This window comes from Chenopodium quinoa, unplaced genomic scaffold (assembly GCF_001683475.1).
Source record: "Chenopodium quinoa cultivar QQ74 unplaced genomic scaffold, ASM168347v1, whole genome shotgun sequence".
Lineage (NCBI taxonomy): Eukaryota > Viridiplantae > Streptophyta > Magnoliopsida > Caryophyllales > Amaranthaceae > Chenopodium > Chenopodium quinoa.
This window is the reverse complement of record NW_018744311.1, coordinates 924386-1067909: the sequence shown is the minus strand read 5'-3', so window position 1 is coordinate 1067909 and position 143524 is coordinate 924386. Positions and strand designations below refer to the sequence as shown.

At 34.7% G+C, this 143524-nt stretch overlaps 15 protein-coding genes and 3 long non-coding RNA genes across 24 annotated transcripts; 5 read left to right on the top strand and 13 right to left on the bottom strand.

The window, feature by feature from the left end:
- Positions 1-4022: 4022 nt before the first annotated feature.
- Positions 4023-5769, bottom strand: LOC110695991 (DNA damage-repair/toleration protein DRT100-like). The gene has a single exon (XM_021873248.1). It carries the CDS (start codon positions 5549-5551, stop codon positions 4457-4459), a length of 1095 nt encoding a protein of 364 aa, XP_021728940.1. The 5' UTR covers positions 5552-5769; the 3' UTR covers positions 4023-4456.
- An 8367-nt stretch (positions 5770-14136) lies between these two features.
- Positions 14137-18885, bottom strand: LOC110695990. Its single transcript, XR_002506234.1, has 2 exons — positions 17798-18885; positions 14137-14715 (listed from the first exon to the last, which is right to left on the bottom strand). It is a non-coding gene; the product is annotated as an uncharacterized LOC110695990 (long non-coding RNA).
- Positions 18886-19046: 161 nt separating this feature from the next.
- On the top strand, positions 19047-22203 carry LOC110695988 (transcription factor bHLH130-like). Its single transcript, XM_021873245.1, has 6 exons — positions 19047-20140; positions 20300-20613; positions 20700-20870; positions 20988-21053; positions 21164-21232; positions 21733-22203. Exons 1-6 carry the CDS (start codon positions 19465-19467, stop codon positions 21772-21774), a joined length of 1338 nt encoding a protein of 445 aa, XP_021728937.1. The 5' UTR covers positions 19047-19464; the 3' UTR covers positions 21775-22203.
- A 1022-nt stretch (positions 22204-23225) lies between these two features.
- Positions 23226-35224, bottom strand: LOC110695987. Its single transcript, XM_021873244.1, has 21 exons — positions 34879-35224; positions 34714-34796; positions 34397-34493; positions 34234-34287; positions 34093-34145; positions 33531-33564; positions 32857-32947; positions 32538-32629; positions 31984-32058; positions 31656-31744; positions 31034-31163; positions 30015-30104; positions 29607-29672; positions 29262-29353; positions 28964-29029; positions 28819-28882; positions 28597-28688; positions 28406-28514; positions 27157-28086; positions 26236-26302; positions 23226-23752 (listed from the first exon to the last, which is right to left on the bottom strand). The coding sequence occupies exons 2-19, from the start codon at positions 34770-34772 to the stop codon at positions 28024-28026; spliced, it is 1416 nt and encodes a 471-aa protein (XP_021728936.1). The 5' UTR covers positions 34773-34796; positions 34879-35224; the 3' UTR covers positions 23226-23752; positions 26236-26302; positions 27157-28023.
- Positions 35146-35842, bottom strand: LOC110695989 (histone H3.2). The gene has a single exon (XM_021873246.1). The coding sequence runs from the start codon at positions 35746-35748 to the stop codon at positions 35338-35340; it is 411 nt and encodes a 136-aa protein (XP_021728938.1). The 5' UTR covers positions 35749-35842; the 3' UTR covers positions 35146-35337.
- Positions 35843-44210: 8368 nt separating this feature from the next.
- LOC110695986 lies at positions 44211-47802 on the bottom strand. Of its 2 annotated transcripts, none has more exons than XM_021873242.1 (4): positions 47010-47802; positions 45825-46108; positions 45194-45418; positions 44211-45100 (listed from the first exon to the last, which is right to left on the bottom strand). In XM_021873242.1, the coding sequence occupies exons 1-4, from the start codon at positions 47572-47574 to the stop codon at positions 44591-44593; spliced, it is 1584 nt and encodes a 527-aa protein (XP_021728934.1). In that variant the 5' UTR covers positions 47575-47802; the 3' UTR covers positions 44211-44590. The 2 variants fall into 2 exon arrangements, with proteins under 2 accessions (XP_021728934.1, XP_021728935.1); XM_021873243.1 differs by having other exon boundaries at positions 45825-46092; positions 47010-47128.
- Positions 47803-49499: 1697 nt separating this feature from the next.
- Positions 49500-52913, bottom strand: LOC110695985. Its single transcript, XM_021873241.1, has 7 exons — positions 52367-52913; positions 51371-51583; positions 51060-51203; positions 50806-50925; positions 50632-50718; positions 49972-50450; positions 49500-49721 (listed from the first exon to the last, which is right to left on the bottom strand). Coding segments are annotated over exons 1-7 (1416 nt in total). The 5' UTR covers positions 52739-52913; the 3' UTR covers positions 49500-49720.
- Positions 52914-54623: 1710 nt separating this feature from the next.
- On the bottom strand, positions 54624-55555 carry LOC110696193. The gene is made up of 2 exons (XR_002506259.1): positions 55378-55555; positions 54624-54989 (listed from the first exon to the last, which is right to left on the bottom strand). It is a non-coding gene; the product is annotated as an uncharacterized LOC110696193 (long non-coding RNA).
- A 10249-nt stretch (positions 55556-65804) lies between these two features.
- LOC110695984 (IRK-interacting protein-like) lies at positions 65805-69676 on the top strand. 2 transcript variants are annotated; one of them, XM_021873240.1, is made up of 3 exons: positions 65805-66674; positions 67987-68278; positions 68360-69676. In XM_021873240.1, the coding sequence occupies exons 1-3, from the start codon at positions 66441-66443 to the stop codon at positions 69454-69456; spliced, it is 1623 nt and encodes a 540-aa protein (XP_021728932.1). In that variant the 5' UTR covers positions 65805-66440; the 3' UTR covers positions 69457-69676. The 2 variants fall into 2 exon arrangements, with proteins under 2 accessions (XP_021728932.1, XP_021728931.1); XM_021873239.1 differs by having other exon boundaries at positions 67987-69676.
- A 1245-nt stretch (positions 69677-70921) lies between these two features.
- On the bottom strand, positions 70922-71854 carry LOC110696192. Its single transcript, XR_002506258.1, has 2 exons — positions 71682-71854; positions 70922-71304 (listed from the first exon to the last, which is right to left on the bottom strand). It is a non-coding gene; the product is annotated as an uncharacterized LOC110696192 (long non-coding RNA).
- A 1949-nt stretch (positions 71855-73803) lies between these two features.
- Positions 73804-78316, bottom strand: LOC110695983 (lysine-specific demethylase JMJ30-like). Its single transcript, XM_021873237.1, has 6 exons — positions 77736-78316; positions 76709-76918; positions 75591-75722; positions 75362-75505; positions 75095-75187; positions 73804-74892 (listed from the first exon to the last, which is right to left on the bottom strand). Exons 1-6 carry the CDS (start codon positions 78201-78203, stop codon positions 74710-74712), a joined length of 1230 nt encoding a protein of 409 aa, XP_021728929.1. The 5' UTR covers positions 78204-78316; the 3' UTR covers positions 73804-74709.
- Positions 78317-83321: 5005 nt separating this feature from the next.
- On the bottom strand, positions 83322-86448 carry LOC110695982 (ETHYLENE INSENSITIVE 3-like 3 protein). The gene is made up of 3 exons (XM_021873236.1): positions 86000-86448; positions 83731-85599; positions 83322-83643 (listed from the first exon to the last, which is right to left on the bottom strand). The coding sequence occupies exons 1-2, from the start codon at positions 86032-86034 to the stop codon at positions 83763-83765; spliced, it is 1872 nt and encodes a 623-aa protein (XP_021728928.1). The 5' UTR covers positions 86035-86448; the 3' UTR covers positions 83322-83643; positions 83731-83762.
- A 1020-nt stretch (positions 86449-87468) lies between these two features.
- LOC110695981 lies at positions 87469-89873 on the top strand. Its single transcript, XM_021873235.1, has 2 exons — positions 87469-87853; positions 89459-89873. The coding sequence occupies exon 1, from the start codon at positions 87510-87512 to the stop codon at positions 87795-87797; it is 288 nt and encodes a 95-aa protein (XP_021728927.1). The 5' UTR covers positions 87469-87509; the 3' UTR covers positions 87798-87853; positions 89459-89873.
- Positions 89874-90242: 369 nt separating this feature from the next.
- Positions 90243-93805, bottom strand: LOC110695980 (FT-interacting protein 1-like). Its single transcript, XM_021873234.1, has 2 exons — positions 93436-93805; positions 90243-93162 (listed from the first exon to the last, which is right to left on the bottom strand). Exon 2 carries the CDS (start codon positions 92837-92839, stop codon positions 90527-90529), a length of 2313 nt encoding a protein of 770 aa, XP_021728926.1. The 5' UTR covers positions 92840-93162; positions 93436-93805; the 3' UTR covers positions 90243-90526.
- Positions 93806-95606: 1801 nt separating this feature from the next.
- Positions 95607-96617, top strand: LOC110696154. The gene has a single exon (XM_021873442.1). It carries the CDS (start codon positions 95607-95609, stop codon positions 96615-96617), a length of 1011 nt encoding a protein of 336 aa, XP_021729134.1.
- Positions 96618-101171: 4554 nt separating this feature from the next.
- LOC110695979 (uncharacterized protein YMR315W-like) lies at positions 101172-107764 on the bottom strand. 2 transcript variants are annotated; one of them, XM_021873233.1, is made up of 13 exons: positions 107643-107764; positions 106535-106671; positions 106273-106413; positions 105586-105634; positions 105258-105275; positions 104812-104927; positions 104609-104722; positions 103087-103137; positions 102831-102919; positions 102655-102715; positions 102494-102571; positions 102299-102397; positions 101172-101598 (listed from the first exon to the last, which is right to left on the bottom strand). In XM_021873233.1, the coding sequence occupies exons 2-13, from the start codon at positions 106655-106657 to the stop codon at positions 101470-101472; spliced, it is 1068 nt and encodes a 355-aa protein (XP_021728925.1). In that variant the 5' UTR covers positions 106658-106671; positions 107643-107764; the 3' UTR covers positions 101172-101469. The 2 variants fall into 2 exon arrangements, with proteins under 2 accessions (XP_021728925.1, XP_021728924.1); XM_021873232.1 differs by lacking the exon at positions 107643-107764 and adding an exon at positions 106799-106975.
- A 374-nt stretch (positions 107765-108138) lies between these two features.
- On the bottom strand, positions 108139-115976 carry LOC110695978 (DNA topoisomerase 6 subunit B-like). 3 transcript variants are annotated; one of them, XM_021873228.1, is made up of 19 exons: positions 115784-115968; positions 115635-115687; positions 115087-115184; positions 114843-114948; positions 114423-114557; positions 114245-114296; positions 114098-114162; positions 113806-113912; positions 113597-113699; positions 113386-113471; positions 113014-113210; positions 111971-112086; positions 111792-111877; positions 110349-110421; positions 109830-109921; positions 109595-109733; positions 109416-109510; positions 109154-109328; positions 108139-108592 (listed from the first exon to the last, which is right to left on the bottom strand). In XM_021873228.1, the coding sequence occupies exons 1-19, from the start codon at positions 115875-115877 to the stop codon at positions 108446-108448; spliced, it is 2019 nt and encodes a 672-aa protein (XP_021728920.1). In that variant the 5' UTR covers positions 115878-115968; the 3' UTR covers positions 108139-108445. The 3 variants fall into 3 exon arrangements, with proteins under 3 accessions (XP_021728920.1, XP_021728921.1, XP_021728923.1); XM_021873229.1 differs by lacking the exon at positions 108139-108592 and having other exon boundaries at positions 109154-109317; positions 115784-115976; XM_021873231.1 differs by lacking the exon at positions 108139-108592 and having other exon boundaries at positions 109246-109317; positions 109400-109510; positions 115784-115976.
- Positions 115977-132776: 16800 nt separating this feature from the next.
- On the top strand, positions 132777-139149 carry LOC110695977 (linoleate 13S-lipoxygenase 2-1, chloroplastic-like). 2 transcript variants are annotated; one of them, XM_021873227.1, is made up of 9 exons: positions 132777-133214; positions 134230-134492; positions 135232-135472; positions 135799-136119; positions 136360-136445; positions 136635-136745; positions 137030-137331; positions 137602-137868; positions 138202-139149. In XM_021873227.1, exons 1-9 carry the CDS (start codon positions 132824-132826, stop codon positions 138959-138961), a joined length of 2742 nt encoding a protein of 913 aa, XP_021728919.1. In that variant the 5' UTR covers positions 132777-132823; the 3' UTR covers positions 138962-139149. The 2 variants fall into 2 exon arrangements, with proteins under 2 accessions (XP_021728919.1, XP_021728918.1); XM_021873226.1 differs by having other exon boundaries at positions 134224-134492.
- The last annotated feature ends 4375 nt before the right edge of the window (positions 139150-143524 follow it).

Sequence of the window (143524 nt, the reverse complement as noted above, 5' to 3'; positions counted from 1 at the left end):
CGGCAGGTTGCCGAACCATTGCTGTGCGATTCCTTTGAGAGTCGCGGGGAAACACTTGCACCAAGTGGGATCATCCAACCCTTGAAGGTACATCAGGTTGGTGAATGCCATCAGATGGTCTTCTGGGTTAGTAGTGCCGTCATAGGCGCCTACTAGTACATTTTTCACTTTGGCCGGCTGAGCGGCTTCAGTAATTTCCTTGGAGAAGGCCGACGGCTGTTCACCAAGTCTAAGCAACCGTAGCTGCCAGTCCATAGGTTGGACGTTTTTTGTTGCAGGTCCACCAAATGGAGGTGGCTGCAAAAAATACTGTTGTTGCGGCACAAATGGTAAGTTTGGTACCGCCTGGGCACTATGAAAGCCGGACTGACGGGAGGTGCCGCCTGACTGACTCTCATGGTACGACTGAGTATGCCTCATCGAGGCATTTCGCAAACTGTCTTGAAAGTTTGAAGTAGAGGCCGACTCTGACAATCGGTCACTCTTCTTCTGCTCTAGCAGTAGCCGAGCATCTGTGAATGTTTGCTTCGACCCGTCCGCCTGAATATGACGAACATGTTTCCTATTTCCTGTAGGATAACGGAATTTTGTGAAATCAAGGGCAGGTGGCTCCCGCTTCCTAGATTTAGGATGAGGAGTCGTCTCTCGCCCTTGAACTGGCTTCCTCTTCAGTGAAGTGGAGGGTTTCTTGGCCGACTGCTCCTTGACTGGAGTAGTCGACTTCTTGTTGATCAACTCTTGAATCTCTCCCTTGAAGTCCCTCATGAAGGTCATGAGTTCGTTCCTTGTGATGGAGCAGACCCATCAGTCGGCTGTTGCCGAACAGGCGGTGCGCCTGCTGGCTCGCTTCCTGTTTGAAGATGCTCCCGTTCCCTCCTTTCGGTATGACGGGTACGTCGGGCCCTTAGGGTCCCGTCTGAAGCTGTATGAGCTTCAACTTCAAATTCACTTTCGGTATCATGGTCCGACTGAACTTGAGGGTCGTCTAGGGGACGCCTCTCTTCAGGAGTCGGTACAGACTTGGATGCCATCTCTGAAGTACTCTCCCCACAGACGGCGCCAAATGTTTCGGGGTTTTCTGATGTCCTGCGGGAGAGTTACAATTCCGAGACTGGAACCAGACGCCTGTACCTGCAAAATAACGGAGACTCCTGTGAGCTCCGCCTCCAACGGTCAAGTTAGTAACTGATTAAGGAGTAATTAATACGGAAATTAAAGTGATTAGGTCTCTCTAGGTGAGAGTGATTAGCATAGGTAATCTGCTTTGTTAGCGAGATCAGCCGGTTATTACTGTGTGTAATTAATGTGTTTGTTCCGTAATGTTTTTCGTAAACTTCTTGTCCTCTCCCTTAATGAGGATTAAGGGAGGTATTTATAACCTTGGGAAACGTGCCCATCCTAGGTTTAGGTAAACCTAGGGCCGATTGGGCTTCCCTCGGAAATTGGGCCTGGGTGGCCGGTTTCTCCATTAGGCATGGAGTATGCCACATGTAGTGACATAACAGGTCCAAGGTGGACGAATGAGCGCGTGCCACGTGGCAAGCCCTGACAGTTCCAACTAGGGGACACTTGGCAGGACCTGATTGGTCCACGTGGCGCATTCCGATTGGTGGGAGCAAAATCCCCTAATCAGGTTCCCAAAGGACCTTAATTGGGTCTTGGGAGTCATAAATAGTGTCCAGAACCATCTCATTCATCCTTAGTCATCATGTCTTAAGGGTCTTAGGAGTCGTAAATAATGCCCGAAACCAAATATGCCTTGTCTTAGGGTGCACATGCCACACCCCCCCGACACCATCTAACATCCCAACACTTAGGCTTTGTGACTTGCCTTAATCCCGTACTTAGCAAATTTTGGCATATAAGATGCATCGCTAATTAAACTCGTTTTCCAAAATATAGGTGGTTTTAGGGATTAGGGTAGGGGGCGAATCGAAGCGACATAAGGCCGAATCTCAGTGGATCGTGACAGTAAGATCATTCTGCCACTTACAATACTCCGTCACGTATTTAAGTCGTCTGCAAAATATTCAACCCGCTGCTCAGTAGGAATTGTACTTCAAGGAGGCTCTCACGGAGCAACCTCCGCGCGAGCTTAGCTTATGACATGTGTCCTTGGGGGCCGAAGCCCCTACTGTAGGATGACAATCAGGGAATTCGGGAATTACCTAGTTACATTACATAACATAATATATAAAGGCGAAATCTAGAAGGACATTTGATGACGTTGTATTAAAAATTTTCCCTCCAATAATACTTCTTTTTTTAAAAAAATTATTTTTCTTAGAAAAAAGAATTTTATCTAAATGGTGACATTTGTCTTTTATTTTTATTTATTTATTTATTTATTATTATTATTTATTATTATTATTATTATTATTATTATTATTATTATTATTATTATTATATCTAAACTAAACTTTGTAAAATATATTGAGTCATTATAATTATTTAGCTATTTTTATAATATACTTCATAGGTGTGATAATTAGTCTACTAATGGCCTGTTTTGATCGATTTACTAAAAACAACTGAACTAAACTGATTGGTGGTGAATTGAAATGAATTGTTTATGTTACATTTTTGGCGCACCATTTTCTAATTTCAACTAGCACTATTTGACTAGATACACATACACATGCTAACACACATTTGATTATAAATATATGAAAATGTATATTAGTATGTAAATACTTTGTATTATATAAAGATTGATACTAAAAAAATAGTACATATTAATACTAACATAACAACATTTAACCTAATAATATAGCATTAAAATATGTAAATAGATCAAAATATTATATGAGGGAGCCCAGTTAATCTCCGAGATTAACATTATTCCAAGTTAATCTCCTCTCACAACTTTATGCATATGTTTTCGTGCCACTTTACTATTTCACTTTTATTATTTAAAAAATAAAAGTAAAACAATATATTGTGAGAGGAGATTAACTTTTCATGTCAATCTCAGAGATTGACATCTTAGACGAGTGCATATAGGCATATAACACCTACTTGTATTTATTAGGCACGTATATAGGAGGGCATTTTGGAATTTTTTTTTTTTTTTTCATTTGATGTTTTTCTACGGTATAGTGGTACATTTATGTGTACTATTATGCAGGTATAATGTACAATTAAAGTATAAGTTATCTTTGCATCAAAAAAAAGTATAAGTTATCTTAATATTACTTTTTATGTACTATTATGTACGTAGTGATACTTTTTACCATCACATTTTCTCATAAAATCCCTTTCACCTGGCAATTTATTGGCCCACTTTCATGTGACAAACTTTAACTTAATTTCAACAATGTCATCCTATATGTTAGAAACATATAGGTGCTATGCACTTATAGTTATTCATCTTAGACAAGTCTTAGACAAGTGTTTGATGATAAAATTGCCAAATAGGGCTAATTTTTAACGAAAATAGGTACATCTTTACAATGTGGTGTTGTTGAAAATATGGTCACATGTTTACAAGCGAGCAAGTTCATTTCTAGTAGTAGTAAGTTAGTAACACTTTATAACCCAGTTGTACGTGGTTCAATTAATTTGGGGAAAAGCAATATGCAATAAGAGGGAATTAATTTGAATTCGAGACTCAATCAAATGTATTTCCATTTGGAATTATAAGTATTGATGGGCCTATGGGTGCAACAACCATAAACTAAACTAGATATATTCTTTTCATCAATGAAAATAATAGTAAGTCTATTAGTTCCTAAAAAAAAAAAGTCTATTATTGTCCCGTTTGGATATATTTAGTTCGAGTACGTTATTAGTGAAAAATTATACTATCAATATGATTAGGTATCCAAAGTATTTGCTACATTGATTCATAATAAAGTAAAATAATAGAATATTCAAAGGAAAGAATTCATAAAGTAAAGTAATACGTAGTATACATATGCATTTCACTTGGTATGTTTTATGTCAATAATTAATGTAGCTAAGGTAGCAATTCAATTCATTTCATTTGCATTCATAGTTGCATACTTGCATGTGCAACAATATTGACTAAGTATTGGCGTATTGCCATCAATTCATTACATTCATAAACATTCTCATTACATTGTTGTCCCTCAAACACTTTGGATAAACAAAATATCTTGTATACTAGTAATACTTAATACATCAAAATCTACTAGGTAGTTTCCTACAAAGTTTCTAATAATACCGCTCTTGTCACACTTACACACAATTTATCAATTATTTATAACAAGAAAAAACAAACTACCTATAAGATTTTGAGATGTTAACACGAATAAATTCAAATAAATATATGCTTATAGTATATTTTCGAGGATTTATAGACCAAGATAAGTACTTCTTCCGTCCTTTAATACAAAACCTCTTTCTAGTATTTATTACTCACATAATAAAGAGAAAGAGACTTTTAATTTAAAGACAAAAGGAGTATTAAATAGCTTGGATACATTTTTCACTCTCAACATCTTTTGCTAAGTGGTTTGCCGCAAAGACAAGTATTGTACACAAACGACGACGCTTCTAGGTGATCATATGGAGCTCCTGCTGGTATGGGCCCACAAAGTTGGTTATGACTCAAGTCCAAATGCCCAATGTATGAGGCTGAGGAAATGGACTTGGGTATTGGCCCACTAAACCGGTTATGAGACAAATCCAGAACCATAAAATATGACCTCGGCCCGAAAACATCTGGTATCCGACCCTCTAAGGCGTTCCGGCTCAAGTTACATATACTCACACCCGAATTCAACAAACTCCTTGGTAACTGACCCGATATCATATTACCATCAAGGTTCAATGTTGCCAAAACCGGCATCTTATCGAACATATCGGGTATTTGACCCGATAACCGGTTAAGCGAAAGATCCAAATCCGAAAGGCGATAGATGTTGGATAATGAAACAGGAACAGGCCCACCAAGCATGTTACCACTCAACAAAGCCCGACTCATCATCGTAAGTTTACCCATTTCACTTGGTAATTCACCCGTTAACTTATTGTTTCTCAAGTCCAAGTGCATTAACCGACCCAAATTCACGATCGATGGAGGAATTGAACCTGTAATACTATTATCGGCTAAATTAAGAACCGTAAGCTCCCTTAACCGGCCTATATCACTTGGAATCCGACCTGTGATCCGGTTCCCAATTAGGTCAAGGGTCCGAAGATAAGGGAGCGAGGTGATACACTTAGGGATCTCACCCGAGATCCCTTTCCAATCAGCTATAGTAAGGCTACTAAGCCGGTTTAGGTTGCAAATAGCCGGGGAGATCGACCCGGTCATGAACCCGGTTCGATGAGCCCGCTCAAAAATCGGGTCTTCGGATTCGCCACGTAAGTTGATGTCGGCAACACGATGAATATACGGGTCACAACTCACCCCGTACCAACCGTGGCAGCAATCCGGTCCGGTCCAAGAATTGAAGATACCCAAATACGGTTCATGAAGGGCAGCTTTAATAGACAAAAGTGCTGCCCGGTCTGATGGCGGGCAAGCGTTAATAACCGTAATAACGGTCATTATAACTGCCCAATAACAAAACAAAGCTTTCATGTTTGTTTCTCACTCTACTAGTCTACTGTACTATGTATGAAAATGTGAAGTTGAGTGAAGTGAAGTAGTGAACTAGTGAAGTGAGCTAAAAATGCATAACAGAAGTGTTTCCATATATATATGGGGGAAGATGGAGGGTTATAGGAAATGACTGTTTTGCCCTTTAATCTAGAAATTATGAGGAAGAGATAAGGATAAAATCATAAAAATAAAGATAATAAATGGGATTTTCATTAAAAGAGAGAAAATATAATTGATTTAAAAGAAAGGAGGAAATGAGGTAGAAGGTGGTGAGGCCAAAACCCATGTGAAACTGTGAAAGGTGTTTAATGTTAGGTCCAGAGTTTCAGTGGTTTGGGTCCTGATGTCTTGCAGAATATTAGGGCTGCCCTTAATTTCTGTAGGATTTTTAAGAAAATAAAATTTTCTTTTTTTAATGATAAATTCTAAGTCATGATATTATATTTTACAAGTAAATTCAGTGAATACAAATCTTTGTTCCAATCTAATCAAACAAATGTTTTTAGTCAAATACTACCTTCGTTACATATTATTTGCAACAATTTGATATAAAGTAGAGAGGAAAAATGTCTAATCGTTACAAATAATATGTAACAGAGGTAGTAGAAGAATTTAATTTCACTAATGTGCAAAATCAAGCTCTATTCAAATTTATCTTGATAGAAATAACTACTTGTACTATTAGTAAGGTTTGAATCTTTCCACCTAGATAACGTGTTATGAGTCGAATGACCATTAAGGGTATCATACTTCATGTTTCATAAAAGAGTAAAAATTACAATGCTCACTCAACTGAGCTAATAGAGTAATAGCTAGTAGCCTAGTACGCCCATCAAACAGCTATATTAAAGATTATTTATTGACTGATCATTAAATGAAGTACAGTTGTGTATTAAATGGTACAGTATAACAAACATGTAAGACAATCAACAGGAAACATTCCAGTAAACATGTATAGAAGAACTCTGATAAACATTAAGTGAACATTAATCTCCAGTATAGTTCAATAAGCTTGATTTCGAGCTGATTTAGCAGAAGCCAGGGGCCAATATTGTACCTGTATAATGGTTACAATTATTTTCTTTAGTAAATGTATACATATATATATATTTTTTTTCTTGCCTATAATATGAATATATAGATATTAGTTTTAGTATACTGTTAGTCTGTTACAGAGGAAACAAAATGTTATGGCAAATAATTGATAGAGAGATTCAATCCAGGATCTTCTCTATTATGCATTGAGACAAGGTCTTCCATGTGACTAATATGGGCTTCAATCTATTTTTATACTAAAGATTTAGGATGCCACAGGGTCTCAACCTACCTAAACCTAATACATAGCTCTATCCCCGGCTAGGCGGCCGAAACCATGTCATTTCACTTTGGCTTAATGGTGGCTCACAACCTTAGCTTGAGTTTTTTTGTGGATGTTGAATTGGAATGTGATGCCATTAATGTGGCAAACAAGATAGTAGGAAGAATTTCATTGGAATAAATGCTCAAACATGCTTGTGTACCAAGCTTTACTTTCAATTCCTTTCCAAGTAATCATGGTTGTAGGGCTAGGAATACCATAACTCATTCTTTGGCAAGATATTTAAAAACTCCCTTGACATAACATAGGCTTCACAAGAATCACAACACCTTGAACTCAAAAATAACAATAATCCTGATTTTTCCCTCGAAAAACAAAAAAGGCTTGATCTCGAACTAATAATTGTGATCTCTCAAGAAAACTTATCAGTAGATGCAACTTCTCAAGTATACAAGAACATGGCCATGTTATTTTCAATGGTATTAGCCTAAAATTAGGAAACTAAATGAACAATTACGAAGAACAAAGGGCAATAAAGAATCACATGAATTCTAATCTAACACCAAAATACAAGGGCCTACTGCATTTATCTTCATGTTGTAAGATGAAATGTATAATTCTTAATTCTCCTTCATAACAGTGTAGTAACTGTTATGAGAGTAGCCCCTTTACCATTAATTGCGAATCCTCCACATCAAATAGTTAAAAACAAATCCCTATTTTTTTCACATACAAAAATGTGATCTGTCGAATCATTTCACTGTATAAAAAAGATACATATGGCCCCATAAGGCCAATATCTATGGTTGTGAGACAATCATTCATGCAATCATATGTTCATGTTATTGGGATATCAAGCATATGAATAATTTAGATAATAAAGCAGATCTTGGTTTGAACACAATTTTCAAAAGGGACTTTGAAAATGAGACTCGTGTAAATCCTACTGTTCTTGAGCTATTTTATATGGTGTAAAAAGATCGAGACAATTTGTAAGCGTAGACACTATGATGTACACATAGTTTGATCCAAAGTTTACATGACATTGATATTTTAATGTGTTATATGAAAATTAGGTAAGGTTTAATATATTTTCTCATGTACAAATAAATCTTTAGTAGTTTGTTGTATGGTTATTTTGTATTTCTGTTTAGGGAAGAACATGGAATGTGTGAATAAGGTTGAACATCCCTTCTTGAAGTCTGCTAATTCCACCGACCCAAATTGCTACTTAGATTGAATAGAAAATCCACTCAAGATGTGATGTTGAACCTTATTTGAAAGGTATATTACTAATAGTAACAAGCATAATATTAACTAGACATGGCCAACTCACATGGAAATCCTAATCGTCCAAAAATAGGGGAAAATAAAAATCCTCACATGGGAATCCCTCTTCTATTGTTTCAATTATGGAAGAAGAAATACTGTCGCAATTAACACAAATCTATTTCATCCCCCACCCACAAAAAAAAAAAAAAAAAAAAAAAAAAAAAAAAAAAAAAAAAAAACAGAGGTCATTTTGCTGAAACAAACCTAAGAATAATACTCTTAGCAAAAAGTAAGCATAAAATATGAGGTTTTAATATGTTGTAAAAAAACTTTAATGTTCCTCACTTCCTCATCTTGTTATTGTGAATTACAAGCAAATAAAGCAATTAAGCCTTGTATTATCTACCGTAATATGTAGTATAACAAAGTACACATAATAATCAATCATATCACTATTATTCTTGTAACAGAAACAATGATTCAAATCACCTTAACGGCTTAACCCATCCTAAAAGACAATCTAACAAGCATGTTGCATATAGCATGTTTTTTTTCCCTAGCATAGTTCAGTCTCTTCAATTTACTTCAGGAATCAGGACGCATGTTTGACACTTCATTTTAGACCAAAATACGTATAAATTAGATATATGTTCGTCACAAGTACTCAAGTCTTACTAAGTGAACTAACATAGCTTCCTTCTAAAAACAAGGGTGAATCAACAATCAAGTCATCAACATAGCTTTCCTCCAATTCCAAGAGTTCCAACAGTTTGATTTATGTGGGTTCAAACAGTCTATCTCATGTCATTACCAGGCCCATATTGCAGAATTGACAATTTCATAAGCTGGCGAGTCTATCAGATTCTAAGGCCCAAATTTACAGGACTTCAATTTTGAAAATATACATTACAATCCATCAATTACTACGAGCTCATACAATACAAAGACCACACAATTTATGGGCTGGTCTGGAGTAACTATACAGTTCCAAGGCCCAATGACTAGCACTATCTAATTGTCCAACTCCTACTCCTAGCTCCTCAGTCCTCTCATAGGTAGACACAAACACAAGTTAGCAAAATGTTTACACCTACACCTATGTACGGAGTACTAACAATGCAAAGTCTATGTTTTGGAAGCTACATTGGGAATATACTACCTCCGTTAATTATTACTTGTATGTGCAACTTTTATATCTCACAAATAATACCCCAAAGTTGCACATAATAATTAACGGAGGTTGTACAACTTTGTCTTACGTCTTTCTTTTTAAAGGCAATCTAAGGAAGTATATAATGTAAGCAAGAAGACACTAAGAGACCCTTTGCACGAGGGGAGAACCTTATAGTGTATAAGGTCCATTCAACCTATATATCAAAACAAATAAAATCCGAAAAAAAATATTCTTTTGTTACTTTACCATGGAGGTACAAAATGGACTAGGTATAGTCATAGAATGAAGAGAATGGAGGAAGGGTACAAAATGGACTAGGTATAGAATGAAGTGAATGGAGGAGGATCTTTGTCAAGAGATATACTCATAGTTCATGCAACCGACCTCACATCTTTGAAATCTTTGGGAATAAGGCTATAGCTTTTTGTCTTTTGAATTCTACATTTTACAGGCACACAGGTTTAGGACAAAGAAACAGCAAATCGGAAGTATAACTCAACTGCCTAATATTCCAGAAATCCAGAGTGATAAGATTTCTTAACCCAAAAAAAAAAAAAAAAAAAAAAAAAGAAGTGATCAATCTTGATTAAAGTATCTCCCAATAACCAAGTAATAAGTAGGACGTTGATTTTTTGATGTTTTTGCCCCTCTTTCTAAAAGTAAAATCTCCTAAATTACGAAATATCCTCTTTCACGTATGGCATAATACATGTACGGTGCTGATTTACCAGACCTCGACGGTGGTTTAACATCTTTTGCATTAATATGATGGTCCTCTCATATAAGTCAGGTTCGCAATCAAACACTTCAAATCATGCCAAATATCCCATAAAATATCTTTTTGTACCCCACTGTAATAATCAATTACTTGTAATACGTAGAATGAATCTAGCTACACATACACCCCTTATTTTAGTATTTTTTTCCTTTTCTTGATAGTTACAAGTATTTTTACAACTCTTAACAAGTATACCATTTTGATACACTCCTATTCCAAATATATTCATTTACCTAGCTAATAATTAAATAAGTTCACAATATAAGGAAACCACTTCGTTTGATACTTCTACCGTTCCTCTAACATGGTAACAATTACCATTTAATCAAGGAAGTTTCACAAACATTACAATATATGCACATGTTTTCTCTCTATCTCTTTCTTCATTACATGGGTATTTATATTAATTTTTCTCTATCTCTACCCTCATCTAAATTTTCGTGCCTTCCCCACTTATTGCAATATGAAGGTAATGGATGTAGTATTTTCTAAACAATTGTATTTGCAAGTGTATACCAAATAGAGCTAAGAAGATTAGCTTTCATAATGCTACATTAATCAACAAACATCTGTAACTTGGTCTATGGAATTCTCCAAATGTTGCATTGGCATCTTATAGAAAATAAAATTGCGCTCCTCAATAAGAACATTTTGCTAATCTATTATGTTATTACAACTAGAAGTTAACCCTTATTTTGTAATTGTATTTAGTAGGCTTATTACGTACTGAGCTAAGGGCTTTGAATAATTAAGACCCTAATACATCTAGGTTGAATATATAAACACCAAGTTATTGTGTAATACTCCATACAAACCAAAGAAAACTCAATTCTTAACATGGTATCAGAGCATAAACCCTAATACATCAAAATTCTACAAATTTGTGGAAAGAATTGACAGAAAGAGCAAATAAATTAATATACTTCATGTTCCAAATATAGAGAGTGAGGTTCAGAAAGAGGAAGTAAATAGACTTACCTATCACTGTATTTGTCAAAGGTAGGCGAACACTTTTGCTTTGGGGCATGATCTAATCAACAGAACAAAGAATCATTAGCATTAAATCAACCGCTCTAATTAAAAGAAGCAAGTAAAAAGAAATTGGGTCCGAATTCCATCAAGGGACCACAAATCACTTACTTAAATAAGTCAATCATATATCATGTAAAGTGATTATGTAAATCTAACCCACAACTAAAGATATCAAACTCAGTAGTACTAACTAAGTGATCTTTCAGAACTCGAAAAGACATAAGCTATCACGTTTATGTGAGCTAGTTTTGAAGGTAACGGTCTCATAATAAGTTAAAGCAATACCCTTACAGAAATAAACATAAAATGGCTCTTAATATAAGAAGAATGTTACTATAAGACAGTCTCATACTAGACTTTGCAAAGTAAAGTTACACTCGTGTTATAAAATTTTCTGATCCAAAGTAGGATAATTTGATTTTCTAATCCAAAAGAAAATAATTTGAGAAGTGATGATAGATTGATAGTATAGATTAGAAATTTAGGCATAGTAATTTTGTCCCTTTATATTATACTAAGTGTCATATTTAGAAAGATCCAATCTAAAAGTTTAGTTTGTGTTTGATAAAGTTTTGCTTTCTGTCTCAACTTGATTACCATATAAAGTTTCTTACATAAGATTGATTATGATATACTCTGCATTTAGAATAAGAATAAGAATAACACAGCAGCAGGAACTGGAACCTACCCCAGATGCTTGCCCAAGAAATCTACAGGCTACAGTACATTCTTTAACCATACATTCGTAGTTGCATACACTAAAATATTATTCAGCAAAGAATGTCATAGGAAGTACTACATATCCTCTCAGAATAACAAATTATGATAATTGATATAAGAGAAAAAGAAATAGATAGAAAAAATAATCAATTACGGATTTCATGAATAAGGGCATACTTGTTACCCATGTCATAAGTCGAGGCATTCTAAAAACTAGATTTATTTCAAATTTTGTACATATAATGCTTTAACACTATAGACCTATAGTTGCTAAGGCCTTTTTGTATGACATTTCCATATAACCAAGAAACCAACCTACTCCACACACCACCTTAATTAGCGTTAAGCTTGTGACCTAACTAATTGAATGTGCCAATTTACATAGATTAAGCTAGGCCAACAGGAAGTTAACCTGGTGACCCATAATAAAGAGGGCTTTGGCAGGGTTTATGCTTTAATCTAACTAACTTTCAGTTGACCTGAGAAATAGGGCACGACACGTTGATACAGTAACACGTGAAACACAAAAACGACCTCCTAAATAGAACCACTTCTTACAAACATGTACACAATATAATCATGCATCGGCCTATCTAAGAACGGAATTTCTTTCTTTGTGAAATGAAAGGAAATATCATCAATAACTTTGTGCAAGAGTTGTACTATAATTCATTCTGAAAGGTACTTTTTATGAGGTACCACTATCAAATAATAATATTATCCCTAACAGCAAAATAATGTACGTTGCGAGTACAATTTTAGTGGCGTGGGAAGCCATAAACCACAAAAGGCCAACGGTCTTGATTAGGACAAAAGGTGGACAATGTAATGGTAGATGACCAGAAATACTACGTAATTTAAAGTTTTAAACTCCCTTAATTTCTCAGAAAACCTAAGTGCAAAGTATAATTATTGGAATGCAATTACTTTCGCTTTCATAAGATAATTTAAATAATTTCTTTGCTGACGAAAATATGGTTGAAAAATTAGCTTTCGAAAAATTATTATTGTTGGATTGTTTCGTGTGAGATTTGTTTGTTTACAACATCAGGATTATTTCACCCTCAAAGAAGAGCTGAACCGTGGTTGGGATCACATAAAAATCCAACAAGTTTTGCTTGCAATTTAGTCAAAAATTAAGGCACCGTTTGTTTTGAAACATTTTTTGCGAAAATAATTTTTCATAGAAATTTTTAAAAGAATACACGGGTGTATATAAAAATAATTTCTTTTATTTGTTTTTATAGAAGAAAATATGGAGTATTATAGAGGACAAAATATAAAGGACTATATATAAGAAGATAGATTAGAGGTAAGAAAATTGATAATAGGAGTATGAAGAAAAATGTGGCATACCTTTCATCCATCGGAGAACTATTATTTTTCACCTATTACTAACCAAATAATGAAAAATAAGAAAATTATATTTATGAAAAATGTTTTCCATCAAAACAAGTGAGGCCTAAGGGGCAAAAAAGATGGTCCAACTTCAAATAGATGAATTTTAACGTGTCTCTTATCGACCCTAACCTACAAGATCGGAACTATCAGCTTCGTCCATACATTTCATTCCAATTCAAGCAAGGAGATGAGTTAGCACGGTTTCTCACTAAAGTCATTTCTGCAAAAGTAATGTCCTGAGGTTCATGGAAAAGGGGTTTGATAGCTTTTATAAGCTTGACACACTACTTCATCCTAAAGAGAGCAATTCCATACTTCCAGGTTACCTATCTAGATAGAGAGTATCAAATGATAGTGAAGCAAGTATGAATATGTAAGATTAAGCTAGCAATAAACTAAACACAATAGTATCCTTACATTACTATTTGTTACTAAATACAGACAAGATTCTTTAACCCCCAATGAAATGTGTAATCCAAAATAATGCAACATTATTTATAGGTCCAATATTTGGCATAACTTTAGAATAAACGACTAGTTACTTTAGCAGTGTCATTTGAGATGCAGTATATTTTTTTTTTTTAGGATTTTCCATCTTAAAAACTTAGCCTGCTTCATATTTCACTACAGATCCCATCTTTAGACATTCGGGGAGGGGGGAATTCACCAATGGTGCAAGGGGAGGGGGGAATTCACCAATGGTGCAAGTTTATCGATCTTTCTATCATATTTTGTTCACCTGAATTTGATTAAAAGCAGTAGAGGATTCTACTAATGGGTTTACAATAGATATACTCCTGTTATTTTCCTTCAGTCACATGAAGTTGCTTTTCACCAAGCTATACCTTATATATTACATTTTTTTTTTCTTTTTTTTTTTTCAACGGTAAACTACGGGAAAGGAGGGGCTATGAGAAATCGAAACCCCATCACATAGGGGGCTCATTCCTCACCTTAGATTTTACATTGAAAGCAGGTGCTACTTCATAATAAGTCCTAAAGTTTAAGAATTATAGTAGTACTACTTTTCAAAAGGTCACTCAGAAAAGTACAATCGATAAAACACTTGATCACTAGCACTAACACGGTAACTCCCAAGTGAAATGTTTGAAGCTTGATAAATTTCTAATGGATATGGTTATACACCTACTGAATAGTCCCTCCCATCCTAGAATAGATATTGCATCGTCTTGGACCAATGCTCCCTCCCCTATCAATAAGGCGGTTACCCAATTTTATTCTATTTTGAGAGAAGTCCATTATTGCAAGGAAAAGGAGTAGCAGTAGTTCCATCCTACACTTCATCTTGCTTTGAAATGCTCACATAAGTATAAATCCAAATCTTATGGTTTACATTGACCTTACCTTGCATAGTTGCATAAATGTGAATGTAATAATCCAGAAACAATTATTTCAACCCTCGGCACCTATCAAACAAAAAGGTCATCCTAGATGGGACAAGAGCAAAGAAAAAAAAAAATCAGATATTATAATACTTTGATTCAAAAATCACCTACATAAGCAAAAATAAAATAATACAGAGTATTATAATACTTCGTACAAAAGTATATTTAGTTATTTATTAGACACGTCGGAGTGATATGATGAATATAATAATCGGAACTTTAAAAAAAAGAAAAAAAATTTATCATTGGAGCAACAAAATCATCAGCAATCAGCTACTCTACATTTCTATAATCAAAATCAGTATAATAATGTATACATCTATAAACAGAAGGTGTACATCCAAACAGAAACATAAGCTAAATTAATTACAGCTGCTAAATGCTATTAGTGGTCAAATCCGTGTTAAATGCCGTGTCAATAACTTTGATTTGTCGCTTAAAGACATAATTAATTAAATTATGTGCACAACCCTACGCCATTAACAGACTATTATGATTGACTAAGTATAGTATTAAAGTTCTGAATCTGATTGATTAACCATTTAACTTTATTTTAACCATATTCAAAGGAATCAGAAACTAACCTAGTTATAAATTAATCCTAGGCCAACATAGACAATCAAAAGAACACGCTAATGAAGATTGAAGAGGCTAAGCTAGCACGTGAGTCAGCACTTTTAAGATTTTTACTTACAGTGCCATTAAAGCAAAGTTAACAAGACTACTATTTTTACTATGATGCATCATGCTTGACCTGTTCAGATGATTTTAACTTCTAACGCACTAAAACGAAATACTTCCTTTGTTTCTCCAATATATGAAGATTAGAATACACAACATGTAAGCAGTAAGATAATCTCTCTAAGGAATTAATTTTATTAAACCTTCTTTAATCTCTTGGTACCTCTAAAGGTCAAGACAAACAGACAGTCAAACATCTTATTAAACATTAGATATCTATTATCTAATAATTCATCCTCCTAATCAATTGGCTACCTTCACAATGTTTAAAAGACATTACAAAAATTGTGCTTGATTGATGAGGGATGGTACCCTTTGGGATTTTGGGTGTACAGACTTGGTGATTTCTTCTAATCATTTGCTCGTGTTTAATCTGATTCAAGCATATTAAGTGCTCTCTCCGTCCATCAAAAAATACACATGCTTTCCTTGGTTTCCGAGACGCCACATCTTTAGTTAAGCATCATGCAAATTAACATGTAAAACAACTTAAAATTAATCAAATAAGACCTCATTAGATGTTTTGCTTCGTATAAACATATAATTCACTTGAAATATACAGTCAAAGTTGATGAATTTCAACCTTGAAAAAGCTAGTGTGAACTTGATCATTTTGAGATAAAAAGAGTATTAAGTTTCAGACTATTTTTCAATTTATTAACATGGACTCCAATTATAAAACAAAAGTAGCCTTTCTCATCTTACTTGACCAATCTCCTACATAATCCTCATCAAAGAAAAAGTGAACTGGACAACAGCAAGAAAAATAGGTGGGACCCTAGACAATAGCAGGTTTCAGCATTAAAATCTTAGGAAAAAGTTAATTACAATTACAGTTGAATAAGAAGATGATTTCCCAACTATATAAGACTAAAAAAATCCATTGCTTCTAGAGAATGTTTTAAAAAAACGTTTGAAAATAATATAAATTAGACATACATTAAAGGGAGTTTTCACAATTCTTAATGCCTTGAAGAGGTTAATGTTACCAGAAATCGATTGAGACTTTGATAAAATCTTTATTTACAATCCCCTTGAAAACAAAAGTATAACAATTCCAATAAAAACAAAAACGTATTACTTGGCAATTACTTATAAGCCACACGAATTCACATTTCTATTTATAATACTATGATTATAATATTAGCCTAACTATTTAAATTAAGTTTGCACTCTTAGAGAATATACCCCACATTTAATAAAAACACAATTCAACGTAGAAAAACTCAAACTTTTTAGGTTTCTATTAATTGTTTGAATAGATATAACTATGTGTAGTGTTTAGACCATTGATATACACCAAAACAAACAAAGAAAAGAAGAATCAAAATCCACTATACATCCCCTTTGTTCCATATAAACTGAAACACAATTAAACGTACAGAAATCAAATTGAAATAACAAAGATGAAATTAAGGTAAGACCAAAAAAGCAAGTGAGTAAAATTTAAATGGTAACTTTAGAGAAAAAGAATGTCCATGGTAACAAATTATAGGCAAACAAAAAAGATGTTTTAAACAATTTTTTTTCTATTTTGTTTTTTTATAATACGTATAAATATTTACCACGTATACCTTTCTTATGATATGGAACGAAAGGCCCAGCTCTTACATCTAATGTTAGGGTTCATTACTATTTTGTTCAACTATAAAAAACTAGTACTCCCTTCTTCCCTTAATTAGATATCTATTCTAAAATTACACGGGAATTAAGATTTTAAGAGATTCCTTAAAACCCGTGATTGGAAAGTACAAAGTGCACATTGGGTTAGAGAGGGATAGAGAGGAAAAAAGATATTTGGTAGTTATTAAAGAGATAGAGAGAGAAAGTGTTGGAAAATGGTATCAAAAGTACAAAATAAATAAAAAAAAATTAATGACAACTCATCAAAAAGAGGGTATATTGTCAAAAAGCACATTCTTAATATAGAAATAGGTATCTAAATTTGAAACCCCCAAAAAGAAAAGTATGCATCTAATTAAGGGACGGAGAGACTAGTGTTCTGACCATTGATATATGAAGTACTACACAAAAATTAACAAGGTACCTTTACCATTACCCTTCATAAAGGTCAACTTTTCTTGCCAATTCAACACTTAGTAGATTCAAATTCTCAGCCAACTCAAGCTGGACATGATAAGCACAAGCAAACATACTTTTTCTTTATTATGTTTCATTGTTTTGTTGAGGCCAACATTACTATGTAACTATATTAGGCATATAACATTCATTTTATTAATTAACTTATACACGTTTGATCTATAATTCTATATGTAGAAGTAGTGCACATCAGATGAACCACATAGACTGGATTCAAGGTTCATACAATATACAGTACTAATAATGACTGAATATACTCACAGTAAAGGTGCAGTGCCTTTACCAAGCAGAACTTTTGTCAACTTCTTGACTACGCTGCTTGTCAGCTTACCACAAATCACCCCTCAGATATTTTATCCTGAAAAGGGAAGCTTATATCCACATAGCAACATCCATGAAGTTCACAAAAATCTGCAAAACATTAAAAAAAAAAAAAACCAACTTTCTTAGTTCATTAAATGTTAAATTTGTTTAAATGTGTAATATAAACATTAAATTCTTCATTAATTTTACTCGTCCATATAATTAAAAGTGTCCATGATCAAAGGTGTGCATGGGAGCTAGACTGCGCATGTTTCAAACAAAAAACAAAAATGAACGGAAGGAGTATTTAAATAATTCGTGTAGTCTATCAAGTCGTCAAATAATTGATAAGACAGCAAAGGAATCTGCCAAAGATCTCAATATCGTTTGCTGTGTCAATTGAACATGACTGTTCTCCAACAAAAAGGGAAACTACAGTCTCAGGCTTTTCCCAACAAAATTGCATATAATACAGCATTAGAGCTTAAACGCAAAGAAAAGCTATGAGATGGGGAAAATTGGACTTCAAACAAAGATAATGAATAGATTAATTTTCTTTTACCACTTTTTTAAAACAAGTTTTTTAAAGTATAAATGTCACTTTAATGATGAGTCACCTCCTCACCCCCTCCCCTTCTCCTCCCCAACCTCACAAGTCACAATTAAGAAACGCCTTTCATCAATCAATGTGGGGCATAAACACACACCAAAAATAAATACATATAGAGTACTGCCTAAAAGCATCAAATTAACCAAACCAATACATGTGGTCCAACAAAGGATATAATAGTCAATTCATACATAATATATAGCCTCAACCTTCCTTCATCTAGTTTAATTACTCTTGCTAAAGGATGTGTTCCTTTTCCATATCCTATCCATATAAATTATTTTTAAGGAAAACCAAGTAAAGACACATGGACAGTTCATCAAAATTAAACTAATAGATTGCTTAGTTACTATCTTGCCCTCATCAGTTCATCCTTTTTCGGATGCTCGCATCATGATGACGCAATAAAATAATCCAACAATAACAACTTCCCACGTCATAAAATAACCAATAATTTATAATTTAGAAGGGAACCTCTGTAATTGTGGAAGTGGATTGAGGGTGTTTTGGTCAGTTGACTATTAATGGAAAACTGCTAGAACACCCAAATCTAAAAGCAAATGCTACTCTTAATAGACAAAACAAAAAAAAATTGGTTTATGTCAACTATTTTCTGTCTTGATCATTTACACCAGCATCTACCCTCCCCTTCATAATAGTAATCATAATCTTCAGTAGTAGCAAAAGAGCTAAAGAAAGGTAGAGAAAGACAGAGTAATAGATTACTGCAGAAAAACAGATTTGCAGCTCAGAGAGAAAAGAGAGGTGGAAAGAAAAGGTGGGTTGGTGTTTTCTGCTTGTTATTCACTAGCTTTTCATTGGGTTCACATGTAAAATTCCTTGCCCAAAGTGTTTTGTTTTCAGCCACAAGTCTGTAGGTATAGATATGGTATGACTATGTGATCAGGTCGAATTGGGTTCTATTTTACCCTGTTTTCCTGTGTTTTTTGCATTTATATTTTTTTTACTAAGGAGGGTATCTAGAACAAGGGAAAATTAAAGATAACTGAGGTCTGAATAAAGGGAGAGAGAGAGAGATGGATTCAGAGCAGCAGCAATACCAACATCATTTCCAAGATTTCCCAAGACAGTTTCACCAGCAAAAGCAACAAACCAACGGTCTCACTCGCTTCCGATCAGCGCCGAGCTCATACTTTGCAAGTTTTCTTGATGCTGCTGCTGATACTGCCACTGCCACTGCCACAGGTGGTGTTAGTGGCACGGTAGGAGGAGAGAGGCGAGACTTTCCGGCTGCTAGACCACTAAGTCCTGAAACAGAATGCATCTTTGCCAGGTTCATGAACAGCATCGACGAAGAAGATAACTCATCACAAAAACTAAGCAACATACCTGAAAACGCGGCTGTGCAACCTGAGTTTACAGTGAGGGTTAAGCAAGAAACGGATATTCAACAACAGTTGCAGCACCAGCAGCAGCCGCAGCAGCAGCACCAACAGGGTAATTACAACAATCAATCTCAGATGATGTATCATAGCCAATCAAAACCACCTTTGTCAAATCACCACAATACAGCAGTCAGTTCAGCAATGCAAAACACATTTAGGGCAGCAGCTTCTAGTTCAATGGGGATAGATTCTATATCCCATATGAAGACTGGATTTGGTGGGGGCATCAACAATAGTAATTCCGGCCTCACAAGGCATAGCAGCTCCCCCGCTGGATTTTTCGCCAACCTAAACATTGATACAACTGGTACTCTTCTGTTCCCTCTTGGTTATTGGTTTAACTATTAAAAAAAAAAAAAAAAAAAAAAACATAAACTTGACCGCCTTTCACACAGATCTGAAATTCAGTCAATTTTCAAGCTTTGCTTTTTTCAGCTTTCGTATTAAAGTAGATAGCATATGACAGGTTATGGCATGATGGGAGGAATGGGGAGTTATGGAGGTAGTAATGTTCAAGTAAATTATTCATCGGGACAACCCTCTTCAACTTCGGAACTGGTGAATCAAAACTCAGATGTTGGGGCAAAAAGATTAAGGATGAATAGCCTAGATGAAACAAAATTCAGCAATTCAAGCAACAACCCCAACGATGACAGCAACTATGACTTCCCCATGAATTCATGGGATGACTCAATTTTGTCAGAAAATTTCTCAGGCTTAGATAGAGTTGCAGATGAGGACATAAAGGTATTTCCTGAGCTAAATGCATCAGAAAATCAGGTATAAAATCTTCTCTCCTATGATTTTACCTCTTTAATAAGAGGTTTTATTATAGTTAATATATTATGAATTGGGTTATTTCTCAGAGTGGAGAAATTAAAAACAGACCTCCGCCATTGACTCATCATCTGAGTCTACCAAAGACATTACCAGAACTGTCAAATATGGAGAAATTCCTGCAGTTCCAAGACTCAACACCTCTCAGAATCAGGGCTAAGAGAGGATGCGCCACTCACCCAAGAAGCATTGCTGAGAGGGTGAGAACTGATTTTACTTTCAAAATTGGATTAGTGTTTTATTAATACTCCTATTTGATTATAGTTTTAGACATATCATTCAAGATTACATACAATGGTTTTGATACTAATCTATAGGTAAGAAGAACTAGGATTAGTGAAAGGATGAGGAAGCTTCAAGATCTAGTTCCCAACATGGATAAGGTTAGTCCCTATGTTAAAATATATTAGTGTAAATTACACTCCCTCTGAAGAGACAGTGCTAGTTGATTGTATTTTTGACTCAACACAATCAAAATACTGTTTCCATGCAGCAAACAAACACAGCAGACATGCTAGATTTGGCTGTTGATTATATCAAAGACCTTCAGAAGCATGTTGAGGTAATGATCAATTTCAGACTTGTAAATGAATTCTAGAATACGAATGTAAAATTGCTTTATTTAGCAAAAATTAGGGAGGAAAATTTTCGATTTTGCCAAATTAAAAAGCTACAAATTATGGTCCCCTCTTAATATGTGAGCACTTTTCTTATCTATATTTTCATCTTCCCACAAAAACAAACCTCACAAGATCCACCTTTCCTTCAAAAGCAATTTCTAAATGTCTCTTAAAAGTTCTTTTGTACGATTTAAAGTTAAAAAAAGTTGGCCAAAATGCATTTAATATATGTCTTTTTAATTTCCCAACAATTACTCCCTATGTAAGTAACATGGAGCATGATGTTTATAGTGTATAGACCCTATCAACATTTCGTTAAGGCCCGTAAGGGTACTAAGGATATTCACTCCCTGTTAGTCTTAGTCCCCTAACATTGAGTTCGTTTATTATATGACTTTGTCCTGTCTCATAAGTTTTCATTTTTTGATGAATTAATCCCCAGAACCTCGCTGATAATCGAGCAAAGTGTACCTGCTCAAGATAGTTGATGCCAGCCAACGAACTACGAAAAGACTGCTCTAACAGTACAGAAGCTGCGGTGGAAAGACAACAGAAACCCATGGTGGGCTGATTCTCCTCTTTTTTCACTGAAATACAAGATCACAAATTAAAGTTAGGAAAAGAGAGAAAAGATGGACAATAGAGTATGCTTTACATAATCAGGGTATGGAAGGAAGGTAAAAAAAAAAAGTACCACTATTGTCTCCTAGGTAAGATCTAGATCCATTTGATGCCAAAAGCAATTGTATAGGCAACAATCCACGTGTACACATATCATTATGTGTAGAAATTAGGCATGTAGTGATTATTATACTATTCCGAGAATGTGGGGAGAGATTCCTCACTGATGGTTAGCCGACTTTGTCCTGTAGTATCATCTGTCATATAAAATAGAAATCAGTTAGCTATCCAACGCATTGCATTTAATACAATACATAACTGGTATCATTCAAACTTTTTTCCTGAGCTGTAAGTGTAACTTTGCAAATTGAAAGATAATATTTCTACATAAAGAAATATGCAGCCCAAAAATATGATACTGAAAACAAGAAAAGGAAACTTGCAAAAACTAGAGAAACAATGTAATATTGGAACATTGGTGTTGAGATGTAAAATTTTTGTTTGCGTAATTTTAGAAATATTACTCCAACTAACTAGGGTTGTAAATCCCATAGTAAACAACCACTCGTCCCAGTTTTACTTTTATTGGCTCTCGAATATGGGCAAACACTGTTTTACCATATGATCTTAGCACACACCCCTTTGAAGAAAAATGGATTGCTATTATTTATTACTCAAAAGCCTCTTAATCTACATTTTAGTATCATACTTGTCATTAACTTTAAGTAATGGGCAAGTTTCCTTCCTAGAATCTCCGCACGCACTAGATGGACATGAAGCACATGTCTCAATCACCACGATACCACTCAAGAATGACCTCCACTAAATGATGCCTCCTTGTAAGGCATGACAAAAAGAAATCACTCAAAGAACAAGTGTCTTATTTTCATTTCCTGAAATGGAATCAGAGAAACTACTGACATCAGTGTTTAGCAGAGAAATAATCTTGCATATTTCCATTCATAAAGTTGCATATAATACTTGAAGTTTGACAATGGATAAAGCATCTTGTCATATTCTCCAGAATGTTTATCCCTCTAGACACAATTAATAAAAGTAACACGAGTACTTTAATACATTAGTCTACCAAATAGTGTTACTCGTATTCCTTACCTTGCTTATTCTTAAAGGAAGCTTTAACCAAAAGAAGCTCACACTTCACAAAGTTTCTCACACATACTCAGTGACGTAACAGCCAATATTTATTTCCTCAAGCTGTTGTAGCAATAATTAATCGTAAATTGAGGTAGGACAGCAGAGGTATGGTGATTTAGCCAAATCAATTCACATGGGCCAAAACAATACGCTTATGCCGTCACTAAGAGACACACTGCTTGATATTGTAACTTCAAATATTGATTACCTATTAACAGGGGTTTGCCAAGAGACCAAGTCTAATACGAAATATATGATACTATATATGCAAATGACTACCATCAAGGTTTGTACATAAAAGTTCATCTCTAAAGCACTCTGGAATTAGTCAGTCTGACCCTTCCATGAATAATTACCTTTTTGGTTATGATAAAAGGGCACCATCACTCCCCTAATCCTTAGTTGAACTCTAACCATGGAGAAGAATGATACATGGAAACTTTTTGTTTCGTTACCCTGGCAGGTTGTATGACAACAATAGTTGTAGAACACAGCGACTTTTCTACGTAAACAAAACAATTTCTTTTCTAGGATATAAATGCTTTCTAACGTGGAGACTATAGGATTTAAGTATCTTAATGTACCATTCTACAAAGAAAATTAAGATAAAGATGTTAGGCGGGCATTAAATGATCAAAATTTAATACCTTACAGAAGATCCTATGCCTATGGGCATATCCAAAAACCTGCATTAAAACCAAAGGCAAAATCACAATCTCATGATCATGGAATCTAAGAAACCTAACTTAATGCTAACAATGATGCAAGATATTTATTATATATGACTAAGGGGAGCCTGCCAGATTTGATTTAGCAATTCTGATAATGCTTTATCGTCGGTGATGTGCAAGTGACCCACAAAACAAAGAATAATAGAATATAAATTGCTATGTCCTTCGTTCCACAGAGGGGATATGAGAATCGAAGTTTAAAAAAAACAAAAATGGGTTTCAAATACAATCAGTTGGTGAACTCTTTAATCTGAGGCTTTTACCATAAATGCATGTCTAATTTGAAATAGGATTAGATCTTTACCAACCCAACCCCCCCCCCCCCCAACACACACACACACACACTAAACAATTAGAATAAAACCTGGGGCTACCCTTTCCACAACTCACACTATTTGCATGAATTGGTAAATCCTTATGAAACTTTTGGTTGTAGTGAAGTAAAGCCTCTTGGTAAAAATAATGTCACAGAACAATCTGAGCAGCATCTATCCTCCCTTCAACAGTTCCAGCCTATGGCAGTCTGGCAGGGGTGAATCCTACCCCCTTAGACCCTTTCTTAAAATAGAAAAGAAAAGTAACAATTTGACAGCACATAGTTTCTAGATTATTGAACCCCAAGCTTGTTAAATTTCTTCGAACACTTAACCCCTGATACTAGTATACTACACACAGCACAGCCCCTTCAGATCAAGGCACACATTATTATCCTACACCAATAAGATTTTAAGTTAATTGAAAGTTAAGGATCTAACATAACCAGACGCAGCAGATTTTTCTGATTCAGAAGTCTTGTCAAATTTCTGTTAAGAATATGTAATTTCAACCAAAAATCAGTAAGCAAGGATTGAGGAACCAAAACTCCCTTTTAACAGTATGATAGCATCAGTATTCAGTGCTAATAAATGGACAGCTCCGGATAATCATGCTACATGACTGGAGTTTCAATTTTGTGAAGAGAATCATACTGTAGTATCTTAAACCAAAAGATTTACCAATGTTCCTTACTATATAGAGTAGCATGCATCTAAGAATTACATAGAAAAGATGTTTGGAAGCAGCTAAGATCTTTGACTGGTGAAGCACATAAACAACTAGTTCAGCTGTACAGATCCAATTAGTTGCAAACAAAAGTGATTAACACTTATCACTACACGTAAGAGCATACCAACTTCACATGTCTAAATATGTTGGTTGAACCTTCATATAATCATATGTATTAATGTATAGCCTAGATACTGATTAATAAGTGCAATTAGCCATAAGAATATAGCTACATAGATCTTAAAGAGAAAAAAATTAATGACAGACATCACAGTTATAAGACTTGAATTCCGCTAAACCAAAAGTTATGTTTACTCATCATCTTCAAAACAGATGAAAGACAATAATTATATGCTAAATTGATCCAATTAACCACAAAAGATTAAAAAAAAAAAAAAAAAAGAAAGAAAGAAAGCAAACATGACAATTTCTTTATATACTTCCCTCCCAAAGATTGACAAGTGACAAAATTTCTGCGGTCCAAACTTACAGATTTAAAAAGAGTTGCAAACATTGAATGCATAACAAACAGCAAAACCACTCATTACCTAAACAGTATTGCCTTTCAGCAAGGTTTCTTTGCCATGCCTTGGCATAGCCTTTAGCTAAATTGTTGACAAACCACAAACCAAATTAATGCCGGCATAATCAAATGGAAGCTACTTGCACCAGATTCATATTTGGTGGTGATACTACATACCTCCACCTCACTCACATTAAAATATTTTTGAGCAAACAAGTAGGTGCTATATTTAGCAGGTTCCAAGAACTGCATATCCGGGTATCAGTGATATCATGCATATGAATGATAGGTGACAATAACAGAAAACTGAATCTTTAGAGATTATTAAGAGAGAACTTGGCACAAATTCAGTAGATTTTATACTCTATAATTCTCCTTCTGATCTACACAAGAGGATAAATCTCAACTACACCAACCAAAAGGAAACATGAATGCAACTTTAAATACTGAACTATAATACTACCTCTTCTGGTAGGATATTATGCATTCAATTCTATATTTGACTGCATTATATATCGAACAACACTCACAAGAAGAATCATGTTTGTGCATCAAAACTCAAAAGTGTCAACCACGGCATTACACCACAGTAAAGAAATGTTAAGCAAATAGACAAAGCAGAAAGAAATCCAACAAGGAGCTGTGGTGGTCAGTCGCAATCTTAAATCCTTAGCGAAGACTAATTAATACATCTAAAAGTGGGAAGTTAGTCATCTACGAAGCACCAGCATAGAAGTAATTAGTAGTGTGATGAACATATACTTCAGTTATTATATTTAAATTGGCAGAAACCCACACACTGAAAAACAAGCAGCAAACAGCAATATAGCTTGAAAAAAGAGGAAATAAACTAAAGCCAGATTTCACTTACCTCTTACCACAGTTAAATTCATCTTGATTTCTACCACTTTTCTTGACTCGGCAACCTTATTCAAAACCTAGAAAACCAGGAGGAAGACACTAATGAAATTCACTAGTTCAGACATAATAAGCACTACCGAAAGGCAGAAAACTTCACATCAGACTGGATAATAAATTCAAGCAGTAGTTCATTTGGCAGATGCGCATAAAATATTTCCATTGTTAGCAATTAAAACAACCCGAGGTACTTGGAACATCCACCCAATTCCAATTCTGAAAGAACTTATTAGAAAATTATTTCTACATATGGTTTCAAATTAATTAGTAGCACTACATCACTTTCTATTCCTTTTCCATCCAAAATCAGAATTCGATATCCAAAAATACACAAACTACCACACATTACTGAACAAAGCTATATATTTAACAACATGATGAAAGAAAACAATCGAAACACGCCGATTTTTCCAACAAAACATTACTAATGGCAAACATTGCATGAATTGCATCAATAGAACGCTATATAACAAATTATTTCCATCAATAAACACAATCAATCAATTGACAATGACAATAAACTTATAATCAGCTACAACAATCGACAGTTGAATTTACAACAAGTAACAACACATAGATTGAAAAAAAGTACACGCAATTCCGAAATTCGACATGTTCTCAGTATCATACAAGTAAATTCAAGCAGAATGAAAAATGACGATAAAATCACGTCGGATCATAAACATAAACCCTAAGCATGATTCAGTGTTAATTGACTTCAATTTCAAATTGTTCATCATACAAGTCATCGATAAAACCCTAATTAAAGTAACATGTAACACGAAAATTCAAAATAAAGATGTAACGAAAGTTATTGAAGCATATAGATGAAGAGGAGAGAGAGAGGAAGATGAATATCAGTTCATACACTGACCTTGGCGGGAACTGGGAGAAAACAGCGAGATTGAACCGCCCAATTTACAGAGTTACAACTTCCGGTTCTAGCTCAGTAACTATATAATGCGTTACGTAGGTCGGGGTGATAACAAGCCGAGTTGAGCTCGACTCAAAACTCTTTATTTGAGTTTGGGTAATAGGGTGGGTGTGACTCCCTTTTAAAAGAGGTAAGTAGTTAATTAGTTGATTCTTTTTTTTGACATCCTTAATTTACCATTAATTTCTCTCATTTTATTTTAAGTTGTCTACCAATTTTTTTTTTATTATTATTTTTTTTTTTAAGGAAAAGCAATAGCTTATTTACAAATTACAAGTTTAAACAATAAGAGCTTGTTTAGCAAAAGTCATATAATCATATAATTATGCTTCAATTTTTTTTATTAAAAATAAATAAAAAAATAATAATTTGAATCTTTTTCTTCTCCAACAATATTACACTATCTTGCAAGTTCCAACTACTTGTGCAATTGAACCATGTTATATTTTCCTAATACATAAACCTATAACCATGTTATATTTATGTTACAACAAAGTTTTGTTAGCTTGATACAATGCAAAATATACATGATGAATGACGTGGAGGACGAATGATGAAGAAGCACAAGATGGATTCACAATCCCAAGTTATGAATCAAGTCTTGTATTTTGCACTTTCTTTGGCAATAGAAGCTGATAATTCTTCCCTGAACTCCAACTGACTTCAACCCTTCAATGCTCATTTTGCACTTTCAAAGGAGGTGACTTTCGGAAATTCGAAAGCATCATGGCTGTTTATGATGACAAGGATCTGCTGCTTGAGGTCTTGACAATCAGTCTTGTATCATTTCCACAAGGTTCAATTGTTTCAAGGACCTTCATCCCCGTGTAAGCTCTTCTTTCTTTGGCCAATCATAAGCAAAGATGCTTGCTAAAACCAAACAAATGCAGAAATATTAGAAAACTGAATAAAACAATTGTAGAAAAGTATATTGGGGATCTCTAATGCTTTAGATGGCCCGAACCAAAGCACCATTTTTCACCCCCCTTGGGTACTCATGTAGTCATATGCCATACAGGCAGTTCAACAATAAAATTTCGTCAATGTTGAAAAACTTTCAGAGCTAAATGGATCCTTTAATTCAAGAAACAGGCACAACGCGACAAATCTCTCAAGTTCTTGGTTATAATTAATAAAGTAACCATGGACAGTTACAGAAAATTAAAAAGCAAACCACAAGAGAGTAGACCTTGGTGCCAGCTACAATGAAATCATTTTGTGGATGTGTAGCACAAGCAGAAACATCTTCAGACAGAGGAACAAAACCGTTTTGCCTGGAACTATTCACCATTTCCTCACTAAGCAGTAAACAGAAATTGAATATCAAAACATAGCCATAGAAACATTCAGGATTCACCCAAATACAATCAGATTCTGTACCTGCAGTCCACATGGCAGGGAGAATTTGGATCAGGAAAGAAGTCTAGAAGGTGTAGTCCTTTATCTGATGATGCTGACCCAACTGCATATATCTGATTAAAAGAGGGTATTGGATCAAAACTAATAAAAATAACTACTTTTACAGAACACAGTGAGCATGACATAGATTCATGGAATGTCAAATGCAAAGTTATCTCCAGATCTATTGAAAGAAAGTCTTACTGAATTTGTGGATAGCCAGGACGGCTTTATAAGGTACGATAAATTGGATATGTCTGAGCCAGTCCTGAATTTCAAAATGAATAAGAAAATGGCCATTAAAAGAAATTTTAATGTCTCTGCAACTTGGTTGGGGAGATGTACTCACAACCAGGCTGGTGGAGGGCAATGGATATGTGTCACTTCTAATGTATGGATATCAAGAATGCCTGACCTGCAAATTTTCAAATTATTATGAGAAAATGCTATAGTAAGGTCGAAGTAAGCTATTATTCAAGGTCAAGTTAAATGATTCTAGAACAGAGTCAACGATTATCTTCTTCATCACATAGTATAATTAGGTAACTGTTGAAAAAACTATGAAGGACATGAGTGATGGATATAACAATCAAAATTTGAAAAGTTGTAAATTCATCCAGAGACAGGATGACTATCTAAAAATCTACCATCCATCATCAAGGTGGAATGCTAAACGATAAGAAGAAGTGGGATCCAAATTGATCGAGTGTATATCCTTGGGGACAATATGTGACTGCGCCTGCAAAGAAATATGAAACACAAGAAATGGATGAGAGCTCTAAGAAGTTTCAACAAATAGAATCCTCATTTGTTATATTTCAATCTTAGCAAAAGTAAAAAAGATGTGCATCCATGTTAACACAATATTCATGTTAACACAAATTTCAAAAATCTCCTTTATGCAAATTTGTAATAGTTGCACAAGATTGAGAAAAAGAAAGCAGCATGCAGATTACACTCCCAGCAATTTAAGATGTATCCTCTTTGAATACCTTTAATGACTTTATTTTCTCTAGCAACGATGAGACCTTCACTGATGCCATAGGTGGATGATATGCCTATATGTGACACAAAAAACAGCATGAATTAGACTACAATGATCAAAAGACTACTCTGTATTATCTTCCGTCTGTCTACAAGATCAGTCACGGCATAAACTAAAGCTGCCCCATCTGATAATCACCAATTTAATCCACAAAAATCCTCTTTCACAATGTGTCCCCTTTGCCAGTACTTCAATGACCTAAAGTATTATTCTAGGTAACATTTCAACATACAATTATCGTGGTTCCATGAAAATTAAGGATCAGAATAATTGTGAGTCTGCAATGAATTATTAATTTCCACATTGCCAAAAAAAAACTGGGGGGGATTGACATCGGAAGCTGTTTTTGCTCAACCTCTTTATTGCTCTGGAAAGCTGCTGATGTTCTTCCACCACGAAGATCCCACATATATATCATGCCCTGCTTACCAGCTCCATAAACAATCTGAAACCAGTAAAGTACAATTAGGGTTTTGAAGGGACCACATGGAAGAAATAATGAACTAACGAAGTATACATGAACAGAATAGGTTCGGACCCTAAAAGACATCAGAAGCCATACTTACAAGTTACAACCACCAATGTCACATGTATGACAATACAACTGGATCAATTTTTATTTTTTATTTTTTGAGTAAACACAACTAGATCAGTTACTAGTCTCTTAAGTTCTCAGATCCTTAAACTTGTTTTTACATAATATAAGTAAATCACTTATATCGCACACTTTCTGCACTTTGATACTTGTACAGTATTAAGGTTGATCATATTTTTTGAGTAAACACAACTAGATCAGTTACTAGTCTCTTAAGTTCTCAGATCCTTAAACTTGTTTTTACATAATATAAGTAAATCACTTATATCGCACACTTTCTGCACTTTGATACTTGTACAGTATTAAGGTTGATCATGTTATGAGTTTACGACTCGAGTGCCTCAAAAGGTGTAACTCATACTACTGATTATTTTACAACTGTATCAACACCATAAATCAATAACTATGAACCTACATCCAATTTCTAGTTCCATGGCACGGTCATCCCCCCTCCCCCCCCCCCCCTCTCTCCCCTCCTCCAGTCCAATATGCAAAGTTTTCTGTTCAGATTTTTGGAGATTCTTCAAAGTGTACCGAACTAAGTACAATAGCTCCTGATGATCAATATAATATACTTCGTATTCAGTAACACACATAATTCTTCTGTAAATATATCATTCGTCATGCAGTTTTTTCAAATCTAGCAATTTTCAACATCAGCATAATGCTACAGTAAACAATCCAAAAACTAAATATAAATTTGAGGATTTCATGTCTTATGTGGATCATTGGGAACATACAATAATACAAACGTAAGGGCCAGAAAATTCTAAACAGACCTGATTTTCGACATTCAATTGTATACTGTTCAGAGCATTGTGGGAATTGGTTGTCAGCTCAACAGATGGAAAACTACCTCTTCTTCTATCCCATATATTGATTGAACCAGAGGTATCCGAAGCAAAAACTCTGTCAATATCATAGAGCACAATAGAAGCAATTAGTCCAATACTTCAACCAGGAAGAGATAGTTTAGTAAAAAAGCACATGTCGACCAGCAAATTTGTTGGTGTGAACCACTGAACCCTGTACAAAATAAAGTTGCCTTATTCTGATCTGACGGTCACTAATTCTAGTTGCAGTAACAGCTCATGTGAGCCTCACTGCCTCAGACTACAAGAGAAAAACTAAACACCCTTCCTGAAGCTACTGGTGGCAAGAGATTCATAATTAGACAGTGGACTCCCTAAATTGACATCTTAGTTAATGGTGACTCCCAGCCTCACCCATGGGGGGAATCAAAAGGCCAACAAAGATAGGACACCAAACTAAACAAACAACCCGATACAATATCAATCAAGATAGGGTCTGGAGAGAGGCCTAGACAGGGGAAAAGAAACTTCGAACATAAAATTTCTCTAAACATGGACTTGTTAGAAATTAAGCCACACATCAACTCACCTGGAATCATCTGATGTAAAAGCTACATCTGACAGACCCGTCACGATATCAGAACCATGGATAGTGACAGAAGCCCTCTTTGTTAAAATCTGAATGAGTAGAGACACTAGTATCATAGGTAGAGCTTACACTAACACTGGACTTTGATTCAATAACAAGGGTTTTTACAAAAACAGAAAGAAAGAAAGAATGAAATAAAGAAAGGACATAACAAGACATCATTAAATTGATATATTGCACAAACTATAATACAAAAAACATCTTTGAAAGATTGGGATATTGGAAACCTCGGCAGAGAAAGGTAAAGGGAAGAGCACTTGAATCTTACTTCAACAGGGTCGGAAGAGACATAACCAATGTCATAAATTAATACTTCACGGCTTTTCAGTGATGTGCAAGCAACCTGAAGCCCCATTGCAATAGAAAATGTCAGATCCAAGAAAAAAAAATAAGCAGATAATAGTATATGTTAACTAACATTAAGTTAATTGGCAAAATGTCATGCAATGCTTTCCAAATAGAATGTTGCATGTGTTCTGAGTTTTTGTCCTTAAGAGCATAGGTAGAAATCAGTTAAACCACAGCAAATGTCAAATCCAAGAAGAAATTAAGCAGATAACAGAGTATGCCAACCAACATTATGTGAATTAGCAAAACAGTCATGCAATGCTTTCCACTTAAAATGTAAGCATGTGGTATGAGGTTTTGTGCTTAAAAGCATCACTAAAAATCATAGGATATAAAGCAGTGAAACACACAACTTTCGCTTTTAGTGCAATGAGTAAGGCCCAGCATAGAACAACTTTGGTTCATGTTAGTGCATCCATCCAACACAAATTTGATAAATGCCAGAACAATGCATCTATCATGTATATATTCAACCTCGTCTTGGTTAGCAGGATTCCATCGAACAGAATCAAGATGCCTTCTTGTAGATATGTGCAAAAGATGCTTTGTTTCATCCTCCTTCCACCCTGCAGATAGATAATCAAGTTTCTGTATAAGGTAGTAAAAATACACAACACATGAAGCACAGAGCAGGGGAGAGAGGAGAGACAATGTTCAGATGAACGAGTTCAATTGGAAGATGACTACATGAGAGCTGAACCTGACCTCTTACAGCATAAAATCATAAATTATAACCTCATCACAGAAACAACTTGAGTATAAGTCAACTGACCAAAGTTTATCAGAACCTTACATGGTGATGTCACATTACTTTGGCAGTAAAGAGATTCAAAGTCGTGCACCATCAAGCAACCAGATTTTGTCACCGAAGCTAAGTATATTCCCTATTGTAGAGCAAATAAGAAAATAGAAAACCACAGAAATTATTTTATTTAAAAAGAAAAAAGAATGCTAGTAACTGGAAATTATAACTAAAACCATGCAAAGTAAAAGATACTTTTAAAACTAAGTTTTAAGTATATGGCTCAGTTCTGGATACAAGGGCCTATCAGGGCTATCACACAATAAGCATAGGCCAGTCCATCATATGCATCTAACATCCAAACTTCAATAAGATAGCATGAAAGGTCCTTACAAGGGCCTATCACACAATAGCATAAGCTAGTCTATCCAAATTCCAATTAAACAGCCTGAAATATTCATGTTATTTACTTTCTAAAATATATCACTCTAAGCTATGACATAATCAACAACACCTTTGTGCTTTGGTTGATGAAACAGGTGCAATGGGTCCCATTAGCAATGTTTCGCGTGAGTTCTGTACCGATGAAAGAACAAGATATTTCAAGTAACACGTGGAACTAAAGTAGAGGATAATAACAATAATATTTCCAGTTATACATCCATCTAGCCAGAATTTGAGAAACAACTTGAGATATGAATATATGATATTGGTCCATATAATACCTGATTATCAAACTCTAATGCAGATACACCGTGCCTGCAAGAAAGTAAGGTACTCATTTGAACAAGGAAGAAACATATTCATTTGAACAAATAAATAAAAATGACAAGGCAACAGTAGTAATTAATGAACAAGACACAGCAGAGGGGATGAGATATAAAGATGATGAGTGGCAAATATATAGAAAACATTACCACAATGAGTAATTGCATTGCATATTTAGGCAGATAACAGCAAAATTACAGCAGCAACAGCCCAATATTAACAAAACAGAACTGTAGCTGTGATTCTGTGAACATACAAGGTTCCATATTTATTCACTTATTCAGACAAAAATATGATGATATGAGAGATGCGAGAGAGAAACAAACCATCAAACCAGATAGACTAAATTGGAAAGAAAAGTCATACTCCATAGCTGTATAAGTTTTCTCATCCTTGAATCAAATCAGACTATGCAACACAGAGCACGTCACAGCGAAAATACAGCAACCAGTCAAGTAGAATTTCAATACCATATACTCTATACAACACCTACACTATATAACCAAGGGGTACACAAACCTTCTAGAGGACCCCTGATGATCCAAGCCAGCAAACGACATTACTCGATTCATCTGCATGAGATTAACCACAGTTCAAATCAAATATGAAGTTCCTTGTTGCCTTGGAAAAATATGATTAGACAAAGTCAAGAAAACATACATGAGTTTGACAAGGACGTCCATCAATATGATACAGATGAGTAAACACGCCAATCTTTAAACAACAAAAGAACACAGATTAAAAAAAGCAATCTCTACTAAACCCAGTGAACAACCAACCAAAACAGCAAACAGTTCATGATCTTTATACTATATTTTCCAACCTGAGAATAAGATTGAACCAATAATCCACACATTTCGCGCTTGTATTTAGATTCAATACAGCCATTCAATTCAATTGCAGTCCTCTTCCAACGAGGCCTTCAGATACAACAAAATCAAACCAATTCCAGTAAATTAATCAATTATCACCAACAAAATCAAACAAATTCCAGTGACTTTAGCATTTATCATCAGAAATATCAAGCTAATTCCAGTAAATATACAAGTTATCAACAAAAACAATCAAACTACTTCCAATGAATTTATCAATTTACACCAACAAAATCAACAAATTAAACAAAAAGTTGTGATAAATTACCTTCTAATTGGCTTAGGGTTTGTAGAAGAAGATTCAATTGGCACAACATATCGATCCATTTGAAGCTTTTCTCTCTCCAAATTCTGCTTCAACCTACTTATTAGGGTTTTACAACAAAAATGGTTTCTACTAAAGCGTCAGATCGTAATTGCGTAAATCGCTTACACTTTATTGAGTTTCCCGCCAAATTTTCACTTGCCGCTCTCACATTTAGCAACCTGTTTTCATTTCTGAAAATTAAAATAAATAAATAAATAAAATAACAGGTTAATAAGGGAATATTACTGTGCGACGCACTGTATACCGCATACTGTGCACCAACAACACATCAAACGTTTGATATTCTAAATTTAAAAGATCAACTCAAACTCCATTATTTTTGCAATTAGAAAATTAAAACAATTGAGAAATTAGGCGTAAATTCGGAAAAAATTGCTAATAAAACACAGATTTCATTGATTGATAGATCTGAAGAACAGCCTTTACATTACATAACCAAAAGTACCAAAACACAATCCCTACTTTAAGCAATTAACCGTCCTTAATCACATCTAAACCACCATTACTTCCACTAATACATAAAAAAAGACATAGGATTAATTGATTAATTAAAATTAAAAAACCCTAAGCACGCTCGCCACGAATCCTACGAGCGAGCTGAATATCCTTAGGCATAATCGTAACTCTCTTAGCATGAATCGCGCACAAATTAGTATCCTCAAACAATCCAACAAGGTAAGCTTCAGCAGCTTCCTGAAGAGCAGCAACAGCAGAGCTTTGGAAACGAAGATCAGTTTTGAAATCTTGAGCGATTTCTCTGACTAATCGTTGAAATGGAAGCTTCCGGATGAGAAGCTCGGTACTCTTCTGGTACTTTCGGATCTCACGAAGCGCAACTGTTCCCGGACGGAATCTGTGAGGCTTCTTCACGCCGCCGGTTGCCGGAGCAGATTTGCGAGCTGCTTTTGTTGCGAGTTGCTTCCTTGGAGCTTTTCCTCCGGTTGATTTTCTCGCTGTTTGCTTTGTTCTCGCCATTGTTGATTGAATTCAAGCTTTTTTTTTCTGGGTTTTGTGATTGAGAATTTGAGAATGAGATTGTTTGTGTTTGATTTGCAGTGAAATGAGATGAGGTGGGTGGGGGTTTATATAGGGAGGGGAGGAAGCGGGAGTTTTTGAAATTTTTAGGGGAGAGATTTTGGGAGGATGAATGAGAGGCGTTGGATTAAAGATGGGTTTAATCGACGGTTGTGAGGGTGTTTTGTGGAGGGATATGGATTGCGATCCGTGTTTTTAAAAAGGGACCAATGAGAATTTAGTACTTTTATTTTTTTTGAAGTTGTTGATGGAAGCCAGCTGGCTGTGAGATGTTATCACTCGTTGGATGGACTTGGGAAAATCTTTTTGACCTTTTCATAGTGTCCTTTTTTTGAATAGTAAAATACATAATGAAATTAGCAAATAACATGAGATAAGCTAAAATATAATCCGAACTATCAATTGGGTGTTGGTGTGGTGGTGATTGGGACTACACTTGTTAGGGAGGACCTGTGTTCGATCCCCCGCAACAACAATTGGGAGGGGATTGGAACCTAACCACCCATAACTGATCCCCGAATCCGGATTAGCCCAAAAGGGTGAACCGGGTAGAACACCAAAAAAAATATAATCCGAACTAGGGGTGGCAATTCGGGTCAGTGGGTCGGGTTTGGGTCAGATTTCGGGTTATGCTTAGAAACAATCAAAAATTGTGCAAAACTTAAAATTATTACGAAATATGAAATTTTGGTCAAATCGGGTCGAATTCGGGTTATTCGGGTTCGGATCGGGTCGGGTTCGGGTTTCTCTCAGTAACTTCGGGTCGGGTTCGTTCGGGTTATCGGGTCGGGTCAGGGATTGCCAGCCCTAATCCGAACTATGGCATTAGTTGCATATTTGGTCCCTCATCTTTCAAATGAGACAAATTGGTCCCTCTACCACCCTTGTCTCACCATTTCTGGTGGAGGAACTTATGAGTCAGCAAAGTTTGGGGATGTGTACTGTCAACTAAGCAAAAGTTAAGGGACTTATCCTAGTTAGCATTTGTTTAGGGATTACAAATCATTATTTTTTTGTCAGCTACTAATTAATATTTATTATTTATTATGTACAAACTTTGATTAAAATGAAAGAAAACATACCCAAATTTTTTGCTTTTTTAATTAAATGACTATTTTTTAAAAAAATATGACTTAGAGAATTAAAGAAGAAAATTAAATATGACTTAAAAAATTAAATACTTTGACTTTCTTTCAAAAAAAAAATTAAATAACTCGAATTAAAGAAAAATAAATAAAAAAAAGGGTCGGCCATCTCTTCTTCTCTTTCGGTTTGGCTGCTCTAATGGGGAAACAATCCCCTACTTTGCACCTCATTAATGATCATCATCAATCACCATCTTTTAATCCCAGCCTTTGATTTATTTTGTGATTTAATCTTGGCCTCCTGATTTAATTAATTGTGTACAAGCTCATGTACAATATAATTCAGCCGAACCGGAGGTTTGGGTTGTGTGGTTGATTAATGACAGTGGTGAGGCTACAGACGGGTGGAAATGGAGTTGTGTGTTTGTGTTGGTGATGTGGGGTGAGAAAAGGTGGAAAATCCTATAGTTTTTTTTTAAAAAAATGGAAATTCTATAGTTTGATTAATGCAAATCATAACCAAAATATTAATGTTGATGGGAAAAAAAAAATTAATGTTAGTTAAAAGATTCCCTTTTAAATTTTTTTTATTTTTTTTTTTTGCCACATAGGCACTTTGGTCCTTAAACTTTGGCGACTCATCTTTTTTTCCACCGGAAAAGTAAGTTATGGGTGGTTGAGGGACCAATTTGCTTCGTTTGAAAGATGAGGGACCAAAATGCTACAAATACTAAAGTTGAGGGATCCTATTTTAGCTTAACTCCAAATAACATCAAATTAAATTTTTAAAAATATTGTATAAAGCAACCATAATTCTACTTAGATATACTTTGTTAGAAGTATTTGATTTGAGTATGAAAATATATCGACAGAGTAAAAGATATTTGTCGCTAAGGTGGAAGATTTTAATTACGGGGTAATTTCTTGACAAATGTTCAAAATAGAGTTGACCCAATACGATAATATAACACAAATACTCTAAACAATACAAAATTAGCGGAATACTTATTTTGTGTACGTGTTTAAACTTTCAATCACTCAAGCATTATTTGACACTTATTCATGTAAAGAGCAAATTAGCTAAGCTAAAATCTAGACCAAGGTGGAAAAGGATATATGACCATCAAGATCGACTTCGAGAAGGCCTATGACCGTCTCAAATGGTCATTTATTCGAGATAATTTACTCGATATGAATTTTCCCCTGTTATTAATTGAAGTGATAATGCAATGTGTGACTTCTACTTCAATGAAAGTGTTATGGAATGGAGAAAAATCGGAGGTTTTTTATCCATCGAGAGGCATTCGCCAAGGAGATCCGCTTTGTCCATACTTGTTTGTCCTATGTATGGAACGCTTGAATCAAGTAATTGAGGAGCTCGTACTACTTGATAGGTGGAATCCAATATATGCAAGTCGTGGAGGGCCAACTTTAACAAATCTTTTCTTCGCAGATGATTTAATCTTATTTGCTGAGGCTTCTCCGGAACAAGCCATGGTAATCAAGGACTGCTTAGAAAGATTTTGTAGAGCTTCTGGACAAAAAGTAACTTTGCCTAAATCGAGAGTATATTTGTTAAGATATATTTAGGAAATATTTGGTCTAGATATTATTTAGATATTATTATTTCCATATCTCTAGAATAGAGTTGCCATATTATCTTTGTTTTCCTTAGTTGTTAAACACAAGTTGGTGTAGGCTTAGGAAACTAGTTTTGTATTATTATAAATATTGGGCTCATGAAGCTAATAAGATCAAGCCAAAGTTTACAGTTTTACATGGTATCAGAGCCAGGTTTTCATACACTTCATAAACCATGGCTGGCGGCGATGATCAACCACCACCACCACCTCCAAAAATTGAACCAAATTCTCCATATTACCTTGGTTCTCAAGATCGATCGGGGGATTTCATCACTCCCACCCACTTAACAACAAATAATTATGACTCTTGGGCTGCCGACATTCAAACGGCGTTAGAAGCTCGAAGGAAATTTGAGTTCTTGGATGGCACGATCACTACTCCATCCCCTCCTTGCACGAAGTCCGATTGGACGGCGATAAATGCAATGCTTGTTTCTTGGATTTCTAATACCATTGATCCTGATTTAAGAACAACCCTGACAAAATTTAGAGAAGCAAAATCCTTTTGGGATCATCTTAAGCAACGCTTTGCTCAAACAAACGGACCTCGCATTCAACAATTGCGTTCCTCGATTGCAAAGTGTGAGCAAACTAAGTTAATGTCGGTCTCTATGTATTATGGAAAATTACATACTTTGTGGAAGGAATTAGATAGACATGAGCCTTTGATTTCTTGTTCCTGTTGTGCTTCATGTACAGCCAGAAAATTGCATGAAGAGCGACGAGCACATGCCCGGTTACACGATTTCTTAATGGGTTTATTCCCAGATTATTACTTTGCCTTGCGTACACAAATTTTATCTAAGGATCCGCTTCCGAGTCTTGACAGAGCCTATCAATTGGTAACTCAAGAAGAGCGTGTTCGATCAACAAAGCAGGAAGTCGAATCCACACCACCTGACCCCGTTGGGTTTGCTGTGCGTGCAGGCAATGATGTGGCAGCGGCGACTCGTGGTAGAGGTAGGAACAATGATAAACCTGTATGTTCTAAGTGCCGCAGGACTGGCCATGAAACCTCGAGCTGTTGGGCAGACATTGTGTGTGGATATTGTAAGAAGAAAGGCCATCCCGAAACCCATTGCTATGAGCTTGTGGGAAGGCCAGATAATAGAAAGCAGGGGCAAGGTCGTGGACAGCCACGTGCTAATGCAGCCACCAGTGGCAGTCAGTCTTTACTTACCCCCGAACAGTGGAAGGCTATTGCGGGTGTTATGGGTAATGCTCAAATTCCGGAAAATAGATTGACCGGTAAGTTTGATGTTTCATCTTGGATAATTGATACCGGCGCGACTCATCATGTCACCGGAAATAACTCTTGGCTAGTTGATACGAAAAATATTGAATGCCCTGTTGGGCTGCCGAATGGTGCAAAAATACTCCATTCACATTCTATCCCAGTTCATGCAACAACCTCTCATCGAACATTGGGAAGCTGCTTTGAGGGTCGTGCGTTATCTAAAAGGAACTCCCGGACAAGGAATATTGTTGCATTCAGATAGTGAGCTCACCCTAGAGGGTTGGTGCGACTCGGATTGGGCGGCGTGTCCTCTCACACGACGCTCGTTGACCGGATGGTTAGTGTTTCTCGAAAAATCTCCGATTTCATGGAAAACTAAAAAACAGCCTACAATTTCTTTTTCTTCTGCAGAGGCGGAATACAGGTCTATGTCTGGGGCCACTTGTGAATTAAAGTGGCTCAAAGGCTTATTGTTGAGTATGGGTATTCAACATCCAAAAGCAATCAAGTTGTTTTGTGATAGTCAGTCTGCGTTACATATCGCAAGGACCCCTGTTTTTCAGGAGCGTACGAAACACATAGAGGTCGATTGTCATTTTGTTCGTGATGCGATCAATGAAGGCTTAATTTCACCATCCCATGTGTCTACTAAGGATCAATTGGCGGATATATTCACAAAAGCACTCGGGAAGACTCAGTTTGACTATCTTCTTTCCAAGTTGGGCATTTTCGACCCTCATGCTAAGCAAGGTCCGGTCGAGTAACTGCAAGATATATGAGTCGTCCCACAAGACGACGATATGCGTCGGGATTGTGCAACAATTCGCCACTAGCATGAGCAAGTCTATGATTTTGTTCCATGGGAAACCCACTTGGCTTTGCTCCCAATAGACCTATTTCAGAAATAATATCCAAAGTATACTTTCTTTGGCACAGAAACAACCCGGAAGTACTACGAGCCACCTCAATGCCCAAAAAATATGTAAGAGGTCCAAGATCTTTCATTTTAAAACAAACACTAAGATATGCCTTGAAAACCTTTAGTGCAGCGGAATCGTTCCCAGAAATAATAAGATCATCCACATAAACTAAGACATTTATTTGGGTTTTGCCATTAGTATATGTGAATAAAGAATAATCAGTGTAGGTTTGGAGAAAACCATACCGTTTTAAAGCCAACGACAATTTTGCATACCAACACCTAGGGGCTTGTTTCAAGCCATATAAAGACTTGCGCAATCTACACACCAAAGAAGGATCCGGGCTTTCGAACCCGGGGGAAGCTTCATGTAAACCTCTTCTTTCATGTCACCATGTAGAAAAGCATTCTGAACATCTATTTGATGTATCTCCCAATTTTTGCAAGCCGCTATTGCAAGAAAGGCACGAACTGTAGTCATTTTGGAAACCGGAGCAAAAGTTTCTTCATAGTCAATACCGGCTTGTTGATGATTACCGAACACCACTAATCTTGATTTGAGTCGCTCAATATCTCCATTGGATAAGTACTTGGTCTTATAGACCCATTGACTGCCGAGAGCACGTTTCCCGGGAGGAAGATGTTCCAAAGTCCATGTACCATTATTTTCTAGAGCACGAATTTCTTCCTTCATAGATTGTCGCCACTCATCATGTTTCATGGCTTCCTTGAAAGATTTTGGGTCTTTACCCTTGATAACAGCTGCAAGAAATTTCTGATAATTGCTAGAAAAATTGTCACAATTTATGTAATGTGCTAAAGGATAAGGTGTTAAGATATATTTAGGAAATATTTGGTCTAGATATTATTTAGATATTATTATTTCCATATCTCTAGAATAGAGTTGCCATATTATCTTTGTTTTCCTTAGCTGTTAAACACGAGTTGGTGTAGGCTTAGGAAACTAGTTTTGTATTATTATAAATATTGGGCTCATTAAGCTAATAAGATCAAGCCAAAGTTTACAGTTTTACAATATTTCTCTCAAAATGTGGCAGAATATGATCAAAATAGCATCTCTTCGGTTCTGGAAATGGATAGCACAGAAGATTTGGGCTTTTACTTGGGCATGCCTACGATTTCAAGTCGGGTCACGAGGGAGACTTTTGCTCATCTATGTGAAAAAATTGATCGTCATCTCTCCGGATGGAAAACAAAATATCTCTCGTTCGTAGGAAGAATTACTCTAGCAAAGTCTACAATCTCTACTATGGCCAATTACTCAATGCAAACAGCGAAAATTCCACGATCAATTTGTGATGATATTGACAAAGGGACAAGAAGGTTCATATGGGGAGGGACTGAGGAAAAACGAGTTGTCCATCTCCTTTCTTGGGATACTTTGCAATTGCCAAGAAATAAGGGAGGAATAAGTATGGGATCGACAAGACAATCCAACTCAGCTTTTTTGACTAAGCTTGGGTGGAGAGTTCTCACTGAGCCTAATTCGTTATGGGCAAGGGTCTTGAGGTTCAAGTATTGTCATGGCAGATGTGACATAGACATGTTCACTCCAAGCTCGAATATGTTGAACGTCTGGAGAGGGATTACTGAGAATGCAGAGTGGCTGAAAAAGGGTTCGAAAGTGGCTGTTGGCAATGGTCGAGCTACACTATTTTGGGATCATTGTTGGGCTTCAGATTTCCCCCTAAGGGATGAGGCTACTGCAATCATTCCTCCTGATCTGGATGGTGCAACAGTCGAAGAGATGTGGGATCATGGCTTAGGGTGGAAATGGGATAGCTTCGCTCACTTGCTACCAAATGAGTGTCTGCAATTAATTGCAGCACACAAGCTGACTGAAAACCCGGAAGCAGGGGACTTAAGATTTTGGAAGGGTTCAACTAAGGGCAAATTTTCTATTAAGTATGTTTTACAAATCATGAAGGTACAGGATAATACAGTAAAGCATCCAAAATGGGACTTGGCTTGGAAAGCCCCCGTGCAACATAGAGTCCGTAGCTTTCTATGGCTATGTCTTCATGATAGGCTCCTTTGCAATGTGAACAGGTTCAAAAGACAACTCTCTGATGACCCTATATGTCATAATTGTTCTGATAATGCTGAAGAAACAATTTTACATATGATTAGAGACTGCCCCAAAGCTCGTGCCATCTGGTCAAGCGTTGGTAATGCTGCCCTTACCCATGGTTTTTTTTTCTGGAAATTTTGAGGAGTGGTTCATGAACAATATGGACTGCAATGAAGAGGCTCATTCTAAGAAGTGGCAAACTTGCTTTGCAATCTTCTTGTGGTGGATTTGGAGGTGGAGGAATACCTCAATTTTTGGGAGAGGTGAAGAAATTCCATCTGATACAGGGAAATTTATTAAGTCTCGTGTTGAAGAAAATTGGAATGCCATGAGTGTAGACCCTATTCAAGGCAATATTCTAGGCCAGGCAGAAACAAGAAGCAGGAGATTTTTGTGCGATGGATAGCTCCACCACCTGACTGGTATTCCCTTAATACTGATGGTGCAGCAAAAGGAAGCCCAGGACAGGCTGGGGGAGGAGGCCTAATTCGAGACTCTACAGGTAGTTTTATCCAAGGATTCACTGCTTGTTTTGGAGTTTGTCAATCCTACAGAGCCGAGTTGCTAGCACTAGAACTTGGTCTTCAAATGGCAGTGGAAAATGGTATTGAGAAGCTAGTGATTCAAATGGACAATCAAGCTTGCATTCAAGCGCTTAAGGAAGCACAACATCAAGGAGGAGAGTGTTATCACATCTTGAACAATTGTCGTAATCTTTTTATTTATTTTAGTAATTTTGTTATTAATCATTGTTTTAGGGAGGGTAATAAAGCCGATCGTCTGGCTAATTTAGGTGTCGTCCTTGAAGAGAAGGTGACTTATTTCAATGATCCTCCCATTGAAATAAGAAATCTTCTCAGGGAGGACATAGTTGGGGTAACCTCACCCCGGTTTGTTAGTTAATTTCTTTTTTGTACTCGGGTTTTTCCCTCCTTTGCATCAAAAAAAAAAAAGAATCTAGACCAAGGTTACCTAATTTTTACAAAGCAACACCATATTTAAGATCTGACATAATTGACTTGTGCTTGATTACCAGACATAAAATTTGAATGATACCTTAATTGCATGATATAATTGTTCGGATTTACCCCCCCCCCCTCTCTTAGGCCACAATCAATGTGTAATAGTGCTAAACTTATTAAAAGAAGTCTAACTATCTCTATATGGAAATGTCCTTTAATTGTTAACTATGTAAATAACACTAAATATGAATCAACTTAATTGACTTGACTTGACATCAAAATCAACCCAAGTAATTTTTCAACCAAATACAACCCGAATATATAACATACATTTTTACTTAGTTGTGTCATTTACATTGTTAAATTTTTGTATGTGGTAATTTTGATATCCTCATGAATCGTTTGTATAATGCAAAAAAAATCGAGCATCTTAAGTTAAGTTTACAAGTAAAAACACAAGGATGTTTCTTGTAACATAACGCAAATAAACGACTAAACAATGTTAAGTGTCAACAATCCCCATATACAAAAGGCCATGCTCAATGTTAACAATTTAATCGAATTAAATTCACCAAAATGCCTCACTCTATCAGTCACACACACAAATTTACCAAACTGAATCACTAACACTCACACATCACTTTGCCACATTCACACAAGACTGAACTTGAAATCCATCCAACACTCACCTGTATATATACAAAGCAGCAACATAATTTGCTGCTTCCACACTTTTTTGGTAATAATATATGATCTAACTAAGAACTAATTAAGAATATGTCAAATTATCAATGCCATTCATATTGCACACGCTTCATTCCATACATAACTTTCAAGACATATATTACACCCAGTTGGCAGGCAGCGCGAAATCATGAAATCTGAAAGATTCTTCCCCTGCTGTATCTCTAGCCAATCCTATCTCAGTTCCACCACCATTAAGTCCAGCACCAGGGGAACCCGAGGATGGTGAAGGAGGTTGGTTATGATCACCATCAGAATATCGAGGACTCTGAAGGCTGTTAGGCCAAACTGGCATAGCTAATGGAGCAGGACCACTTTGTGATCGTGCAGAATTAGAAGCAAACTGTGAGTCCTGCATCAAAACATGGAAAAGCAAGGGTGCTCGAGCATGGCGGTGTAAGGATAGCTTCTGGCTAAGGGAAACGGTATCAAAGCATTGGATAGCACTTGATGGAGAAACAATCCAAGGAAGGACTTTTTGGTTGTTTACTCGCGATATCACTAGAAGCTTAGAGTCTCTTGATGCTTCTTTATACAACTCACTCAGGCCTGATCTTGCAGAAGGGACATTTCCATCACCTTCTAGAATTGATGATATGTATATAAATCCCTACAAACATTGTCCCAAATATGTTAGCATTTAGCAACACACTACCAAAACTTTAGACAGAAACGAGTCAATAGCATGTTTATGTGTTCTAACCTCTTCAGTGCGACTTACAGCAAAACCGAGCTTTACATCACCCTCTTCTATGTCAATCTCGATTGGATACTCTTGGATGGGAGAGTACCAGAGACGAATTGCTCTGACTACTCCAATGTCGACTCCGTGGTAGTCCTCAAATCCATACAGGCTTGCATTGGCAAGATTTGGCAAATCTGACAATGATGAAGTGCTCACTGTGGAAGAAGCTGTTTCACCAGAAATCTGTTGCAAACGAGAAACAGATGGATTAGTCATTACCTTACTGATTAGTCGCATTCATTAGTATCGAAAACCAACAAGTAGTATAGGAATAAGTACCAAGATCTTAAAACAATAAATTTGGATCACTCAAAACACCAGAAAAACATTTCAAATCTTCAATTTGAACAGCATTGCATCATGCCATATTTTACCAACTAATTGTACGTAGTACTCAAGTATGAGAACCGCGAATGCCTTAAAATGACTAAAAACTCACAGAATCAAACAGAATAAAACAATTCCAATATGTCAGCTTGTTTTACTCAGACAATGTAAAAATAACATTAGACTAGCTAAACCACATAACATAACCGAGCAGTTGGCTATAATATAACATACTGAACTGCATATTCGAGTAAAAATGTACCTTCGTAAGTAATGATTCAGTCTGAATGTTTGTTAAGGTTATTGGGATCCCTGATGCCTGAGCCGCGTTAAACCATGCATTAGCTCTAGCAAGAGTATCCTCCACATCATTATAACGCCCACGTCCTGTTTCTGAAGCCTTTGGCAAGAACAGGATGGAGAAAAAACTGCTTGAATTTGGGACTCGTAGCGTTGTCTGCATCTTCCGTTCCCATGGATAGGCTACATAACCATCCTCGATTTGAGTGCTGTTTAACGTGTGATGTAACCTGGAGTCCCTAGAAGCTGCGATTAGAGATCAAGATAACAAAATACCGAGGAGGAAGAAACGTGTATCAGATCATACGTACAGATGAATTGAATCTTGTTCGCATACTCAAATTAGGCCAAACATCTAAATTTGGTGTACTCGATAAAGGTCCTTTTCAATTTCATAGGAAGTACAATCGTACATAACTAACTACCTACTATATCAACATTAACGTTACCAATAATTATCAAGTGGACTTGATAAGAAGACACTCAAATTGAATGCAACATTTGACTTGTCAAAGTCGGTCTAATTTTGAACTTTTTGACCTCTATTGTGATAGAACACAGTAAGAGGAACATCTTCAAAAAATGTGATCTTGATGAAAATTTTCGGGGATATTTAACTAAGATTACATATAGTAAGACTTGCAAGTCATGCAAAGTCAAACGTTGCAATTAATTTGGAAAGGAGAAATGCAAACTCTTATGTTCCAAATACATACTCTGTACATCCTAAAAACTCACATAATTAATTTCATATAAATATATAATTCCTGTTTTATATTGTTCTGCTAATTGCCTAATTGTTATCAGTTATGAATATTGTCACTCTTACTCATCAAATTCATATATAATCAAACAAGTTGAGAATAATTAATAATTAAAATATGATCAATAATTCACAATTAAGCCTAAAATCTATGACTGACAAAAACTTTGAACATGAATTCAATTATTTAATCATAGCACCCAGCTAGACTTAAAAAACCAATTAACTACAAATCAAAATCAACCTTTCCTAAACATGTTTTCCAAGATCGTCCTTTGCAATAACTTTTCGAAAACGAGACAATCTTAAAGAGACGGAGAGAGTAAAATTATCTAGATAAAAAGAAGTCAACGCAACAAAAACAAAAATCCCTATATACATTACCTTGTAATTGTAAGCACTCAGTCTCAGAACGATCAATAAAAGCAACAGCATAATTAGGATCATCAATAGCTCTCAAAACATACTGTTGCTTCTTCTTCCTTCCTTCAGGAACAATACAACCAACCAACACAGCAGAGTCAAACTCACCGCGTCGAACTCGAACTCGAACCGCAGTTTCCTTGCTCTTAAAGCCCTTATGCAAATGTTTCTGAACACCAGAGTTACCATCCTTAAAGGGTGATCGTAGGATCAATTCACCAACTTGGATCTCTTCAACGATATCGCCGGTTTGGAGTAGTCCTCCACTCCATTCGTCGGCTCTTGAGGTACCTCTTATGCATTCGATTGCTAGTACTTTCGAGTTCGAGCCCGACCAACTACGTGATGTCGAAGTTGATGATGATATTGATGAGCTTGTTCGATCAAACAACATTTTTTTTTTTTGGGTTTGAGTTTTGAGGAGAGGATCAAAGGAGAGATAAGAGTGAATGAGTAAAAGAATGGAGGGGTTTTGTAAGAAGGAGTTGCGCGGGATTGACTTTTCAAAGTCTTTGGTTATTGTCATCAAGAAAGGAGTTGAAGTTTAGGTGACATCAATTAATAACATCATATTTTTCACCTTTTGTATTTTTTTTTTAAGAAAATTTGTTGTAGATTCAAGGTTTTAATGCAACATTAATTACAAAATTAAGTCACATGAAGTATTCCCTCCGTCCCCGATTGATAGTTACTTTTACTATTTTTGGTAACTCAAAATGTTAGTCATATTTGCTTTTTTCAAATACCATTAATATTATTTTTTTTACCAAAATTCTTTAACATTTGCAAAAATATTTGTGCAAATTTAACTTTTCAATGTTAATTTTACTTTCCCATGTACTTTATTTACCTTCTCTATCTACTTTTTTGCATAACTAATGTAAATTTGCTTTTTCAATGTACTTTATTTAATTCTTCCTAATTCCCGTGATTTTTCTTCAAAAGTGACTATCAATCGGGGACGGAGAGAGTACAAAGTAAATTTAAATGGATAGATAGGTTATTAGGTTGTATGATCACTTGTATGAGCCAATTATATGCATGGTGTTTACCTTAATCATCCTTAATACGGAATAATAAAAAAGTTGTAGTAGTAGATTTTTAGATTGTTGACTAGATTTCATTTTATAATAGGAGTATTCATTGTAAATTACTCATACAAATTCATTTTTTTTCCCTATGTATATGAACTATTTTTAGTGTTTTAGGATCTCTCTATGCCTTTTGAAATTGCCATTAACCTAATATTTCACCTTTCTTATCGGTGAATGCCGTGAATCCTTTAAGTTCACATCATATCCGCAATTTCAAATCAATAAGTTTATTGTAATCTTATTTAGAATATACGCATGTAACGCATCTATGCTAAATTAGCTTTGAAGGTGACATCAAAATTAGCAAATATTTTCTAGAAACTACAAAGTCTACAAGTCTATATTTTTGGAAAATGACTATTCTAACTCATATGGTAGGAATAAGATAATTCAACTACTAATTTAAAATACACAAGATGTGTATATCTAATTAAGCTTATTTGACTCAAACTTATTTTATTGAAAAGAACATGGTCTTAGATCCGTTTTCAAAATATTGCAAGAAATTGTTAAAAGAACTTCACCTACAAGAAAGAGCAAACGATTGTTGAGTGTGAGAAAAGACAAAAAATATTATATATATATTATCTCTGATTTTTTAAGTTGTAACTTTGGAATATTTTATATCTCTCAAATAATATCCCAAAGTTACAACTAAAAAAAAAAAATCTGGAGGTAGAATATATTTTAAAATTGATAAATAAAGGGAGTGACAAGACAAAGACAAATTAAATACAAGTACAATGCAACTTACAAGTACTCCATATAAAATTCAAGAACATAAAAAAGGAAATGTGTTGAAAATTTCTATATAAACTTTTATAGTTATTGGACTTTTCTTGTCAAGTCATCTTCCATTAATATAACGAAGTTAGTTGACTAAAATATTTGTTGATGATTCCTTAGAGCTTGGAGGTCAAATACATTAGCCACCTCTTTAAACCTACACGAGTACATGACTATTCGAGGGTCAAGAAATGTCATGTTGGTACACACTTAGACTTGTATATAATTATACTTGGTGACGAGACTTCATTGTAAGCGTACCATAGTTGCAAGGAAATTTCACAAATGTTCATACATGGCATACGAATTACGTAAAATGATAAAGTATTACTCGGTATAAAAATAGGTGTATAGTGTATTGATTCTCGTATTATGTTAATTTTTTAATTCTAAGTTTCACTTAAGATTCCAATTTATGTATTGAATATTGTAAAACACTAAACATTTGTTTGTAACTTTTTTTTTTTTTTAAGATTATTATTCTATTTATCCCGGTTGGGTGATGAAGATGAACAGTATGTAGTAATATACTTCGTACATGCTAATAAGTACGCCAAAGAACAAGAATATATATATTTCTTAATAATAATATGACCTTAGTTACTCTTTTAAGTACATAATTGATAATTCTACAATAACTTGTCAAGTTATAAGAACACATTCTTCTGTGTTATAGCATAGAATTATCATTCCAAGTTCCTACATATATATGTGCTATCACCAAGGATTTTTGCACTTCAGGTACCGTCGATTCTTCATCATCAGAATTTGATACTAATATTGGACATCATACCTACATAATTGGTTAAAATGAGTTAAATTTCTTATAGTGTATCAAAAAAAATTCAAACAAGTACCACCTAGTAGTCGGTAATGTTACTTGAAGCAAAGCTCGCTTATAGGGTTATATATCTTAAGGCCTCAACGTTAACCCGACAATGAGAATCGAACCCTTAACCTCCCAAGGGGGAGACCGAATCACCTCTCAAAACAGGCATGATGCTAAAAAATATATGGAGCTTTACAAAAGAAAAGATACTTACTACATCCATCGCTTCTGTGAGGCTACTGCATCTTTGGATCCACTATGAGTTCGTCTTCTGTTAGTTTTCGAACCTACACCAGCAGACACCTTGTTTGGCATTGGAGAAGCTACTGAATGATAAGTTTGATTCAACGATTTCTCCTTAAGGGGACTCACTGGTCTGGATTTCGGGACCTGAAGTGAAAGCATTGTAGAAGGCGATGGGGCTTTTGCAAGTGACAGTTTCTGGTTTATCTTTGACAGTTTCTCACTTGAAGAAGAGCTGTTTTGAAGAGGGGTGTTTGTGGAGGCCTTTACTACTACTCGAGTTTCAACAGTACAAGAGGTATTCTGCTTCTTCTCAGAGGTGCAGTCTGAATCAGAAGATAAAGGACTATCCATATCATAAAGCAGATTATCTGACATTGTAGGTAGCTGTTTCTTATCCAAGCTCGGCCCAGAGAATGACCGCCTTTTGGCTCTTGTTAAGTTCACCACCTGTAACAATGTAACGCTTTAGTATTGTTGAATGTTAATACTCCTTCCATTTGAGTTGTAGACTTAATATTGCTTGATTAAGGAAGTAGGAAATAAAAACTTATTGCAGGCAGAATTTGGCAACTTATTAGAGAAAAAAGAGTTGAAAACGATTGAAGTTGTTACAGCAAAGAGGTCTTACCTTCTGTTCCAGAACAATCAAGTCCTTTTTCAACTTAGTAATAATTGTGCATTTTCGACGAATAACCTCTTCAAGTTCTTCAATTCTCTGTCAAGAAAAGGAAAGTGTCTTTACTGAACCATCCTCGTTTCATAAATTAAAGAAAAACAGAACAAATAGTAAGGCATATCTTACTTTAGAAGTGACAACATCTTTTGAACGAATAAAAGAAGAAAGCTCCTTTATAGCAGCATCCTTTTCTTCACATTCCCTCTTAAGATTATAAGTATCTTGCTCTATTGCTAAGTTATTCAGCTGAAAACCACACCCAACATCGACATTCAGTGTACGTTTTGCTCGAGGCAAAAATAAATAAACAAGTTATCCTTTGCTCAAAACAGATGCATATATATATAGCAAAAATATAGAAACTACGGTTAATTCATTACTTGTAAATCTGCCACTGAAGTGACACTTGAAGCCCAATCAGACAAATCTGACATACGACGTTCCTCCTGTTCTGCTTCATTAGAAATAGAGAGTCTATTTTTAAACATCTCGTCACAACTAGCAGCTTTCACAAGTGAATTTCCCTGGTACATTACAAGCATGTCAAATTCAGCTTCTAACATGTCTAAAGAACACAAATTTCTGTTTCCTTAACCTATCATTTTCTTTGTTTGTGTGTGTATATAGTGCATGAAGTGAATTACCACTAGGAAGTACTTTGTAACAAAACGGGCAAATAATAGAGTCTCACAGAAACATCATTCAACTCAGCTCGGCGTTGATCACAGAACCAGCAGTCTGTGCACATAGAGTCAGATTTGCTGGCCAAAGATGATCTTCTAGACGAAAATTCCATTATCTTGGATGCTGAAGAATCAACTATTGCTTGAGGCTGATCTTTCATAGAATTCATTTGCTCACACAAATCATCAAGCTTTTGCTGCATGCTCATCAATATATCATCCTGCAAGAGAATTAAAAACACACTGATCAGTAAACTCCACATGAAATTTTCAGTAACACTCAAAAATCGAAAGAATGCACTCCCTATTCCCCTATTACTTCAATCACAGTCACATTTACTGATTCAAAATTTAAGAATGCAGCTAAAGAATTTGGCATGTCATAATAGTAAACCAAAAACTCGGGTATCACATAACACCATGCTTGATCATGTAATTCACAGACTCACAGTCACTGAATCAATTGTAAACCAAAAACTCAGGTATCACATAACACCATGCTTGATCATGTAATTCACAGACTCACAGTCACTAAATCAATTGTAAACTCAAAATTCGGGTATTAAGAGTATAAGTCAATCTCATTCGCGTAAATTGGCTCACAAACATGCTAAAAGAGATCACTTTTCACTTTCAATCTCATTTGGGTAAATTGGCTCACAATGTATAGTTCTCCTATGACAAAAGAAGCCAACAAAGCGGGTCTACAAACAATTGTACTTGTTAAAGCTACCAACTTTTAAACATCAATATCATCATCATCATCTTTATCATCCAATTAATCACTTTTCACTTTCAATTAATTTAAAATTTACAAATTCCAAAACCCTTACATAATCTTTACAGAAGTCAATAATTATCCCTAAGACCCACCAAATTTTTTTAATTTTTTTTTTTAAAACCGAACTCAGAATTAAAAACCCCACATAAAAAACAATCATAAAATCATTACAAATTCAAAAAATCAAATGTGATTAAAAAGAAAAGGGAGAATTTTTACAAACCCTGAGTTGAACACATTTTCTGAGTTGAAAAATCTGGCGATTCTTCTCACATTTAGCAGCAGCAACAGCAACAACAGCAACAATAAGAACACGATGAATAGGGCTAAAGAGCTCCCACCCAACGGCTTCCTCTCGGCTTAAGCCGCCGCCAATGGCTTGAGCCGAGGTAGCTTCATCGGCTCCAACAAGCCGACCTTGAAGAGAAACCCAAGCCAAAGTCTTCTTCTTTGTTGAGCCGGCTCGAATTGGGCTACTCGGCTTGGAGAATTGGCTTGAGAGACGCCGATTGTTGAGTGTTGAAGAGGGTGTTGGAGAGAAAGACACCAAATGAGCCGGCTTGAAAGCCGCCTCTGTTTCGGCGGCGGCTTCCATGAATTGAAGCGAAAATGTGGTTGAATTGAATTTGAATGAAGGAATGAATTAATGTTGTTGTAATAATTGGAGGATAGGAAGAGATTTTGTAACGTTGAGTTATGGAAAGAAATTGAAAATGAGAAAGATGGCATATATTTTTGAAATGTTGATTTTTTTTTTTTTGGATTTATTGGTTTGGGAGGGAAGGTTTGAAAATGTGGGCCGTGGTCCGTGGAGAAGTGGACGTTGCGGATTCATGTTGGAGGGTTAGGAACTTAGGCGGGTGAACGGTTAGACCGGATGAATGGGCGTCCAGACGAGTCTTAAAAAATCAGTCCATTTTTCGACAGGTTGTTATATACACCAGAATGGCAGAGTGTACCATACACCCATAGATATTTGTTTTCACTTTGATGATTATATTTCAATTTATCATCAAATGAAGAGCAAAAACTAAACTTAGTTTAGTTGGGTACTTTGGGTGTATGATATACTCGGATGTATACAACAAATTCTATCATTTCTCAATCTGGGCCAGGTCAGGCCTAGATTCGGCCGAAAAATTCTAGTCCAGATCCGGCTGAAAAATATGAAATCCCAAGCCCGTCCAAAAAAAAAAAAAAAAGTCAAGCCTTAGGCTGAAAAAAGCCGCCCAAAACCTGCCAAAATTAGAATCGGGTCAGATCAACTTTGATCTACTCTTTGAACGGGTTATCCGTGTTACCATTGTAGACTCGTAGTATAGTAGTTCGGATTGAACCGTTAATAACCCGTAATAAGTTATGACCGAACCGTTTACAACCCGTGAACCGTTTATAATCCGTAAGTCTGTAACCCGTTATGACCGTAGAGTGGTATATTTTATCAATAGTAAAACAAAAGGGTTTATTTTGAATTACAAAGTATTTATGTTGAAAATGTTTGAAATTTTGATGTCATTGAAACTCTTATGTTAAAATATTATTGTACTCTAACGAGTAATGGCTTATGGAACACTATATTAGTGTATTAAAAAAAATTAAAAATCTAAATTAAAAGCTCTAGATTTGTTATTATTATTTGATCCTTAAAATCATTATACAAAAAAGGGACATAAAGTTAAACAACTAATTACTACTCCGTATGATCTATTGGAATAACTAATTAAAGAATATTGAGATATACTAGACGATATACGTTAACGATACCCGTTTAAAACTGGCAAAACCAGTTGTCAAACCGACTGATTACAACCCTAATCGATTACAACCCGACCCGATTAGGACTCGATATGTGTTGACCCAAAACCCGCTTTAAATTGACAAACCCCGTTTTTAAACTGGCCGAATTTAACCCGAACCGATTATGACCCGAACCAATTATAACCCGACCTGAAAAGAAACTGTAATAAAAATAAACCAAAACGAATCGACTCGAAATGATTTAAGACTGACCTGAACTAACCCATTAATAATTTCAACCCGTTAAAAACCGACCCGTTACAAACCGAAAATCGATAAACCAAACCCAAAACTTAACCGAAAACCCGATTGACACCATTCTTTAGAAATCAAGGTAAGATTTTAAAGAAGTGAGTCAAGCCTTGTATGGAATTGCAACACAACATTTTTTTTATATGATGGATTACATTTTAATTTCGCTTTAACAAATCAAGTGACCTAATTAATTGCAGTTTTTTTTTTTGAAAGAATAATTAATTGCAGCTTTAGTTATATTGTTAATAAGTATCATACATATACTTTGTAAGATCACTAAGATGAACAATGTCAGATGCAAGCCTAACAAGACTGTGGTAGATGGGCCGCAATTTTGGGCTTGCCTAACAAGGTTGTGGTGGATGGGCCGCAAGATTCATGGGTTATTTGTGGAGCTACAAAGGCTATGCTTTTGAGATGAGACAATATGTGTTACGTAGCAGCAAAATTTTTATTGACTTGAAGTCTTGAAGACTTGTGGCATAGTACTAAGTACGTAGCAGCCCACACTTTGACATATGTATTATTCTCATAATAATACAATTTATTTCACAGTAATTATAATTAGATTATTAGAGGGTGATTAAGTCGCGATTTGTCTCCTTTTTTCGATTATAGGGCATGAGCAGCATCTTAACAAGGTCCATAGTAACAGAAGCAAGCCCATTTGCCATTGTACCACTCTTTCTTTCCATAGTAGGCATCCCAGACGTTCTTGCACTTGTAGGAGCAGTTATCCGTCCACCAAGCTTTGTATAACCATCCACAGGTTTTTGCTTCCGCCATTTGGATTTCTAGAAAATAATACGACAACAAATAATATTTATAAGTTGAACAACGGTTGCACTAGATATCTACAACAACAAACAAGCTTATAATTTGGTTTTATTGTCGTGTTATAGGTTATGCCATATGTGTAACTTGTATAGCGGTTGTACCAGACCATGGCATATTATGTTATTTCATGTGTGTATATATATCATATCATATTTGTATTATGCTATTATACATTACTAGGATACACTTCATTTCTTGATTATTCACGGTATCCATTATTGATAAGCAAGGTTATAAACTTATAAACATTATGACATGCACTAATCACAAATTAAACTAAATTAATTAAGATAATAAAGCTAATGCTACAATACTAACAGTGATTAAGGGGGTGGATTAACTCACCAGTGCTCACTACAAGCATGAAAATGAGAGAAAGTGCAAGGAGGCTAACGAAGTAAGTAGACTTAGCCATTTCTTCAGCCTTTGTTAGTTAATTAAGCTAGATATCGCGAAAAATACACTTTACTTTGATTTGTGTTTTTTCGATTTTGTGAGTTGTGATTTTTCGTTGTAAATGAGATGGGTATTTATAGGATCATATTTACCATTTTTTCTTGATAAAAAAAGATCAATAATCTTACAAAGAGTTACAATAGAAGAAGTCAAATTACAGAAACATTCAACAATTAATTAAAGAGATAAACAAAGTTAATATTTTCTCTTTTTGATGAGTAATGCTATGTTGTCATGATCTCGGACTTTTGTTGGTTTTGAATTTTTCTCAAGGAAAACAATGATGCTAGATCTCAACTAATACATAACTACGTACATATATACTGGCATTGTGCACTAGCCATTAGGAGAATAGGAGATTTTTTGGTGCACAGGAGAATAGGAGAAAATTTGTGCTAATTATGTATTTCTGCCGAGTTTAGAGTCTAGAGTCTAGAGTTTGGGGATAAACTCACCCTAAAATTAAAAAATATTCTTATAGTCGATTAGGCCCTAGTTCAACTCATTTTTTTTTTTAAATATGAATATATGATGCACAAACTTATTTTACTTTTAAAGAGTTTTTTTTTTTTTTTTTTTTTTTTTTTTTTTTTTTTTTTTTTTTTGAAGTAAACTTGTTTATGTAAGAAATTGTCTTAGGAAAAAAAATAAATAAATTATTTTGAACTTTTCTTACCATATAGTAAATTAGACAGCAAGAACTTACATGAAGTTATTATAGAGTTGGAAACACCTTTACTATGAGAGTATGATTATACTCATTTTAAGGAAGTCAACTAATTTAAGGACATGTTTGGATTGAGAAAAATGTATATATTATCGGGGTAATAAGAGTAAAATAACTAAGCAAAAATGAAAGTGAATATAAGGCAAGAGGAAATAGTAATGGTGTGATTGTAAAGAGAATTATGTAGTGATGGTGTGGTATGAGGTGAAAAAAGAGGAGCTAAGGGTTTGTTCTCTTCCGTTTAATTTCAATTCAATTTAGTTTCGTTCAGTTCAGCTCTAATAAGTACAGTTTAGTTCAGTTCCTAATTTCATTCTCTCATAAACAATTTATTTCAACTATATCCAACTCTAATCAGTTCAGTCCAATTCAGGTCAGTTTAGTTTAGCTCAATTCAGTAAATCAAAACAAACCCTAATACCCTCATTTTGGGGTTAATAGTTATATTAGGGGAAGGGTCCGGGTAATTATTATCCTCGTTATGAGGGTTCCATCTCTATCCTTTTTTCCTCATGGCACAACTATCTTATTTTATCTGTAAACACCTTGTCTCCTACAATAACACCTTTAACTACTCGTATTTTTCAAATTTGACTTTTATTACTCCCTTAATATATTACCCCAATCCGAACATGAGTGGTAAATTTTTGTACAATAAAGTTTTATTAAGTGTATAAAGTTTTCTTTGATGGTTGTTACTTGTTAACGCCTGAATAATCTCATGATCTACAACACAAAGTTTTCCTTCATACAATCATACTTATATAGTACTCAAAATATACGAAGTATATAAGGAGCTCCAAACACGCCATAAAATGGAGAACAAAGTTGATCAAAGAGAATTTTGGGCATCAAAAAATATAAAGAAAAGTTTGGAATCTTCTTTTTTCAGAGCGAACAATCACAATAGGACAAGCTGCAAAAACACTATACGAGGAAAACCAAGAGGAATAACATCTCCCTTGTCTTTTCACACTAAATGTCAAGCAATACTATCAATGCAATTTTTAATTAAGAATTGCCACTATTTATTTTTCAGTATAAAATTACTTCTTCATATACTTTGTTGGATCCTATTATATGTCTTTGTTTTACATGTAAAAGAAATGTGGACGGCCAAATCTGAAGAAATTGAAAATGACAATTCATTTATATTCATATTTTTTGATGTGTTTTTGATCAAATATAAATAATAATACTAATAAAGTAATAATGCAGAAAAATAGCAGGATAAATCAATAGTTGAGGGAGTAAGGGCTTGTTCTTAGCTCATTGACTGAAATGAGCTGAACTTAACTGAACTAAAATGAATATTTTATAAGAGAAGAAAATTAGGAGTTGAACTTAACTGAACTAAAATGAATATTTTATAAGAGAAGGAAATTAGGAGTTGAACTGAACTGAACTTATTAGAGCTGAACTGAAAATAATCATATGAGAACATGCCCTAAATATGTGCTTTTAATTGTCATATTTCTCTTAAACGAGGATATGCATGGAGAAGAATACATGTACTCGGCATGACAAAGTGATGAAATTTCTCTTTGGTATTTGCTTAAGTTTAATTAATTACAAGGATCTCTACATTGGTATCATGTGATTATTCATTAAACTAAAGCATGATTAATTATGCCATGTATCTTCTCTAAACTCAACACCTAAATACCTAATATCTTGTTTGCATGTGGTATAGCCAAAGCGATAAATCCATCCAAAAGGGGAGTGGTTATGTCATGAGTGTTGAAATTTGAGAAGATTATGAAAGTTGTTAGTGATAATTGTTGTCATTGTCTCATACAAGTATCCTAAGTTATTTTTTGACAAATTGACATACTACTAATTTCATAGACTTCTCGATCTTTTTTAATACTCGTATATGTTTATAGGTTAATAGTAATGTTATTGTTAATTCGGATGATATACTACAAGAGGGGGGGTGAATTGTAGTATGTTCCTAGTGCCTACTTTTTCGCGGAATATAAAACTGATTGCTGTTAGGAACTTAGACAATGCAAAGCGGATTTTACGAGGAAACCATCCAGGGCCCAACTGGAAGTAAAACCTCGACCCTACCTTAGGGATTTCAAACACACTTCACTATAATAGGGCAAACACCAAGTTACAACCTATTAGACACGGACCTTTATTTCACAAGTTCCTCACTGGACTTGCTACTTGATAGGACCCTATCCTACCCAATCTAAGTACCACACTTAGATTCACTCGTACCACCAAAGTACTACACGTACTGCCAAAGTACAAACTACTTGTACCACCTAAGTACAAAACTACTCGTACTACCAAAGTACTACCCACTCGGCCTCACACTAGAAGCTCAATCGGCCTCACCTAGAAGCTCATACATTGCAATCTTACAAAATAATTATAACGAGAATCCTCACGAACTCTCACACCCCAATACATAAAACACTCAAAACCCTTTTTCCCAATTACAAGATCTCAAAGAATAACTCTAAATACATACCAATGAATAAAGAGATAAAACTAATATGCTGGACACTTCAAAATCTGTCTGGAACTTACTGGACGAACTGTAACCGGAACCTGACTGGAACTTCGACCTGGAGGTTTGACTTAGCTTCATGGTGAAGGATGAAACCATTAAGCACGACCACTAAGCTTCATCAGCCTCGACTTTGAATGAATACATATGAGCATATTTATAGTACACCCAAATTATTCTTTTCATAAAAGATAAGTTTTATTAAAAGATAGAAATAAAAGATATTTTCCAAAAATAAGTTTTCCAAAAATATATCTTTTGTTAAGAATATATTCTATCAATAATAATAAGATATATTTACCATAAAATCAGATTTTATCTAAATCTTATATTTTTCAAATATACTAATATATCTTTTAACAAAAGATATACTTACCATATCTTTTTACAAAAGATATAATTACCATATCTTTTAACAAAAGATATACTTGCCATAAAATTAGATTTTATTTAAAACTTATTTTACTGAAAATATTTTCCAAAAATAACTTATCTTTTTCCAAAAGGAATTTATTAGAAAATAAATATTTTTATTCTGTAAAACCAAATTCCTAAAAGATATGCACGTATTAGGTAAATATTTATATCATTAAATTCGACCTGCGACCTTTAACGACGTGCAGACCTAAGTTCTGATTAGGTTTCGGAACTCTAACAGTCTCTGAGTTCCTGACAAGTCAGTAACTCTAATCTCATTGACTATCATGAGTTCACCTTGGTTCTTTAGACTTGTTCCAGACTGACTTTTATGTCCAATATACTTACATGAATCCTAGAGCGATATACTTCGATTTCTTCGTCTTCATGTTGTTTATTTGAAACTCTTGTTCTTGAATCTTGTAGTATTGATGTATTCTAGATCTCGGGGCAAGTTCCTGTTAGGGAACTTAGATAGTTCTTGTTAGAGAACTAAGTTCCTGTTAGGGAACTCTTCATGTACCTGTTAGGGAACATGTAACTCTTCATGTACCTGTTAGGGAACATGCTCCGGCTTTCGTGGGAAAGCCTGCCAAAAGTTCCTTCTGAATCTTGTTAGAGAATACCTTCAGGTTCCTTCGTGGTTTGGTTCTCATGGGAGAACCTGCTTTAGGTTCATTCATTCTCTCTTGTTCCTCTTGAAGTCTTCTATGTTCCAACCCATTGACTTCACCTAAGTCAGTTCCTGTCTTCACATAAACACTTAAGAGAAACATTAGATTGAAGTTTTTTTTGTCATAAACAAACTTCAAGTGAGAGAACTAATTAAACTTAAAGCTTATGTAAATACTCTTACACATATACAACTCATGTATGCATAGTGTACTTACCTTATGAAGCTAACATATGCAAACACCTATTTACATAGTTACCTTCATGGTTCTTTAGCCATCATCATGTTTATCAACCATAACACTCATCATTGTTCTTGTTTCTCTATTGCTTATCATATATTGCTCAGGTTCCTTATATATATATATGTGACTACTCAGGTTCCTTGTATCCTATTCCAAGTATAACTTGTCCTTTCTATGCACAACTTAACAAACACATTAGATAGATAATCATCATTAGTTTACAATCAGCAAAACCTAATTACTCAACAGTTACGTAAAAAAAAAAAAAAAAAATGGTAAGAAAAACATTTCATGATTTTAATTAGGCTATAATCTAGCTTTCACCGTATAGCTAAAAAGTCATTTATTTTAGAAAAATTAAATTTAGGGCCTATTCTCATAGACTAAACTCAACTGAATTGAACTGAACTAAATATTTTATAAGAGAAGGAAATTAGGAGCTGAACTGAACTGAAAATAAACGTCTGAGAACAGACTCTTAGTTCGTCAGTTTATTTAGGCGACGATGTTACTCGTTTCATCACTTGTGTTTTTTTAATAATTAATCAACTTGAACATAGCTTGTGTTACTTCGTTTTGATTTGCTTCATTTTGATTGAAAAGTAAAAAGTGAATTAGTTTCACTACTAATTAAATAAAAATTCTAGTATGGTCACTCTCACTATGACCATGAATACAGTTAATTATGATTGGCTAATTTTTACTTTTCTTAAAATCTTGGTCAAACCTTATTTTTAGAATTTTCCATTTTTAATTCTTTTTCATTTTTCCAAAAAATAATTATTGATTTCCGAAATTCCTTTTTTAATTTTTGAAATTATTTACTTAAAATCAATTATTAATAAAAATAAGATTAAATTAAATAAATCAAAATAAAAAAATTATTCTTCGTAGTTCTTTATTGTTCTTCAAAGTTCTTCAAGTTTCTTCATTAATGGAAGAAATTAACAACAAATTCATGATCTATATCTCTTAAATTAACTCACGCTTCGGGCGGAAAATGAATACATGCCCCGATCTACGCACCATGTGCGATTTTTTTTTTGAAAATCGGAGTTCGTACACATTCGAATCTATGTGGGTTGTTTCTTAATCCTAGAATAATACATTTAAATTGAATAATTTCAATCAAGGGATGTGAAATTGGCGATTACATGTAGTTGAAAATTTTAAATATTCACTTTTTCGATAATCTGGGTTCATGAAACAAATCATGGAAGAAAACGTAAAATATCTTCTTCAAAACCTCGTTTGATCCAAAAAACGAAGATGCAATTTTAAATTTTGTTTTTGTATTAGGTTTTCACCAATATGCTAATAGGACATTACATCTAACAAGTAGGTTTACACTGTTTATTCGTCTACGACCATAAAGAGTGTTATAATCATATTGAATGCTATGATTATGACTTTTAATTTGTGATTATATTTATGTTATCATCAAATAAATTTCATTATATTATCAATAAAAATTGCATTAAACTATTAATAATTGTTTTGAATTACATTTAAGACTTTAACATTTTTTATTATCAAAAGAAGGTTATGACTTATAAGTCATTACAATATGAAATGATATATGTCAAACTTATGTCACGGAGTATTTATTTAGAAATGTGATTCAAATAGTTAAATAACAACGAACAACAACCTATGAATTATTCATTTAATCCAGCACACACTAGCGTCGTAAATTTTGTGAATTCAAAAAATAATACTACAATATTGTTTTTACAAAAATAGCTAATTAACAATTATATATGGTTAACTTAACAATATATTGAAGTCTATCTATATGCCTTTTTAATATTTGACAAAAGATTTTCATGTCAAACTTATGTTACAAATCCTCAAATATGTCAATTTAAAAAATCATGCCTTCAATAAAACGAGTTATTATGGTTAATTACTTATCATCATAAATTTTATTCTATATATTGATAATATCCTAATAAGTGGTAGAATAAAATATTTGGTGATCCTAAATTAGGTTCATATAAGAGGAATATTAAATAATATGATTCTATTCTACCACTTTTTAAGGATCGGATAGTATCAATATATGGAATACAATTCATGATAATAAAATTAACTATAATAACTCGATTTATTAAAGGCAAATATTTAAAATTGACATATTGTTAAATAGTTTTTTTTTTTTTGAAAAACAATATTATAGTATTATTTTTTGAATTCGCAAGAATCACGACGCTAGTGTGTGCTAGATTAAATGAATAATTCATAGGTCTTTGTTGTTGATATTTAACTAGTTGAGTTACAATTCTAAATAAATAGTTCATGACATAAGCTTGACATATATCGTTTCATAATGTAATGACCTATAATGTGCACGGTTAGGGGTGTATAAAAACTGGACCGGACCTGAAACCGGACCTGAACCGACCTGATCCGGACCGGACCTGACCCGGACCTGTTGATTCAGGTCCGGTCCCGGTCCTTAAAAATCAAGGTTCCCGGTTCCGGTCCGGACCCGGTCTAAACCCGGGGTTTTCAGGTCCGGACCTGAAACCCGGAAAAATTGTATTTTTTTAAAAAAAAAAAAAAAAAAAAAAAATTCAAAAATCAAAATTACGCTGCAACCCTAACAAACAGCTATCTGACTATCTCCATTCTCCATTTCTCCAAGACTCCATTTCTCCAAGACTCCAATCTCCAATCTCCGCCGACACCTCCTGCCTTCCTCACTCTCTCAGGCGAAGCCCCTTGCCCTCCCCCTCGAAACCCCTAACATTCACTCCTCCCTTGAAAACCCCTAACATTCACGCAATCACGCCGGTAAGTTATTTTTGGGGTTTTTGGTGGTGAGATTCTAGAGCTTATCTTGAGATCTTGCTGGGCAACAAAAAAAGGAGAACTTTTTGAGCAGCAGAATAGCGAAGAACACCGAAGGAGGCTTGGTTGGGTTGTTCTCTGGGCTAGCGAAGCTGCTGCAAAGTAGCAGAGCAGCGGCGGTAAAGCAGTGCAGCAGCGGTGAAGCGAAGCAGCGGACGGAGAAGTCGAGGTGACTTAGCTGTGTTCTGTAATCCTTCATTTTCTACGGGAATTCAGAGGCTCTGCTTTGATTTTTCTGGGCTGGCAGAACAACGGATCTGTGAAGAAAACCACCTAAGTGAAACAGCAGCAGCGGTGAAGCCGTTTAGTTGGAGTGTCGTTCGTGGTTGCTCTTTCATTGATTTGGTATTCTGAATTTAATTGATTATTTACAACTTTTGCATGTAGAATTTCAATTAATGAGTACTTTGCTAAATTATCTAATTATGTTTGGGTATTTTGTATTCGAAATAATGAATTAAGGTTTTTTATTAAAAAAAAAAAAACGAAAAAATCACAAAACAGGTCCATTCAGGTCCAAACCTGGACCGGACCTGATTTTTCAGGTCTAGCCCGGAACCGGACCTGTTAATTCAGGTCCGGTCCCCGGTCCTCATAATTACCCAATTCAGGTCCCCGGTCCAAACAGGTCCGGTCCAGGTCCGGTCCGGTTTTGGACCGGTGTACACCCCTATGCACGGTCATAACATTTTGTTGATAATTAATATGTTAAAGTCTTCAATGTAATTTAAATCAGTTATTGATAGTTGAATTAAATTTGCATTGATAATCTAATGAATTTATTTGATGATAACATAAATATAATCATAAATTAAATGTCATAATCATAGCATTTAATATGATTATAATACTCTTTATGGTCGTAAACGAATAAACAGTAAAATTGTTTGTTATAGGTAATGTCCTATTAGCATATTGGTGAAAACCTAATATAAAAACAAGTGTTAAAATTTCATCTTCATTTTTTCGATCGAATAAGATTTGAAGAAAATATGTTACGGTTTCTTCTTGAATTTTCCTGACGAACCCACATTAGCGAAAAACTTAAAATTTTTAATTTCGATTACATAAGATCTCAACTTTTGCATCCTTTGATTGAGATTGTCCAATAAAAATCTATTATTCTAGGATTAAAAACAAACCCAAATTCGCTCTGCTAGAACCTCGATTTCGAAAAATTTAAAATTTTGCATATGTTGTGTAGATCAGATCATATTTTTAATTTTTGTCGATGTGCGATTGTTTTTGCGAGACAAGATCATGAATTGGTGATAAATTTCATCCATGGATGAAGAACTTTAAAGAATGTTGAAGAATAACGAAGAACAATGAGTTTTTTTTTTTTTGATTATTGTATTTTAATCTTATTTTCAGATTTTATAATAAAACTGATTTTAATAAAATAATTACAATTTTTTTTTAAATAAAAAAATTATTTTTTGGAAAAAGAAAATGGTTTTAAAATATAAAAAAGAAGTTTGACCAAGCATTTATAAAAAAGAAAAAATCAACCAATAGGATTCAAGAATAGTAATGATCATAATAAAAGAGACCTTAGTAGAAACATCCCTAATTAAAAGTGATTTTTGCAGTTAACGTGGTCATTTTCTAAACAAGATTAGTTAAAAAAGAAAGAAAGGCCTTTTGCATGTGGAGGTTGACAAACAGATCTGAAGCTTTTTATGGGGTGGTTGATTCACAAACTTGATTAACATTTTTAATAATTAATAAATGAACTCTTTTTAATTAACAAAAGTAGCTATGTATTAGAGGCAACTAAACAACAAATTATATAAACAAACCTATTTAACCCTACACGTAATTCCATTAAACATTATATAAACATAACCACTATCTTATACACAAGTAACACAATTACACAACCATATTATATGTCCATATCTCACATGATCTGTTCTTTGGACAAATTACAAAGGGTCCATTTTTTTTATATATAAATATATAATATCTTCTTTTATTTTTTTATTTTTTTTTTGTATTTTTTAAGGATTGAATAATAGAAATTTTATTTCTCAATTGTACATTTATTCTCCGTATTATCGAAAGTACTTTGACAACTCGACCATGTCAGACCACACTAAGATCTTAGGATTAAGCAAATTACTGAGATATATATGAGAGATAAAATATATATTTATGTTAATTGTCCAACTTTGATTTGACATTAAACTACCGTACCAACTTCCTTCTATTTCATCCTAAAGTCTTCATAGAAAAATTAATTCAACTATTTCCAATGTCTTTTCATACTGTATTTGTTGTTAAAATTAACTACAGTAAAAAATAGACATTCTAGTAAATTACTGAATAAAAAAACCAAGTTGTTACCAATGATTTTATCGGCTAAAATATAAGCTAATTTATTTTATGATTTTATCAATAAATCAATCAAAAACTGTCCCCTACAAATCTACATTGTATCATAATGTTTGTGTACAATGGCAATTTGGAATTTCTGAGCTCCACCCGTGAATCATGTACTTCTTTGTTCTTTCTCAATGATCAACTATATGGCATATGCCTTTGATTTTGGACCTAGAGGGCTACCATCATGTCTACATCTTAGGTTGTACGAGTATTTCATAACCGCAACCTTTTTTCTTAAGTACATATAGATACATATCAAATACCTGTATAAGTATAAAATACTTGATCGTTCAATATGAACTACTTATACTCCATATCATTTAAGACTATGCATAGGTTCGAACTACAAAATAATAGTTTACACAAATTTTATGAATCCATGCATAGACTATCTACTCTGGTGCTCTGCACATTAGTGCATCAAGTACAAAACGAGAAATATTAGTTAATTGATTACTATAGACAATATCATTAAAAGATTAGAGGTTTTATAACTTAATAATTTACAATATGAGGTGGCATAATTATACAAATAAGCATGATAAAGTGTTACAATGAAGCAATCATAACAAAAGTAGTGCCATCTCCATGTTTTGTGGTCACACATTCTCAATAATAAATAATTATACTATACCCTTATACAGTATACACCATTACATATTTAGTTATTTACAGCCTCTTCAATAAAATAAAAATTAAAAAATAATAAGAATATTCAAAGTCTAATTACTTAAAAGAACCAAGGGCATTTTAGTAAAAATAAACCTTATCTTCCTCAAATGGAGTAAATTCCACTCTTCAACCTTCTTTCCTTCACATGCACACCCTTTTAAGTGAAACATATACTACAAAGTACAAACACACAATTTCACTCCTCAAAACCTCAAATACTTCTCTCACTTTCTCTCCATGTTTCTTCTTCACTAGCTTTATAATCTTTCCATCCCAAAAACCCACCAAAAAAAAACTTTAAATTTTTATCTTCCAATTCCAAATCCCAAAAAAAGTTCCTTACAAAAACAGGGGACTCTGTTTCAGATTCAGGGTACCCCTGTTTTTATGTCAATTTAATTGCTATTTATATGCAAGAATTAATTTTTTTTGGGATTATTCATAATTCATATGAATGGCAGAAGTAAAAACAGGAGTAAATAATAATGGTGATATTAGTAGGGAAGAAATACAAGCCGCCATTGCTAAAGCTGTAGAACTGAGAGCATTACATGCTGCTTTAATGCAGGGGAATAGTCCTTCTCATCTCAGATATCGTTCTTCTACTTCTCCTCATCATCTTCATCATCCTTCTCATTCTCGTCCTTCTTCTCAGTTTTCTGGTCATGATTACCCTGTTTTTACTCCTGTAAGTCTTCTTTTACTCCTCGGAAATTTACGCGTTTTGTTATCTTATTAATAGTCGTGTTGATAGTGTAATTTGAACTAGTTATGCGACAACTATTACTTGAGAGTGATGGTGAAGGTGAAGTAATTTTTTTTTGAGGGGTGAATTGATTGTTTGGTATAGCATCATTATCTTATTAAATTTTAGAATATACTCTTTACTTTTCTTGTTTAGATGAAAATTATTTGTGGTTCTTGTTTTGAGAGGGACTTCCTTGAATTTGTTTCTAGCAATAATTGTTTACCATGTCTTGGCAATTTTGTTATTTATTTAATTATTTTATTTTTATTACATTATATTTATATAAATGAATTTTTTAAAAAATAAAAAAATCTATGTGCTACTACTACAAGTGATCTAGTATAATCAATTTGACTTTTTCCAATAATGGGGTTGCCTACTAATATGACTATGACAATTCTATTGATTATTTGTTGGCAATTGATTGCTTACATTCCCTTTCTTTTTCTAGCATTACGCTTTAAAAAAAATAAATAATAATAAATAAAAAATAATAATTTAAGGGTTGGTGATTTTCATTATTTATGTCAACATTCTTTCCACAAGTACCAAATCCTAAATGAAATAAAATCAAACTTGTACATTTGAATTACTTAACATGAATTTTTATTTTTATTTTCAACTTCGATTTTAACCAATATTTGACTTTTTCATAATTAAAGCACTCGTGAATGCACTTCAACCAAATTTGTTTGACTAAAAGTAAGTATACATAGATTATTGATCAAAGCAAATCAATAATCCCAATAGTAATTACTACTCAATTGGTCGGTAAAAAGATTTTTCACTCCCCTAACCATAAAAAGACTTCACATATTGATTTACGTAATAATACGTGAATAGGTGCCCGTGGTACAAACTATTCTTCTTACGGAGTATGATGTACATCATGTAACACGTTAAATTTCACTTTTACGGCCATAAATTTATCATAAAATATATTACTCCTTACATTTTTACATTTGTCTTAGATAGTTTTACTTGGCTATAGGACTAGAAGAGTGAAAATTCTGGTGGACAGTTAGACAAGGTTAATGTGGCATATTAATTTAGAGTTAAGAGAGTTAAATTTATAAACCTTTCTATTAGTATTATAGTCATAGAAATTAGTGATGCTTAGAGTAAAATCCAAGTTATGCTTCACTTCCTTTTAATTCAAGGAAAAGATTATTTGATGCTGAATTATATACATTATACCATGTTGATTAGAATAAACATTAAGATGCTTATAATATTTATGATATCTTGACAGAGTTATGAAGATGAAAATTTACCAGGGTATGGTCATGTGCAAATAGCAAGCCAAACAATTATCGAAAATTGGGATGAAATTAGAGATAATCAAAACGCGCTCCCTCCTGGATTAGTAAACTTGGACAACAACAACAACAACCACATTTGCCCTGCAGATGATTGTAAATCGGTGGCTAGCTCGTGCACGAATAACCTTAACTTCCTGCAGAACTCACCAGGGACTGAAGTCCTGAAGTCGAGGAGAAGAAACAGTTTAGGAGACCTGAAATCAGTATCTTCCTGCAACAACTGTAAGCCTGCAACTATTAGCAGCATTGATTATAATGATAACAAGAGTAGCAAGTACTCTAACATGGTGGTGCCACTAACAGATTCTCATGCTACTATGACTGCTGCTCCACATAAGAAGTCGCGAGGTATGATCCTGTCTTGGCTGTTCAAGAGGAAGCAAAAGAACGAAAACAGTTCACCAGTACGGACAGATGATCAGTCTGAAGAAGTCTCCCAAGTTCTTAAGGATTTCGGAAGTGGTGCATCAATTGAAACTTTGAAAAAGGAGCTGATTGATGCAAACCAGAAGAAGGAAGCGGCTTTAATGGAAGTGTCAGAGATGAGATCTTCATTTGGAGAATTGAGAAAGAAGCTCGAGAACTTGGAGTCTTACTGTGAGGAGCTGAAGAAGGCTCTTAGACAGGCAGTGTCGAAAAGAGAGAAAACGAGTGATGGGAGGAGTAATGAGGACAGTGAGATGCCTGTGAGCGAGGAAGTTATGGTGGAAGGATTTTTACAGATTGTTTCAGAAGCAAGATTATCAGTAAAACAGTTCTGCAAGACTCTGATTGAGCAAATAGACGAGACTGATGAACAACTTACTGAGAATTTGAACGTGATCCTAAAACCATATAAACTATCAGTAAATTCAAGGTACTCAAAGGCGGTTTTCTATCATCTAGAGGCGATTATAAATCAAGCATTCTATCAGGATTTTGAGAACTGTGTGTTTCAGAAAAATGGCATGCCGAAACTGCTGGATCCTCAGCAGCAACGGCAAGCACAGTTTCAATCGTTTGCTTCTTTAAGAAACCTGAGTTGGAACGAGGTCTTAAAGAAAGGAACCAAGTATTACAGTGAAGAATTTAGTAAGTTCTGTGACCAGAAAATGAGCTGCATAATTATGACCCTGAATTGGACTAGACCTTGGTCTGAAACATTGCTGCAGTCATTTTTCGTAGCAGCAAAATGTATATGGTTGCTTCATTTGCTCGCGTTCTCCTTCTCTCCACCTTTAACTATCTTAAGGGTGGAAGAAAATAGATCGTTCGATCCTCACTATATGGAAGATATCGTAACTGATAAACAGAAGGGACACGGTCCAAGTCGAGTTAAGATAATGGTGATGCCAGGGTTTTATGTCCAAGATAAGATTCTTAGATGTAAGGTTCTTTGCAGGTATAAATCTGTAGTATAATGTTAGCATTTTTTTTTTTGTTAATTTGGTTGTTCTAAATATTTTGGTTGAGTAATTTGATTGAGTAGACTAGAGGGTTTGATTGTAATGCAAGTAACAAGTAGCATACAGTGTTTAATTTGGTTAAATATTCTTCTGTAATTTTGTCAGATTATCTGACTTGTGATTTTAAAAGGCTTTCAGTAGTTGTAAAGTAAATGAAGATTGATTCTTTCTTGCATTCTAAGTTGTCCGTACTTTGGTTACACATCATAAAAATGATAAATTTCTCTTTTTTCATTTTCACTGTTATTTTGAAAACGAACTCAATCCATTATCCAAAATTAGAACGAATCACTAAATCAATACTCTCACCACCCCACAAAAATCGACATATATTTGCTGAAACTTCTCTAGCTTGTTACTTCGTAAGCGTATGTAACATGAATCATCGATTCTCTCTTTTCTGCCTTTACATTAGATTTGGGTGATTATGTTAAGTATATATAACTACTAAGGTATAAACACCAAATATGATAACAAGGAAGTTGTACAAACTTTAGTCTATTCAATATAGCACTCAAAGGTATGTATGTATGTAATCATGTTGACAACCTATCCTTATATCATGGCTTTTAATTTGCATTATTATTAACCTCTTTACTTTTTCATTCGTGGGTGTAGCACTATATAATTTGAATTGTTCATATTTTAGACATTATAGTGCTACTTTTATAATTACTCTTTTTCCTCTATAATAGAGATTTTGATGTTAACAGTTCAAATTGATTTTAATTTAAAGAATTACTGTTTTCAGCCCAGTCTACAGTTATATGGACTGGGCTAATGATGTCCTTAAGTAGTTAAGTGATTCAATATTCTGGGCCCAACAGGACAATCTTGATCCAATGAAATTAAGTGGTATGGTCTCTTGATAACTGGGCCTCCATTTCGATATCTCAAAGCAACTAATGACCCAAAATATATTTGAATATTCGATATCGCGTTTTATATACTACCTCCGTTATAGGTTATGTGCAACGATTTGACATAAAACAGAGAGGAGAAATGTCTAATCGTTCCACATAACTTGTAACGGATGTATTATATCTCCACAACTCCCAATACTTTACCAGCTAAAATTAATGGAAATCGCAATGACAATATGATGAGGTACAGAACTACAGACTCAATATTTGAATTCCACGAAAAAAAAATAAATGATTTTCATGCTTCAGCTTTCTAACATATACAAGTATACTTAATACTTTTGTATGGCTTATTTTTGCTAGCCAATTATTCATTTACTTGAAACTAGAATAATAGTTTAGCACATTGACGTGGCTTAATAATTTACGAATTATAAATTAATGTTTGTTTTATCTAGATTTTCTCAAAATCGAGATAAAAAAAATTACTGATTGATAAGTTAAAAACAAATCTAAGAAATATGAAATATAATACAAGTATATAATTCAAAGATTTCAAAGTTCAAACCCTCTTTATTCATGCAAGTTATATTTATATTACATATAGTAACTTATAGGCTTATTTCAATTCTACTAAGTACGTAGCAGCCCACACTTTGACATATGTATTATTCTCATAATAATACAATTTATTTCACAGTAATTATAATTAGATTATTAGAGGGTAAATAAGTCGCGATTTTTCTCCTTTTTATCGATTATAGGGCATGAGCAGTATCTTAACAAGGTCCATAGTAACAGAAGCAAGCCCATTTGCCATTGTACCACTCTTTCTTTCCATAGTAGGCATCCCAGACGTTCTTGCACTTGTAGGAGCAGTTATCTGTCCACCAAGCTTTGTATAACCATCCACAGGTTTTTGCTTCCGCCATTTGAATTTCTAGAAAATACGACAACAAATAATATTTATAAGTTGAATAACGGTTGCACTAGATATCTTGAACAACAAACACTAACAAGCTTATAATTTGGTTTTATTGTCGTGTTATAGGTTATGCCATATGTGTAACTTGTATAGCGGTTGTACCAGACCATGGCATATTATGTTATTTCGCGTGTGTATATATATATCATATCATATTTGTATTATGCTATTATACATTACTAGGATACACTTCATTTCTTGATCATTCAAAAGCAAGGTTATAAACATTATGACATGCATTAATAACAAATTAAACTAAATTAATTAAGATAATAAAGCTAATGCTAGAATACTAACAGTGATTAATGGGGACATGGGGTGGATTAACTCACCAGTGTTCACTACAAGCATGAAAATGAGAGAAAGTGCAAGGAGGCTAACGAAGTAAGTAGACTTAGCCATTTCTTCAGCCTTTGCTAGTTAGTTAAGCTAGATATCGCGAAAAATACACTTTACTTTGATTTGTGTTTTTTCGATTTTGTGAGTTGTGATTTTTCGTTGTAAATGAGATGGGTATTTATAGGATCATATTTACCATTTTTTCTTGATAAAAAAAGATCAATAATCTTACAAAGAGTTACAATAGAAGAAGTCAAATTACAGAAACATTCAACAATTAATTAAAGAGATAAACAAAGTTAATATTTTCTCTTTTTGATGAGTAATGCTATGTTGTCATGATCTCGGACTTTTGTTGGTTTTGAATTTTTCTCAAGGAAAACAATGATGCTAGATCTCAACTAATACATAACTACGTACATATATTTGACTTTTTTTTTTTTTGCTGAAAACAATTTCAACCTACGTATAATATGCAAATGGGTTAGATCGTAAGGTTTGAAAGATAAAGTTAAGAAAAGTAGAGCCTTGACAAAATATTACACGAAGGCTCTAAGGCGCCGAATAAGTAGTTTAAGTCAAGAGCGCAAGATGTTTGAATATCTAATAGGTTAAGTAGTTCACGTGTCTTAATTACCATCCGTGGTATTGGTTATGAGATGGAACCTCATCAATGCGAGTACATATTTGAATAAAGGTTTGATATTAGTAATTTAGTATATGTTGTATAGGGGCTATGCGTTAGATCTTTAGAAAGGGGTATCCACACAATTCAAGTTATTACAAACATCCAAAAAATATGTATGTACCTTAGGGGACGGTGTTAATGAGTGTAGCTAGTTGGTAAACTATTTTATTCTACTTTGTATGTACCTTAATACGTAGGGTTGCTTGTTGTATGGATATATTGGGTCATATTTACCGATTTTACTTGATCTAATTACTTGAATTGTATAACATGTGCTAGTGAATTCGTGATGTTTGTGCATACTAGTACAATCTACCTTGATCATTCTCGTTTTCAATCCCATTTAACATACATCATCAAGTAGAACATTTCAAGCAAAGATTGGTTGATGTGTCTACTTAGCGAGTTGCAACCAATCAAGTCTCTAGTGTAGGTTAATTTTATTCGAGTTGCAACCAATCAAGTCTTCTAGTGTAGATTAATTTTATTTACTACTTGTTTAAATGAATAATATTTATGCATGACTAGTTCTTCTGAGTTAATAAGTTCATATTGCAATTCAAAACTCACAAATACATGTCACTAAAACAACTAGTGAAGGTGAAAATTGGCCAAGTCTATATACTTCGTTAGCATTCTCACTATCTCCTTCATTTTCATCTACCCGTCCATAATAAAATAGTACTCATACAGTCCTACTTTTGATGGTAGTGTTATTTATATACTACGTATATATTTGAGGGAATGGTAGTGTTATTTTAATGTTGTATGATATTGTATTACTCTTCAACAATCAATTTCCGTCATTTCATTGAATAGACAAACCAAAATGTCCAACAATTAGATTTAGAAAATCCTTTTTTTGAAAGGAATTCTTAAGACAAGTTGTGTGTACAAGCTTGGCGTGATGCCCGCCATGTTGATAAGCCAGGGCCAACCCTAGGCATGACATGATTGAGTATTGTCATGCATAGTCATCTGTTATTTACGTTTACGAGTGTAAAATTATTTCTTATTATCTTAGAAAAAGTCAAATATCAAAATAATAAGACGAATATTTCCTAACCACTCTTAATTTTATGGTTCAACTTCCGTTGATATGTAGTTGAAGACAAGGGGCCATACTCGTTTAATATCCTGATGCATTATGTAATGACCCTAACGAGTACATTAAAGGTACAAATTATTGTCATACAAAATTAGGGTCATCTAATAATTGAATAAATTGTGACAAAACGACCAAGATAATTATTGTGTCGCATAAAAAATGAGGCTGAATTTTCACTATCCTAAACCATAAACAGTAACACAGATATTTCCTGATATTATCAAACCTTCATTCAATCGACCATTCTTCTTCCACATCTTTCTTAGACAAATACTTTAAGGGGCCATATAAATTGATGGTTCAAAATTTCTACTGGTAGTTTAGTAATCATTTTCTTGATGCATTATTATTATTATGTAAAGACTAACAAGTACATTTGAAGGTACATACATCATATACTACAAAACCAGGGCACACTGTCCTGATTACACAAAGTTTCGAAACGATACGTCCAAGAAAAAATTATTGTCTAGGATGAAATGAGGCTGAATTTCATCTTCCCAGTGTATGCAGAAGATATTTGTTGATATTATTGAACCTATATCCGCCCAAGGCTCTTCCACGTCTTCGTCCCTCAGATCATTCTTGTGCCAGTCTCAGCTTTCATCGCTTCTAGGGTCCCATGTAGATGTTACATGAGCATATTTGTGGGAATGGTGATATGATCACTATAATGCAAGTAAATTATCAATGATTGACTTGAAATAACGACCACTCGAACAAAAAACGGATTCAGATGCTTAATCTGTGAGGATGGCCAGAGGCTGAAAATGACTCATCATATGCCATTCTCTCATGCACCCCTAACCTTTACAAACCGCCTTCGTTTGAACGTATTGGTTAAGACATTGACGTCAAATGGAAGGTTTCTGTCATGAAATAGGTACAGTTTCTGAGACTAGACTCAAAATTTTACTGTAAATCTCTAATATCTTCTTATGAAAATAAGATATAATTTTACTAAACACAGAACATAAGAGCAGGACTGACTAATGAAGTTTATTTGACAAAATATCTAGGAGATGCTTGAAAGCATTCAATTACATTTCACAATGCACGAGTTCAGAGGTTCGGACTGACCAAACGCTTCAATCATTCATCATTTGAATGTCTATATACATCAAAATGACATCGTAGCAAATGCGAGTGTCTATGTTATCACCCTAATTCTATCAATTTTTTGAAATAAAATTTCCGCGATCTAAGCAAATAGGATACTGCCAACTCAGGGTGAACCTTCAGGGTTGCTCCACCAAAAACTAACTGATAAGCTTGGTGTGAGAGATCGCACGTAGTGCCACCACTTAGGAGGAATGTATAGCATATCACCTTCATCTAAAATGCAGTCCATGAACTCCAAGTCCCTCACTTTCGGAAATGCATTGTCATCTATGTCATCTAAATCAATCTACAAACAAAATTTTTACCACCTCATCAGAGTGATCTCAGATGAAAGAATGTAGATGATAAGATACAAGTCTGAACAGGTATTAACAGCATTCAAACACCAGAAATTAGTGTGAAGTTGTAATGTTCTATATGCAATATACATTTCCATTTATCATACAGGAAACAAAATAGAACCTATTGAGAAAGGAACAAAGGCCTACCTGGCTGGAATTGCGTAGCATGGTTTCAGAATGCGGATAAAGTTCCTCGGACAGAGAGGCTGCATAGAGTCTTACATACTTCTTGCCAACAACCTGGTAGAGGAGAAGTCACAAGCCTTCAGAAGATAAGATCACGATAGAATTGATTGAGATAACAACTGACCATTGAACCAAATGGAATCTAAAGTTGACATAGGATGCAAAATAAAAAAAAATAAAAAAATTAAAAACAATCAGAATCATAATTTTGTCATGGTTTTATCATACCTGAGCAAGTAAATTATGGTGTGGATCATGGTGCAACGGAGTTACAGTTCCAGCAGGACCAAACCAAGCATTAATTGACCTCAGCTCGCCGCCACCAGCATAACAATAGTCCGGAACAAGAATGTCCTTCCTAAGCTCTTTTATCTGTCACTAGAACCAACAAGTAATTGCATGAACATAATGTATCAATAGCTAAACACACAAAAATCTTGCATGTTAGCTTACATGCCTGCTCAAACAAAGGATGCTGCGCTAGGTATGTAGGAGCTGCACAAGTGCTGCCAGATTGAATTCGTTCCAGAAATTGGGAAAACGTGATAAGCTCTTGCTTCCACTCGGAACATAGGTAGTTCTTTCCAACCTGAAAAAAGTTAACTAAAAGCATTTATGTAGATAGCTTTTCCAAAGAACCCTAGAGTGGAGGATAGGAGATTCAGGTAAATTACAAATCAGCAGTGGTTGAAAAACAGGACATGGCGACAAATTTGTTGCAATGATATCATGTTCAGTGCAACAATCCTTTAGGTGCAGAAACCCACTATGGAAAGTGCTGATGCCTACAATATGTATACTACAATCACATACTTCCATGACTGGTAAGTTGGTAACTGATTGCTGATAGTGGAATGAAAAATGGGAAAGTTTAGAATATAGAGGCAAAATTAAAAACAACAGATCCATTGTCCAAGTTACTATATAATGATTTAGTGCTATGAAGGTGTAATGTAATTACCATGTAAAACAAGAAAAACATTACTCAACATTATTTTTGCCAAAAGTGATTTCAGTTCAGCAAAAATAAAAACGTCAGAGAAAAAAAAAAAAACCTTTTTCAAGGTTCACAAATTTCAAACAAGCTTCTCCACTACCCCCCAACATTCCCAAGAATCAGAATCAAATACCCTTTTCAATGTTCCCAATTTTCATACAAGCGTATGCAAACTGTATGTAACCTCCTTTACATCTTTTCTTGTTTCACTTAGACATAACAAGTATCAGAGCACAACAAAGTGAACATAGTTCATCAAATCCTTTGCTAGCATAGCTGAATAGATTCAAAGGTCAAAGTCCTAATTATAAGAATAGTCCAACAAAATTGACGATGAAGCCACAGGTATTGCCTAAAACAGGACGGGGCTAGGGGGAATGGTGATTATGTCTGCAAATTTACAGCATCATTTAGCCAAAGTCACAGCAAACAACGATTAAATGCCTGCTTTTGATTAACACACCATCTTAAAGCAAAAAAGTATATTTAAAATAAGAAACAGTCAAAAGAAATAATATTATCAAGAGGTATACTTGCCCATAAGTAGAGTTGAGAGGAAATAGTCATCAGCTAATCACCTCAACAGGTACTGTTCGGCCACCGGCCACTCTTTTCAAATATTCCATGTTGTTCCACCTAGCTCTAGCGGGCCAATGGGACATCGAGTCACTGATTATAACAGGCAAACCCATTAGAAAATAGTCACGAAGGAACCCTTCCAATGACAACCCAGAGCGTCTTGCAACAAGCTTCGAAGACAGTGAATTTGCAGGCAATGACCTGAGAACCTACCAGTCCAATTATAATCAACAATCAAGTTCAGTCATTTTTTAAGCAACACTCCACTAATTAACAAATTATAACAAGATCTAAAGTTACAAACATTTAATAACTTAGCAATACAAAGAAAATGCATCATAACTCCCACAATCTTGTTGAGTTTGATAATTTTCATAACCAAACAATACAACATCATCATGGAAACCTTAAACACACTTGTGGACTGACCAAGATTTCATCTTTTAGTGATCATCTTATCATAAATAACCCACCAAATAAAAAATCCAACAAATGGCATCATAACTCTCACAGACTAGTTGAGTTTGACAATTTTCATGACCAATCAATACAAAAACATTATCAAAGACAAAATCCCAATGACAATTCATCTCTAGTTATCATCTGATCATAATAACCCACCAAATATAATATCCCAGAAAATGCATCATAACTTACACAGACTTGTTGAATTTGACAATTTTCATGACAAATCAATACAACAACATCATCAAATCCAAAATCCCAATGATGATTTCATCTCCAGTGATCATACAACAACAACATCAAATCACACATAAATTGATTTAACTACACAAATCAGCCCAATATATTATAAACAAAATTTCCCAAATTAATCCCAAAACCCTTTAAAAAAGCTGAAAAACATATCAATACAGCTCACTAAAACACATTGCTAATAGCAATTCAATTTTACAAAATCCCAACTCAAATTTCCCAAACAACATGAAATCAACCATCAAAACTGAATCAAAATTAGATCATCATCCAAAAAATACTAAATTAAAAAAAGAAAACGAACCTTACCTCAGCTTCATTAAAATCAGCAGAAGAAAACAACAACCCACCACCATTATCACTCCCTTCACCATTGTTACTCCCATTCTCTCTCTCCTCCAAAACCGCCATAACTTTATCAACAGCATTTTCCAAGTCAACCCTCAAAAGGGTCCCACCCATAATCAACCCCAAATCCAAAACCCTAATCGTCTCCGAGAAGTCACCTCCGGCGAAATGGTGTTTCGCCACGTGTAAGCACGCCATTGAATAAGCATCCCTCCAAATGGGCAACACAGAGTGCCATGGTCCACAGTGAAGCTGCTCCCACGCCATCTCACGCGCCACCTCCGCTGCACGTGCGTCTCCGTCACGTGCCGCCGCCGCCATGCGTGCGAAGGTGTAACCGCCGCCTTCCTCGGACACGCGCTGGAGGATTCCGGGGGTTTCGATATCGAGTGTCGGTGTTTCGACGATTCCGCCATTTGTGGGACCCATTATTCGCCGGAAAAGTAAGTATATGACGAAGAAGAAGAGTTGGATGAGAAAGACGGAAAAGTGCAGGAATTTTTGTATTTGTTGTCTTGTTGATGGTCTAAAAGAGTAAGCTAAAATGAAGTATTTATAGTTCTATTAATAGAAGTTTGAAAAAGTGATGGTGAAAATATCTAGGGCTCTTGATATTTTGGGAAATATCTTCTACTTTGTGGGTCATACGTCTCATTCATATACTATTAATTTTAGCTAATCTCTTTACTAATTACCCCCGCTTGCATTTCGAAGCTAGATGATTGGATATTAATCTTGTATGAGCGGAAGAATGAACCGACGATGTGAGTTCAGTCTTAAACTGATGAACAAATTTGGATCTCAACTACACTCGAAACCAGATAATTGGATGTTAAATCTCACCTAACATGAGTTGAGTACAAATTTGACATTGGATTTAGTGATAGAGGTTTCCTACTATCTTGTAGAATCATGAATTAGTTGAATTTTTTTGTAAAATAAAACTTAAAATCTGGTTAATCAAACTAAGATCCATAACAAGGATTCCGTAACACATTATTATGGATTTATGGTGTATAGTGAAATGAAAATAGTACTCGTATACACTAATATACCTTATTATTAATAGAAAAATTAAAAAGTGTACATAGGTTTGACTCTACTTAATTATTAAGTAATAAGTGGGAAATATCTCTAAAAACAAGTATTAGTGGTGAGTGAAGAGTAAACGTTAGCATGTTTGATTCACTTTTTCTAGATGCTTCGGGAGAGAAGGGAGGTGGGGGTGTTAGTTAAGATATTAGCATCATAAGAACCAAAGACCTTGTTCTATTGGATGGTGACTAATTAATTATTTTTTTGAAAACGACCAGTGCACACTTCCATGCTAAAGAGTAGTAGCATAACACGTGGCATTGCATTGCTTAGATATTTTCTGTATACTTATTACTCCATTACCACCAATTTTTTGTGCTCACTTATGGTTTTCTATGTTTGATAAATGACTTTCTTATTGGTTTTTTATATGTCGACATTTTCGCCAAAAATAAAAGTAATCACTACAGTAGCATTTTAATGTTGAATATATGAGAGAATGAGGGGTAACTCGGTTGGTTAAATCTTTCCTTTAGATTATAAGAAATTTTAAAATTGACTTTTCTTACTTGTTTTTATGGCTCTCTAAATAGTATTTAAAAAAATGCTTGTTTGACATCGATTTTTGTTTTTAGCTGTTCGATTACTACAAAATTCTACCACACTTCGAAATAATTTCCCAACAAATATCTATTTAAGTTACAGTGTATAGATCAAAGTGTTCGTTACAATTCCAAATTCCACTCCAACAAAAAATAGTCTAGAACAAATAACTGCATGCATATGAACATAAGCAGCAGTAAATTGTTGCAAACACGAGTTGAAGCTTCATTAAATCTCTGGCATATCCCATGATCCAGTATCCAGCCCAATGGTGTATCTTAAATTGGGCTTATTACCATCTCAAAGAATAATACTACCCATTTATGATGACCCAAAAACAAAGTAAATTAAACGGGCCTTTCTGTAGTGTGTAATGATGAGTATGCAAATGGAAATTTCCACAGGACAGGTGGCACGACCTGAGTTGTGCAGGTGTCGGTGTTTAAGGAGAGAAGCATCATTTGATTGACATTGATCTTACATGCTTATACTCCATATAAGAATGTGATGTAAATGAAATTAACATTTTAAAACTTAAACAATTAGCTCGATAACAGCTACTAATCCATAACTAAAACAATACGTATCGAATAAGACTTTTGTTGAAGACTTCACCATATTGGTCACATACTGGCTTTCAATGGTACTCGCATCGTTATACAGGATATCTTTACTCTTTAGATAGGTTTATTGATAAAGTATTGACTTCTTAACCACAATGTTGAACACACTGTTTTCTTTTCCTCCTTAAACCGCGTTGTTAGCCTGTTACAATACCTACTCATAATAAGAAGATTAAAATCAACCAAACCAAATATCTACAATCCATAGGATCCAAATATATCAATAACACAATGTCAAATTCCGGCTTTCTGCATCATCTATAGCTCAACTAGATCCTGCATTTGCTTGGAGAAGATAACATCTCGTGTTTCCTGTTCAAATATATGACTAAACACACATATCTTAATACACATTCAAGAAAACATCATTCCAATATATGAATGACTAGTAAAATCATTTACACATCTCGTGTTGCCCGATCAAATACATCACTTCAGTTATCTAGTAAATCAAGTCATGCTGGGAGGCATTCGTGAGTGATCCATAGAGGAAGATTCGTACTTATGGACCTAAACAAGTTGAACCCTTGAACCGAACCTCTAAAAAGCAACTTTCTAAGCTGGGAGGCATTCATGAATGATTTGGTAACTTAAAACTTGCTAAAGAGGCATATTAGCATATATGTCTAGAAATACAGACCTTACAAGTAAAAGCATAAACGTTTATTTCTAAAAGCGTCCACCAAAAGCATAGACGTTTATTTCTAAAAGCCTCATTTGAAAGGGATTCACAAAAGGAAATGTAAATATAGCAGCCAACTAGCCATGGAATATTGGAACACTTAGAGTGAAGTTCCTCCTCCAAGAACTGTTCATTGATCCTTCCACAATAGCTTGGACACTAATCATATCTCCTATTTCTTCGACTAGCCGCCTGCCCTGTTCATCCAATAGGTATTTTAACCGAGGAGAAACTCCAAAAAAGGCAGATAGATTACAGGCAAAAGCACAGTAGAATACCATATACCTCAATGAAACCAGGCTCAAATCTGTAATATTCTGCAACAGCCCAGATTGGTTTACTAGAAATTTCAGGGGATACCTGCACAAACAGATGTATAAAAATATGTAAGAGCCAAAATCTAACAGACATTAATCCAAGAATGCAACCTAACGGCCACCTCATCAGCCTCATTGATTCCAGATTTATTAGATAAATGTCAATAAAAGAGTAACTAGCATGATGAACCCATCTAGTAAGCCATTGAAATTTTGACAGGATGTTTTAAACTGCTGTTATCACTACAGTAATCTATATACTACATAGTCTTTAGCATACATAATCCGAAAGAACAATGCAGATTAAGATAATCGGTTAAGAGGTAGAGATGATAAATGACGAAAAATGGATGTCTTCTTCTGCTTCCTTGATCCCATAAGTAGGGTCGGCTATATGAACCAACATGAGGACTTCCCAGGAAGTCGCCCATCCTAGTATTAGTCTCAATCATTGTGGCTTATGTCAAGCAATGTGAAAGTTTTACACTGGATATCACTGGCCTACCGTAACCCTCCTCCTTTATCCAGGCTTTGGACTGTCAGTGGGTTCCCACTGGCAGAGGCCACCCAGCCCCATCGGTCCATAGAGACTAGAAATCAGAAAATCATACACAATCCACTCAACTTTAAGAATTAGGATTAGGATGTAATAATCAAGAGCAAACTAAGTCCTAATCAAGTAAACAACTAACTTAATAAGCAGATCAAACCATTATTGTGGCCTTAACAAGTTTGAAAGCTACAATCATTATCAACAGAAACTACTTTTGAATTTTTGAGCACCCCGGTCCAGTGGAAGATAGAGGGAGTAAACAAGATTGGGAAAAAAAAGATAGAGCAAGTACATCCACACCCAAAAGAGAAATATAAAGTATTACACCAATCACCATATTCAGCAAGACACACATTCACTAGTCTACCACAAAACTAACTATTCATATGTGAAACTAAAGCAGAGTAGTTCAAAAGCAGACCTTCCATGCTTCTGAAGCAAATATCTACGGACTGATTGAGTAAGATGAGCCGTAAGAATCAATAGTGTTCCTTAAGCTTTCTGTTCAATAATCTACTACTTGCTCAATGGTTGAATTGAAATGTTGAATATCACTCACTTCCAGCAGCTGCTTTTTTGTTGAACCAAGGTCCATTTCTGCGCTTATTGGACTGAAACCTTCTCATCACCAACAATTCCACGATTACAAGCATTGATGGCCATTGTTGAAGAAAAAGAGAGGGGGGGGGGTTATCTTGGATCACATGCTTGCCTTCCTTGAGCAGTCTCAGAGTCATATCTACCTAAGCAATGAACGTCAAGATGCAAATAAATTGTCCATAGCTTCTTGAGATGAGTAGAAATTATGGATCTCATATTATAGATTCAATTAATACACCAGAATTTGGGTACACAATCATAAGGATAACCATCCCAACAGCAGCAGAAGACTAACCAATGTCTTTCCTTAGTCCTTAATCTAAAGAATTTAAAACAAGTTGGCAAAAAATTATATTGTTTGTATCTATTACACTCTTAAGCATATAAACAAACTCCGCCACCCAACTCCCCCCAACAGAAAAAAATTCCCCTCGCGCAAGAAATAGTGAAAGCTGTGTGAAGCTAATAAACTAACTGATACAAAATACGTAGTACTATGCAATCAAACCTAATTAAAACAAAAAATTTCAGTGTTGTCATGTTGTTTACTACATTAATGGCATAGCCTAAACACAACCAGAATACACAAACTTATTTCTTAGCATATATAGTATGACTGAAGTTAGAAAGTATATGATCTCTTTACATGCTGAATTAATTTCATCAAGGCATTATAACAACATAAAAGTTCACAAATAAAAATAAATAAATAAACAAAAAAAGGAGAGAGAAAGAGACCTGAATTGGCCAGCAAGAACAACAGCAACTCCAACAACTGAGGATTCCTTACTACAAAGACCAGCATCTCCCCCACTTACATTTGGAAATACTAGCTCTTTGTGTTTATCAATATTTCATAAGTAAAAGAGTAATGCTTACCTGAGAACGACTCCAAATATAATTGACAGAAACAAGATCAGAAATTTCAGATAATCTGGGGATATTGATTCTTTACAAATGTTCCTGCTCCAATTATGGCAATATGTTTTGCCATAGGTATTAAAGGTTCTGAAACAATATAATGCCTCATTCATTGTATAAAGATTAAATTTCTATTGGAAAAAAACAGCGAAATAAATCATGAAGCAGATTCTTGGTGATATTCTAGTCTAGCCTATCCTTTACTAATCACAATGTTGAACATAACGTTTTATTTTCCACCTTAAACAGAACTGTTACAATCATTATCAAACCTGAAGAATTTCAATGCCTAGCAATGAGAAGATTAAGATCAACCAACCAAATATACAAAATTTATTTAATCCAAACATATCAATATCATAATGTCAAATCCCGAACTTTCTATGTCAACTAAAGAACAGATCATTGTACTGTTGTTTGGATAAATGAATTAAACTAATCTAGTAACTTGAAACTTTAAGGACTATTCAAGCTGACAACTATACAGGCCACAAGCTCAAACTTCATCATTAATTCAGCTTGCCTGGAGCGTTGCCTGAAAAAGAAAATTAAGCTAAATTAAATTGTTGTCACAGCATGAAAGTCTGAAGATATCAGCAAGAAAATCACAATCACGACTCACAGTTTTAGCTGCAAAAAAACCACTCCGCCATTCTAAGCTCCACAGTATTGCAAGATGTCAAGGTCATCACCAGCTAAGTAATCCTCGTCTAAACCAAAGCCCTCAATTTCAGGGAAAGTAGTATCAAATTGATCAAAATCTATAGAAAGACCATTAAAGGGAGATCCAAGATGACTATCAAAGGGTCGATTCTTTTCCTGGAATGCATCAACACCATAATGGTGCAAGTGGCCTCCAGTGATATCATTCTCGGTTGTATTAAGGGATGGAAGATGCATTCCAACAGCTTCTTGCCTAGTTTGGGGTTCACTAATGGTATGCTGCAAACGCTGCTCATCAAGTCTTTGCCCATATTGAATTGATGGATAATAAGGATCACCGTGTTGCAACTCAGCACCTTGTACCGTTGGATGGTGGAACGATTGGCCTCCAACAAACATGTTATGTCCAGACATCAAATGGGGAGGACGGACATTAGAAAAGTGACTAAACTGACTATAATCAGAGGCTGGAGGATGAAATTGCCCCATTATATCACTGTCCATAGAAACCAAGGGTTCGATAAATATCGAGCCATTCTCCGGCTGGTTATCATGCATCTGGAAATCATTATGGTCCAAGTCAGACACAAGACCAGGTCTTGCAGGTTCACCCACCAAATTCTCTTTTGTAGATGGTGCAGCTTGCTGATCGCTAGGTGCCAATTGCGGAACACTAGCTGCCAACTGCTGATCATCCATAGAAGGGGTGGTTTGCTGATCAATTGAGCTCGCTTTTCCACGTGATCTTTTTCTCTTATTTTGTTTCTCAATAGGGTTCTTACTCCGGGAAGAAGAACGATTATTGATCACAGGTTCACCCATTGTTTCTGCATCACTTAGTTGATTTTTCCTTTCATCTTTAGAAGAAACAGAACCTGCACCTTCATCAATGCCATCAACGTCATAATCACTATCACTACTAGCAGCAGGTTTTCTCTTTTCACCACGCGGGCCTGGTGGACTTCCAGTAATACCTGACGTTCCATTATCACTGCTAGGCTGCCTGATAAGGGATTCCTCCCGACCTAAAACCCCTAGCCAAATTGAACTCTCCTTAGCAGTCATCTTGTCTTGTAAGCATTTAGATTGCCGCACAAGCCTTCTTATCTTTGCAATATCAGGAGACATGTGCTTGATCACAGCAGTTAAAACCCCAACTTTCCACATCTTCTTCAGATCATGTGGTTTCTTATACGGAGGGCTCTGACCCTTCGGCAAACTCAGCTTAGACCACCATTCTTCATCTCCTGAAGGCCACCATGGTGGAGGCACACCTTTCTCTAGAGGAAATTTCCTCTGAGGAGGATTACAATGCTGCATCAACGACGACAACAGCGATCCTAAAGTAGCGTCTTGCAATTCCTGCAAAGTGTTTTGACCATTTCCATTACTAGCTCCTTCACTCATTGCCAAACAGTCAGCTTCATACTTGTTTATTGCAGCAGGACCATTCTTATCAAATTTGACCTTCTCCTTCCACCAAGCCCTTAAATTATCAGACGCGCCACTAACCGGCTTTCCCTTCTCCGGAATTATTCCATACACAAATCCTCGCGCTTTGCAGACCTCCATCAACTTCAACATATACTTCAAAATCCCATCTTGTGCTCTTGACATTTTCTTCCTCCTAGCTTGATCACTCGTCTGCTTAGGCTTTTGCTTCTCAGCAGCCTGCTGGGCCTCTACTTTCTCCCTCTCCTTCATTCGCTTGAGCTTGATTCGATCCTTCCACATTCGCCTTTCGAGTTCTTCCGGATCAATTTCTTCATCACTAACATCCTTTTCCGCAATGTTCCCGCACCTTAAGTCATCAACCTCTATATCCGACCTACAATCATTCCAAATAAACAAGCAAATCAAATAAACCCAAATCAAATTTTCACCTTTTAAGAAAAATCCCAACAAATTCAATAATTCTTCTTGTTTTTAAATATTCCACATTTACCCTAAATAATGCATACTTTTAAGTGCTAACCCTAAACAAAATCAGAAATTCAGTACACTTAGCACTTACATATAATTCAATTAAATTGTTTTGTTTATACACAAATTCAATCATTGATCAAAATCTAAGCTTCAACCAACGATAATTCAGCAAATAAATCACACCAATTCCAATAAAAAATCAATCTTTATAATACTCAAGCCCTAATTATATATCCAACAAAAACCCCCAATTGAAAAAAAAAAAAAAATTAACAAGATAATAATAAAATTAGAGCACTTACCCATAATCATGACCAATCTCCTCGAGCTCTCCCATAATAACCCAGATTGAAATTCTTGATACTCAATATAAAAATTGATAAATTACTACCACAAAATATGCCTAAAAAACATTCCACTGAAAATTGGCATCAATCTCTGATTATTTGAGGTGGGGTTGTTGCGCCGACGAAGGGACGACGGCCGGAGTATAAAGTTACGCAATTTTTAGGTAGGGATTGTAAAAGGGAATCAGGGATTAAAGTTTAAAAAGTTTTTTTTTTTAATTGTAAAAACAAAAAAAAACCATATAAAAATTAAAAGAAAAAAAAATGTAGAAATGTAAAGAGAAAATTGAGTGGTTTTTGGGAAGACACAAAAAGACAAGAAAAGGAATAGAGTCAGCTTTGGTGGATTCAGATCATCTGTATTGCAATGCATCATACTTTGCCTACACCCTCCTTTGAACCTAGACATGTTTTTTTGGTGAAATCTTTGATTACAATTATGAAAATTATAATCTTATAAAAATGGAAGGATATAATAATTTTGATATATTTCCCTTATTTTATTTTTTGGGTTTTTTTAAGGTTTTTTTTAACGGTGGTGCATCTACAAACCAATTATATCAAAATACTACTTCAAAGTTCAAAGCAATGCATTATTTGTTTTCCTAAATTGTACTTTCATAATATTTCTTAAAAGGAAAGAGATAGACATTCATGTGGAAATAATCAATATTTGAGTTGATACTAAAGTTAACATTTGTGTTTAAAAATATAAATACCTAAAATAATAATTAGTAATTGACATTTTAATAAGGTACTTTGTATTGAACTTAGAGTATGAATTGAGATCAATGTTCTATCTCATGAGATAGTCTAAGCCTATCCACATATGTAAGCACATAATGATCAATATTAGAATTGATACTAAAGTTAACACTTGTGTTTAAAAATATAAATATTCAAATAGTAAGTGACATTTTGATAAGGTACTTTGTATTTAAATTAGAGTATGGATTGAGAGCAAATGTTCAATCTCTTGAGATAGCCTAAGCGGCTAAGCCTATCCATCATACATAAGCACTTAATTAATGATGAAAGTGATGATATATAGATATTATCCTCAAATTCCCGTCAAACTCTATATACTACGACAATTTACGCTTGGTTATTAGGTTTTATCCTGCTCTTAAGTCTTGAAGTAAAGCCATAGAAGTATAAAGTCTAAAATAGTAACGAAGTAATAATTTTTTTCTACAATTATATAGAATAATACGTACTTAACTTTACAAGTTAGACACTTTGAAAGTTGAGAAAAAAGGGTTAGTAACAACCAAATTAATATTATGTGTGTAAAGAAAGACTAAAAAACCTATTGTACACTCAATTAAATAACTTACACTTTTCGATTTCTTTTTAACTACGTTTTTCTTTCTAAATATACATGTTACGTATATATTGTAAGTTAACACAGATACACTCTAGTCTTCGTAACCTTTTGGAGGGTCATAGGGGGGGGATTAGAGAAATGGAAGAAGATTGGAAGGAAGGTGTGAGAAAAGGAGGATGTGAGAGACTACAAAACGCTCTTTTCGACTGCCATCGCCGTATTCCGGCGGGTCCGGCGAGAAAATCAGCTTGCCGCCACCTTAACCGCGCTTTTTCCGACTGTCTTGTCGCCGTTATTTGCCCATCTCAATTGGAAGCCGTTAAATCGCTCTGTTCTAGCGGTGGCACCGCCTTGAAACGCTCGCAATGTCAAGAAGCTCGTCTTAATCTCTCTGTTTGCCTATCTCTACACCAAGATCAAGATTAAGATTACCCTTAATCTTTTTTAGCATAATCTCGAAGAAAGTTATGATATTTTTCATGGTAAGTTTCTTGATTTTGTTTTAATTTGTTGATAAAGTTTGGATTTTTTTTTGCAGTTGTTGTGGTATTAATCTTTTTGGATGATTTGGGTTTTTGGGTAATTGGCATATGCAACGATTTTTGTTGGGTAATAACACCAAAATTCAGTCAAAGTTTTTTTTTTTTTTGTTTGATCAAATGTTGATTAGTAGTATACATTAGGGTTTGGTGTGATTGAGATGGATGTTGGCCTAGAAGTTTGATTAATTTTGCAATTTTCTTTAATGCATTACTGATTCGACCATGTATATGCTCATAGTTGATACCACTCGATACATATTAACAATGGTGAGCTTGAATTTGGTTCATCAGACAAATTATAATCTTGTCAATGTCAAAATTTTGCCTTTTCTTACTGTATAAGAGCAAGTCAAAGTTGCTTTGTTGATGTTCTCTTGTATAAGAGCATGATCATATTGAGGGTGAATGGATGTGTGAGGAGATTATCTTTGATTTTCAGAGTGATTGCCCTGCTGTAATTTGAACTTTGAAATTGAAGTTGTGTGAATTTTAGAATATTTGAAGGTTATCTTATTGGAAGTTAACAACACTTATCATTAGAGAACATTAGGAAGCTATGAAAGCATCTGATGTTACACTATTCAAGGTGTTAGATGGATACTAATCGTGCGGTATAGTGTTATTCTTTAAGGAAATCATTGATAGAGCCCGATGGGTGTGAGTTCTAGTTTCCTCCTTTTGGGAAGATCAAAAGTGCATGTGGCTCGAGCCTATGACGATCCTGGAGTGCTTAAAATCATCCTTACTTAGCTACTTCTAGTATTTTAGCTTGTAGACTACATATATAGCTCAGTCAGAAGTGCCAACCTCATACTTAAGTTTTTGTAGATAATTTGATTTATTGGCTGTGCCATAAGTTGTGAATGAATAATTGATTTTTCTAAGTAGCTCGCCGAGAGTAAAGGAATATCTTTAGTTGTTTCTAGAGCCACCTAGCCTTAATTGTATCAATTTTCTAGGTACATTAATATATTTGGGGTCTTAAACATGTAAATCTAGTTAAAAGATAGCCTTATATATTCATAATTGAATTTAGCATGAAGAATCTGATGGCAAAAAACCTATTTCTCACTGTTGATTCATATTATTACTGGATCAAACTCAATAAAGATAGAGTGGCTTGATGCCAAGCATTGGTCCAATTAGTACACACTTAACTTATCAAACAAAGACAGACGTGACCCAATACAAGTCTGCTATTTCCTGTTTCATTTGATGTTGATGTTTAGAGGTGAAGATAGATAAGGGAGAAAAGTCATGCTGATTACTTTTTAAGCAATTTGTTTAGGAGTGATTCAAGCTAAGGGTTGCTCCACTTGGCCCGTAACATTTACATCTGTCATCTGAGCTTGAGTGAAGTCTTAAGGTTTATCAAACTATTTTAAGCTATTTAATTTGTGATGCATTTAGTAGCATTTAGGACTAAATGGATAGTGTGTAAAAAGTTAATTGATGGAATTCAACTTTTAAGTAAAGATTTTGATGAGGTAGTTATGAAACATTCAAGCTTTCTTGTTTAACATATTTCTGTTCTTTTAACTGCAGCCATGGAAAATTGGAAGTAGAAAAACATCCCAAATTCCCAAGGGTATATAATGTCAAATGTTCAGCTAACAAGATTTGGTGCCTCTGCAAGCAATTAGGCTAAGCTGGACTGCGAAAGAAATGGCTTACATCAACTTGGGTGTAGGATAAGAATTAGGCATAAATGATACGGAGTATATCAGAAGCGGTTGGTGAAGAGCACAATCAAGTCCCCCATGTTCAAGTCTTCCCTGTTTTTCCATGCTAGTGATTGAAATGAAGAAACTGTAAGAAATACAAGGTCAAAAATTGAGCATGCTAGTTTTCGAATTTGATTACCCGTTGTATGCTTTTACCCTTGCTTAAGGGAAGTTAAATTTCGTAAATAAGTGGATACCAATTCTCAGTACATGGTGTTTGAGAAGCTTGTTTTAAATTTAATCCATAAGATGTTCATTTTTGTAATTAATAGCTTACTGTTATCGTTGCTTGTAAAACTAGGAGCTACGTACTCCTACCTAGTATATGCATTCGCAAAAGGGCATCAAAGACCAGGTAGCACAATAACAACAAAGCAGTGAAGATGCTTTGGCTTTTACAGATAAATGGAGCTTTTTTCAGATGTTGAAATAAGTAGTACTGTAGTAGTGCAAGATTAATTGCATAAAGTTCAACAAAAAGCAAAAGCAAGTAAACAATCATGACATTTCAATGGAAAAATGGCCCTTCAAAGCTGCCTGTTGGGTAGAAAGTTGAATAGGGACCATATATCCTTCGAAAATTCTTAACATCATCGTCGCATCAATCCTCATCATAGTTATATATTTCATGCTTAATGATGTTGATCAGAAAGTTATATAATACATGTAGACATGTCAAATATTACATTTTCAGATTAGTTAAGTGAATACAGCAGAAGACTGTCAAAATAATTCAAAATCATGATCTTCTACTAAAAATTACCACATTCAAACAGCAAACCTTAGGACAATTTTAAAAGAAAACTAATAAATCTGTTGAATTGAACATTAATTAACCACATTATATCAGATTACATATGAATGAACAAAGTGCAGTAAATAGCTTTTCTCACAGCATGCTGTCAGTTCTTGCAGGTAGCCTTCTGAAGAAGTTGATTGGAACTGACGGAAGCTTCTTCCGGAATCTAGGGTGCCTCAGCACGTAGATGCCATAGATAAGGATGACGACTTTGAAAGGAGTTATATACAACACAATTGCAGCTACCAAACAGAATGTAACAAACAATGCAGTAGCTCTTGGATCTCTCCAGCTGAGCAGTGACTGAAATCTCTCACCTTGAGTTGCCAAGTCTCCCACAACGGTCTGAATTCTCCCTGCTATACTTCTTAGCCGATCATACCTCATCCTAATGAGTTCATTCCCCCGAGAAGTAGGGAAAGTGTCAAACTCCTCATCGAGCTCATCAGGGTGTGCCACATCAGCATGTGAGAGCCGAGTATCCATATGAGGTGGGTGCCTAGGCTTCCATCGGTAGTTCCAAATGCCAATCAAGAAAAGATAGAGAAACATAGTGGGCAAAATCAGTTCAGGATAAACAATAAGGATTATGAAGAGAATGTGAATAAGAACAGTGGTGATTGGGTTTTTCCAGTTGCAGATTTGATCAAACCATCTGCCAACTGCAATCATCCCACTTAGAACATTCATGATTCTGAAGAAGTTTGCTTTGCTCCTTCGCATACTCCACATATGAGAATCGATATCCAACATATACTCCACAACCTCTTTTCTCAAAGGAGGTTCTGCTCTACTGAGTCTCATTGAGACAATTTGTGTAGCCTGGTGTCTCAAGCTGTCGAGCTGTATGACAGATAATGGATGAACATAATGCATTTTGGGTAGCAGTGGATGAGAATACATATGCAACATGTTGATCCATGATGAGCAAGAAAACCTCACTGCCAATTGAACTTCACCCATCTTTTTAACTCCTGAAGGATGTAAGACTATAAGAGGGTATGAATGTGTATAAACTCGATCTGTTTCAAGGGTTGAAAGCCTCACCCTCACCTTCCCAATTCTTGAATCTCTCGTTCCATTATTTCCATGCAGATGGCAATTATCGAACACCCCAATTGTAATAACAGTACAAGGATCAAAAACCTCCCAAGTGTATTGCTCATTCCATCTGGGATGAAAGCTGTCAATGATGGTTCTTGTTCGAACCCATTTCTGGCCATACTTAGCCACGCAGTAGGCATCAGTTGCCCCTCTTCCATCCTTGTTTTTCATTGGCATAAGTCCATGAGCACTTAGAATCCCGAGCTCCAGAATTCCAATGCTCGGCCTCCACAATTGCTTGGCAGTTGGCCTTAGATCACTACTATAATGAGTAGATTCATCCAACACATGATAACCGCCATCCAAACAGATCCGCAGATGAATCCTGCTAGCAAACTTACTTTCCTTCTTTTCCCCATTGACAATAATGTGCTTTTCAAGGTTGTACCACTGAGTGTTCACCGGCTTATGATCCAATCTCCTTTGTAAAGTATGCAACGGAATAAAACATCTTCCTAATGTTTCGTCCTTCCCTGGTCCAACCCTATCTTCCACACTCAAGAACAAGGGTTCTTCAAATGGCTCAGCAGCTACAAACAACAGGTCCTCGTTCCACACAGGGTTCAGGGTCTTAGCTAGACTCGGTTTGGTCTTAAAACCCTGATTTCCAACCATTGCCTTAACATAGACATCTGGGAACCGGGTTTTGTCATTAGGCACCAAATCCTGAGCTTCAATGACATTAACCCTCACATACCAAAGCTTAGGCGAAAGGTAAACTTTGGACCGGATTTTCCCTACAGCATCACCACCAACAGAAGCAGCATCAGAATGCCAAGCCTCAGGAAATGCCTCATCACCTTGAGTCCCCATCCAAACAGCCAACATGAGCTCCCCTTTCGCCTTATCCCCTTTTCGACCCTCAAGCCTATACCACTGAGGTGCAAGAGGACTATCAGGTGGAACCCTCTTCGGCACCTCATTAAGGTCAAATATAACCCTCCCAATGTAATCATCCTTAACAAAATCTTTATCCTTCACCACAATCTCCACAATAGAGGATTGAATCCGTTCCTTTGAGAAAGCAAACACTTGGTTCCACTCAGGCTTTGTGTTTTTCTCAAAATGCCTAGTAGCCCCTTTATAGTTCCCTAGCTTAACCTCTACATAAGGGTCACAGCTGCCAGTTACATCCTTCCCAGGTAGCTCCTTAGCTTTAACTACGCGAACATAAAGATACTGCATTTGCTCCACCAGGTCATAGGTAGAGGTTAGCTTATCCCCTGCTAACCCTGCCATACCTATCGCCGGAGAAGTCTCCTTCAGAGCAAACTCCTCCAGGGGAGGAGCCGGCTTCATTTTAAAAACTTACAAAAACGCGTTCACAATTCACAAAATTTAATGTATGATCTCTTGTTTATGGAAGTATTGAGTTGAAATAATGGGGTTTAGTCTATTAAGAACCAAGAAGGCAAGAACATGGTATCTTAAGGGAAGTCATTAGAGTAATCAGCAAGTAAACTGAAAAAAATTGGCAACAGTCAAAAGCAAAAAAAAATGGCAGACAATTCAAAGGGATTAAAGAAGAAAGTAACTGAATAAAATTTAGCAAAAGTGAAGTGTTTCAGTGAAGCAAACTCTTAAAAATAGTACTTACAGTCTGATTCAGACAGCAAGAACACCTGCATTATTATACAGAAAAAATGAAACAAAGTTACATTACAGTATTACTAAGCTAAAAAGACTGAAAGTCTGAAACATGTGTTATTGCAGAAAGAAGCATACAAGAGAAAAATAACCATGATGACAAGTCTATGTATGTCTATCCAGTGGCGGATTCAGGATTTTCATACAGGGTATGCAAATACGTGCATACTCTGATCTCATATTTATTTAGTTTCAGCAAATGGTAATTGTTAAAAACACAAACTTTGCATGAAATAAGATAAACTTACAGAAGCAAAAAGAAGAGGCAGATCTGCATTTCATTTTACTTGTAAAATTAAAAGCTAAAGTAGTGTTTGGTTTAACAAAAATAACAAAAAATTCTCAACAAAAAAAAAGGGAAATAAATATGATTTTGTTGAAGTAAAAAAGTGGGGTTGATGGGAAGAAGCAAAGTTGCTTACCAACTCAAAACAAACAGGAAATTTGTTGAAGACTGAAGTCAGGTAACTGTAAATATGGTTTTGCATTTATTTGAGAAAATATTTGTTTATTGTTTTCTATGATAACAATTCTTTCCCCCAAAAAATAAAAACAAATAAATAAAATAAAAGATTATAGAAAATATATTAATGGAATTTGGGAAACTAAATTTTGTTGGACTGGCAAAAGTGTAAGACTATATAGAAAAGAACGCTTTATATTAAGATATGTAAAACTGTAAATTTGGAAAAATGCAGTTACAATGTCCATAAAAAGCAGTAAAAAAAAAATTAAAAGTAAATTTTTTTTACCTGGGTACCCGAGGTACACACGTGGAGGTTGTTGGTCGGCTTTGGCACGTGCGAATATGTGTGGATAGTAATTTGGTCGGATTAATAAAGAGTAATAACTACAATTATTACCTTTATTAATCTTCTGATTATATTATGTGGTTTTTTTTTTTGAGGTAATATTATGTGATTGGCTTAACAATTTATGAAGGCTTTTTTGTACTTTATTATTAGATGGTCCAGAAAATAGTAATGCAATGCAAAAGAAGAAAGCTTGGTTAACTCAATCGGGTAATTATCCGACCCTAATCAAGATTGGTTATAGTGGAATCCAATTGTAATCAATTAAGTTTTTGATGGTTTATTAGTTTTGGAATACAATTATTTATTCAACGGGTAAATGTAGCAATGTTTGTTGCTTTAAGTTTCGGGTTTTTAAGGTAGAATTGGGCATGTTGATAATATCCCAAATCTGTTAGAAGACAATGTGAATGCCAATCATTGATTTGATGTTGCAATGCACATATAAGTCCAACCCTTGTGAACTTATATGGCAATATATGAGCATGATTGAATTGTACTTTTAGTATAGAAGTATTAGCTATATATATAGGGTGTCATATGAGGCAATAATAATAACATACTACAATTTCACTGATCCTCTTTACTTCTTCTCCTTCACTTTCTCCTTTCACTGATTAAAGACTTTCTATCGGTAAACATTTAACACGTTATCAGCACCAGTTTTCAGTCAGGTATATAGTAGCTTTGCATGCATATTATTATTAACTAGATTAACAAAAAGATGCAGCCTTTTATACTTATTATTTTTCTTACTTTTACATACTTTTTGTGTTTCTTTCCGTTTTCGAACCCATGATCTTTTATAGATATTAGGGCTCTCGGACCACTATGACTTGCATTCCCAGTGTGATAACCTTTTACAATTATAAATATATATATATGGACCATAATTTTATGCCAGTACGTTAGACTATTATATGATATTTTTACAGTTGTACAGAACAGTAACGGATAAACCTACCTCTATAAAAGACGGATTTTTCCCCCAATTTCACCACAAATCCCTTATCCCTTCCCACTTTTTATCCAAAAATCACCTAAAAAAAAAAATAAAAAAAAATTTCACCCCCTTCTTCTCCGATATGTTCCCCGACGACGGCAACCAAAACACCCAAAACACCCACAACTTCACTTTTGAGGAATATTTAATGAAGATAAAACAATATTTCCTTCTAATTACGGCACTTGTAATTTTATTAGTAGCAATATTAATTTTTGTCATTATGTATAAGTAAAACTCACTTATTTTGTCGTTTTAGTATATTAAAAGCTTGTTTTTTGTTTTATTATGTATGTTTGTTGTTATTAATCATCATTGTATAATATTACCGTTATCATTATAATTATTGTTACTACTGTCATTGTTGTCGTTTTGCTGTTTTTTTTTTTGCAACTAACATGATTAATTTTTGCCTAATCACATAATTACTCACAATAATAAACCAAGGGGGAGAAAAGACTACATTATTTATGGTTTATTATTATTAAATTTAATTATCACGTGTCTTATTAACTTAATTATAAATATGGAAGAACTAAACATGTGAGTTGTACATATAATTTGTTATTATAAACTAATTATCACGAAATTTGTTGTAGCTAAAATGGGAGACCTTATGAAAAGACAGTTCAGCATCTTAGATTTATCTGGAAAGAAATTTCTGGAATGGAAAGTGGACGCAATGATGAATTTGAAAGCTCAAGGCTTGGAGCACACTGTTAAAGAAAATAAAAGTCCCTCTGGTCAAACAACTGATGCTACCTCTTCTGCAATGACGGTTGAAAAACCTATCATTGAACAAGATAAGGCAAAAGCCTTAGTGTTGTTAAGGCATCATTTACATGAAGGCCTTAAAACTGAGTACATGATGGTTGAAGATCCCAAAGAATTATGGGACCGCCTTAATGAAAGTTTTGGACACCACAAAAGGGTGCTCCTTCCTAAGGCATTATTTGACTGGACAAATTTACGGTTCCAGGATTTCAAATCTGTAATAGATTACAATTCAACCATACATGAGATAGTATCTATATTGAGATACTGTGATCATCCAGTCACCGATGAACAAATGATTGAAAAAACACTCACTACCTTTCATGCAAGCAACATACTGTTGCAAGAACAATATCGTGAAAGAGGTTTTAAGAAGTTTAATGAATTAATGAGTGTATTGCTTGTTGCGGAACAAAATAGCGATCTTTTGTTGAAAAATCATAATCTCAGACCAACTGGGTCTTTGGCCACTCATCATGAGGCAAATGCAACAAGTTCTTATCCACTCGAGGCAAATGCTGCACGAAGAGGTGGACGTGGAAATTACAATGGCCGTGGAAAAGGCCGTGGAAATTATCGCGGACGAGGCCGAGGACGTGGTAGAAACAATTTTCAAAGAAACAGTAATTTCAAAAATTTTGAAAAACAGAAGGGACAATCATCTGGAAGCCACAAACAAACTCTTTCAAAAGGAAAAGACACATGTTACAGATGTGGCATGACAGGACATTGGGGACGTACTTGTCGTACGGCCAAACATTTGGTAGACCTTTACCAGGCTTCTGTAAAAGGTAAAGAGAAAAATGCAGAAGCAAATTATGTTAATGAAGAAAATGCTTGATGTCCTACCCTTGATGTGTCCGATTTCTTCATGGACAATGCTGAAACTGGGAATGATTTCATTCTTGGAGAAAACAACAATGCTTAGGTTCCCCATCTACTAATGTAACATATGCTATGTTTTAATGTATTTTCTTAGTTCCCTGTATTTTAAATTTCTAGTCATGTACTTTAAATCTTTATCATCAATAAAAGTTTGTATGATATTATTCTAAACTAATATTAAATTTATTTTATGAAGATATGGATCTACCTGAAGTTAGTTCCGAATATCAATGCCTTTTGGACAGTGGAACAACACATACTATCTTAAAAGATAGAAAATATTTTTCACAACTAAAGTTGTTTCAAGCAAATGTAAACACCATTTCCGGGTCAGCTAAATTAATTGAAGGATCTGGAAATGCTTGTATAATGCTTCCAAATGGAACAAAATTAATAATCAATAATGCTTTATATTCGAGTAAATCTCGAAGAAATCTCATAAGCTTTAAAGATGTACGCCAAAATGGCTATCATCTAGAAACAATGACGACAGATCAAAAAGAGTATATATGCCTCACGGCAGAAAAACATGGCAAGAAACATATATATGAGAAATTGCCAGCATACTCTTCGGGTTATACCGTATAAACATACGACCCGTGGAAATCAATATGATATCTAACCAGAAGTTAGATGACAAACATTTGATTATTTTATGGCATGATCGTTTGGGACATCCAACAACTGGGATGATGCAAAGAATAATAGCACATTCAGTTGGACATTCAATAAGAAATGTCAAAATTCCCCGATCAGATGAATTAACATGCTCTGCATGTTCACTTGGCAAATTAATAATAAGGCCATCTATGAACAAAATTGCTACTGAATCTCCAAAATTCTTGGAAAGAATTCAGGGAGATATATGTGGGCCAATTAATCCAGCATGTGGACCATTTCGATATTTCATGGTTTTAATTGATGCTTCCACACGATGGTCACATGTCAGTCTGCTTTCAAGCAGAAATGTTGCTTTTGCAAAATTACTTGCCCAAATTATCAAATTAAGAGCACAATTTCCAGATCATACAATAAAGAAAATAAGGCTCGATAATGCTGGGGAATTTACATCCCAAACATTTAATGATTATTGTATGTCAATTGGAATTGATGTTGAACACCCAGTAGCTCATGTTCATACACAAAATGGTCTAGCTGAATCACTAATTAAGAGATTACAATTGATTGCAAGACCATTATTAATGAGGTCAAGATTTCCATCATCTGCTTGGGGACATGCTATAATACATGCAGCAGCGCTAATTAGATTGAGACCTACAACTTATCATAAATTCTCCCCACTACAACTTGTTTGTGGTCGAGAACCAAGTATCTCACATCTAAAAATCTTTGGTTGTGCTGTATATGTTCCCATTGCTCTACCCCAACGAACAAAAATGGGTCCACAAAGAAGGCTGGGAATTTATGTCGGGTTTGAATCCCCCTCTATAATTAAATACCTTGAACCATTGACTGGTGACTTAATTACGGCTAGATTTGCGGACTGTCACTTTAATGAAACAGTATTCCCAGCCTTAGGGGGAGAGAAAGTGGACCCACATAAGAAAGAAATTGAACTCATTTGGAATGCAACACAACTGTTGATGTTAGACCCACGAACAAATATGTGTGAACAAGAAGTTAAGAAAATTGTTCATTTACAAAGTGTTGCAAATCAATTGCCCGATGCATTTGTAGACACAAAGAAGGTGACAAAATCACATATACCAGCGGAAAATGCCCCTGCACATATTGAAATCCCAACTGGTAATAAGGCCATAGAAAATGAATCTCAGGCACGCAGAAAGCGTGGAAGACCACTTGGTTCAAAAGATTCTAAGCCAAGTAAACTAAAAAGATTGGATGGAATAGAAAATGAGACTAATAATGTTCCCCCGTCAGAAGGTCAAGAAAGACCAAATGTGGATGAAAGTAAAGAAAATGATGATAATCCAAAAGGGGACGAACAAGAAGACAACCCTACGGGGAATGAACAAGATGTTCAAAACATCGATAACAATGAAATTTCAATAAATTACGTCTCTACAAAGACTCAGTGGAATAGGAAAGATGTTATCGTTAATGAAACATTTTTAAATTCCATCGCAATCGACATCGTTTCTGATGAAAATGATGTTGAACCAAGAACTGTAGAAGAATGTCGACGTAGGAGTGATTGGCCAAAGTGGAAGGAGGCAATGCTGGCTGAGTTAAAGTCACTTGGAAAACGAGAAGTTTTTGGGAAAATAACCCTTACACCAGCAGGTGTAAAACCCGTTGGATACAAATGGGTATTTGTAAGAAAACGTAACGAGAAAAATGAAATAGTTAGATACAAGGCAAGACTTGTAGCCCAAGGATTTTCTCAAATTCCAGGGATTGATTATGAAGAAACATATTCTCCAGTGGTTGATGCAACTACATTAAATTTCTGGTAAGTTTGACAGTCACAAAAGGACTGCAAATGCGATTAATGGATGTAGTGACTGTGTATTTGTATGGGTCACTCGATACGGACATTTACATGAAAGTCCCCGAAGGACTAAAACTACCAGAAAACCACAAGCCTAGACAACTGCTTTCCATAAAACTAAAAAGGTCACTTTATGGATTGAAACAATCTGGAAGGATGTGGTACAACCGTCTGAGTGAATACCTTATGAGAGAAGGATTCAAAAACAACCAAGTTAGTCCCTGTGTTTTCATAAAGCGATCACAATCAGGATTCGCTATCATTGCAGTTTATGTTGATGATTTAAATATCATCGGAACCCCAAATGAACTCGAGAAAACTGCAAAATACTTGATGAAAGAATTTGAGATGAAAGACCTTGGGAAAACTAAATTTTGCCTTGGACTACAAATTGAGCACTTGAGTCATGGCATTTTTGTCCATCAATCAAACTATACAGAAAGAGTTTTGAAACGTTTCTTCATGGACAAAGCAACCCCAACCAACTTCCCAATGGTTGTTCGTTCTTTGAATATGAAAAATGATCCATTCAGACCCCGAGAAGAAAATGAAGAGATTCTGGGTCCAGAAGTACCATACTTAAGTGCAATTGGAGCCTTAATGTACTTAGCTAACAATACTAGACCCGACATAGCTTTCTCTGTGAATTTGTTAGCCAGGCACAGCAATGCACCAACATATAGGCATTGGAAGGGAGTTCGACACTTACTCCGGTACCTACGAGGGACACAAGACCTTGGTTTATATTACCAACCAAAACAAGATGCTGCTCTCATTGGGTATGCAGACGCTGGATACTTATCAGATCCTCAAAATGCCAAGTCACAAAATGGATATGTATTCACTTATGGCGGCACTGCAATATCATGGAAATCAACAAAGCAGACATTGACCGCGACATCATCAAATCATGCAGAGTTGATAGCCCTCTATGAAGCAGGACGGGAATGTGTGTGGCTGAGGTCGATGATCAGTAATATCCAAAAGGAGTGTGGAATGAACGCAATAACAGAAGACCCAACCATCATCTTTGAAGACAATACGGCATGTATCGCTCAAGTAACTGAAGGGTATATTAAGGGAGATAAAACGAAACATATTGCCCCAAAACTGTTCTTCACACATGATCTGCAAAAGGACGAGGAAATAAATATCCAGCAAATTCAGTCTTGTGAAAATCTTGCCGACCTTTTCACCAAATCACTTCCTTCGAAGAAATTTGAACAGTTAGTTCACAAAATCGGAATGCGACATCTTCGTGAACTATGCTGAGATCAGGGGGAGTATTATATGTACTGCACTCTTTTTCCCTTCGATCAGGTTTTTATCCCACCGGGTTTTTCCTGACAAGGTTTTTAACGAGGCAGTATACCAAAGCATATAATACTATATCGTTGTACTCTTTTTCCCTAGTTATGGTTTTTTATCCCAAAAGGGTTTTACCTAGCAAGGTTTTTAATAAGGCAACAAATATTTTTTTATGTACAAGTATGGGCATTCAAGGGGGAGTGTTAGAAGACAATGTGAATGCCAATCATTGATTTGATGTTGCAATGCACATATAAGTCCAACCCTTGTGAACTTATATGGCAATATATGAGCATGATTGAATTGTACTCTTAGTATAGAAGTATTAGCTATATATATAGGGTGTCATATGAGGCAATAATAATAACATACTACAATTTCACTGATCCTCTTTACTTCTTCTCCTTCACTTTCTCCTTTCACTGATTAAAGACTTTCTATCGATAAACATTTAACAAAATCGACTTATTTTTAAATCATATCGACTTGATTTACCAAAATAGCAACAGTGCAGATACAGTCCATACAGTTGAGAATGAATAAAAAAATTTCAAATTTACCACCAGAGGTAATAATTTTGATTCTGTTATAGGAGATTAAATCAAAGGCCAAGGCAGTTGGTGTTAGGTGTGGTTGGTTGAACACATATCTTATTCACATGCTCCAACACCATTTCTTTCAGTTTTCTTGAGGTTTTTCAGGTTCACTTGTCTGACTACAATCATACTCTTAGAAGTTAACCAAAACTAATTTCACTGGAAAATTAAATTCAATAGATTGATCCAAAAATATTTTTTGGAGTTTCGACCATTAAATCGATTTTATTTCTATCTCTAACAATTTCTTTCGTTCTAGGAGGTGCCGGTGTTGGTGATCAATTCGATCAATTGAGCATATAATTTTTACTTAAAATAATTTCAAATGACTAGAAACCACAGAAGCCTCCCATACTCCGTATAACTTAAGCACCTCAGTATATGTTTAGAGCAAGCACATTAGCATGCTACAGCAAGAATCTTTGATCTGGTCAAAATGTTTTGACAGGCACAACGGCTCCTTGCTTTGTTCCAGACTCGAGCATTGCCTCCAAAACAGCCACGTCTCGAGCACCTTCAACAAAAGATAGGCGAGGGTCTGGTTTGTGGTTGCTGGATGCCTGCAAACAAAGTTCAAACCAATGGAAAAAATATGTTAGCTCATCAGCAAGGTGGTTCCAGGCTTCTGTTACTTGGATAACGATAAGCTATGGTAAGAAGAGATGTTCAATTGTTCATGGGCAGGGCCACAGTTCCAGACGATAAAAGGGTGCTCAAGTCAGGCCTGAATCGAGCTAGGTCAGGCCATAGTTAGTCAGCTCTGAACTGGTATGCAGGCATGCAGTGATTGCATATAGTACAATCACCTTGTTTCAGCATGAAAAGCATGGCAACATCATCAAATTCTAAAGTATGTACCACCCAAGGCAGGTGTGAGGAATACCATGGAGAGGATGTGCAACAAATTCCAAGGATATTCTACTCTTCTCCCTTGGAAAAAAAAAAGAAAAAAAAAATCCCCAACTCATGAACAACTTGCAACTAGGAAGCTGCATGCCTGCATAGCCCGTATTCCTTTACTACGTCATTGCCTCATAAGCAAACAGAAGGTGTGCAGTAATTACATCGTTTGATACCCATTTTTCTCCCCCAGCTACCACTACAATATCTAATTCCCGAGTTTTAACTTCTAAAAAGTGGAGTCATGTTAACATCAACACTAAATTTTAAATATTGTGCTTCATGTTTGATAATATGTACGTGGCGCAAAAATAAATCATTCAATGCAACCAATTTTTAGAAACATAAATTTGGACTCACCTCTGATATATCGTGTAAGAATGTTTTAAGCTCTTCAGTTACTCCACTGAATGGGTGAAATGAGCTTGTGCATTTCCCATTGACATCAAATTTAGACACCTGAAATGGCAATGGAAGTATAAGCTAATCTGAAAATTCCTAGTAAGGTCATATTAATATTAGAAACAGAGTTTATGTATTTTAATTTAAGTATACCAAGTAACCATGACGCCCATCAACGTTGCCACGCTCAACTTGTACAGTTCCATTTACGCCAACTACTCGCCAGCATATCTGCAGTGAAATATCAGTCCCTTAAGAATGGAGGAATAATGTGTTCAGAAATAACTTGAGCCTTATATTATATAACTACATGCCTTTGGTGATCTAGTAGATACTGCCATCACAAAAATGCCAGGGCAACCATTCTCCAGTTGACTGCATACGCAAATTATGAGAAAAAGGTTACATTAAGGCTTCCATAATATGCCAAAATAAAGAAAAAAAAGAAGAAAAAAGAGAGAGAAAGTAATAGCATGGTCTTGCAACATACTATGAACTAGAAATATTATCTGGTGGGGGTAGAGTAGTATCAACATGAGCAGTCAAAGCCGAAACTGACTTCATCTCACAGCCAACAAGCTGCTCAGACAAAGAAAAAACATATAGTCAAAAAATGGATACAGGAAGAGATACTTCAATGTTTATGTCTTGACATTTTAAAGGCAAAGTGTCAAGAAAGCAATGTAGATCAAAAGTACTTGGTACAATAACGAAGAAGTACAAGAGTCAACACAGTAGAAACTTACCATCCTTAGTCCTGCAATCATATGAACTCCCATATCCAGAATAAAACCTCCCTGCAACAACAAAACATCATACTCTATAACGTGCGACATATATTGGTATTCAGTCAATGCTTATGCGGTTTAAATTTAGAAATTTGACATAAAATTAGGCAGTTTAAGTTCGTTAGGTTACTAAACTTGCTGGAATTCTGGAAACAAAATTGTTCTCTGGAGAGTTTATAGGCATAATAGGACCATTTTCGGAGATTTTGGGACTCAATGTCATAAACTCAAGTGATAGAAGGGGAAGTTTCTCAGAGTCATAAAATGTTGTTCATATTAGATACGAACACTAGTTGATCACATAAAGGGTAATAGCCTTGAGTTAATGAATAAAGACATGTATGGAACCTACTAAAATGATAATTTAAAGGCAGAGTGGATAGTACCAAACACCCAAATGGTCTCCTAAGGTCTCGTGGAGTCCATAGAAAGCACCTCATCCTCTTTTCTTTTCAGGTTCGAAAAAGTTAAAAATTGTTCAAAATTGAAGTCTATAATCCATGCTTTTTGACCAGTTGAAGTGAATGTGGGGTGTGTCCACTGGGCTCAAAAATGTTGGTTTGGAACCATAATAGGCCTTTAGGACTCAATGTCATAAACTCAAGTTATAGTAGGGGAAGTTTCTCAGAGTCTACAATGTTGCTCGTATTAGATACGAACACTAGTTGATCACATAAAGGGTAATAGCCTTGAGTAAATGAAGGGAGAAGTGCATGTAACCTACTAAAATGATAATTTAAAGGCAAAGTGGATAGTTTCAACCACCCAAATGGTCTCCTAAGGTCTCGTAGAGTCCATAGAAAGCACCTCATCCTCTTTTCTTTTTGGGTCCGAAAAAGTCGAAAATTGTTAAAAATTGAAGTCTATAATTCATGCTTTTTGACCAATTGAAGTGAATGTGGGGTGTGTCCCCAGGGGTCATAAATGTTGATTTGGAACCATAATAGGCCTACCAATAGGTCTATAAAGTCCCGATAATAAGTTGAGGGTTCCATTATATGACTATTTTGGTACACAGGTTGTCCAGGAGTTACCCATTTTCCTTTTTGAATGATAGGAGCCATTGCATAGCCAAGCAATAAAGAAAAAAAAAGAGGCATGACTCACCAATCATCCATGAGAAACAAATACATAGTATGTGATTATAATATGATCCATAGAGGAAGAGTTGTTACAGTCGTATTGACGAATCTAAACAAGTTGAAGTGTTGAACCCTTCAAAACAAGAATACTATACATCTCTTTAACCGGGCCTCTAAGAAACAACTTTTGGGACTCTGACATCACATCAATTATAGTTATTCAAGTCATGCATTCATCAATGAATTGGTAAATCAAAGCTTGCTAAAGAGACATATATGCCTACAAATACAAGCCTTACAAGTAATTGCATAATTTCATTTAACCACCAAAGCTTCATTTGCAAGGAATTTACATACAATAATGTATATATAGTAGCCATGGAAATTGAAACACTTACAGTGAAGTTCCTCCTCCAAGAACTTGAAAAATATGGGTTAGAACTGTTCATTGATCCTTCCACAATAACTTGGACACTCATCATATTTCCTATTTCTTCGACTAGCTTCCTGCCCTGTTCATCCAAAAGGCATTTTAATTGAGGAGAAACTTCCAAAAAGGCAAACCTAGCACAGGCACAGGGCACAGCAGAATACCATGTACCTCGATGAAACCAGGTTCAAATCTGTAATTTTCTGCTACAGCCCAGATTGGTTTACTAGGAATTCCAGGAGATATAAGATTGTAGCTTGACAGTGCCATTTCTGCCTCCTCATTATCTGCACAAACAGATGTATTTGAAAAAATAAGTATAGCCCAAAATCTAACAGACATTTTATCCAAGAATGAATCTAATGGCAACATTATCAACCTCATGGATTCCAGGTTTATTATATAAATGTCAATAAAAGAGTAACTAACAAGATGTGCCCATCTTATAAGCCGTTAAAATTTTCACAGGATGTTATAAATTGCTGTTATCACTACAGTAATCTATGTACTTCGTACGCTTTAGCAACACATAATTATAAAGAATAATGCAGATTAAGATAATCGGTTAATGAGCAAAATGGATGTGATGAGTCACTGATGAAAAGAATTTCACTCACTTGCAGCAGCTGGCTTTTCTGTTGTCCCAAGGAATCATCCAACACCCAAGATTTTGACATGAAAATAACACAAAACATATCACCCATTAGAAATGATAAAACAGTTAAACAGCCAAAAGAAAATCAAGCAAACCAACTCTATGCTATAACAATAATGTGATTTTCCATCATAATAACAAAGTTCAGCAGCTATTTGAAAACATCATTTCTTTCTTTGGTAACCTCTAGATGATCTGGTCCATTTCTATTTTATCAAACTGAAACCTTCTTTATCACCGAAAATTCCAATTACAAGCACTGATGGCCATTGTTGGAGCGGGGGGAATACCTTGGATCACATGCTTCCCTGCCTTGAGCAGTCTCAGCGCCATATCTACCTAAGCAATGCCGGTCAACAAGCAAATAAGTTTATTAAGTCAATAGCCTCTTGAGAATTGGATTATGAAGCTCATATTATACTTTCAACTAATACGCCAGAAGTCGGGCAGGAAAACCAACCCACCAGCAGCAAAAGACCAATCAATGCCTTTCCTGAGTCCTTAGTCCTTACCCCCAAAGAATTCAAACAAATTCGGCGAAAAGTTATCACTTAAGTTATCACTTTCATAAGTTTGTATCTGTTACACTTCTTAGTCCTAAACAACCTCTTTTTCTTTCTCCAAACTTCCAAAGAATCAAATTTGTCCTCACACAAGAAAATACATATAAGCTATGAAGTTGATTTATACATTACATAATGCAATGAAAGTTAGAAAACCAGCAATTTGTCACATTCATATTGTTTAATCCATTTATATCATTGCTTAAACATAACCAGAATACACAAAGCTTAATTCTTCTTAACATAAAATTTATGACTAAACTTAGATAGTAATTAGTAAATGATCTACTTTACTTTCATACATTACTGAATTAATTATCATCCAAGGCAAGATAACAACATAAAATAAGAATTCACCAAAAAAACAAAAACAAAAAAAAAAAAAAAAAAAAAAAGGAGAGAGAGAAATAAGACCTGAATTTGGCCAGCAAGAACAACAGCAACTCCAACAACTGAGGAATCCTTGATAATATCATCAAGACCATCATCACCCCACTTACATTCTACTTCTGGAAAATTCTTACTAGCTATTTCCACTGCAGATCTAGCTGATTCCTATACACATTACCAATTTTATTTTTAATAAAAACCCACAAAATTAAAAATCTTTTATAACTGTAAATTAGAGAGAATTAAGTGTTTATCAATGATTTATAAGTAAAAGAGTAATGATTACCTGAGAACGACTCCAAATGTATTTGACAGAAACTAGATTAGAAATTTCAGATAATCTGGGGATGTATTGATTCTTCACAAATGTTCCTGCTCCAATTATGGCGATCTGGGTTTGTTTTGCCATTGATTTTGAATGTTCTGAGATCAAAACAATACCCCATTCGTTATATAAAAGATTAAATTTTTATTGGGAAAAACAGTGAAATAAATCTTGATTTTTTTTGGATTTTTATCTGGGTTTTGAAGTGGGAAGTTAAAAACTCACCTGAACAGTGAGCACTCCAATGCTATCACGAAATCACGAGGCTCCCGACAAGTTCAAATACTGTAGTAAAATCTTTTCTTTAAATTTTTTTTTTTAATTGAATTTTCACGAAATTAATTGTTTGTACATAAAACAGTTTATTTTTCTGGTTAATCTTTATCTTTATCAACGTATAATTTTTAGGTAAGAAATTTAGAAATCCCATGATTGTGCTCCTAAAATAATTTATACGGAGTCGTGGTAACAAAATTAACACAGCAAAAGTAACAAGACTACAAAATTAACTGGCTCGTTAAATGATTAGTACTTGCGTAAAGTTACTTAAGTGAGTAGTTGAGTGAGCTGATATTTGTTGGACTAATTAACAAGGTTAATTAAAGTTTAAATTTTCATAGAGTTATTATTGGTATTTTAAAGAAATTCTGATTACTAATGATGCAAGTCTGGTCGGTTTTTTTTCCTTCTCTTTTTCAAAATGAACTCTTAAGTCCACTCTCAAAGATTCGGCAACGAACTTGAAACTTGTCTTTCTATGCTTTCAACTGATAAAATTTATTACTCTGCACTAAAATTTTCGAATAGATATTCTTTAAAAATAAAAAAAAAATTAAAAAAAAAGTAGAAACTAAAATACTTGTATAAACTTTATAGATTCACTTGTAACATGTATTTCTTGTCTTGTATCATAATTCTTTCATCACTCCAAACTTTGCAAGGGATTTGAGATTAGAAATTGTCACTTTATACAGTACTAGCGAAGAAGCCGAAAATACATATACAAAGTACTACGTTTGGAAAACTGTGACAAACTTGCATGCATAGAAATTTTTAATCCAAAACATACCTACTGTACAATTGAGGTGCAACTCCTGGAAGGGTCCTCTAAGGGAGGGTGATCAATTCTCCAAACACGAACTTTGTTATAGGAATGGGGTGACATGATTGAGCCATAAAACAAAGAACAAGTTGGTTGATGATGAATACATTTAAAGCAGCCTAGAAGGTTGAGACAAAGGTAAAAAGACGAACCCCAGCTAAGGTTGAAGGCACAGCACTGCAGCAGTATCACACTACAGATAATGGAGGAACACAATGCATGTCCACCAAATGCATCTATACCACTGCTTGTTTCCTAACATCTCCTGTGCGTTTATTCAGCGTTGACAACAGCCCACAAGTGTGAAGCAAGCATTCTTTTTATGTGATGAACCAGTGTACCACAGAGGAATAGAATGATATCATAACAAATTAACAATCACTCTTCAGTACCAGGGGAAAAGGTATTGAGACACCAACTCGCTTGATCGTCAAGTCCTTGAAGAAATTTATGCACAAAGAAAAACAATGAAATTGTTCTATCTATATCATTCTGTGTACTTTTACACCTAGCATTTGGTGTAACTTTTACATCCAGTCTCAAAGCTTCCATTACATATTGGAAGGTGAAAAAATAACAAAACGCCTATACAATCTTAGAGACTATAAAAGAATACAGTTAGTTCGGGAGTAACCACTTTCACTCAACTCAAATTTTTATTAGCATATTTTCAACCGAAAATTACAAATAAATAAAGAAAAAAAAAATTACAACTCCCTAAATGTGAATATATTTTATAACAGAAATACAGTATGAGCTTATACCTGATCCTACTGGAAAAGTCTGAAAACAAAAACAGGACTATGCAGGTCAATGAAGTTGTTTTCTGATTCTAGTGACTGTACATGAAAAGCTTCTCTAGGTTCATCGCTAACTCCAGCCTGTGTAGCGTATTCAAGAGCCATTTCATAATCGACCTGCAAGAACATCATTTACAAGAAAAGTTGCATTAAATCGAAAAGCGAAGGTTGACAGAAAAATGATAACATGACAGCTGCTGTTCCTAGAGCAAGATATACTCACTTCATCTGTAATTAATAGTCACATATAGCACTATTAAGTGTCATTTTACCTTACATCCTTAAAAATTAGAATTCCAACATACTACTACTTGGATTAGGTGGGAAAGAGGAAAGAAACAACTATTCTAAAGGATCTCTCGGTAAAATCATGATGTATCATGAAGGATTCAGCCAGTGTGAACTTATTACAGGTGGAGGGAGTATGTTTCAATTGTTGGATGTGTACAAGAATATGTTCAGTGCTTAAAGATAAAGGTAAGATGAGAATATGAGATGCAAAGATGGCAGAGCATCACATGAACTAATGACTCAACAACACAGATATTGGTACCAAGACTCAAGAATATACCATATCTGATGTACATTCAGAAATATGGCTATGAAATCAAAGAAGATCCTGGAAAAAAGCAGTTATAGACTTATAGTTTGCCACAGTAAAGGCCCTGCTGATCTTACCTGCTCAACATGTCTAGCGAGTTTCTCTTTAAGTGTCTCTGTTGTTAAAGCACGAGTTGACACCTTTCTCAGTATTTCTGCATCCTCGCCTTCATATTTTCTCTTTTTTGATGCATGCAATTGTGCCGCCTCTTTAAGCACATCATAGATGGCATTTGCAGCATCTGGAATGTATCTAACATTAGCAAGAACCAGAAAGGGTGAGCATAAACAAACAAATAAATAAAATACTCAAGGAAAGAGAACCAGGGCTTATATTAACTTGCTCATATTTCTCTTTCTTTCCTGCTGCTCCCTGGCCTGAATTCTCTTCACTATCTTGGACTTCAACTGGATACAACATTGCTGAATAGCATACTGTAAAGATAATATAGGATGAGAACCAGTGTTTGACCAAAACCAAACTTCACGAGTAAAATTTAAAACTGAGAAAAGACTCACCTTGACCGCCGAAGCTATCTCACTTATGTCATCACCAATGTATTCCTTACCAGTCCCTTTAAATGGGATTTTTGTGCTAACAATGCTGACAAAAACTCCGATCTTGTCCTGATTCTGGTTAATTTTGTAACTGCCCCAACTGACAAATAAGCTCCCAATGAGATGTCTTCATCAATATAATTTAAGGCACCACCTCAGAAAAGCAAGGACAAGAGAATAAATGAAAAGCATTTACTTGATCCTCTTTATAGCCGTCCTTGTAACAACATCAGCACCTTGCTCGAAGAGAAGTGGAATTCTGTTGGCAAACCGGAAGATGTTTAAACCCTATAGTAAAGCAGAAATTAGACATATAGCCTTATAAAGGACTGTAGGTGAAAAGGAACCATCATTCACGCATTGAGAACTTTGAATATCCTCAAACAAGTGCCAAGCAACATGACAGCTCTAAATTATACTTCTTATGCAATTGCATATATAGCATCAAGTGACTGATGCTACAAGGCCTAGGATTTTTTTAGAACAAGCCCATGCTGAGTAGTTATAATAACCAAAAAAAATTATGACAACAAAACGCATCATTCTCCACCTTGTAAATCTATTAGAAGAAAAACAACCTCAAAGCAATGCCTTCCACTAAATTCCTGCCTTTTCTGTCCTCGAGGAACAAAAATCCTAACTTTACATACCTCAAATACTGGCATCACTATTCTACCTCAATGGCTAAATTAACAAAGCGGATGCAACTGCTTACTTGTTTAACATCTTTGCCACCAACACTGACTCCAGCTTCCACAAGAAAAGGGTGGCCTTCAAATACTTGAGCACTGCATAGAAATACAGCATTAATAAATTGGAAAAATGGAAAAGAAAAATCCAACTTTTGCACTTTTTCCTCCTAAAAATCCAACCTTTATTTTATTCCTCAAAAATCCAACCTTTATACCCCATCTTCTCCAACAGATCCATTACCTATTGATGACCGGTTTTTATAAGTTATGTGCCACGTGTCAGCCATTAATTGGTCAATTAATTTTTTTAATTATTAAAAAAACAAAAACAAAAACAAAAAAAAAAATCAGAAAACCCAGCCCCACCCTCCTTCACTGACCACCGTATCCCCACCACCCAATGGCCATCAAACCCAGCAACCCCTTCCCCACCGCCCACCAGAAAATCAGCAACCCCATTCCCCACCGCCCATCGGCCACCGAAACCAAGCAACCCCATTCCCATCACCGCCCATAATCACAACCCACAACACCCGCACAACCCACACCAGCAAATAACCACCATCACCACTTCGCCACCCACAATCACCACACAACCACCATCAGCACCACACCTAGCCTCTTCCAAACTCAAATTCCGACAACCACAGCACTACACCACAAAATTATAAATCCCACAAAAATCACTACCAAATTGAGCACTAATCATAAATCCCACAAAACCCCACAAAAATCACTACCAAATTTTTTGGGGCAAAAATCGTGGGTTTTTTTTGGGTGGATTCTTGTCAGAAGAACAAAGGTGGCTTCGTTTCAAAATGGCGAGGTAAAGTTTTTGGGTGTTGATTCTCGCACCAAGAGAACAGAAATCATGGTGGGAGTGGGGGCTGCAGTCAGAGGAAGTGGTTGGAGGTGATTTTGGGTTGGTTTGGTGGTTTCAGCTTGGGGTAAAGGTGAGGTGATGGTGGTTTGGTTTTATTTGGTAGGGTGTCAATTGAGGTGGTGACGGTTGGGAGGTGGCTAGGTGGGGAGGCGAGCAGGGGCTGCTAAGGTGGGTCGTTGTGTAGTGGCGGAATTGGTGGCGCCGGCGTAGCTGCTATGGTGTTTCCATATTTGAGGAGAGATGAGAGAGAAAGAGGAAGAGTGGAAGGGAAAGTGAAAGAATTTTTAAAAAAAAAAAAAAAATTTAACCTATTTAACAGGTTAAAGGTCAAATGGATCTGTTGGAGAAAGTAGGGTATAAAGGTTGGATTTTTGAGGAATAAAATAAAGGTTGGATTTTTAAGAGGAAAAAGTGCAAAGGTTGGATTTCTAGTTTCCATTTTTCCTAATAAATTTCACAGCAAAAATTGATTTGAATATTGTAGCAATATAGTAACTGAGAATAGTTTGTCCATATATACAGTATTTCAGCATAATGTCAAGAAAAGAGAAAAATTAAATAGATCTCAAAAGTAGATATACACCTGCCAGAGTAAGTAGCAACCATGTCGGGATGCAACTCTTTTATTATTCCTAAACGAAGATTGTACTCTCCTGCAGGGCTGAGGCACTGCAAAAAGTTCACAAGCCATTAATATACTGTAAGACGAGGCAAAAATCTCAAAGCAAATTCACTAATGATTATAAGCAGCAAGTGGCTTACATCTCCACTAGGATCACCAAATTTAGCCTGACGAAACAATTGATGTATGCGAACGAGCTGCTGCGAGGTAAGTGATTTTACAGCCATTTTAGGGCTAAATTCTGGGCCCATTTCACCTGAAAGTTGACAAGGCATCATCATTAAAGATCCATCAGAGTGTCTTTAACTAAAAACTTGTATTAGCTAGCATATATTTGAAACAAAGATATTATCAATTTCTAAGCAATTGAACAGATGTAGTACATAAGGAAATTTAGTATGTTAGTTGTTGTCAGATGTAGTGCATAAGGGAAATTATGCAAGGAATCAAGAGATGCCACATGGCACAAAAGAAGACAAACCATCTAGAATCATCTTTAAAATTGTAAATAAATAGAGAGAGGGAGAGGAGAAAGGAGAAGGTAGGCAGAAATTTGGGAGTGAATCCTTGAGAGAGTTGCGACCTCAAGTCACCAATTGGCGAGTTGTGACCTCAAATCACTAATGTGAGATTTGTAGGCTAAACCTACTTGTGAGATTGATAGCCTAAAGCAAATCAAACCTTGTAATCAGTTTTTCATCATCAATCAATCAAGCTTTCCACTTACAATGTTGCTTACTTTACTGTTATTATAATCCGTCGAAGCTAGTCTATAACAGAAAGTTAAATATAAGTTACCGCAAGAAATAATTTCCCATTGCAACCAAAACAAGATTAACCAATTTCCTTGGAACTACACAAGGAAAGTTAAATCCCTTGAAATTTCAAATTACCAAGAGAAATTATTTCCCATAGCAACCAAATAAGCACTATGTTTCGGTAAGTCAGACAGAAGTAAGCCTCCGTGACAGCTGTTCTGCCCTGTGCTAGAAATAGATAGGAAGTAAATAATGACAGGATTTTCATAGGCCAACCCGTTATAAGAGAATCACAAGTGCAACACAACCTCAAAATTCACTTTGGGGCATCTAAAAACTAATTTTTTAAAAAGTTATTTTCTTTTTTACTTGTTACCAGGTGTAGTTAGTACATCATAGTGTGTGTTTCAGAAATAATTTCTTACCAATCAGACGCTGAGCATGAGGTTTTCCTATATTCACGAAATCATGTTGAAGAAACTGTAGCAAATTCTGCTTTGAAGTTTCACCAATAAGCCGCTTAATGAGTAACAGATCGACAGCAGATGGATGATACTTAGTTTCCATGGGTACAGGAGGCATTACATCAGTTCTTCGTGCAAATCCTATGGTCACATTTTTACTGCATAAATAAAATAGATAAATAATTAGCCAATACCTAGAAAGCAACAACATACTCAATGAGAGTTGAATCAGGTCAACTCTGGGGAAAAGTATAAGTTTTGTTGTTGAATAAAGACAGCCAAAATGCGGCAAGTGAAAGATGCAGAAAACAAAGACAATAGGGAACAACATACTCAGGTGTTTCTGAGATATATTTGAAGACAAATTGAGCATAAGGGGTGATGACAGCCATCTGACGCATATAATGCAATATCTTAGACTGCATGAGCAACACGTCACCAATAATTAGAAAAGATACTAAGTTTCAAGTTATAGTAATTTAAGAATAAGCTGACAAGGCAAAGCAACTGTCCTAAATAAAAACCAAATGACACTAATAAATACCCGGTAGGTAGTCCAATTTCCCTCAATGACAACTTGAATTTCAGCTCCGTGCCAGCGGTCCTTATTTTCACGTTTTTCATGTAAATGAATGTGTGGAATATTCCTAGAAGCAAACCATTAGCATACTGGTACCATTATGTAAAGTATAAACCAATATAGCATTGGAGATAGAAACATAAACCCCAGAAATTCAGCAATTTATAACATACCGATGAATGTCAATATCCAGCCTGCAGAATGATACATAATTATGGCCTTTCATTGCAGATGATATTTCTATAGGTAGTCCAGTGCTCATCTTGGACCAAATCAAAGCCTACATAAGTTTGACATGAGTTACATAAGCCTGATAAGTGATAATACTCAATCTATAGCATAAAAAATCACACATCTTGGAATGTAAGCTTGACGTCAAAGAAAAAGCACAAATGCTGCTATCTAGTGCAACAAAAATCATACAACCAAAAGAGCTGCCTAATTTCAGCGGAAGACAATACTTACCATCTTAGCCCCTAATCCGAATTTCCCACGTGTTTGTTTCAGTCCATATTTCGTTCCAGATAAAACTGCATAAAAGGGAAAAATAAAATCAACAACAAAGAAACAGCAGGGAGATAAGTTAACTCCCAAGCATATTAATAATCACACCTCTCCCAAACATATTAGGTATGTCATCATGCGACATTCCTTTTCCATTGTCCTGCATTAGGTAGAAAACACTATATCAACATAGAAGCGGAGGAGAATTTTAAAAAAATAGCAGAAAATCAGCAAGTGCTTTTAGTAAAATAAGACCAAAAAGACAAAAGGTTGAGATATAAAGCACCTTACATATCACCCTGAAAAAAGAGGCTTCACCACGGCCTTTGCTAGCTTTTGCAGCAGTCTCTTTAACTTTCTTCCCCAAAGCTGCATTTTTTGCATGGATTTCCAGATCACGGGCTTCCTTTGCCAGCCGTTTCTATGTGAGTAACAAATACTAAGAGGTCAGATCAAAAATAAATATCCTGATCCACATATTCCTCATTCAAAACCTAGCTAAACATGTGATATCAGTCACTAACCATAATGCGCTACTGGCATAGAGACCTACAATTTGTAAAATAAAAATTCAAGAATAATAACCACATGACCAAAGCCATTTGTAAATTTAAAACTCAAGAATAAACCATGACCAAAACCACTACAGGGATAACCATGCTAGGATAACTAATTGCATTTGATGGAACACTAGAAACTCACGTACCTCACGAGCTTTAGCTGTCTCGTAATCATCATATAATTCCTGATCAACTCGCTCCCGGTCAATGAGACCAATCATAGAATTAAACTTACTCTTCCCTATCTCTTCTCTTCAATAACAAAAAACAGTAAAAACACAAAATTAGATGCTGAATAAAAACCAGATGATCAAATATCAAACTTGTCAACATTATTAGAAGATACTATCCATACAATCTTGTCATAGTTCATTAGTTAAAATCACTTACATTGTAACTTCCACAACAGGAAGCTCTGATATAGACTCTGAAGAATCAAGAGCATTTTCAACCAACTCTCTCACAGTAGTATAAAGGGACTTCCCAGGCTGCAACAGACAAAATTATCACATACATTATTTTCTATTACAAGTTCATAACCTTCCATAATTCCATTCATATATCATTCCAGTAATACCATAAACATTCACTCGGGACTCAGCACTCGCTATCAGTTAGAGATCACAACAAAAGCACGGTGGAGCAAAGGTGTAACTTCAACACCATCCGAGCGATACCGGACCAATAAGAATACTCTAACAAGTGGCCCTTAGAAACAATCAGTGTTATCCTTAATTCACAATAGCACTATTAGCTATCTATTATAACAAGCTCCTATGTACAGTAACCCAAGTGATAAAAATCATCAGGTTAATTATAAAACCATCAAGTTCAAGCAAGATCATAATCAAATCTAAAAAGGGTCTTAGGTCGAAAAATTCTTTAAAAATCACAAAAATTGGGGATAAAATGCTTAAAAAATTGAGCTAGGAACTTACATTGTCAAATCCTGCAATATTTTTGTTCTCCGCAAAAAATTCTGCTGGTGATTCTGCCAACCCACAATTACATAATCAAAAATTCATCAATCAAAACCCTAATTTAATCCAAGTTTAATTAAAAAAAAAAATCAAACAATTGAACTTACTTTGCTTGAGAACGCTTTCTTTAGTTTTTCTGGGAGTCTTAGATTTCCCCTTTTTGGGCTCAATTGGGATATCACTATCATCTCCAGAATCCATCAAAGCTAATTCTCGCACTGATTCTTAGGAATTGAATCTGCTAAAAAAAACTTCAAATTTGTCGGAAATTAGGGTTTTACAGAAAAAAGAGGGAAGAGAAAGAGATCTGATGTGAACAGGTGTACGTTAGAATGATGTACTTGGCCACATTCGGACGGTTAAGATTGGAGGTTATATATCGAACGGTTGGGAAGACAGATCAATGTTATGAATTTTTGCGCTTTTAAGCATGCGAAACTTATTCTCTTTATTTATCCTTCAAATATCTCCCGCCAATACTAATTCTTTAAATGCATGTGAAAATTGTGTTTAACTGTTTATAATTGAATGAGTACGTTAAAAGAAAATTGTGTGTGTTTTTTTTGTAAATTACACTATAGTACTTATAATTTTCCCTAAATTTGTCGAATTACAAATGTGTTTGAAGTTATTTTAAAATGACTTTATAGGAGAAAATTTGTTCTATTGAATTAGATTTTTGCACGAGTTAACTTGGTTAATGGGCTAAGTTGTATACGTGTATCAGTTGTATGGAAGTGAGTGGAAAGGTAAGCAATCTTCACCCACCGAAGTGCCAATAATATCCCCATTTAAGGTTGAAATGTACCATAAGTTAAATTAAGTATCAGATCAAACTCAAAAATCTTGTTATGTCGAGTAATTTAATTAGCCTCCGTATTGGTTTTAGATTTTGGATTCAATCAAGTTCGATTCAAGGTAAAGTTTAGGTTGCATGCATCGAGTTAGGTTTGGGGTTGATTTATTGTTGGCAGTTCAGGTTTGATTTCATTTTGAGTTGGATAATTTTTAAGCATTCATGGTTTTGCGGTCAAGTTTAATTAGTCAAGTCAATATCCGTATGTTCAAGTAGAACCTATATTTACATATTGTCTAATTATAAGCCTCTCATAATTCGATCAAGGATTATGAATATGTATTTGAACTTATTTAGATACGAAAAAGAGAACATATGGTGAGAACAAAATGAATCAATAATACGTTATCAATGCCAAAATTAAAACCTTGAGTAATAAAATAATTCTACATGTGTACCATTGTAATCAAAGCTACATATATATATATATACCCCTAACAAAACATTAATCAAATAGCAATGTAAAAGAGGTGCACATCAGCACATATATGTTTTTTTTCTTAACATAACTAAGAAGATTACAATATTAAAAGATCAAAGGGGTACACATAAATGTTGGATCTCGTATTCAAATTTCAACTATCAATGTTTTTAATGATAGAATTATTTGATATAATTTAATATGCATTTGTTAGTTAAGACTTATATTTAAGACGTCGTATGACTAAAATTATTAAATTTCTACAAAAACATTATAACAACCTAAATATGGAATTATTATCACCGACATTGAGAGACTCTATTCCTTGTATATATGTAAGAACCCTTAAATATTAAACTCCCTAGGACATAAAGATTGAATAATGGAGTAACAAGAAAAAATTATTTTTCCCTTCAAACACTATTATCTATTAAAACTAACATTAAGGGTATGTTCTCTTACGTTGAAATTCAGTTCAGTTCAGTTCAATTCAATTCAGTTAAGTTCAGCTCAGCTCAACTCAGTTCAGTTCAGTTCAGTTCAATTCAATTCAGTTCAGCTCCTAATTTCCTTCTCTTATAAAATATTCATTTCAATTCAGTTCAGTCCAGTTCAGCTCAGTTCAGTCAATGAGAACAGACCCTAAGACACAAAAGACTATTGATGTGAAATCCTCAATTCAATTTACTAAAGATCCTTAAGTTTATTTTGTTTTAAGAAATAAAAATAAGTTATGATTTGGGTGTTTAACTAAATTTAAGTTATTGATAAGGGTTTATAGTCAAAACAAACTTAATTTAAAAGCTGTTGTCAATAACATAAGTTTCTCTTAATTTATTTTAATATATATAAATTAAAAATAAATAAGAAACAAAATTAAACGACAGCAAAGAAAGAAAAAACAAACTATTAAAACACAACCAAAATTAAAATAGAACTAAGTATGGTAGAGCCACTGCACGCCCCTAACATACTTATCTGAAATTTTGGAATAATCTAAAGGTACAAAGTTTAACAAAATGAAAATGTAAGATTTGTGGGGTTGTGCTCGCTTTGATGATAGGTATGTGAGTTTGGACTATTTACATCAAATTTGGTTTATTTGGAAATACTTCATATGCAATGATAATTACCCCCTCTTTAATTTCAGACTATCATTTCCATAAAAAAATATCTTTATTCATTTTAAGTTCATATTATTTTTGACCTTCTAAGTCCTAATCTATTTATTTGTTTTTAGTTAATTTTTTTCTATCCTTATCCTCTCATCTCCCCCATTCACCTCCATATTTCACATTTACATCTTCTCCATTCATTATATATGTTGATACAACATTCAATTGTCCTGGGTTACTTCATTAATGTTATAGGGGTTGTTCAATCACTGTTACAGAGGTTACCTCATATGTGTTATAGAGGTTACTCGGTCGGTGATTCAGTGTTATAGGAGTTGCTTTATTCTATTATAAGCGATTAATCTCATACAAAAAAATACTGCTCTAATTTTTATAACTTTTTATTTATATTAATATTTATATTTTTTAATAGGTATAATATGATTGTATACCATCACGTTGCCCTTTACTAATTTTATTTATTTATTTATTTATTTTAAAGTTGCCCTTTACTAATAATTGGTTGGAAATTAGTGAAACTATGGTCTTTTTTTTTTTTTTTTTTTCTCTCTCTCTCTATTTCTCTCTCAAGTTGCTACTTGCTATGAAAGTATCTTAGCAGGAGTTAATGAGGCCCATTAGTTAGCGACATTGGACAACTGGCCAACGTAATGGGCTATTTGTTGGTGTATAGATATGGTGGGCTCGGCTATTCATTGGTGTGCTAAAATTTAAAATAGGACATAATTGTTTTACACGTGGATAATTAGCCTACAAGAATACAAATAAAAAAAGGCTACACCCCCCCCCTTCCCTTTTTTCTTGAATAGTCCCATTCAATTTATTTAAACATACAATTTATTTACATTTTTTTCAAAATATAAGTAGGTTAGGGCTATATTTGAGAACACATGGCATACATTTTATATGAAAAAAAATTGAAAATTTAAGACACTGTAATGTCCATGATTGATAAAGAGCTGAAAAATTAAGATATCTAAAGTATCAACTATGAGACAATACTAACACAACTACATTGTTGGTAAAATAACCGTTGAAATCAATAACAAACAAAAGATTAGAACTTTCCTGAATTGAAGATCCCAAACTCATAGTCGCGCCGTAGAACAATAATCCACTGCCTTAGAAGCGAAATACGCCACCACCGGTACAAGTTTCCTAGTGACGCACGCCCCCCAAGTTTAACGCAACTATCTCCGTAATTCGTGCACCCGAACTCGAAGAGTGGAATTGCTCAAGAACTGTTCAGATCTCAAAAGGTAGATTTGTGTTTTCGGCTAGAAAGAGAATAAAAAATCATGAAAAAGATATGACTCGTATTTATATGAGTCCTGGAAATAGGAAACACGTAATCAAACCGACCTAGGAAAAAAGGCGGGCCCGATCAGGCGAATTGCCGCCCGATCGGGCGCGAGATCAGATTTTCCAGACGTAGCTTTGCGCCCGGTCGGGCGATCTGAAATCCCCATTCCGGGCGAGCCATCGGGCGAAGCCGCCCGATCGGGCTCGTCAAAACCTTGAGTCCGCCGCCCGGTCGGGCGAAGCCCGCCCGATCGGGCGCGAGAGATCTCGTAGAAAAACTCTTGTCCGTCGCCCGTCGGGCGAAGCCGCCCGATCGGGCGAAGCCGCCCGATCGGGCGCGAGAGTTCCCGTTTTTTTCTTGACCACCTTCGCCCGATCGGGCGAGAGCCGCCCGATCGGGCGCGAGTCATCCGATTGCATTACTATTTCCAACAATCCCCCACTAATGCGAGCGGATCTTCAACATGAAATCTGAACAGTAAATGAAAGTCTTAGTACTTAAATGCTAGTATCCAAAGGTTTGAACTAACACATTAGTGCACAAGGTTTTCAACATTTCCCTAGTGAGTATCCTAAGATTTGAACTCCTAGGAGCGAGGAAGGGACCTTGAATACACATATCTTGACTTTAGAGCTTAAGCAACTCCACCAATCTTGGCCAACACTTGGGCTCTCATGAGTACTTCAGGAAAACAATACTCCATTCTTCCCTTGAGAGAGGCCACCTCTCGTACTCACGTAGGTGTTCGTCCTATGTGTTATTCACACACGTTCCCAGCAAATTCAAAGGTCTTTCCCAGCAGGCTTAAACGTGTTTAAGCACCTTGCAAACCTAAGAAATCCATGCAGTGGAACTAGAACATTAAGAACATAAGTTCAACCCTTCAACTTTCGGTGTCATTATCTATCCTGTTTTAAGAGCCACTGGGACAAAGGTTTTAACTATGTAAGCACCTCCATCTATCCCTGCTCAGAAAACAACTAGACTAATGACATTAAGAGATAAACTCATCCTAACAGAATCAACTTACAACTCTTATAGAGTAATTGATTCAAACACATGATACACATATAACAAATCCACATGATTCATTTCAATGAAACAAAATAACCAAAACAGGTTCTTGAATTTATTATAACCAATGTATCATATCACATAGCTAGAATAGCTACCATTTCAAGTCATTACAACAAAGGTCCTAAACCCATACCAGTTGATGACTCCACCACTAGTCTACGACTCAAACCCTTAGTAAAAGGGTCTGCCAGGTTTTTCTCTGTTCGAACATAGTCCAACGAAATAACCCCATTCACAATAAACTGCCTCACAGACTCGTGTCTGACTCTTATGTGCCTTTTCTTGCCGTTGTAAACACTATTTTTAGCAACACATATAGCGGCTTGTGAATCACAATGCATAGAAACAGGTGGTGACGGCTTCCCCCACAGAGGAATATCAACAAGCAAATTTCTCAACCAATCTGCCTCTTGTGTGGCCAGATCCAATGCGATGAACTCAGCTTCCATAGTTGATCTAGCTATACACGTCTGCTTACCAGACTTCCATGAAACTGCACCCCCACTAAGGGTAAACACATAGCCACTTGTAGAGCTTGTTTCATCACTATCCGTTACCCAATTTGCATCACAATACCCTTCAAGAACCAAGGGATGACCAACAAAATTCAATCCCCAAGACATGGTTCCACATAGATATCTGAGTACACGCCTCAAAGCAACCTAATGTTGCTCACTAGGACAATGAGTATAGCGACTAAGTCTACTAACTGCAAAGGCAATATCAGGGCGAGTGCAATTCATTAAAAACATCAGACTACCAAGCACCTTAGCATATTCAGTTTGAGACACACCGTCCCCCATATTTTTCACCAAAGCTCCAGAAGGATCGAAAGGAGTTCTCAAAGGAGGCAAATCAAAACAATTAAAGTTCTTCAGAATTTTCTCCATATAATGAGACTGAGACAGAAAATATCCCTTCTTGGTTTTAGTAACCTTAACCCCAAGGATCACATCTACCTCTCCCAAATCCTTCAACTCGAACTTTGAATTTAAATATTTCTTAGTTTCATTTATGACACACATGTTTGTGCCAAACAGGAGCATGTCGTTAACATACAGGCATAATATCACACATTGCGCACCATACATCTTAGAGTACACACATGCATCACTACCATTGACAACAAAACCAAAACTAAGAATAGTTTTATGAAATTTTTCATACCATTGCTTCGGAGCTTGTTTCAAGCCATATAAGGATTTCTTTAGTCTGCACACCTTATTTTCCATCCCAGGAACTACAAAACCCGGAGGTTGCTCCATATAAATCTCCTCCTCCAAATCGCCATTCAGAAAAGCTGTCTTAATATCCATCTGATGCACAATCAAATTGTAAGATGAGGCTAAGGTAAACAAAACACGAATAGTGACAATTTTAGTCATCGGAGAATAAGTATAAAAATAATTAAGGCCAAATTTTTGAGTGAATCCTCTTATCACCAATCTAGCTTTGAACCTCTCCACAGTGCCGTCGGTTCTCATCTTTCTCTTGAAAATCCACTTGCACCCAATGGCTCTACTCCCTTTGGGCAGATCCACAAGCTCCCAGGTACCATTTGACATGATTGAGTCAAGCTCACTGTTTACAGCTTCCTTCCAGAAGGTTGCATCAACTGAACTCATAGCTTCTTAAAACGATTTCGGATCTTCATCCACAACTTGAAGACACAGCATGATCTCATCTAGATCATCTTCGAACTCACTCAGATTTCCGCACTCTGCTATAAAGGCTGTTAGGAAATCAGGTCCAAAGCTTGTCTCCACTCTTTGCCTTTTACTTCTCCTAGGTTGACTCTCACTTTCAACCCTAGGGGAAGCAACTTCTGGCCCTGCAGATGAAGGAACTGAAGAAACATCGTTAGTAACTAAATTTTTCTTCAAAGGAAATACCTGTTCGAAGAACTCTGCATCGCGAGATTCAGATATAGTGTGATCTTCCAGACTCATAAACCTGTATGCGACACTATTCTCAGCGTAGCCAATGAATACTGTATCATAGGTCCTAGAACCTATAGTTGAGCACTTGAACGATGGATAGCCCACCTTAGCTAGACACCCCCATACTTTCATGTGATTCAAGTTTGGAGCATAACCCTTCCATATTTCATATGGAGTCTTGTCTAACTTCTTGTGAGTTACTCTGTTCTGTACATAATTAGCTGATAGTACCGCTTCACCCCACAAATTATCTGGCAGCCCGGAACTTAGGAGCATTGCATTCATCATTTCCTTCAAGGTCCTATTTTTCCTCTCTGCCACACCATTTTGTTGCGGAGTATACAGGGCCGAAACTTCATGAATTATTCCCTCACTTTCACATAAGTCCTTGAGGAAATCGGAGCCATACTCTCCACCCCTGTCTGAGCGAACTTTTTTTATTTTCCGCTCCAACTGATTTTCTACCTCTGCCTTATATACCAGAAACTTGGACTCAGCTTCATCCTTCGTCCTCAGAAGATATACCCTGCTATATCTAGAGCAATCATCAACGAAGGTGATATAGTAGCGTTTCCCGCCTCTACTTTCCAAGTTCTTAAAGTCTGCTAAATCTGAATGAATTAGCTCGAGTGGTGTGGTCTCTCTCTTCGTGACAGATTTATAGGGTTTCTTCACGAATTTAGACTCCGCACACACTTCACACTTTTCAAATCCATCTATATTTGGGAGCAAATTTAAACTTTTCATTTGTTTCAATTTTGTTGCACCAACATGACCCAACCTACTATGCCATAATTCAAAGGACTCAACAATATAAGCAGAAGTAGAAATCTTATTCATTGAAGGAACAGTTACAATTTCAAGAACAAATAGGCCCCCACTAAGGTAACCCTTTTCAACATACTCCCCATTACGGGTTAACACAAGTTTATTAGCATCAAAAACTAACTGAACTCCTACTTTGTTCAACAAAGCACCAGAAATTAAATTTCTACGAAGAGAAGGAACATACAGCACATTGTGAAGAGCCAAGATCTTCCCTGAAGTCAGCTTCAGAACCACTTTGCCCTTTCCAAGTACCTCAGCGCTGCTTGAGTTTCCCATGTAGACTTGTTCTCCTTCCTTTGCATCTTCCATACTGACAAACAAGTCCTTGTTAGCACAGAAGTGTTTAGATGCACCAGTGTCCACAATCCATTCACTGTTGTTCTCAACCAGATTGACTTCAGAGACAATTGCAGCAATGACATCTTCATCCTCATTCTCAACCAGATGAGCATGATCCTTGTTTCCTCCACTCGACTTCAGATTTTTCTTCTTCTTGTTTTTGCACTGTGAAGAAAAGTGCCCCACTACACCACATGACCAACACTTGCTAGTGACTTTCTTCCCAATCTTGCCCTTAGCTTGGAGATTTCCCTTCTTCTCAGAGTTCCCCTTCTTGGCACGATTATCACTTGCTTTCTTGTCAGAGTCAGCACCAGATTCAACAAGGTTAGCCTTGATTGCTAACACATTTTTAGGCTTAGAGGAAACATCCTTAAGCCTATTGGCTTCCTCAATCTTCATGTGGCTCACAAGTTCTTCTAGGGTTAGATCCCTCTTTTTATGCTTGAGGTGATTTCTATAATCAGACCAGGAATCAGGCAATTTTTCAATCAAAACATTAGCCTGAAGGATTTCACACATCTTCATACCCTGAGCAAGAATTTCAGCAACATAATTTTCATACACATGGACTTGGTCCATGATAGGCTTAGTATCAACCAATTTAAAATTCAACCAATTTCCAGTCACATACTTCTTTTTCCCAGCATCATCGGCACCATATTTCTTCTCTAAGGACTCCCACATCTCCTTAGCAGATTTCATATTAACATACAAATCAAATATGTTGTTTTTCATGCTGTTCAAAAGATGACCTCTAACAAATTTATTATCACGATCAAATTTCTTGATTTCAGATTCATTAGCAACAACAGTAGTGGTCATCTGACTAGATCTAGATTCTTTATTCCCAGGAACAGGAGTACTAGGAATATCAATCATGGTATTGGTTTGCTCAATAGGTTTTGGAGCATCCCTAAACAAGACATAATCAATTTCTACTTGTTCAAAAGCAATTAACATCCTTTGTGACCATCTCTTATAATTAATTCCATCAAGAGACTCAACCTTAGACAAATCTAGGTATAGACGAGTTTGAGAATTGCTAGTCATGATATCAACAAAATAAATCAAAATATTTCGCTTCTAAATTGTTGGTAAAATAACCGTTGAAATCAATAACAAGCAAAAGATTAGAACTTTCCTGAATTGAAGATCCCAAACTCACAGTCGCGCCGTAGAACAATAATCCACTGCCTTAGAAGCGAAATACGCCACCACCGGTACAAGTTTCCTAGTGACGCACGCCCCCCAAGTTTAACGCAACTCTCTCCGTAATTCGTGCACCCGAACTCGAAGAGTGGAATTGCTCAAGAACTGTTCAGATCTCAAAAGGTAGGTTTGTGTTTTCGGCTAGAAAGAGAATAAAAAATCATGAAAAAGGTATGACTCGTATTTATATGAGTCCTGGAAATAGGAAACACGTAATCAAACCGACCTAGGAAAAAAGGCGGGCCCGATCGGGCGAGCTGCCGCCCGATCGGGCGCGAGATCAGATTTTCCAGACGTAGCTTCGCGCCCGGTCGGGCGAAGCCCGCCCGATCGGGCGATCTGAAATCCCCAATCTGGGCGAGCCATCGGGCGAAGCCGCCCGATCGGGCTCGTCAAAACCTTGAGTCCGCCGCCCGGTCGGGCGAAGCCCGCCCGATCGGGCGCGAAGATCTCGTAGAAAAACTCTTGTCCGTCGCCCGGTCGGGCGAAGCTGCCCGATCGGGCGCGAGAGTTCCTGTTTTTTCCTTGACCACCTTCGCCCGATCGGGCGCGAGTCATCCGATTGCATTACTATTTCCAACATCACTATTTTTAAAAAATAAATATCGGTCAAAGAGATATAATCTTATATAAATAATGGAAAAGTCAAAATATGTATTTTAAAACAGAGAGAGCAATAGAGTTGTCAAGTTAGATATGTGAATCAATATTGATAATCGTCGTATATAAGTTGGCTTCTAGCATTAGGTCAATGTTATGTGTTCATGTTCAGTGATATAGATTTAAATTCAAGTCCTTTTAGCTCACTTAAAACTAAATCGTTTTTATTTTCGGATAGAGTAGATTTTGATAATAATCTAAATTACAACCACAAAGGGGCCAGGATACATATCTTATCGTGGAAAATCAAAAGCTTCAGAAGCCCGCAATTGAGTTGGGTATGGACTAGTGGTCCACAATATATACACCTATATAAGCCATATTGAATATGTTGTACAAGTATAAAATATGGTCCATACTCCATACAATTATTATGAGACATACTGACATAAATACGTAGTATATTTTATTTTATTTTATTTTTTATTTTTATTTTTATTAATTTTTTTTTTCGGGTGGTGAGTGGTGAGACTGACCAAGTGAGCTTGTTTTTAACTACCGTAGTATAATGTTATTTTGTTACTTTAATTGTTTTGGGTTCGAAGAACTTAAAAGGCGATTTCCTAGTCGGATACCTCTAACTCAACGTTTTTTTTTAGTGATTTACGCTTTACATAATATTTTATGTAATTTTATTCATTAAGCATATATTAAAATTAGGTTAGATCCCGTGCAATGCACGGTAATCTATCTATAACTTTATACTAAAGGCGAAACCAGGAATGACACATGTCATCTCCTGATTAAAAATTTTCCCTCCAAAAGTTTTTATTTTTATTTTTATTTTTTTGGGCCAAAGCTTCTTAAATAAGCTTTTAATACAAATTATGCAATAATATTTCATTTCCTATTTATTTTTTTATACAATAATATGTAATAATACTATAATAGTTTGCTATCTATAACTTTGTAATGTAATTCATAGTTATTTTTATTAGTCATGCATATATTATTCTCTCTGTTTTTTAAGTGTGATAATTTTTTTTTTTTTTTTTTTTGTAATTACAGAACTTTCATCCTATTTTGCAATTAGGTATAATTTTTTATAATTAAATAATAGTGTTAAACTAATGATAAATATTAAATATTAAAAATTACCGTGCATGGCACGGGACTTAACCTAGTAATTATATATAGTTATACGTTATTGATTAATAAGTATTATAATATTAAATTAGTCAAGTAATAATAAAAGTGTATGATACGGAGTACGTTGATTTGGTATTTGCATTTTTTAATTGTAACTTCTAATAGTACCCATTTAAAACAAAAGTAGGCAAAAAATATGAGTAATATTTTTTTTAGGTGACAAATTATTTTAAGAATTTGATTTTTTTGATTTATAGTTTGTCCATTTCTTTTAAGAAAGATTTGTGGAATCTATTTATTTTAAATGTAATAATTACTATGCATTAATATGGAATATGTATAAAAAAATAATAATAATATATTTGTAAGTGATTTGTTTCCTAACTTAATAGATTTTTAAAAATAAAAATATTACCTAATTAATGACATACCAGAAGATGACAAGTGTTATTGCTGGTTTGTTTTTTAGTATATAGTTATTGATACTGTACTTGTTATGATTCACTATACTAGTACATTTGATGATTTGAAGATGATGGTTTGTTAGAAATCGATTTACATAACTTCATATTAGATATTTAGGTATGATCATTATGATGGTTTGTTAAAAATCAAGTTCTCATTTATTACTCCGTCATTATCGTGAAGAATTAAAGACACGAGCTACATGCCTGTATACATAGCTAGACTTGATAGACAAAGATATGTTAATATATAAACAAAAAAAAAAAGTTTTCTTTCTTTTGGTAGGAAAGAGAAAAGAAAGGGTTTAGAGACAGATACAAAATATGATTAATTAATTAAATAGATATAAGGATTCATCTATTATGTTGTTTTCTCCGTTTATAAAAGTATGACTCATTTACAATATACTTTTGTTTTGAGTTATACATGTGAATAGTTAAGTGGGTGTAACTGTGTAAGGAAAAAAAAAGAGTAATATAATAGAGATAAGGTAAAAGGTGTTGGGTCTTGGGTGTAAGAAAAATGAATATGATGTAAAAGAGAGTGTAAAAATTTGGGATATATATATATATATATATATATATATATATATATATATATATATATATATATATATATATATATATATATATATATATAGGGGAGGGATCCGGTAAGAACCTCTCCTTATATAAGAACCCAATCTTATATAAGAACCCCTCTTTATGTTCTAAACTTTTTTCGGCTTATGTTCTAAAGTTTTCCTATGTTCTAATTTTTTTTCTGCTTATGTTCTAATTATTTCATATATTCTAAATTATTTTTTCAGCTTACATTCTAAATTTTTTCATATGTTCTAAATTATTTTTTCAACTTATGTTTTAAATTTTTTTTCCTATATTCTAAATTATTTTTTCAGATTATGTTCTTAATTTTTTCCTATGTTCTAAATTATTTTTCATATGTTCTAAATTTAGCCTATGTTTTAAATTTTTTTTCCTATATTCTATATTATTTTTTCGGCTTATGTTTTAAATTTTTTCCTATGTTCTAAATTATTTTTTCAACTTATGTTTTAAATTTTTTTCCTATATTCTAAATTAATTTTTTCAGTTTATGTTCTAAATTATTTTTCATATGTTTTAAATGTTTGTTTGTTTATGTTCTAATTTTTTTTTTCTATGTTCTAAATAATTTTTTTCAGCATATGTTCTAAATTTTTTCTTATGTTCTAAATTTTTTTTTCAGCTTATGTTCTAAAATTTTTCCTATGTTCTAAATTTTTTCCTATGTTCTAAATTATTTTTTAGCTTATGTTCTAAATTTTTTCCTATATTCTAAATTATTTTTCATATATTCTAAATGTTTGTTTGTTTAGGTTCTAAATTTTTCATATGTTCTAAATTTTTTTTCCTATATTATACATTTTTTTTCCTTATGTTCTAAATTTTTTTTTCAGCTTATGTTTTAAATTTTTTTCTATGTTCTAAATTTTTTTTTTCAGCTTACGTTCTAAATTTTTTCTTATGTTTTAAAAGTTGGTTTGCTTATGTTCTAAATTTTCCTATAATCTAAATTTTTTTCCTAAATTCTAAAGTTTTTTCTTATGTTCTAAATTTTTTCCTATATTTTAAATTATTTTTTCAGCTTATGTTTTAAATTTTTTTTCTATGTTCGAAATTATTTTTTCAATTTATGTTCTAAATTTTTTCCTATGTTCTAAATTATTTTTCATATGTTTTTTTGTTTATGTTCTAAATTTTTCCTATGTAGTAATTTTTTTTCCTATATTCTATATTATTTTTTCAGCTTATGTTCTAAATTTTTTCCTATGTTTTAAATTATTTTTTCAGCTTATGTTCTAAATTTTTTCCTATGTTCTAGATATTTGTTTTCTTATGCTTTAAATTCTTCTTCTTGTTTTTTTTTTTGTTGTTGTAAATAGGTGCGTAGTCCTGGAGTTGATATAAATATCCTATGTGTTGCCCCTAGACATGCTACGCGAGAGGTAAGATATAACTTTTGTCTGCTTCTATACTTTTTCCATTATTTTTTGCTACTTTAGTGCCCCTTAACTTATTATATTTTACTGGATATAGGAAGATTTCTTCGAAGAACTCCATTAGATGCTTTCTGAGATGCCTGAGGTTACAAAGTTGCACCCTGTGCCTGATGCTTTTGTCCCGGTGATGAGATTTAAGTTCAATGGGGTGTCCATAGATCTTCTTTATGCAAAATTGTCGCATTTGAGTTTCTACATTGCATGTGATTGTTTTCCTCGGCTTCTATGGGAGGGTGTTGATTTATATTAAAAACCTATTAGCTCAAGTGGTAGAGCACTATGCAAATGCATAGTTGATATAGGTTCGAATCCTACATAGGCAATATTTATAAATAACTATATAAGAAAAACTTTAGAAAATAGGTAGTAAAAGTTTAGAACATAAAAAAAAAAAAAAAAAAAAAAAAAACTTTAGAACATAAGTAGACTGAATTTAGAACATAGGCAAAAGAATTTTGAACATAGGAAAGAATATTTTAAACATAGGAAATAAAAACCGTTAGAACATAGGTAGAAAAAATTTAGAATATAGGAAAAAATTAGAACATAGGTTGAAAAAATTTAGAACACAGGAAAAAAAAACTTTAGAACATAAGTAGACTAAATTTAGAACATAGAAAAAAAAAAAATTTGAACATAGATAAAAGAATATTTAGAATATAGGTAAAAGAATATTTAGAACGTAAACAAAAAAAAAGAAACTTTAGAACATAGGTAGTAAAAATTTAGAACTTAGGAAAAAAAAACTTTAGAACATAAGTAGACTGAATTTAGATTATAGGCAAAAGAATTTAGAACATAGGTAAAAGAATATTTAGAACATAAGAAGAAGAAAAAAAACTTTAGAACATAGGTTGGAAAAATTTAGAACATAGGAAAAAAAAAAAAAAAAAAAAAAAAAAAAAAAAAAAAAAAAACTTTAGTATATAAGTAGACTAAATTTGGAACATAGAAAAAAAAAATTAGAAAATAGGTAGACTAGATTTAGAACATAAGAGTAGGCAAAAAAATTTAAAACATAAAAAAAGAATTACAGAAATGCCATTACTAAAGGATGGTTTTAGATGGTTGGATCAAAACTAATAAATGGTTGAGATTGGTTCTTATATAAGATTGAGTTCTTATATAGAGGAGGGTTCTTACATGAGCCTTCCTCTATATATATATATATATATATATATATATATATATATATAATATATATATATATATATATATATATATATATTAATCCCATCTACCCGTCTTAATAAATAAATAAATAAATGGACAAAAAATGGATGAAAAGTGGGCAATGAGTGGGTGATAAATCGGATTGGATCTCCATCTTGAACCATCCACCTACTCATTTAACATATTTTTTTTAATAAATTATATCTTAATTTTTTTAAAAAATACAAAACATGCAAAGATTATACACTTTATTTTATTTTATTTTAATTTTTATTGTTACAAAATAATTTTTCAACAAATAAATTTGTTGGTATTGTTTAATTTACTTTATTATATATATCATCCCAAAGAAAAAGAATACTTCACATTATTTATTTATTTTAATTTTGAAGAAAGCATACTTCACATTATTATTTATGAGAGCATTAAATTATATTCAATGAACTTAAAAGTTATTTATTTATTTTTCTCCATATATATATTTTGCATGATTTGTATCGATCTCATTAGGAATTGAATACATCAAAATGTTTTTATTTTTTTTATAAAAAATTGCTATCTCCTTATTCTACTTCTTTTTTTTTTTTAGAAAAAGATATTGTGTTACACAAATTATTAAAAGTAGTTCATACTTCGTATTTAATTAGTTGGAATTTTTACGGAAATAATAATTGGTCGATGATCAATCAATATTAATTGCTGTAAATTTCTATTTAATTGTATTAATTCAAACTAAGCATTGACTAGTAATAATTGCTTAGAATATGTTCTCTTCAGCTTAATTTCAGTTCAGTTCAGCTCCTAATTTCCTTCTCTCATAAAATATTCATTTCAGCTCAGTTCAGTTCAGCTCAGTTCAATAAATGTGAACATGTCTTTAGTATGTTAATAAAAGAGAGATTTTTCATTATATACATTACCATTAAACAAACAGAGTACGTAATACGATTCCAAAAAAATAAAAATAAAAAAAGCAAACAAAGTAATAATAAGAAGTATAAATAAATAAGAATATATTTGTGGATGGACTTTAAACGGAATATTGAAACATCTTTATGGACGTTGATCTGTCGAGAGAGTTTTTACTACTGCACATATATATAAGTATAACAATTGTCACTCAGTATATTATATGTATAATATAACAATTTTCAGTCAAAAAACATATTATAATTATATCAACAATAATTCATCAATGATAACAGTATAACACACCAATTATTCAATTCTGCAATTTTGTATCCATGAGTTGTAACGTGCCAGCCCATAACTCTTAGGAATACGATCGAGTATGTCATACATATCATATTATTAATGATAATTATTGCATCCTAAAATAAAATAAAATAAAATAAAATAGGAAATATGGAAAAGAAAAATCCAACCTTTGGGCGGTCTGATAATAAAAATTCAACCTTTAATTAATCTCACAAAAATCCAACCTTTATACCCTACCTTCTTTTATAGATCCGTTTGACCTTGAACCTGTTAATCATGTTATTTTTTTTCCCTTTTTTTTCTTTCTCCTTCCTCCTTACTTTCTCTTTCCTTCTCCTTCATATTTTCCGGTCACCGACCACAACCACCCAACCACGACCACCAGAACCCACACCCTAATCCCTCCCCCCCCAAAATTCGAGCCACCCTAACTCCTTCCCCATGAAAACCGACCACCCCAACCCCCTTTCCCATGAAAACCCGATCACCCTAATCCCCAAATCGACCACCCTAACCCCCTCCCCTACAAAATCCGACCATCCCTCCCCGTCCCTTGCAAAATTCGACCATCCCCTCTTCCATGAATTAATTTGTGTAAAGTTTGTTTGTTTGTTTTTTTTTTTTTTTGTTGAAATTGGATTAAAACCCATGTAAATGGCTAATTATGGGTGTTACGGGTTTCAGCAAATGGGGATGGGATGGGTTACGATTTTCAGGTGGAATGGGGGATGCGATTTCAGGTGGTGGTCGGTTTAGGGTCGAGGTGGAGAAAGGGTCAGGACAGGGTAGGGATTAGGGTCAGTTTTGGGTTGCCGACAATTGGGATTTGGCGGTGGGTGAGATCGATGGGTGGCTAGCGTTGCACGCGCAGGGGAAGGGGAGTTGCACGCCGGGGAGGGAGGGGGAGAGGGAGTGGTGGCAGAGGAAGGTGGTGGTGGAAAAGGGGATTTGAATTTTTTTTTGTTTTTTTATTTATTTTTGTTTTAATTTTTTTAATAATTAAAAAAACAATTGACCTATTAGTAGTTGACACGTGGCATATAACTTACAAAAACCGGTCATCAACAGGTAATGGATCTTTAGATGAAGGTGGGGTATAAAGGTTAGATTTTTCTGAGATTAAACGAAGGTTGGATTTTTATTGTAAGACCGCGCAAAGGTTGGATTTTTAATTTCCATTTTTCCAATAAAATAATTATATGAATATCTGCCCTAGATATATCTATCTTGTATAAACCACATGGTTCACACAAGCTGTAATTGCATAATATATTCCAAATTTAGTAATATTATAATTCCAAGCATGCCCTTCACCATCTATAAAAGGAATAATGTATCATACCAATTTTTTCATCCCAAAAAAAAAATAAATTTTTATCTAAAATAAAGATGTTGAACACATCCACCAATAATATTAGCAAAACCCCATCACCTTTTTTGTTGCCAAAGCCCTTTGTTAATGGAAATGAAACTAATTTTGTTCAACTATACAATTCATCTAGGGTAAATAATGCATCAATTGGTGCATTATTTTCTAGGAAGTTGTATGGTGGTGGTGGTGCCGTTACTAGGGCACATCGTGGTCGAAATGGCCGCCTTAGAGTTAAGGCAGTGGCAGCCGTAGGTGGTGAACAGGCTGTGAAGGTTAAGGCCACCATTTCAGTACAACCAGCGATTGGTTTATTGAGCAACCTTAATCTTAACCGAGGGCTTGATGATATGACTGATTTGTTGGGTAAATCCATCCTTTTGGAGCTTGTTAGTGCTGAGACTCAATCGAGTAAGTAAATGACACGTTGATATGATATTACTACGAATTTGATATTACTACGAATTTTATTTATGCTTTCTCTACTATTCTATTTAGCGGGTGGATTACTCATAATTTTATGATAGAATCAAAGCATATACACAAACTTTTAAATAAATCGGGTGTACATCCATAATAAAGATGGCTAAAGTAATCAAAAGTTACCCCTGAAATGAATAAATGTTACTCCAATATGCATAAAAGTAACCTAATAGAAATAAAAATTATCTACGCTTTATTAGTATAAAATCACATTTTAAATGACTAAAAATTAATTATTAGTGAGTGAATGTAATTAGATTACCATTATAAAACTTTTTTGTTGTCTATTTATATAAAAATTGTATTAGGTTTAAAGTTATTCAAAAAAAGGCAAAACATTACCCTAAAATTAGGTAAAAATTATTCTTATACTGCTCGATGTACAGTAACATCAATGTAAAGTAGGTGTATACAAAAGTTTTTCAAGCATATATTACTTCTATACAAAGTAAGTAACATGCGCGCAACCAAATAGAAAGTAACATTCAATTCATCTAGTTAAAGAAACTTTAATACAAACGTATTGTTTTTCTAATTTCTTGACAGGACGTACAATTTGAACGACAATCAATTTATTAAGGGTGGACATATATGTTGATACTTGATAATATAGTGCAATAATTGGACTAATTAATTAACTGTACCAAATGAAATAAAAGTTGGACTAATTAATCTAATTATAGATTATGTGACTTAGCTAGCTCCCTCTAATCCTAAAAGTTCAACTCATTTGACTTTATTTTAAGGCATTTAAGATTTGAAAATTATATTGTGACAAATCTAACAATATCCCACATTTTCACATATAAACTATTCGTAATTTTTTCTTTTCTTTCTAATAAGTAATAACTATATACATGAGTATTTTAAACGGGACATACATAAAAATTAAATGAGTCGAGCTTTTAATAATTTTTGTTGTATGATGTTGTCAAAGAATCAGGATTGGAGAAGGCGACAATCAAAGGATACGCCCACCGAACAAAATCGGAGAAGGGATTGGTAAAATATGAATCAGATTTGGTAGTCCCACCAGAATTTGGAGAAGTTGGTGCTGTACTTATTGAAAACGAACACCATACAGAGATGCACCTCATTGATATTGTCCTTGATGGCTTGCCTTTTGGTTCATTACAATTTAATTGCAATACATGGGTCCATGCCAAATTCGACAACCCTGAAAAAAGGGTTTTCTTTACTAAGAAGGTACGAGTAATACTCTACATAATGAAATACGTTTAGTATTTTAAGTGATACACTTTAACTTTTTTTATTATTTTTTTTCAACTATTTACATATGGAGTATTATTTTTTGAATTAATTTTTTTTACTTGTATATAATTACTATCAATTTTATACTATAAATTGTCTTTATTGATAAATAATTAAATATATTAGAAATCAAACATTTGTCTGGACATGAATGACAACTAACAAGTGCTAGTTTGTCACTAACGGAGTAAAAAAAAAAAAAGAAAATTAAAACAAAAGAAGAGGGAGTATTTCATATGTTTTTTTTTTGACCCAAGTATTTCATATGTTTTATACAAATTATTTTATGGTAAGTTTAATTTACTATGTATATGTCATTGACTCTATGTATATCTAGTCTCATAATACAAGACTTATATTAGGTTAGATTCAATTCAATAATTAATGTTAATTATTTTTTATTTGGTATGAATTTTCGACATTAGAACTGTTTCATATTATAAAGTGTTTTCAATTCGGTTTGACTAATTGATAATTATTGGTCACCCAACATGTATGAGGTAGTCGGATTGATTTTATCTAATTATTAATTTTTTTTTGACAAATTCTATTTGATTTTTTTTTTTTTCAAATTTATGGATTTTCAAATAGTTGAAAATTAAATAAAACTCAACATTGAATTTGATATATAATTGTACAATCATTAAGTAACGATTATTTTATATACATATAGTCATACTTGCCATCACAAACACCAGCTGGATTGAAGAAGTTAAGAGAAAAGGAGCTTAAAAGTTTGAGAGGGGATGGAAAGGGGGAGCGCAAGTGCTTTGAAAGAATTTATGATTATGACATTTACAACGATGTTGGCGATCCTGATAGAGATCCCGCATTGGCTAGACCCGCTTTGGGTGGTAGCAAAGATCTTCCTTACCCTCGACGTTGTAGAACTGGACGTCCTCCTACTAAGACAGGTATTAATTTCATTTCTTTTCATGATCTCCAAGATACACACTGCAAGAGTATAACAACCTATATATATTTTTTTTATTATTAAATTTCATCAATAAAAACCATAATGAAAAGTATAATATATACATACCTTTAAATCTATTGAAGAAATACAAGTTTATTTTGATAAACAAATTAAAATGTGTTCGTTCATCAACAATCCTATCGTTGGACCAATTAATAATAAAATGTTGCTAATTTAATTACCAGTTTGCCACTTGATGATGAATGGGGCCTTCCTTAAATATACGCATTCAAATTTATCTTATGAATGCAATCTCATGTACAGATCCAAGTTCGGAAAGCAGATCTAATACAGTGTATGTACCTAGAGATGAACAATTCTCAGAGGTGAAGCAAGCACAATTTGGTTTCACAACCGTGTACTCGGTGTTGCATGCTGTGATACCATCATTAGAGACCGCCATGGTTGATCCTGATCAAGGATTTCCATACTTCACTGCCATCGACTCGCTATTCAACGAAGGGGTTCATTGTCCTGGATTGCAACAAAATGGAGTCTTGCAAAATATGTTGCCTAGGCTCATCAGGGCCGTCACTGACATTGAAAAAAACATGCTTCGTTTTGAGCTCCCTAAGATATTTGACCGTATGAACTTTTTCTAATTACTCAACTTAATTACTAACTCTTAATATAAAGTGTTACTCCAGATTAATCTGACACGCTTTGTCTTAAATCACAACTTTAACTAATGTTGTGTTTAAAGTCAAAGCGTGCCAGATATTCATAAACATAATAAAGGGAGTAATAGTTTTGACATAATTGACTGTTTTGACTAATTAAGCTAAGTAGTTAATTAATATAGTAAATTTTATGGTTGACTTGCAGGGGATAGGTTTTCTTGGTTTAGAGATGAGGAGTTCTCTCGTCAAACTCTTGCTGGCTTGAATCCTTTGAGTATCAAGCGTGTCACGGTATAATTTGAAACCTAATTTATATACAACTAATACAAGAATTCATAAACGTACTTTCACTATATATAGTTTATGTAAAATGCTAGAGGTCGAATGAAGGCCTAAATAATCACTGAAATGTGCATAATTATCTATTTCGTCTATAAAATAAAATGAAATTGTAATCATATTTACATGTCATTCTCACAGGAATGGCCACTAAAGAGTAATCTGGATCCTAACATCTACGGTCCATCCGAATCGGCTTTCACAACAGAGCTCATACAGAGCCAGATAAAGGGTTCCATGACTCTTGATCAGGTTGTTATAAGATCAATTATGTTGTTCAACTATATATATATAGGAAAATTCCCTGTTTCTCATAGTGAGAAACAAAATTTGTTTCTCATGGGGCATTTTCGTGAATAAATTAACAATCATTATTGCGGGCTCCACAATTGAATAAAGTTAAATAAAGTTGTTGGTTTATTCATAAAAATGCCATGTCCCATGAAAAACTATCCATATTTTTTTTATGTGCAATGTATGTAAATGAATATATCATACTTGTTAAGGCGACTAAGAAAAAATGATGATATTGGCAGGCATTGAAAGAAAAGAAGTTGTTTATAATTGATTATCATGACATGTTTATGCCATACGTGAACAAAGTAAGGGAGCAAAAAGGGACAACATTATATGCATCACGAACTTTGTTCATCCTTAATGATGATGGAACACTAAGACCTTTAGGTATTGAATTAACTCGGCCTCCCGTAGATGGGAAGCCTCAATGGAAGCAAGTGTATATGCCGGGAACTAGTGCCACTTCCGGTTGGCTATGGAAGCTTGCTAAGGCACATGTCCTTTCCCATGACTCGGGTTACCACCAACTTATTAGCCATTGGTACGTTCATTTTACCTATTTTTTGCACTTGGATAAGTTAAGTTGATAACTTTAAAACCACATATTTGCTATCCTTTTTTTTAATATGCTACAAATTAAGGTCTTGGGCCTGTTCTCATACGTTTATTTTCAGTTGAGTTCAGTTCAATTCAGCTCCTAATTTCCTTCTCATATAAAATATTCATTTCAGTTCAGTCAATGAGAACAAGCCCTTAACTTACCTTAAATATTTAATTTGTACCTAAACATATCTTTACTTGATGATTGTAGGCTTAGAACTCATTGTTGCACGGAACCTTACATAATTGCTGCAAATCGTCAATTGAGTGAAATGCACCCAATATATAGGCTATTGCACCCTCATTTTCGATACACCGTAGAGATCAACGCTCTTGCTCGGCTAGCTTTGATTAATGCAGGCGGTATCATTGAGGGTTCCTTCTCACCCGGGAAGTATGCCTGTGAGATTAGCTCTGTCATTTACGGCTTGGAGTGGCGATTTGATCATGAAGCCTTACCAAATGACCTTATTAGCAGGTAATTTAAAATTAAAATACACTTTTGCAACATCAATTTGGTTGGTAATGAAGCATGAATTAGTTAACTAACTAGACACGAATTTACTCCTTAATTCATGTTATCCATGGTGTAAATTGAACAAACACTATTGTAACAATTAAAATCTTGTCAAACATATCAGTTAATTAATTAATACGGAGTAGAAAATAATATACATAGTCCTTATGGGCTTATGACTACTTATAGTGTTATAAGAATAGAATTTAAAATTGAGAAATATAAATGAAAACATAACATTTATTTATGCTGATTTGCAACGTTATTTTATCATGTATTCCTCCTTTATTATAGGGGATTGGCAGAAGAAGATCCATCAGCACCACACGGATTAAAGCTAACAATAGAGGACTACCCATACGCGAATGATGGCTTAGAGTTATGGTCTATCCTAAAGCAATGGGTGGCAGATTATGTGAACCACTACTACAAAGACCCGAGCCTAGTAGAATCGGACCAAGAGCTTCAAGCTTGGTGGACCGAGGTAAGAACCGTAGGGCACGGAGACAAGAAAGACGAGCCATGGTGGCCGAACCTCAAAACAAACGAAGACCTAATCCAAATTGTAACAACCATTATATGGGTTACTTCAGGGCATCATGCAGCCGTAAACTTCGGACAATATGCATATGCGGGTTACTTTCCTAATAGGCCTACTGTGATGAGGGCTAAGATGCCTACAGAAGACCCCACTATTGACGAATGGAAACACTTTATTGATAAACCCGAGGAGACCCTACTTCGAAGTTACCCTTCTCAAATACAAGCTACTAGAGTAATGGCAATTTTGGACGTACTTTCGGGTCATTCACCCGACGAGGAATATCTAGGTGAGAGTATGGAGCCTTCTTGGGAGAATGAACCTATGATTAAGGCGGCTTTCGAGAAGTTTAACGGGAGGTTGAAGGAGTTGGATGGGATCATTGATGAGAGGAATGCTAATGAGAACTTAAGGAATAGAAATGGAGCTGGTGTTGTGCCTTATGAATTGTTGAGGCCATTTTCTGAACCTGGTGTTACTTCTATGGGAGTTCCTAATAGTATTTCCATTTAGAATAAACATTATATTCATTAAGTATGCACAAGAGCATGCATAATTGTGACAATTAATTTAAGTTGCTAGTTCTTTCAAGCAAAAATTAAAAATTGAAATTGAAAGTGAGCAAATGAAAAAATGTCCTTTCGATTGTGTGCACTTTTTACAATAAAATAATGGAATGCTATTTTGTTTTTCTTGCATTATTTTTTTCTATGTACTTCTTGAATTTTAGCGTTATAATTTCTAAATTCTACTTGGTATTATGCTTATTTAAAACAAAATGCACGAATAATACTCTTCTAAAACCATATCATTCAATCAACAAAATTAAAAAAGTTTTTTGGTTAGGCTAGAAAATTTGTGCTGTTGCAAGATAATAAAAACATAAAGCGAAAAGTAAAACACATGAAAGAGTTTAAATGATATGTAGTATTAGATCCCGAAATTAATTATAATAACATTACTAATGAAATAACCATTTGAAATCAAAACTAAAGACGACAATTGAACGAACTTTTTAATTACGTATAATACATCATACAAAATATCTACACTTCCGCATCATAACAAAGAGCTACACAATTGGGCCTTAGATAATTGAATTATGGAAGATTTTCTTATGGAATGATATTACAATAATTAAAAAGGAAATAACAATTTTTCATAAATATTGTAAAAAAAAAACTTAAAAAAAACTTTTAAAAAAAATCATAAATAAATTGATTCCTTCAGACGTGTCAATTGGGCAAATACGTCCGTAGTGACTAGGATGGATATCTCGTATCCGAAAACTAGCGGTTCGCCCTGTCAATCCCCCAGGGCCCAAATAACTCAACTTTCTCCCATGAACTTTATATTGTTTTTTGTCTTTTTAACAATTACTCGTAAAATATGTCAATTTTTTCCACGTAGGAAATCAAAGCTTGCGTATCAACAATGACGTACTTTGGAATATCTTGTTTGGAAATTTGTGTAATTGTGTTTACTTATTAAAATAGGAGTAGGACCACTTAAGAAAAAATGTTTTGCACGGGGATAAGGTGTAAACGTGATATCCACGGATCAAATCGACCAATAAGAACCCTTCATTTGGGATTTGTAGATATACTTTAAGAATTATAATCCGTATTTAACTAAATAACTAATAAATTCTTTCAAAAAAAAAAAAAAACTAAATAACTAATAAATTGACAAACTTTCAAGAACGTCTTTATCGTACTATTGATCGAGTTATCAATTATCACCTTAAATAGCAAGTTTCGTCTCTCACTCCCCCTAATAATGCACCTATTGACTTATAAAATTTAAAGTGTAATTACAAATAAAATCATTGATATTTTTTATAATACGGACAATTTTGTGAAAATGTGACTATATTAAAATTATTGACAATTATTTTAGAGGTCGGAAATGACGTGTCAATATATCATACATTCCACATACATCTTCTTATAAAACTAGTGAGCAAATTGTATAGACAAATTCAAATAAGGTTTAATTAATTATTTTTTATTTACAACTTAAACAATTGCATTAAATTGGGGATGCGTAACAAAATTATGTGCAAATAAGTATAATTAATGTTATATTTCATTTGTGTTTTTTCCATGTTAAAGTTTTTGCATGGAGCTTGGAGTTAGGACTATGTATAATAACTTTTTCCTTTTTTAACTAACTAATTGACATTATACTGTATTTATTAGTCAAGTCTTGAAAATTACTGTAATTTAAAGAGATATTTAGTCAGAAAACACTATTTGTAACATTGTTTGTTCAAACATCAAATCGAATCCTATTTTAAAATAAAAATCCATAAACTTATATTATCCCACTATTGATGATGATTGTCAACCACACGATTTCAAAAGTTAACACTTAACAGCACTCTTATTATTTTCTTACCTTATTTTGAGAATACATATCATACGCTATATCTGGGTGTATCTACACGGAGAATATATAAGACTAGCTAGATTGTAATAAATTCTCTAGTCTATTCTATATAAAAAGGGTATTTTTCTTCTTGCTTGCTGAAATGTTGTAATCTCAGTGTAGAAAATGGAAAAAAACATGTACATACATTGAATTTAGTTTAAGATGTGAGTTTATGTTCCTTTCCATACGCCATACCATTAAAGCTTGCAGGCTTGTTTCTAGAATGAATTATACTGGCATTTTGCTTCTTTGATTTGTAGGTAGGGTGTACATTATTTTATTTTATTTTCAATGTTTTTTTAATGCATCATTTTCTTTTCGCTATTTATATATGTATATATATACATACATCTTATTTGATTATTTTTTTAGATTTATATGTAAGAAAATGTATAATCACGTTTCACGTATAGTTTGATACGGAGTAATATCATATTCCATTCATTATATGTCCTCAAAGGATATCTTGAAAAAAGAAAAATTAAAATTATATATATTAATAATACTTATATATGTTATATAAATTGACAAGCATGAAACTCCAACGTAATTTTGTCTTGTATGTATTTTTGCTCTAAACCCTTCGTGACAGCTGGATGTAAATGGAGTATGAGTCTTGAAAATGCCACATTACTAGTACAAGTGATAAATTTAGGGTTTGTCATTTACTAATGATTGGCCCAGGTAACAATGACTACTACGTTGTAGCAACATGTTACTCGTACGTACATGGTAGTTGTTTTATTGTGCATGGTCCATTTTTCAAGTCAATATAAATAAAGAAAATAAATCTCTTGTAATTTTCATTAAACATTGTCTACATCTATGTGTGATTATTATCACTATATTAATTTATATCTAAAATTTTTGTATCCCACTTGATTAGGGGATTTTTATCCACCAATCACCGTCTGACAAGTGGACCAACCAGGTTCCGCCACGTGTCCTTCACGTAGGCCAATAGGAGTCTGCCACGTGTCAATCACAGATACGTCCTCTACGGACCAATTGAGACACTCCACGTGTCCACCCATGCCAAATGGGAAAACCGGCCAACAAGGCCCAATCCTGTTTAGAGGCCCGGTCAGCCCTAGGTTTACCCTAAACCTAGAGAGTGGCACGCTTCTCAAGACTATAAATACTTAATTAATCCTCATTAAAGGGGATCAAGCAATTAATCTCACCTGAAGAACGGAACAGAACAGAAACATTACGGAACACACTAATAACCGGCTGATCTCGCTAACAAAGCAGATTACCTACATAAAACACTCTCACCTAGAGAGATCTTATTACTTTAATTTCCGCATTAATTACTCCTAAATCAGGTACTAACTTGACCGTTGGAGGCGGAGCTCTCAGGAGTCTCCGTTATTTTGCAGGTACAGGCGTCCGGTTCCAGTCTCGGAATTGTAACTCTCCCGCAGGACATCAGAAAACCCCGAAACATTTGGCGCCGTCTGTGGGGAGAGTACTTCAGAGATGGCATCCAAGTCTGTACCGACTCCTGAAGAGAGGCGTCCCCTAAACGACCCTCAAGTTCAGTCGGACCATGACACCGAAAGTGAATTTGAAGTTGAAACTCATACAGTTCCAGACGGGACCCTAAGGGCCCGACGTACCCGTCATACCGAAAGGAGGGAACGGGAGCATCTTCAAACAGGAAGCGAGCCAGCAGGCGCACCGCCTGCTCGGCAACAGCCGACTGATGGGTCTGCTCCCATCACAAGGAACGAACTCATGACCTTCATGAGGGACTTCAAGGGAGAGATTCAAGAGTTGATCAACAAGAAGCCGCCTGCTTCAGTCAAGGAGCAGTCGGCCAAGAAACCTTCCACTTCACTGAAGAGGAAGCCAGTTCAAGGGCGAGAGGCGACTCCTCATCCTAAATCTAGGAAGCGGGAGCCACCTGCCCTTGATTTCACAAAATTCCGTTATCCTACAGGAAATAGGAAACCGGTTCGTCATATTCAGGCGGACGGGTCAAAGCAAACATTCACAGATGCTCGGCTACTGCTAGAGCAGAAGAAGAGTGACCGATTGTCCGAGTCGGCTTCTACTTCAGACTTTCAAGACAGTTTGCGAAATGCCTCGATGAGGCATACTCAATCGTACCATGAGAGTCAGTCAGGCGACACCTCCCGTCAGTCCGGCTTTCATAGTGCCCAGGCGGTACCAAACTTACCATTTGTGCCGCAACAACAGTATTTTATGCAGCCACCTCCATTTGGTGGACCTACAGCAAAAAACGTCCAACCTATGGACTGGCAGCTACGATTGCTTAGACTTGGTGAACAGCCGTCGGCCTTCTCCAAGGAAATTACTGAAGCCGCTCAGCCGGCCAAAGTGAAAAATGTACTAGTAGGCGCCTATGACGGCACTACTAACCCAGAAGACCATCTGATGGCATCACCAACCTGATGTACCTTCAAGGGTTGGATGATCCCACTTGGTGCAAGTGTTTCCCAGCGACTCTCAAAGGAATCGCACAACAATGGTTCGGCAACCTGCCGACTGGTTGTGTAAATAGCTTCAGGACGCTTGCTTACTTATTTGCCTCCAACTTCGCCATGAACATCCCTGCAAAGAAAACGACCCTTGATTTGGGAACAATTCAACAGGGCGAGAAGGAGGGGCTTCGCT

Coding starts and splice junctions, on each gene's coding strand:
- LOC110695991 (XM_021873248.1), bottom strand. CDS start 5,551: ATGAAAGCTTTGTTTTGTTATTGGGCAGTTATAATGACCGTTATTACG.
- LOC110695988 (XM_021873245.1), top strand. CDS start 19,465: ATGGATTCAGAGCAGCAGCAATACCAACATCATTTCCAAGATTTCCCA. Junction 20,141..20,299: donor CCTAAACATTGATACAACTG/GTACTCTTCTGT, acceptor AGCATATGACAG/GTTATGGCATGATGGGAGGA. Junction 20,871..20,987: donor CAAGAAGCATTGCTGAGAGG/GTGAGAACTGAT, acceptor ACTAATCTATAG/GTAAGAAGAACTAGGATTAG.
- LOC110695987 (XM_021873244.1), bottom strand. CDS start 34,772: ATGGATCGATATGTTGTGCCAATTGAATCTTCTTCTACAAACCCTAAG. Junction 32,059..32,537: donor ATCCTGCTAACCAAGACGAG/GTTGAATATATA, acceptor ATGGGGCTTCAG/GTTGCTTGCACATCACTGAA. Junction 28,515..28,596: donor CCCTGCCATGTGGACTGCAG/GTACAGAATCTG, acceptor TTTACTGCTTAG/TGAGGAAATGGTGAATAGTT.
- LOC110695989 (XM_021873246.1), bottom strand. CDS start 35,748: ATGGCGAGAACAAAGCAAACAGCGAGAAAATCAACCGGAGGAAAAGCT.
- LOC110695986 (XM_021873242.1), bottom strand. CDS start 47,574: ATGACAATAACCAAAGACTTTGAAAAGTCAATCCCGCGCAACTCCTTC. Junction 46,109..47,009: donor TGAGTGCTTACAATTACAAG/GTAATGTATATA, acceptor CTCTAATCGCAG/CTTCTAGGGACTCCAGGTTA. Junction 45,101..45,193: donor CTGTAAGTCGCACTGAAGAG/GTTAGAACACAT, acceptor CAATGTTTGTAG/GGATTTATATACATATCATC.
- LOC110695985 (XM_021873241.1), bottom strand. CDS start 52,738: ATGGAAGCCGCCGCCGAAACAGAGGCGGCTTTCAAGCCGGCTCATTTG. Junction 51,584..52,366: donor GAAAATGTGTTCAACTCAGG/GTTTGTAAAAAT, acceptor ATTCTCTTGCAG/GATGATATATTGATGAGCAT. Junction 50,719..50,805: donor AAGATGTTGTCACTTCTAAA/GTAAGATATGCC, acceptor TTTTCTTGACAG/AGAATTGAAGAACTTGAAGA.
- LOC110695984 (XM_021873239.1), top strand. CDS start 66,441: ATGGCAGAAGTAAAAACAGGAGTAAATAATAATGGTGATATTAGTAGG. Junction 66,675..67,986: donor ATTACCCTGTTTTTACTCCT/GTAAGTCTTCTT, acceptor ATATCTTGACAG/AGTTATGAAGATGAAAATTT.
- LOC110695983 (XM_021873237.1), bottom strand. CDS start 78,203: ATGGGTCCCACAAATGGCGGAATCGTCGAAACACCGACACTCGATATC. Junction 76,919..77,735: donor CTGATTTTAATGAAGCTGAG/GTAAGGTTCGTT, acceptor TTGGACTGGTAG/GTTCTCAGGTCATTGCCTGC. Junction 75,188..75,361: donor ACCATAATTTACTTGCTCAG/GTATGATAAAAC, acceptor CTCCTCTACCAG/GTTGTTGGCAAGAAGTATGT.
- LOC110695982 (XM_021873236.1), bottom strand. CDS start 86,034: ATGGGAGAGCTCGAGGAGATTGGTCATGATTATGG. Junction 85,600..85,999: donor GAGATTGGTCATGATTATGG/GTAAGTGCTCTA, acceptor GAATGATTGTAG/GTCGGATATAGAGGTTGATG.
- LOC110695981 (XM_021873235.1), top strand. CDS start 87,510: ATGGAAGAAGATTGGAAGGAAGGTGTGAGAAAAGGAGGATGTGAGAGA.
- LOC110695980 (XM_021873234.1), bottom strand. CDS start 92,839: ATGAAGCCGGCTCCTCCCCTGGAGGAGTTTGCTCTGAAGGAGACTTCT.
- LOC110696154 (XM_021873442.1), top strand. CDS start 95,607: ATGGGAGACCTTATGAAAAGACAGTTCAGCATCTTAGATTTATCTGGA.
- LOC110695979 (XM_021873233.1), bottom strand. CDS start 106,657: ATGGCAAAACAAACCCAGATCGCCATAATTGGAGCAGGAACATTTGTG. Junction 103,138..104,608: donor CTTGGAGGAGGAACTTCACT/GTAAGTGTTTCA, acceptor TTGTTGTTGCAG/GGAGGTTTTATTCTGGATAT. Junction 102,572..102,654: donor TATCTACTAGATCACCAAAG/GCATGTAGTTAT, acceptor ATTTCACTGCAG/ATATGCTGGCGAGTAGTTGG.
- LOC110695978 (XM_021873228.1), bottom strand. CDS start 115,877: ATGGATTCTGGAGATGATAGTGATATCCCAATTGAGCCCAAAAAGGGG. Junction 113,913..114,097: donor TCGGATTAGGGGCTAAGATG/GTAAGTATTGTC, acceptor AAACTTATGTAG/GCTTTGATTTGGTCCAAGAT. Junction 113,211..113,385: donor TATATCTCAGAAACACCTGA/GTATGTTGTTCC, acceptor TTATTTATGCAG/TAAAAATGTGACCATAGGAT.
- LOC110695977 (XM_021873226.1), top strand. CDS start 132,824: ATGTTGAACACATCCACCAATAATATTAGCAAAACCCCATCACCTTTT. Junction 134,493..135,231: donor GGGTTTTCTTTACTAAGAAG/GTACGAGTAATA, acceptor ATATACATATAG/TCATACTTGCCATCACAAAC. Junction 136,746..137,029: donor GTTCCATGACTCTTGATCAG/GTTGTTATAAGA, acceptor TGATATTGGCAG/GCATTGAAAGAAAAGAAGTT.